Below are 144,179 nucleotides of genomic sequence, written 5' to 3'. Positions count from 1 at the left end.
TGGGTCAACTTGGAACTGATTAAGGTTGTTTCCACACTAGGAATGATTGCTTGAATTTGTTCCATGCCCGATAACAATTGACCCCTCTCCCCCCCTGGTCAGCTTTCACATTACAAATGTTCCTTGCCCGGCAATAGGTGGCGGTATGCACCTAGCTGGTTTGCGATCTGCCAATAAACACAAAGCAGAAGAAGGGTAGGTTACATTTTGCCAAGTGGACGACCAATATTATCATATGGATTGGAGTTTTGTGACATACAAGAGGTAAATACGAGAGTGTGTGTTGTTTTCTACATTGTAGGTGTGACAAACTTTAAATGCATAGCCTAGTGTAAAAGCAAGTTGTGTTGGTAATAGCGAGTAACGACGTTACCCATAAGCATTAGTAGAACGTTAGACAATGACATTAGCATTTGCTACCGAATCAGATATCCGTAATGTTAACGTTACTAGGTAGTAGGTTATGCAACAAGTCCATAACGTTAACGTAATTTGACTGGGTCCAGACCTTTGAATCAATATTTTATTTTAAACTTTTCAGAACAGTGTACAGACAAGACAAACGAATATGCTCAGACACGGGGGGGGGGGGGTTTAGAGGAACATATGATCAACATTCGATATTTCAACATGATTACCAGCCGCATAAGGTGCTTATGTCGGGAGAGATATTGTGCCTGGGGTCCCACACGGAAACACGGAATCGTTTCAAGAAATGTGTGTATCCACATGAAACCGCTGTAGTATATATGCCAGGCCGGTAACTGGTGCTGTAACGCTGCCACAAAGTACACCAAAAACAGAGAATAAGACAATCTCGTCAATAATGGCATTCAACCACTAGGGGCGCACAGTCTATAATGTATATCTCACTGTAGCGAGCAGCTTACACCCTTGGCTTTGCGGGGAGGTTTGCCATGTCGATGAATACAATTATTAAACCTATACAGGCAAATGCAGAGCTGTTCAGCAGGGCTGATGGTCTCCCTGTAGCCTACAATATAGAACGTTAACTATCGGTAAAGTTCCTGATATCATCCACTTCCATGATCTGTAGACATATGTTGCAAACACATCCCAGCGTTTTGGCCGCTCCTGCACATCACAGCACAGGCTAAATGATGCAACATAAATATACATTATATAAACTCATGGCATAAATGTGTTTTTATTGAAAAAGTGGCGCCAAGTAAGCTAAAGTCTTGTTGGAGTGGACACGAGTGGACATCACAGTGGACATCACAGTGCAACCATGTGGTCGTCAAACCTCTCACTTCACTATTCACGTTGTATTTGCGAGGGCTATATATAGAGTATCCCGAGTATGTGTGTTACACTCAGGGTTTACATTTCATTTCATTTCATTTTGTCCAATATTCAAATATTCCAGAATTGCATGTTGTATTAAAAAAATATATTATTTCTATCTAACACGTTTAGCCTGATTTTGTTTGTGTCCTTGTAAAAACTTAGTCGCCGCTAAGCCTTCTGGGAAATATCCGATGAAGGGAGGGGAGGGCTGGATGGGAAGAGTCAGCTGTGGAGCCCTGAGGCTCAGTAGCTAGCGTTGCTGGCAGAGAGAGGTGGGGCTATTCGTGCGTTCCTTTATCGCAAAATAACTGGGATGTGGAGGCTAAATGACATCACATCCGTTTTGTCAGCGTTCCATTTGCAGAACACTTGAGCTGGGGAGTTCACTGTTCATTGGTCAGATCCAGTCGCTAGCCAGGCTAGCCATTGTTAGCAATAACAATTGACAACATGGCATTTCGCGGCATTTTGCACATACAAACACTGCAGCCTCATGTCCACACAGATAGAAGTTAGGCAGTGCTGTGTGTACACGTACAGCTGATTTAATGAGAGACAAACAAAACAGAAGTGCTAAACAATATTACTACGATTACTACTACTGTTGTTGCGCGGCGCAGCCATCTTGGATTTTTTAGGTTGGGGCTGCTGAGGCTCCTATGAGTTTGGAATGGGAAATACCAGCTCAGACGTCACCACCCAGCTCATGACCTCTGTAGTCGTAAGATTACCAGTCCCCAGTTATAAAGGAATGCACGATATGTCGTCATCGGTTCAGGAAAGATGCGTATGGGTTGTAAACACGGAAATGCAAGGGTGGCGTCTTCAGATTTGTTCACACTGGGACCCGGTTTAAAAAATTAGCGTATTCTCCCAGAACGTATACTCCCAGAATGCTGGTTCCATATGGACGAAACGTCCATACGAGACAAAAACTTTAGCGGATACAGCTAACTCGTCTCCGTGTGGACATGGCCTAAGTCTCTCCATCCTTATAACAGAGGTCATGTCCGTCAACCACAGTTGGAAAGAAGGTGAAGAGGAGGTTTTTTTTTGCAACAGTTGTCCTCAGAGACTGTTGCACAGCTGTAGGGAAGTTCAAAGAGGACTCCCAGCAGCCGAAGATGGCGAGTTCTGCCTCCGAGGGTTATTTTGTAGGCCTTCGAGTACTATATTTATAAAATATAAAATATTTTGGCCCAGAATCGTGTTAGTGAAGGACAGAACCAGAAGGCATGAGATAGTGTGCTCTCCGACACTTGACACCTGTCACACAGGGGTGAAACAGAAGGGAAGATCCTGTGTTATGCTTGGAATAGTGAAGACGGTGAGTGGCCTTAAATTGGATGAACTGGTGTCTGCTTTTAACTGAGCAGAGTTGTACCACAGACAGACTCCTTTCCCATATAATGTCGGATAAATCAATACCAAGTTCCCCCTGCCACGCTTCTCTAATCCTCTCAGTAGAGGTCATGGTGCAGTTGTCAAACAGACGTACAAATGTGGAGATGAGATGCCTGGAATGTAACCCCGTTTCACGGCGAGCTAACAATAGCTTGTCTTGACCAATAGACCTAGTTAAAATGCAAAGCTAACTGTATGACATGCAGCAAAGCTAATGCTAAACAAGGCAACACACATCGCTTTTACACTATAACATCAGTCACAATAGACAACAACACAAACTCATATTTAGCTTTATAGGTCACACAAGTCCAAACCATGGGATAACTGACCATCACACGGTAAAGAAATAGCAGTCCATTTCATTGTTTTGGTACGGTTGTGTTCATTTGATGCGTTCCATCTCCGGGCACGCCTGAAGCATACCCGAGACCACCGTTTCATGTGGACACAAGGCATAAAAAATAACTTCATTGCTCAATGAGTAAATCAACCCATGAATAGATCCCTCCTACTTTTGTAAAGCTGTTAGTTTTAATGGGTAATTGATGTGTATGTAATCTTATTGTGCAGAAGGTCAATAGAGACATTGCTGTCAGTCTCTTAGCATCAGATCTCTGTCATAACATGTCCGTGGCATCCGCTGCAGCAGCAGAAGAACAGATGAAACGCTCGCTTGATCAGCGAGGCCTTTGAGTGCTCTGTGGCCATGCAGTGGGCATCAGCAGCAATCCACACAACACTGCTCACATTGTGCCGCACGGAGCCTCTCAGCTCACCGAGAGCATACAAACTAAAAGATGAAGCAAAGTGATCAAACCGCAGCCATAACGTCTTGCTGTGCTTAAATCCACTGAAATAATGTTGGACGTATGCAGAATAAGGGCCTCAACCAAAAGCTTTTTATTATTATTTTTTAAAGCTGTGGTTTGGTGCTTGTCATGCATTTCCTGGCTGTTCCCAGCACTTTTTATTGTGCATGGACAGCTTTTCCCAAAGGACTGATGTGTCAATATCCAGCCAGCGTTTTGACATTGAATAGATGTTGATACAGCGGCCGACACCAGCGCTGAAAGAACGTGTAAATGCAGTCCAGACATGAAAAGTCGAGATGCCGTTGTGCTCGTGCGTACCTGCCTTCTGCATAGTTTTATTTCCCACCGAGTGCAAAACAGTTTCTCAAAGCTTAAAAACCCTGTGAAATGGCATCCTTACTTCTTTGATTTAATTTTTAAATCTAGGAGCATCTTACAACAGTAATGGGTTAGGGAATGTTGCATTTTGGGCATCAAGTTCTTAGTTTAAGTTCAATGTTTTCTTGGAAACAGACCTCTCTAAGCAGTGGAGCTTCACTGTATGAAGAGCTATATCGTCGCTGTCGCACCAGGAACTCGAATCTCCAAAACAGCAACTTTTCAGGAAGTTAAAAAACCTGTTTGCTCTTAAAATACTGAACCAAACGTCGTCAAAGTTGGCACGTCTTAATTATAGTTAGTTTCCCGCTGAATGTGTCATTACTTTGTTAATATCTTACCTGGATAAGCTCAAATGATGTTTATATTATCAGTCCGACTTGGAAGCACTCTCTCCCGGCCAGTCAGGCGGGAGAGAGTGGTATGCTCATGCACGAGCCCCAAGCTCCGGGCCGCGGAGGCACGCACAGCAGCAGCAGCAGTGCCCCTCGCCTCTCATGGCCGAGGCGGGGGCTTTGGCATTGGGATGAGAACAGTCTGACATAACGTATCGTTAACGTTACTTTATTCTCGTCAAAAACCACTCCGATTTGCATGTTAAAACAAGTTTGCAGCCTAGGAATAACTGGAAAACATTTTATTGATCTATTAACGTCAGAGGAAGCCAGGATTAGTCAAAACGATATGAGAAATACACAGCACGTCTGCCGTGTGACTTTTCCCGGGTTTACTGTCCTGCGTGGGGGGGTACAGACAGAGGTAGGGGACGAATTTTGAGGTTTGACTGACAGATTGGTGTTACGAGATTTACTCACAAGCTCGTTTTAATGCTTTTCCCTTCGGTTGCATTTTTTTAAAACCACACAGAGACGTGAAGGGTGACCAATGACACTGATTTATGACAAAAAGTGAAAAAGTTAAAAAAGTGACATTCGAGGTCCTGGCACCACAACGGCGATATTCTTAAATGAGTAGGCATCACTTGAAGAACTACTCTTTGTTATTTAAGATGTTAAGGTCAAGAAATAGTCTAACTCTTTAGGACAGAGAGAGAGCATTGAGTGGCCATCTTTATACCCGTCTTCTCTGAGTGTTGTAGCTGCTTATATTCTAATGCTTTATCCTTACAGCATTATGTAATATGTTTCAGTCAATGTGGGAAGATGGTAGACAGTGAGAAATGTAGTTAATATTCACATTAGCTGATAAACAAGTGCAAACCTTCAAGACCACGGCGCCACTATCCCTAAGGCCCCTTCTCCCTCGACCCCCCCCCCTTTCTACAACTTCGTCAAAGTACAATTCCGACTTGCAGGCGTTTCCATTGAAGTTGTTTGAAGTCGGTGACGGCACGCACAGCGGAACGCAATTCCCCGTTACCAGCAGCTGCCACAGTGATTACGCACGGGGATCTGCCCCATATGCCGTCCCCTGCATGCTCAAATCCAACCAATGGTCAATGCAAATCACAACATGAAGTTACAACGCATATAAACGAGCCTGATTATCAATTCAAAAGAAAATGAGTGGCAACATGTTGCTTGCTGCGGTGAATGCAGTGAGCGCAACAGACAGAGGAAAAAAGGTAATAAAACTGGTCCGATTTAGAGATGGAAGGGAAAAAAGGCTGATTTGGTGCAATAATCAGAATGTCGTGTATTATAATTATAACATTGCACCTGAAACATGTATTACTCACTGTATTCACTTCAGTCAGCAGCACCGCACTGGTGTGTGCCCTCATCTCGCCGCTGTGCCAAATGTGCGCACACACAGGCAGCCTGTCACCATGGACCGATTTCTGCCATTAAATATTCTCTATCTCCCCCGGCTCCGCTTTTGCACAACACTCGTCTTTCTGCTAGGTAGCGTTGCTTCAAAGTTTTCCACTTGCTGCGGAGGTTTTTGCCACGGCTTATCGAACCCTTTCTCCCTCATTTTCCTTTCATTTTCCGCTCCTTTTCCAAGGGAGAAGATGGGTCACATGACATGCAAATGCGGAAAATGTGTTTCCATTACACTTTTGCGATAAACTGCTATATCGACACGTCTGAAAAACCACCTCATGAACGCAAAAACTTTTGCCGATATTTGGGAGGTTTTTCGAAATTTACGTGTTTCCATCACCCGATTTTTATTGTGATATTTAGATTTTGCGCATTTCTGAGGGTAATGGAAACACAGCTACCGTCAGCGAAAAATTAAGCACCTGAAACTGGCTTATAGACAGGCCAAGGACAAGAACAAGAAAAGTGGCAGGGGTAGGGCAACGTGTCCTTTTTATAAAGAAATAGATGCAGTGCTGGGTGATCGGCCATCGTTTTGTCCAGGTGAAGGGGACGTTCACTGTGCATGCATTTGAGCTTAACAATAACCTCTATTTCCCTGTACATGGATGCAAACATGCATGCACACGTTCAGGGGGCGCGCGCGTGATGACGTTCGAGCTGGAGAGCAATCGGATTGCAATCTGTTCACCCAAAACGCATGTTAGTGCCAGGTGTAAATGAAATCAGGCTGAAGTGATCAAATACAATCTGATTGCAATCTGATGGCAGAAAATGCATGTTAATGCCAGGTGTAAATGGCCTCAGAGTGACTGACTGATTGAGTGAGTGACTGTACTGACTTTTCCATCTCATGACCCCGGCGGTGCTACTTGGTAAAAACACATTTGCCACACAGTTGAAATATATAAACAAATATTAACATCTAAAGCATCATGTCTTATTTTATCTTGTCCAGAGTTATGAATAAGATGAGTCAACTTGATAATACAACTTACTTATTATAATGCTTGGTAATTATTATTACTTGGTAAAAGTGAAATTGTCTTGGAGAAAGTTTCTTTTTTTAAAGATTTCCTTCATGGTTGGTATTTATAATGATTTGTTGAAAGAAGTCATACAGGCATGGATCAGATCAAATCTATTGAAACCAGAAAGATTATCTGCCAGTGCAGTGAGATCATTTGACAAAAAATATCACCAAATACGCTTGATAGGTCTAGAAACAATATCAAGGATGCAAACTCATGTATGGTGAAAAAAGAGAGAGATGCGCCGACGCGGAGGGGGGGGAGGGCGCGCCGCAGAGCAGGCAGCACACTGCACCATCACAACAGTTATTTCACGATTTCTCTATAAATCTAGTCCATTGACAAGAACAACGGAAGCAATTGACACATTTCTGTGCTGAATGAGTGAATATTCAACAAACAGCAGCATTATTAATCTATAAAAGAGAACAGTGGAACACACCAGGGGTCGCCTGGTACAAAAACAACATGGTAGCTCAGTGGGCACGGTTTTATTACAATTTACTCCTAAACCGTGCCCATGGATTAGTAAACCATGTGCACAGATTTTTTATATATACTGGTAACATCAAAGAGGGACTTTTAGGCCTATGTGAGCCAGAGCCATTACACACAGCCTGGCTACATACTGTGAACTCTTAGAGCCATTAGGCACCTGAGCATAATGTGTGAACCATAACCATTGATTAATCTCAAAATCACATCAGTAGGTTTAATTTATGATCCAATGTGTTTTTTAGTGATAATATGAATTAACCTGTTACTCCCTATACATCATGCATGTAGAAAATGCATTACATGTTATATGCAGCTCTGTGGGCCGCTCTAGTGTCCCTGTTTGATGTTATCAAAAAGTGTCTGCCAAAAAATGGTTGCTGTCAAATAAATTGCAGCTTTTTAAACTTGTAAAAAGGAGGATTATAACCGTTATAATCAACGGCTCAGAGCAGGTAGAGAATGCAGTTAAAAGGCTAATTTCGAAATATTTTCTTTGTTTTATATAAAGACCCATCTGTAAATAATGTTTATTATAGCCTAGTTTACAAATCCAGGCCTAAACAAGGATATTAGACATACCAAACACAAACATATCGGAAACAATACTTTCCTCTAATCATGTAACCTAAATCTATAGGTTAATGCCTGATTATGCTACAACTGTAAACAACAACAACGGCCCCTATCGTTGCATCGGCGCAGTTTCTAGGCCGAGCGGCAGGCGCAGATCAAAGCAGTGGGCGTGGAAAGGCGCACTTGATATCGTCGTGCTGGCGCTAGATGCAGCCCAAAGCATTACAACCACGCCTTTTAGGCGTAAAATTATGCACCGTCATGCTCATTGGATAAGTGCAATAAACGAATCGCACGCTTGCCTTTTTAGCTCCAATTCCAGTGATCCCGCAAAACCAGACGAAAGCCAAACGCTCTGCCCCCCCCCCCCTCCCTTCATCCAGCCTGTCTGTCTGCATTATAGGCTATTATTCCATATTATTATGCTTCTCAAACCAATCTAACTGCAGTTTCAATACTGCAAGCATGTAAATACGCTACACTATAGCAAGATCAAAGTGAAAATAATGTTCTATGCATCAGCTAGAAAAATATAGCCTATTAGATTGGTGAAAGTTTGTCCAGAAAGATATCATTTTCTCTCGCCTGCTGCAGGAAGGATGATGCACATAAATATACCCTACATTATGTCAAGTCATTGCATAAATGTGTTTTTATTGTAAAACTAAATGTGAAATAGGGCCAAGTTATTGGACGGACATCACAGTATAGCAGATGCCATTAGAAGCGCGTTCCGAAGCGCGTTCCGCTGTTACTTCTCTAAATCACGTTAACTCGACAAGGGGTATATATATGCCCAGGAGGACATATATGTTTCACATAGGGTGGTGTTTTCATTTCGAGGTTTTATTTGGTCCAATATTGAAATGTTGACAATGGCAGGCTGTGTTACCATTACACATTAATTTAGAACTACCTTTTATATCTATTTTGGCTCATTTGGTGGCTATTTAGTAGCGAAATGAAGAAACACAATGCATGCTGGGAACTCAGAGAGAGAGAGAGAGAAGGGTGACAGAGAAGAAGCAGTGAAGGCAAAGAATAGGCCTGCTTTTGAAAAGCGCAAAGCGCTAAATGTAGGCCAGCTCCCAAGATATGACTAGGCTGGTATTTAGCGCCGACACGCCCACTTTGGGACTGCGCCACGCCCATTCGGCCTAAAGCGCATTTGGCAGCCTAAAGCCTATAGAGGGTATGCACACCCACTGGAACACGCCCCCTCAATCGGGAATGAGTGTCAAAACGAGTGTCAAGTTCCTCCCTGAGCAGCAGGTGTCACTTATCTAGGCTGATTACTGCATTCAAGCTCAGTCTTGCTGTGACTCAGTGGGCGTGACCCCACCGTGACTTCTGCCTCTGTGACATCACATGCATACCCTCTATTGCTATCTTGCCGAAACAGGCGCAAGGCACGTTTTTTTGCAGTTAAGGCCCGTAATAGCGCCGATGGCCTGTGGGAGAATAGAGCCCAACATGTCTTTGCTGTTACCACGGACATAAAGTGATGCGCTGCACGTTATATGTAACCAGATAACATGGAACGTTAGGATGTAACGTTATATAACCTGCGCGATTACAGGCAATCACTTGTTTTGGCAGATGCGACTGGGAGTGCACTGTGCAGCAAACGCTGTCTGGGTCAGCCAGAGAGACTACCTCACGTGGAAAGACAACTTTCTTTCTGCTGGTTGTGTGACAGTGCAGAGCAAACAAGTTCATTCGTCTGCATCGCACCAATTGTCAAACGGTTTGCCGTTTCCACCCGGTCCTCTTGTTTTAACGTCACCGCGCGGTAGTTATGGATGCCACAGCAGTTGAAATTCACTTGGCAAGACCCGCCCCTGTTGTCTTCTGACTGGCTAGTCCTCCTAACTGATGATGTAATCCTCGATTCGCTGGTCACCCAGACCCCCCTTCCCCTGGAAAAAAATCTCCTCGGATCTGGACGAATCAGAGAAATGACCCAAATTGAGATGAAAAAAGCGGGATGCGCCGAGAAGCGCCGAGTTTGCATCCCTACAATCACTTGGTAGATTTATTTATTAATTTATTACTTTATTTTTGCTCAAATACATCTGTTTATGCAATTACCGGTATACAAATTTGGGGTGCATCAGATAAGTGTCCCATCCTCCCCTCATTGAGACACCATTTGCCCTATACTTGCCCAAATTAATTTCAGTAGTAGGAGTTTGGTACGGCCTCAGCCAGGAAAATGTTCTCAGGAAGTGACAAATAGCAAAACATAACAGAGAAATACAAAACGTACTAATTAACGGCAGAGACAGAGAAAGCTGGAGTCAAGATCAATGGTTGTAAACTGCTTTTTTGTACCCATATGCAAAGTGTGCAGTTTAATCACGTTACATCATTTCTGGGTAAGGAAGACTAGAAATATCACTTTGTGCGCCCAACCGCATGGAGCACCTGCCCACCTTATTACTGTATAGTAGTGAGATTATAAATTGTCTTCTTTAGATGGCAAACTGCAAAGTTTGGTGGAGGCATGTGTCTACGATTTCACCACATCAGCTTAACACAATATTTTGATGTTATAAGGCCATTTTTGAATTCTATATTATTTGACTAGTGTAGTCTTAGACTGAATTTCAATCATGGAAGACCAAAAGGCATAGGTAGACACCCCATGCTGTCATACCCCTCAGCCCAAATGACATCACTAAATGACGTCACCATCTCCGACGTCACCTTCTTTATGACGTCACCTTTGCAGGGTGACGTCAGTTGCCCAAATGACATCCGTTATGACATCATAAATGCCCTTCTCCCAAATGACATCAGTTATGACATCATAAATGACATCAGTTATGACATCATAAATGCCCTTCTCCTGGTACTATATAAAGCCCCATCACCACAGCTTAAATCACACTTGTGCAGTCATCACTCACCTCGTGCCAGCATCCCGCATTCATCCAGCATCTCCAGAGCAAAAGCTTCACCCCACCACCTCCCCATATCACCACCAATGTCATGACTCCTGTTGCAAACAAATCCCCTTAGGGGGGATTTTCTATCTCATACAGCACTGACGCCCCCCTCTCTCATAGCAAGAGGAGTGTCACATCATGGAGTCATACGCCATCCTCAAACTGTCTATTCTGATTCAATAAAGATTGTTAAAATGTCTTACAAGTCTCATGATTGAACTTAAATGATAGCCTCGTTGGTAGTCTCTTAGAACAGACGAGTTGGCTTCCGCAATTTTCAAATGCTTCCGCCATACCGTCTGTACCTCGTGGGGGAGAGTCATGCACCAACTGGAATGGGAAGCAGAAAGGCGGGTCTTCCGCTCATTAGTCCAATCAGAATCCAATATGCCGGCAGAAAGGCGGGTCTTCCGTTCATTAGTCCAATCAGAATCCAATATGCCGCATTCGCGTGTCGTGATTGGTCGGATTCCGTAGAACTTCCTTCCAGTCTGAAGTTTTTTTTTCCCAACTTCCTTGTGCATGTTCTGGGGGTGTAACGTACAGACTGTATATAGCTGCATTCGCCGGATGTAGATGATACAGTCTGTTTTAAGAGACTACCTCGTTGGTGATATGAGCTGGGGAATGACCCTGCTTTTAGGTGTAAGCCTAAATTGCGTGTGGAGAGGAGGATTCTGGGAAGCAGGAAGTTATTGTTGAATTTAGTGTGATTGGAAAGTCCCACTGGATTACCTCCATTCACCCGCCCCTTTCCTCTCACAAAAGTTGATTCTACTTATCTTCTCACCCAAAGAAATACCACAAAGGATAGTTACATCACATCCTGTGTGTATTAATCCAACTAAAACCGCGCCATTCGTCACACCAGACTGTTTTAGTTTACAAAGTGGGTTTTGGGCATCAGGTGAGGTCGCTTCTTCATCTTTGTCAGAATAGCAATCTCAAAGATAGAAACCATGAAATATGGCTCTCTGCAAGTTTGAATGGAATCCATAAACATCTGAAAATAGTCTAAATATGCACAGATAAGGCAGAGACAGGATATTCATTGCAATGGGGAGATATCATAGATCCCTGTGAAGCCATGGCAAACATCACCTGCACAGCAAAGATTATTAAAAGTCTAATTATGCATATCAAACACCACAGACGAGACAATTAGAACTGGGAGGCTTCAGGCTGCCTGGAACAGATGGTTTGCCCGTTTAAGGAGAGTACGCAGATACGTATCCAACACTTACCTCAGCACATTTTGTCCACTTTTGCAGTTTATCTTTATTCAGGCTGTTCTCATTCACTGTTCTACGTAAAGTAATGCATTATAATTCGTATACAACAATTAGGGCTGGGTTCAAAAAATCGATTCTCCGATTTTTATTTGAATCCTCGATTATCGATTCATATGTCCAGAGATCGATTTCTTTTTTTATTATTATTATTATTATTATTATTATTATTATTATTATTATTATTATTATTATTATTACCGTTATTATTATTATTATTTTATTTTTTATTTTTTAATAAACAGGCTAAAATATTATGCTGTGTGTGGTAGTTGAAACATAGTTTCAAGTTGACGTTTATTTATGTTTGTAGTTGAAACAAAAACATAAATACTGTAGGCTACATGAATGGAAATGTTTGATCATTAATATCTACTTTTAGAAATTATATAGGCTGAAATCAAATCACTGTGCATAATTGTGGAAGTGTCTTTATTGACAGATGAAAAGGCTGTTATTTACCCTTTGTCACCACCTGGTGAGTAAATATATGTCTAACTAAAACCATTAAAATTGACAACAGGTCTGCAACTTTTTTTCCCCGTGTATCAACTTGGCTGGTTGGGAACCCCTGTGTTACATAACTGGACATGTAATTCAGGGTACAGATCAAAAAACATTTTGAAACATATTGAAATCGATCGAATCGGAATCGAATCGAATCGAATCGAAATTAATCGATTCGCAACCTTGTGAATAGGAATCGAATCGATTCTTGAAATTTGAACCAATACCCAGCTCTAACAACAATAGACCGTAAAACATATATGGACTAGGGCTGTGAATCTTCACTGGCCTCACAATTTGATTACGATTCAGAGGGCTACGATTCCATTACGATTATCGATGCATCTCGATGCATCTTAAATCGATGCATCACCTTTTTCCCCCAACACATGATTTATTTTTTCTCACTTTCTTTCTTTTCACTGTGTTGCTACTTTTAATATAAAAGTGCATTTGGAATTGCATTGTATTATGTTACATAATTAAAATAAACAACTGCATGTACTTCCATTATATTTTATATGATTATTATTATTATTATTTTATTTATTTTTTATAATCGATTTTTGACAGTTGTGAATCGATGCAGAATGGTGCACGTCCGCATCGCGATGCATCTTATAATCGATTATTTTTGACACCCCTAATATGGACGTAGTCACACATTGGTTTTTGAACTCCCACTTTGAAACCTCGATGTTGGCATTTTGTGTTGTGTTTCGAGGGGTAGTGTTCAGCAGGCTGACAGCTTGTGGGAAAAAGCTGTTAAGCATCCTGGAAGTTTTAGAGCGGATGGACCTGTATCTCATACCTGAGGGCTTGAAACTAGCGATTGAGACCATAAACTCTGAGGAAAGTGTTTACTGGGGCCAGAAACCAAGTGAGAGTCCATTTTCACATTCACTTCCATGTAACCAGAATTATTTTTCAGCCAGTGGAGCTGCCCCCTGCAGGCCATTCGAAAGATTGCAGGTTTAAGTTACTTCCGCATTGGCTTCACAAAGGACGAGCAGGGATTAGATGGCCAGCGTATAGCTACATACAGATGATCGCTCGTGATGCTGGACATTCTGCATGATTTCTTCCCCATGTGTATGAACCGTTTCATGAGAATGTGTTGCTTTTCCAATCCGGTCAGAAAAGCCCAACCAAAGCGCTCTGAGCTCCCCCTCCTCCCTCTTTCATCCCCGTCTGTCTCCATATATATTATTCCATATTATTATGCTTCTCAAACCAATCTCACTGCAGTTTAAATACAGCAAGCATGTAAATACGCTACACTATAGCAAGATCAAAGTGAAAAGAATGTTCTAAATGCATCAGCTAGAAAAATATAGCCTATCCCTGGATGTCATGATGAGATTAGATTGGTTAAAGTTTGGGCAGAATTATATCGTTTTCTCTCGCTACCTTTTCTCCTCCCCCACTGCACAGGTAGGATGATGCAACAGCCTCTGAATGACAGGGGCTCAAAACTACGGTATAACAACTTTTTTTTCATCGGTCATTGTGCCTGTCTGACGAGTGAGAGAGAGAGAGAGAGAGAGAGAGGGGGAGAGAGAGTGAGATGGCAGAGGAGAGCTGCGCGTAATTACGCACAGTAATATCCCCGGCGCACTGGATAAGGCCTGGTTTTGAAAAGCGCTAAGTGCTAAATTAACCCCAGGGGGGAGGATAGCGTTAGGCCGGTATTTAAGGCCGAACCGCCCATTCTGGCCTATTCTGGCACTGCGCCACGCCTCTTCGGCGTAAAGCGCATTTCGGGGCCTATAAACATGATGCTATCTTCCCGAGTCAGGCGCAAAGCGTGTTTTTTTGCGTTCAACGCCAGTTTAGCGCCTAAGGCCAGTGGGAAGATAGGGCCCAAACTCTTTAAGTGGAATTTCATTCCAATTCAACTTCCAATTCTAACTTCAGGAACTGAATTTGAATTTTGATTGATTGATTGATTGATTGATTGATTGATAGATATAGTTGGAGGAGGTAAACAGAGGAAGGCCCTGGGAGTACAGCTGCAGTCACATGGATAACACTCTGTGACTTGTGACTCACCTTGCTTGCCAGGATGCCACGTGTAAATTGGGCAGCGGGCAACATTTCCTGTCTGGCACCCAGGTCCAGCACAACACCTGCACACTGTGCCGGTGCCTCGGACCTGCTTTCACATTCAGTGGCTCGCTTGGCTCCTGCGACTAGTTAGTGCTGCATCGTCTCAGCACACACAGAGAAATGACAGCACGGTGAAGTGATAACCACACACACACACACACACACACGCACACAGAGGAGAGAAGGGGGTGTGTACCATAGAGACTGAGAAGCATTGATCTTCTCAGGAGGGGGTAAGTTGAGATCAATCTCCCTGCACAACAGTGACCCCTGGTGGAGGAGCAAAGTTCCCTAATAACAACAAAGACAATACCCTGCTTCACCTCTCTCTCTCTCTCACTCTCTCTGCATTTCTCTCATGTTAAAAGTCAATTATCTAAATATTCAAAATGCTATTTTGAATATAGTTATGTCCATGGACATTGTCCTTCAAACGTGTGTGAGTTGTTTTTTCAGCACACATGAAAGAGTTTTATTAGCTTTGAAAAGAGTGTGGGGATTTTGAAATCATGCACCTGATTTGGCAACAGCTGGTCTTGATGACTGAGATGGGCAGAGCGAAGCGAGAGCTGTTGTCATCCCATGCAATATTGAGTGGGGAAATCATGGTTCTCTCTCTCCCCCTGTACGCCTCCTCATCCACCATTCTCTCCTCATGCCTCCTCATCCACCATTCTCCCACTGCAGCTAAGACAAAGTGCAGCAGTGCCTCACTCAGTGTGGACTACATACAGTAGGAACAGCAGCAGTGCCTCACTCAGTGTGGACTACATACAGTAGGAACAGCAGCAGTGCCTCACTCAGTGTGGACTACATACAGAAGGAACAGCAGCAGTGCCTCACTCAGTGTGGACTACATACAGTAGGAACAGCAGCAGTGCCTCACTCAGTGTGGACTACATACAGTAGGAACAGCAGCAGTGCCTCACTCAGTGTGGACTACATACAGTAGGAACAGCAGCAGTGCCTCACTCAGTGTGGACTACATACAGTAGGAACAGCAGCAGTGCCTCACTCAGTGTGGACTACATACAGAAGGAACAGCAGCAGTGCCTCACTCAGTGTGGACTACATACAGTAGGAACAGCAGCAGTGCCTCACTCAGTGTGGACTACATACAGAAGGAACAGCAGCAGTGCCTCACTCAGTGTGGACTACATACAGAAGGAACAGCAGCAGTGCCTCACTCAGTGTGCACTACATACAGAAGGAACAGCAGCAGTGCCTCACTCAGTGTGGACTACATACAGTAGGAACAGCAGCAGTGCCTCACTCAGTGTGGACTACATACAGCAGGAACAGCAGCAGTGCCTCACTCAGTGTGGACTACATACAGAAGGAACAGCAGCAGTGCCTCACTCAGTGTGGACTACATACAGAAGGAACAGCAGCAGTGCCTCACTCAGTGTGGACTACATACAGAAGGAACAGCAGCAGTGCCTCACTCAGTGTGGACTACATACAGTAGGAACAGCAGCACTGCCTCACTCAGTGTGGACTACATACAGTAGGAACAGCAGCACTGCCTCACTCAGTGTGGACTACATACAGAAGGAACAGCTGCAGTGCCTCACTCAGTGTGGACTACATACAGTAGGAACAGCAGCAGTGCCTCACTCAGTGTGGACTACATACAGTAGGAACAGCAGCAGTGCCTCACTCAGTGTGGACTACATACAGTAGGAACAGCAGCAGTGCCTCACTCAGTGTGGACTACATACAGTAGGAACAGCAGCAGTGCCTCACTCAGTGTGGACTACATACAGTAGGAACAGCAGCAGTGCCTCACTCAGTGTGGACTACATACAGAAGGAACAGCAGCAGTGCCTCACTCAGTGTGGACTACATACAGAAGGAACAGCAGCAGTGCCTCACTCAGTGTGGACTACATACAGAAGGAACAGCAGCAGTGCCTCACTCAGTGTGGACTACATACAGAAGGAACAGCAGCAGTGCCTCACTCAGTGTGGACTACATACAGTAGGAACAGCTGCAGTGCCTCACTCAGTGTGGACTACATACAGTAGGAACAGCAGCAGTGCCTCACTCAGTGTGGACTACATACAGTAGGAACAGCAGCAGTGCCTCACTCAGTGTGGACTACATACAGAAGGAACAGCAGCAGTGCCTCACTCAGTGTGGACTACATACAGAAGGAACAGCAGCAGTGCCTCACTCAGTGTGGACTACATACAGTAGGAACAGCTGCAGTGCCTCACTCAGTGTGCACTACATACAGTAGGAACAGCAGCAGTGCCTCACTCAGTGTGGACTACATACAGAAGGAACAGCAGCAGTGCCTCACTCAGTGTGGACTACATACAGAAGGAACAGCAGCAGTGCCTCACTCAGTGTGGACTACATAGCCATAATCATAGCAATGATAATGACAGAGGAAGGTGGTAAGAAAGAAGTGTGAAGATGAACATGCAGCACAGCTACAGCAGCTTGTGTACTGTTGCATAACATCATTAACAATAATAATAATTACATCATGTGGCCCTTCAGTATGTGTGAACTTGGCAAACTGAGATTCACTTTGCTCGACTCAAGGCAAAAAGACAGGTAGGCAGATAGTAGAGATGGGGTAAATTCATGAATTAACTCATCAATTCTAATTCAACTGAGGAATTTGAATGGGGGGGGGGGGCAGGAAACAATTGGAATTGAATTGGAATTTCAAGAAGTGTAAATGTATAGACCCGTTATACGACTACGTCACACTGACATCACGCAGCGTCAGATGCTCATGACGGAGGTAGAAAGACAGAGTCCGCGCAGCCCTGGCAAGTAGCTGATCTGCGGCTGGAAAACTAGAGGAGCTAGACATGTCTTTGTGTTGTGCAGTGGGATGCCAGAATCGGAAAGCTATTGTAGCAGAGTATTCGGGTCCACCTATTCACACTTGGTTAATAAAGTGAGGTCTCCAGACCATAGTTCAAGCAGAAGGCCACTCACGCATAATCCGATCATCCCCTGATGACAGTCAAGTTCTAGCATAACGTGGTCAGTCAAAAGTCCTAGCATGACGTCTGCTATGACGTCAAATATGACGTCAGTTAATCCTCATATATATAGCAAGGGTTCTACGTCACCTCTCTCTCTCTGGCCGATCATAGCAGCAGCATCTCACGGCAGTCCATCTCCCTTGAAGCCGGCCTCCGAAGCGTTGTTTTGCACCATATCTGCAGACCGAATCAGCACCCCCAAGTCCTCTCTACCCGTGGACAATCGCGGATCTCTCAACGCTCCCCACTCCTGGTTGTCGGATCCCGAGCCAGAACAGTCCAGGGCAGCGACGGCAGCTCAAACAACGATACCCTGTTCCGGGTCGGCACGGAGCGCATTGGCCTTCCGAGACGGCCGGGCCCCAGGCTGCCAACGCGGGGCGCTCCACTGCGAGGGGCCGCCGTGAGACGCCATGTTCTACGCTGTCTTGCACGTCGTCAATCTTTCCTTGCTATCTCCATTCACGGAGCAAATCGGCTCAAGCAAAGCGGCCATTTCCCTCCAGCCAGGAGTCCGCCCCAAGTCAACAACAGACTTTCAGACTGACAATCAGTGACTACAGCAAGCAGCTGCATGCAGCCCCACTATTCTTCATCGGACGGGTGTCTAGGCGTCCAAGCATCCAGGCTTCCGCACCGCGATCATCGCGTCCCCAGGCTCTACCAAGGACGGGGCTGACGACCACAGCACACCGAGCATACCCCGGAGGACCAGCCACCCGTGGACGCGAAAGGACCCATGAGAGGAAAGTATCATTACTTTGGGGGGGATAGAGAAAGAGAGAGTCGGAGAAAGTCAGGGTAGTCGCGCCAAGGCGGCCAAGTAGGCCAAGCCGGGAAGCGCCAAGTCAAACATTAGTGTACCAAGATCAAAGGCCCGACCGAGTTGGGAGCGCCAGCCGCAAATAGCTTGTAAGTCGCTAAAAAGGTCGAAGGCCGGAAAAGTACAATCGCGAAGCGCCAAGGCGGCCAGGTGAGCCAAGCTGGGAAGCGCTATCGCGAGGTGCCCGACCGAGTTGGGAGCGCCAGCCGCAAATAGCTTGTAAGTCGCTAAAAAGGTCGAAGGCAGGAAAAGTACGTACCAAGATCAAAGGCCCGACCGAGTTGGGAGCGCCAGCCGCAAATAGCTCGTAAGTCGCTAAAAAGGTCGAAGGCCGGAAAAGTACAATCGCGAAGCGCCAAGGCGGCCAGGTAGGCCAAGCTGGGAAGCGCTATCGCGAGGTGCCCGACCGAGTTGGGAGCGCCAGCCGCAAATAGCTGTAAGTCGCTAAAAAGGTCGAAGGCAGGAAAAGCAAGATCGAAGGCCCGACCAAGTTGGGAGCGCCAGCCGCAAATAGCTGTAAGTCGCTAAAAAGGTCGAAGGCCGGAAAAGTGCAATCAACTACTGGCGCCTGCAGATCTCAATTAACCTCCGGTAATCAGATCTTCCTTTTGGGGGATCTTCTAGCCTATGCAGGTGCCCTCCTCTTGCCTCAAGAGCAGCGCCACTGGCCAATGGAGTCAAGCGCCAAAGTATTTGCCATGCATGCCGATTGCTAAATAAAGTTTGTCTAATCCTACCAACTGGCCTCTCCTGATTGAAGTGAGGTCTCCAGACCATAGTTCAAGCAGAAGGCCACTCACGCATAATCCGATCATCCCCTGACGACAGTCAAGTTCTAGCATAACGTGGTCAGTCAAAAGTCCTAGCATGACGTCTGCTATGACGTCAAATATGACGTCAGTTAATCCTCATATATATAGCAAGGGTTCTACGTCACCTCTCTCTCTCTGGCCGATCATAGCAGCAGCAGCTCACGGCAGTCCATCTCCCTTGAAGCCGGCCTCCGAAGCGTTGTTTTGCCCCACCCACCTCCCCATTTGCCCCACCCACCTCCCCAGTCCGCCACCAACGAGTCTTGACTCCTGATCCCCCACGGGGGGGGATCTTCTAGCCTATGCAGGTGCCCTCCTCTTGCCTCAAGAGCAGCGCCACTGGCCAATGGAGTCAAGCGCCAAAGTATTTGCCATGCATGCCGATTGCTAAATAAAGTTTGTCTAATCCTACCAACTGGCCTCTCCTGATTGAAATAATAAACGATAGAGCCAGGCTGTAACGTTATAACAAGTTTCACCTTTATTCTCCCCACATATCCTGTTCTACGGCAACCCTCGAGGGAACATACACAGCCTCGCATACACACGCAATAGAACACAACACAACACTGAACAGTCTGTTACACTATCAACAAAGCAAGGACTAAAGAAAGCCGAGAATCCCGTCAACTCATACTCCTTTTAATGCTAACCGTAGGCGTCTTTGGTTGCAAGGCAGAAGAACTGATTGGAAAGAGGAAATCATTAAAAATGCCCGACTTTGCACTGCTCATTTCATATAAGGTAAGCTGTAGGGATGCACGATAATTATCGGACCAATAAATTATCGGCCAATATGACCATTTGCGTTATTATTTATTATTCCGATAATGGCCTTTTTCCGATAAATTATCATCCGATAATAATCATGCTTTATTTTTTGCCTCGGAAGCGAAGCCTTTGTTGTCGCACACCCGTGACATCACAGCTGCGACGCAAAGATGGCTGCTGCCAGCGTGTTGCTGTTTTTCAGTTTCAGAATGATCAGAAAGCTACTGTAATTTGCAATCCATGTCCCACACAGGTTCCGAGAGGAGGGGAAACCTCTAAGCTGGCATTACGTTAAACCAAAGCTGGCGATGATGCAGCGGATATGTTTGTTGTTTTTGTTAGCGAGTTTTGTAGCTCGTAGCGCGGCCTACCCTGCACGCTCGTCCGCTTGGCAGACAAACTGACATTTACAGTCTGTGGCTTGTGATCAAACAGTCCCGCAAAAGCACTTAATACACAGAGCTGGCGTAAACTTATAGAAACTAATGGAAACCCCTTTACCCGAAATGAAACATCCAGGGATTGTGTATTTAACTCTAAAAAACCACTCGCTAACGTTAAGCTAACCACGCTAGTTAGCGTTAGCTACTGGACAGAACCATCTAATAGCCAATAATGAAAACAAAGGCGCAGTCGCGCACATTAGGCTACATAAAAAGCATCAGTCAGTCAACATCACATAGTGTCTTTTCTTTAATCTGGTGGCAGCATTTTTCAGTCAAAAGTGAAACGACACAGATGTTCCGTTTATAGTGCCTGCCTGCCCCATTCATTGGGCTTCACTTCATTCACTGAGAACTGGAACAATGCAAAATTTGAACAGATCAGTAACATGACAATAGAGTCTAAATTACTATGCCTTTTGTCATTGTGTTTTATCTGCAGACTAAGCAGCTTGGCTTTCCATTCTATAAAAGCCTTTATTTTTGTATTGACTATAATTGAGTGATACACTTTATTAACACATTGACTGCCAGCCGTTTTTTTTTGCTGTAGGTAGCTTCTGCCAAGCCGTTTTTTGAGGATTCTGGCTCATTTTACAAGAGCCGAGGATTCGTTTCAGCTTGGACTTTGTGAACATACAATATCTCAAAAGTACTAATAGAATGTGTACTTTCTCTGTCTAAAAGAGTTAGTTTGTAGAGTTAGTAGTTATGTAAGCATTAGCAGTTGAATACAGCATGGTTTTAGCGTCAGAAAAAATATTCAGAGATAAACGGCTTTTTGTGAAATTGGATAGAACAGTCACTTTAACCATTCATTTTTGGCTCTCTCTCTCTCTCTCTCCCTCCCCCTCTCGCTCTCTCTCTCTCTCTCCCTCCCTCTCGCTCTCCCTCCCTCTCTCTCTCTCTCTCTCTCTCTCTCTCCCTCCCTCTCGCTCTCCCTCCCTCTCTCTCTCTCTCCCTCCCTCTCGGGAGGGAGACGCACTAGGTTTAATCCTAGTGAGAGGGGGAGAGGGAGAGAGAGAGAGAGAGAGAGAGAGGGAGGGAGGGAGAGAGAGAGAGCGAGAGAGAGAGAGAGAGAGGGAGAGAGCGAGAGGGAGAGTTGCTTCAACTCCTCCCTCCATGGGCGTTCTTCTTGGCTGCAGCGGCCGTCAGCTTGTCATCAGTTTCAGTGCTTTGCTGCTGTCCTGTGCCTGTCTGCACGGCCGCTGTTTGAGGAAGTCGGGACGGACTCGCTCGCTTCTTGGAGTTTTGGTTGAGAGAAGCTTTTGCGATTCTGGTCATATTTATGCTGCGTGTTTCAAAGTGTGTTCCACATGTAATCTATTATGTAAATTTGCAATCCCGCATCGCCAGCAATCAGCGCGAAAACGAAAGCGTTTTCCCCCATCCATTTTCATGAGAATGGCTGGGGTGAGAATGGCGTGACAAGTTAAAAAAATGCTTGCCTTCCTCTAGTCAGGAGAGCACTGTTGCCACTTAGTGGGTCGGTGGAATGGGTTGTAAACGTTCGGTGGCTCCAATAATTATATAAGAGATGTAAAAGGGTTAGATGCACAACCCACCGTCAAAAAAAAAAAATCGATGCCAAAAACGTGTTAACACGTCGCTGGCAGTCAACAGCTGGATTCTGAAAACGTGTTTACACGTCGTTGGCAATGAACGTGTTAAAACAATCATATTATATCAGAAGTTTTCTTTGTTTTGTGTTCACAGTGATGTCAGTTAGATTTGGTTAGGTCAGAGCTATGCTCACTACATCCATACATCTACCCTAACCCTTTTTTAACCCCAGGTGTGCATAAAATACAGGTTAAAAACAAAAACAAAAAAATATATATCTATTTATTATAATAATTATCAGTTATCGGTATCGGTTATCGGCAGGAGAAGCAGATATTTATCGGTTATCGTATAGGTTGAAAAAATCCATATCGTGCATCCCTAGTAAGCTGCCTGTACCTGTAGGCTGCTAACAGCCACATCGCTCGGTTAGTTAACAACCAAGTAACGTTAAATGTCATTATTGAGTTGTGTGCATTAGCAACATAACTATATATTTGCAAGTTACAGAATAACTATCTATGCTATGTATTGCTGGCCACTCTAGGCTTGGCCATTTCTTATTGTATTTTATCCATTGACACGGTGCCAATGCGTATGGGTCTGTAAGACGTATCCCATTAACCAACATTAATTTCGATGCATAACATTGCTTATCACTAGGCGATAAGCTGTTGTAGTAAGCCGAGAACTGCATTTTAAAACTAAAATCTAACTGTGTGTCGCAGATGGGCGCAGAGCAGTCCTGACAGCGGCGGCTTTTACACAGCTCTGTGTTCTTTCAATGCCGGGCTCCCGGCTTTTTACTTCCTTGATGTGCCCGCAGCTCCAATATTGACAGCTGTATAAGGGGTCTATTGAACAGAATTCAGTGAAATTCTGTATTTTCCCCCTCTTACCACCTATCTGAGATTACACCTACTGTATGGTGTTATAATATAGCCTATTACATGTATCAATACCGAATAACATCAAATGCTAAGGTGCCTTTCAGGTGGTATTTGATATAACCTGTAATCATAATCCACACTACAATTGAATGTATTTGATTTGTTGAACAGACTTATATTTGATTCTGTTTGAGTTAATAAATAAATAAATGCAGGCCATTTACTTAGAATGTTCAGTGAGTGGAGACAAACTCTCCTGTGTAGTCAGTGTGGACTACATACAGTAGGAACAGCAGTGCCTCACTCAGTGAGGCTCACTCACTCCAGCCTCACAGTCAGAAGGTCCTGAGTTCGATTCACGCCTGGGACACTGTGGGCGCTGTGGTTGTGTTCCCCCCCATATCCTCAGTGCCCACTGCCCAGGTGGGGTATCTCGTCGTAAGGGCCTTTCTCTCTGTGTGGAGTTTGCATGTTCTCCCCGTGCTCCCCCAGGGGCTTCCTCCGTATATAACCCCCCCACCAAAAACATGCAGAAGATCAGATCGCCATCGTCATCCGACCAGTGACGACAACATCCGAAGTTGGTCCCCGGGCGCTGTACGAGAAAGCGACCACCGCTCCTGGCCTGCCCCCCGGAGGAAAGGACATGCCTGGATGGGTTAAATGCAGAGGACACTTTTCACCGGCCACCGTCAGCATGAGTGTGTTGTGGCCGCATGCATGTATTGTGGTGTTCGTGTGACAATAAAAGACGGGCTTGTCCGTTACGAGAGAGTGTGGACTACATACAGTAGGAACAGCAGTGCCTCACTCAGTGTGGACTACAGTAGGAACTAGGGATGTTCATCAATTATCGAAAATCGATAATTGATCGTTAAGGATTGGAATCGATCCTGTGGCATTTGGATCGATTTTTTAATTATAAAAAAAAAAAAAAAAAAAAAAAAATTGGACTAGGTTTGGGTGGAATTCGTTCCTCCTCGCCCCACTCCATTGCACAGCCGACTAACGTGAGGTGGAGCTTCATATAGTCTCTAGTTTTCTGGCTGGGCACGGGCCTTTGTGCCAACAAAACTGTTTTAAACATGGGAAATTCACACCGGCATGCGCCGGGGACAGCAGTGTTGGAGAGGAGACACATTGAAATAAAGAGTTCATTGAGGAGAACACGTTGTCTTTCGTATTTTCTGCCATAGGCATTCATTTTGTTAAAAAAAAAAGAAAAAAAAAAAAGAAAATATTGAAAATTTTCTAAGTATTAATATGATCGATAATCGATAATTGATCGTTAATTTTCACCGATTATCGATTTTGGAAAATTTTCAAAATGAACATCCCTAGTAGGAACAGCTGCAGGTAAGACAAAGTGCAGCACTGCCTCACTCAAGTGTGGACTACATAGAGTAGGAACAGCAGTGCCTCACTCAGTGTGGACTACATACAGTAGGAACAGCAGCAGTGCCTCAGTCAGTGTGGACTACATACAGTAGGAACAGCTGCAGTGCCTCACTCAGTGTGGACTACATACAGTAGGAACAGCTGCAGTGCCTCACTCAGTGTGGACTACATACAGTAGGAACAGCTGCAGTGCCTCAGTCAGTGTGGACTACATACAGTAGGAACAGCTGCAGTGCCTCAGTCAGTGTGGACTACATACAGTAGGAACAGCAGTGCCTCACTCAGTGTGGACTACATACAGTAGGAACAGCAGTGCCTCACTCAGTGTGGACTACATACAGTAGGAACAGCTGCAGTGCCCCACTCAGTGTGGACTACATACAGTAGGAACAGCAGCAGTGCCTCACTCAGTGTGGACTACATACAGTAGGAACAGCTGCAGTGCCTCACTCAGTGTGGAGTACATACAGTAGGAACAGCTGCAGTGCCTCACTCAGTGTGGACTACATACAGTAGGAACAGCTGCAGTGCCCCACTCAGTGTGGACTACATACAGTAGGAACAGCTGCAGTGCCTCACTCAGTGTGGACTACATACAGTAGGAACAGCAGCAGTGCCCCACTCAGTGTGGACTACATACAGTAGGAACAGCAGTGCCTCACTCAGTGTGGACTACATACAGTAGGAACAGCTGCAGTGCCCCACTCAGTGTGGACTACATACAGTAGGAACAGCTGCAGTGCCCCACTCAGTGTGGACTACATACAGTAGGAACAGCAGTGCCTCACTCAGTGTGGACTACATACAGTAGGAACAGCTGCAGTGCCCCACTCAGTGTGGACTACATACAGTAGGAACAGCTGCAGTGCCTCACTCAGTGTGGACTACATACAGTAGGAACAGCTGCAGTGCCCCACTCAGTGTGGACTACATACAGTAGGAACAGCTGCAGTGCCCCACTCAGTGTGGACTACATACAGTAGGAACAGCTGCAGTGCCCCACTCAGTGTGGACTACATACAGTAGGAACAGCTGCAGTGCCCCACTCAGTGTGGACTACATACAGTAGGAACAGCTGCAGTGCCTCACTCAGTGTGGACTACATACAGTAGGAACAGCTGTGCCTCACTCAGTGTGGACTACATACAGTAGGAACAGCTGTGCCTCACTCAGTGTGGACTACATACAGTAGGAACAGCTGCAGTGCCCCACTCAGTGTGGACTACATACAGTAGGAACAGCTGCAGTGCCCCACTCAGTGTGGACTACATACAGTAGGAACAGCAGCACTGCCTCACTCAGTGTGGACTACATACAGTAGGAACAGCAGTGCCTCACTCAGTGTGGACTACATACAGTAGGAACAGCAGTGCCTCACTCAGTGTGGACTACATACAGTAGGAACAGCAGCAGTGCCTCACTCAGTGTGGACTACATACAGTAGGAACAGCTGCAGTGCCTCACTCAGTGTGGACTACATACAGTAGGAACAGCTGCAGTGCCTCACTCAGTGTGGACTACATACAGTAGGAACAGCAGCAGTGCCTCACTCAGTGTGGACTACATACAGTAGGAACAGCAGCAGTGCCTCACTCAGTGTGGACTACATACAGTAGGAACAGCTGCAGGAGAGCTCTGATAGGAATAGGTAATGAGCGATTTACTGTTCAGATTCCCCAAGAAAAAAAAAGTCTGCTTTATATGTTGGACTAAAGAGCCGCATACCTGACGTTTATGGATCGGCGCCAGCGAGAAGTCCATTAATCAAACATAAGGGGATGGGAAATGAATAACTTACAAGATCTCACAGGATAATATCTATTTGGATTTGTCAGAAACTTGTTTGAAGAGCGGAGACAGTCAGGAGCAGATAGAGCCTGGAGAAGTGGATATACTCTTAATGCATGCCTATTTGCATATTTAGTTCACCCCAAAATGGACCACTGATTTGTACATTGTCACTTTTGCGTGACTTGAAGGAGAAGTTCCTTACTCCCTGAAGTCAAGCAATAGCAGTGCTATCCTTACCTGGAGGGGTGTTTCAGATAACCACATGGCTCGGACATATAGCTCCTTATCACCAGGATGCCAGTTAGGAGATGGACATCACCTTTATGGCATCAGCAACATCACAACAACAAACCCAGGAAAAACACTGATTTTAGCCTTATTCATTTGTACATATCAGTCACCTGAACTCTGCTGGTGTGTCTCTAAGCTGTGCCTCCATTTGGCTCTGGTAAACAGATGAGAACAGTGCATGAATTCAGAAGTTACATGACTGATGGCTGTCTATAGGAGATTTTTTTTTAATTCAGTTTAACTCAAAGCTAATATGATAGGCTGCACCACTGCAAATTATTTAGCTAAAGCTAATATCCAGTTACAGTTAATCAAACAACAATATACATAGCTACATGCCTTCACTCTCCTGCTAGGTATCAATAGTCATAGGCTATATAGGGGATTTAGAAGTGGGTATAATCAATACCGACTGAAAATAAGTACAGTGTATAGTGAGTAGGCCTATAGGGAGTATACCTGCAATAGGTATACTCCGTATACCTGCACTACACCACTGGATAGAAACATGTAGTCAGGGCCCGAAATTAGAGCCCGCCACCCGCCAATGGCGGGCAGATTTTAGGTTTGGCGAATTAGGTTTGGCGTCTGTCCGCCACGTGGCAGGTCCCAAAATAGTCGTCATGTAATATTAAAACTGTGTGTAGCCGGCTAACATGAGTGCTTCCTGAGGCTGTTTCATTCTGGCTCTCCCGTATAGGCTACCAAACATGACTCTGGAATGAAAAGCAGTCGTCAATTTAGCGGAGGTAAATTGACAGCCTACGTCGGGCGAATCAGTCAATGAATCAATCGCTCACTCTTGTTGCCGACACTCGTATGATACAGTATATATGAGAAGATAATAGTTATCATGTGTGTTTTGGTGCGCAGCTGGCTAACACGAGTTTCATTCTGGCTCTCCCGTATAGGCTACCAAACATGACTGGAGGGGAATGGAATGCAGTCGTCAATTTAGCGGAGGTAAAAAGCGTCTTTTAACCTCTGCTAAATTGACAGCCTACATCGGGCGAATCAATCAATGAATCAATCACTCGCGCTTGTTGCCGAGCTTGTATGATGAGGAGATGAATCAAAATGCTTACCACCAATAAAGCCGAAGGGGAGCCGAGAACGAGTGCAGGAGAGCTAACGCAGGTGCCAGGTGTGGAGTGGGAGAGAAAGGTGCGTAGCCCAAGTTGTGCGCTGTCTGCACTGACACTGTCGCAGTTATTACTTTTAGCTGCGTTGTTTTTTTTTTACAACAATTTAAGCTCAAGATTGACTTGACATGTATTGATAAGATTGACTTGACATGTATTGATTAACTCATTGAGTGCCAATGACGACAATCGTCGTCAATTCAAATACTAACGTAGAGTGCCAATGACGACGATTGTCGTCAATTGCGTTTTTTGACGGTGGGACGTGGATCAAAGCCAGATCCATCTCCTGTGAAAGTATGGTGGATGTTGAATGTGTAAAAGCTATTTTACGGACCCATTAGGTGGCGACAGTGCTCTCCAGATTAGAGAAAGGCGAGGAAAAAAGAGAGAAGAAGTCATGGGGAAACGGAAATCACATCGGTATGCATCGATATGCATGAAGCATAACGTTAGCTGTGCCTGCAGCAGCCAATCTGCTGCCACAATTGAGCCTCTCCGTGTCCGCTGCGATAGCCCATCCGCATGATTAGTTCTGGAGTTGTTATTATTCTCAACTGGAAGCGATGGGAGCCGGTGAAAAATACACGCTGTAAAAAAGCTGGATGTAGCGCACTTTTCAGTGCAGAGCAAACTCAGCAGAGAGCCACCAGAGCCACCAGAGACACACCCACGGAGGAGGGGTTTGCAGTTGAGGGGAGGGGGGGGGGGGGGACGCAGGGCAGCATACAACACCGACCCAGACAGACCCAGACAGCAGGACAGGATTGGCAAACAAGCTAGAATATCTGATGCCCACCAGCAGTAAATCAAGACCAGCAAGAAGCTGCAACCAGCAGCGCACGCAGGGGCCAGCGCTGCTGGTTGCAGCTAAAAAATATTATTTTGCCAAACAAAATTCCTTTGTTTTCACTGTTTTATTGAAGGAAATTATTTTTGAGGTGTCACATCAGAAAATATTAGCTTCAGAGTCAGTCATGTGCTTGAAATGCTTCATTTCACAAAAGGCTAATTATCTCAGCTTCTAATTTGAAACTTCTCTTTTTGGTGAAATCAACCTATCTTCTCCGGCTCATAACTAAAGAACGGAAAATGATATCAATAAACTTTTTTTTGCTGATGATAGAAGAGAGTCTCATCGTTCTTTGGGCGTGTTCGGTGTTTACATAGTAATATCACACAATATTCTGTGGGCCTCGAGAAATCACTGAAAACGCTCTGAAACTCTGGCACTGGGAGCGTCCGTTCTCCAAAAGTGGCTGGCACTCAATGAGTTAATCAATCATCAATCAATATATTAAAATAATTTGCTTCAAATTTTACTCTGGCCTCTTATTTAAGTGTGTATTCTTCAACGTAATACCTTATCTACCGTAAATTTTTTGTTGGCCGGTAAGAAATATGGTAAATGGTAAATGGCCTGCATTTATATAGCGCTTTTATCCAAAGCGCTTTACAATCAGTAAGTACTTTCACCCATTCATACACCGATGGCGGCAGGCTACCACGCAGGGTGCTGGCACACCATCAGGAGCAATTTGGGGTTCAGTATCTTGCCCAAGGACACTTCGACATGCAGACTGGAGGAGGCGGGAATCGAACCACCCACCTCTTTCATCCAAAGCAATTAGTGGACGACCCGCTCTACCTCCTGAGCTACAGCCGCCCCGGCTTGGCGGGTAGATTTTTTCCATCTACCCGCCACTGGCCGGCCGGTGGGTCAAAAAGTAAATTTCGGGCCCTGCATGTAGTTATTACATCATTCCTTGTCAAGAAGGTCAGGGAGATATACCTGTATATTTGATATGAATATTTTTGATTCAGTACATTACGTCAGTGATTCTTAATCTTTTTCAATTTTCAGGCCAGGATCGCACGCACCGGGCAAAGCGTGTTCAAGCATCGCTCCTCCTCCTAGTTGAAAGGAGGGGGACAAAAGGCAGCCAGGTTCACGACCATAGATCTGAAGCTGGCGTTGATATTCTTAGGCTGGTAGGCGGGGTTAGGCCGAAGCGTAACCCTTCGCTCGTCATCAGCAAATACCAAGCAAGACTGTTGGACCGACAGGTCTCAGCATACTGAGAGCGCGTGTACATAGCCCTAGCGCTCTGGATCATGTGCACCACGCTCATGGGCAACCCTTGAGCTAACAGGTGCTCCCGTTCAGGGACCAGGCCGCCAACTTCCATCTGGCCCTTCGCTTGTGACAGGAGGTCCTTCCGGCACGGCAGCGGCTACGGCGCCCCTACCGACAGCGAGATGAGGTCCGCAAACCAGATCTGCTGCGGCCACTGTGGCTCCACCAGGATGAGTCGCAGGCCCTGCTCCCTCACTCTCCAAGACAGACTGGATCAGGGAGGGCGTAGAGGCTCTCCCTGGGCCACACGTGCGCTAACGCATCATGGCCTAAGGGAGGGTTGTCATTTTCAACAGAGAACCACAGGGGGCAGTGCGTTCCGAGCTGCGATGTGAAGAGATCGACGCGGGCGCAGCCGAATCTGGCCCAAATCTGCTTCACCACTTGGGGGTGTAGCTGCCACTCCGTCTGCCGGGGGTTGCCCACTGACAGCAAGTCCGCGCCGAAGTTCAGTCAGCCGGGTAAGTGCGCCGCTGACAAGGAGCGCAGGCGGGAGTGCGCCCAGAGGTGTATCTTCGCCGCTACTTGGTTCAAGGTTCTCGACCATACACCGCCCTGCTTGTTCAAGTAGGCGATGGCGGCTATGTTGTCCGAGCGAATCAAGACGTGGTGCCCACGTATCTGATGCCGGAAGTGGCGTAAAGCCAGGCGAACAGCTTCCACCTCTCTTTCTGCCAGTTTATCAAAAACCACAGGGCCGATGTAGGTGATCTATCACGGCTCTGGTGTGCGCGATGACGAGGTCCCTCGAAACCGCCGCTATGAGCGCATCGTCGGTGGGCTCACTCCCCCCCCTCCCCCAAAGGAGGCAAAGTGCGGGCCTGGCCTACCGGCTGTGCTCGGAGCGGCCGTTGACGGCGCTGTTGCGGCTGCAGCCGGAGTGCACGTGGAGTCCAGGAGGACTCTGGGTATTGGCAAGGACCTCACGATACGATACGTATCACGATACATGGGTCGCGATACGATTGTATCACGATACATTGCGATACAATACATATTGCGATATATTGCAATACTCTACACAATTTACTCAAAATTAAATAATCGAGCTAAAGATACAACACACTGTGTACCACCCAGGTAGTGTAATAATATGTACATCACTTTATACTGATAACTTAGTGGGCAAATTTAGTCAAAACTACTGAGTGTTGAGTGTGTTACTGAACGCACTGACATAAAAAGTATTCTTATTGTGTCACTGACCACACGGCTGTGCAAAAACATCGATATGGGAAATATCGATATAGTATCGATTAGGGGTGGGATTCACCAGATGCAGATGCCCGGTGGCCTGGGATGGCATGGCCTGCAAATATATATATATATATATATATATATATATATATATATATATATATATATATATATATATATATATATATATATACACAGTATATATATCGATACTTGGCATCCAAATATCGATACAATGTCGTCAGGCAAAATATCGCGATATATTGCCGTATAGATTTTATTGCACAGCCCTATGTGACCGACTGACGGAACGGTGCGTTTGCGTCCATAGCTGGGCGAGACGGGTCCATGGACACAGCCTGTGTTTACTTAGTTCGAAACTAAGTAAAACCCCCTCAAGGACCCCTGGTGGTCCCCGGACACCACGTTGAGAACCACTGCATTACGTGATACAAAATAGGATCAAATATAAATAATAAAATGCTGAATATCTCCCATACCATACCATTTTGCACTATTATTAAAGGGATTCCACTGATCACTGCTACCTATCTTTCTTTCATCATACACTGCTCTCCCTGTTGTGCAAAGATTTACACAGGCCTTATGCCCACATGTATAATGCATAAGCGTGGACTTTAAATATATCAAACAGTATCAATAAATAAAACGTAACCCCTCGCCATCCTCTGTAATGTAATGTGTGTAAATTTAACTGCTGACTGTGACTTCTTCTTGAGTCGCTTGAGCGTAACAAAAGTCTGTTTTACTGCGGTACACACAAGACAGGAACCAACACTGGACTGAATTATAGACACAGACAGTTATGGAAACAGTGATAATCAAATGTCGACACACCGCTGTGCCTAATTCTCTAATATAGTTTTTTTTTACAACACGGTTTCATTCTTATGAATAAAACAACAACCGTACTTTAACTCAGTAAGCAAACCTGAGGAAACAAGCAAAATGCCCCATTCGCTCCTTTCATAAGCCTATTTTGCAAATGCTATAAGAAAGATAAAGATAGGGTTTCCACAACCTTAAATATCAAATTCAAGGACTTTCCAGGCCCAATTCCCTCAAATTCAAGGACCCAACACGGCATAGTTTGAGACACAGATCAAAGTTAATTACTGTTACAACAGTGATATTTTTTTCTAATGAGAACTAGCAGGCTTACAGAAGCTTACAGACAACATGTGTGAACACTTCTCAACTGTGCTGTTACAATAAACCTACTTAGTAATGTTAATTTAAAAACAAAATCAAGATACTTCAATTTCTATACTTGCACAAAATCTCAAATTAAGCACTTTCAATGATCCATGTCTATGTATGTCTATTGTTATTGTTGCTATTATTATTATTATTATTATTATTTATTTTCAAAAACTTTCAAGGGCTTGGGTTTTCTCAAATTCACAAACATTCAAAGATTTCAAGGACCATGGGAACCCTGTAAAGATGTGTATATATTGTGAGCAAAGTGTCACTGTTTGCAGATAATTTCTTTGTATGGACTAGTTTTTATTCCTGCACCCAACAAGCACCTGATTCTAAGTGGCTGTGCACGGGTGTCTAGACTACTTTCCAGTCACACTCAACTCACACTTCGCATATTACAACGCGTACGGGCGGTTTCATATATTTCGTGATGCTCGGTAAGGTTACTACGGCCCCTTGTATCACTTCCATTGCAGCCTGCCAGGGGTGCAGTATCCATCTCCATTAGCCTACATGGTCACAGATGGATAACAAGGCCGGGCTTGGCACAGCTCACAGAGTGCTGCTGCTCCTCTGAGAATAGACCCCTGCCATCGTATTCAAATGGACTTTCTGCTGGCTGTCCCTTCGCTCGGCGTGGAGTGGAGAGAAGAGACCACACCGCAGCATCCGCTACAGTGCAGAAAACATCCATCTTATTGAGTCATAGCCTCATATTCACCCTTCAAATATTATTATTATTATTATTCATTTTTATTCTGCCAGTGAGTTGAGGTAACGCCGCTTGTTTCCAATGCAGTTTCACTTGTTTGAGGAATATTCTAATTTGTGTTCGTATCTTAAAGGAGAACTTACCTCCAAAACACTTTTTTTCAGCTTTTAACCAATATATATGACTTTGGGGGTGATGTGTGAAGAATTCTGGTCAGAATTTCCACATTTGACACCAAACTGTTGCCATTTTACCATTTGTATCATTTTTCAGCAGCATACCTGGCATAAGCGCCCTCTTAGGGTCAAAGACTGCTTTTTTTTTTTTCTCAAATGAATGGGATATTTGACACGTCATGACGTCATGGTGAACCAAAGACTATGGGATTTCAAGATAATTACTCCCCTACCCCCCCTGTACCCTTTCGGCTCCTCAGAACTCCAAGCCTATTCCTATTGAAGTTTGCTCTTAAAATACTGAACCAAACGTCGTCAAAGTTGGCACATGTCTTAATTATAGTTAGTTTCCCGCTGAATGTGTCATTACTTTATTGATATCTTACCTGGATAAGCTCGAATGATGATGTTTATATTATCAGTCCGAGTTGGAAGCACTGTCTCCAGCCCAGCCAGGCGGGAGCGGGCGGGAGAGAGTCGTACTGTAACCTCATGCACTAGCACCAAGCTCCGGGCGCGCGCGCAGCAGCAGCAGCAGCAGCAGCAGCTCTGTGCTCAGAGCACAGAGAGCACATTTCCGCGGCTATCAGTCCGACTTCAGAAGCACTTCTCTCGGCCAGTCTGCTCTCTCATGCACCCGCGGGGGCGCGCGGCAGCAGCACACACCAGCAGTGAGAGGCGGGGGCTTTCAACAGTCTGACATTTCAGCAAACAAATCTCGTCGCAGTTTAGCGGACATGTAAAATATAACGCTATACTACGACGTGACAATGTGACAAAGCTTCTCTAAACATATCGGCTAATATAATATCATCACTGTGTACAAGCAACGCCAACTTTTATGGAAATCAAGTCAGCAGAGCAGAGCGACTGGCTCTGTCTGTGTGTGTGTGCTGCTCGGGGGGATTCGCATGGGAACAGTGTGAGGAGGAGAAGAGCTCTCCCCAAGCCCCAAAACGCAAATAAAAAACGGATTTCATTGCGCGGTTTATCTCTAGTTAGACGAGGGAATTACGTGGAGAAATCTCGCATTGTGTTACCCCAGAGCGAGAGGTTTGTCCTCACTGTGTGCTGTGTGCTGCGAGCAGCGAGGCTCTTAACGTAAGTTTAGACAAGCCACATGCAAGCCACGCACACACACATGGGACAAAATGGGACAAAAATAATTAAATTTCTAGTTCGCCACTGAATGGCCAAATTGATATAACTATCAACCATTTCAGGATTTTCTGTTTCCATACAGGCCACCAGCGTTGGCTAATTGTTGATATTTATAAAGATATCGCCCCTCTCAAATAAATTATTTTTGAGGCAGTAGGCAAACTGTAATGGCGTCGATTTCCGAAAAAAAATCTTGACTTAACACAGCCAAAGAGTCTAGTATAGACAAGAGTATATGTCATTTCTTGGTTTTTTCCATAGGTATTTTCAAATCACTGTTCTAATACATATCTAGGGGGTAAGTCCTCCTTTAAACAAGTCAGAATAACTAGCCTACTACTACTACTACTAATACTATCAAGAAAATGACACTTGATTCTTGAAACACGTTGCTTTGCATCGGAAACATCAAGCGAATTATCTAACAACACTGGCAGATTTTTACACTTATTTTAAGAAAATTGCAAATTTAGGACTCAGTAACAGACTAAATAACTTGTTAAAGGGTCACTTTACTGATTTTCAACTAGCTTTGTATCATTACAATCAATGTTGGTAGTATACAGTAGGGATGATATCAGTAGGATTTTATCAATACAGATACTGCTTATCGATAAGTATCGATACCGATACTTATCGATACTCTTATCGAACTTCTCTCATTAATTTGGTGAAAAAAATAAAGACATGACATGAAAAGATTCATCAGTTTTGTTATTACTTATTATTACAAGTTAAATTCCTGAGAAGGCCCTATTTCACCGCTGTGAATATGATGATTTATTAAATCTAGGTGGCCATGTAGTAGAAATATGCAATTATAATTTTTTAAATTGGAGCCATTTGTCCAGAGAAAACAGCTGTAGTTTTCCGTGGGCCATATCACTCTTAAGGGGGAATCCTACTACAACAGCCACAATGCATTGCGTACGCCACGGACTCAAAACTCGACACCAAAGACAAAGTTACCAGCATTACATCTCTTTACTGAGGCATATTTTCATTTACAAAACGTTTTCTTCTTCGAGTCTGGACAAATCACACCCATTTTCAAAGGATTATGAAGCAAACCAGCATGATGGATTCAGTTACATTATGTGGAAATTGTGGACCAACTTAACACATTCACTGCCAGCCGTTTTTTCAATACTGTAGGTAGGTTCTGCCAAGGTTTTTTTTTGAGGATTCTGGCTCATCTTTCAAGAGCCGAGGATTCTTTTCTGCTAAGATTTTGTGAACACAAATGATCTCAAAAGAACTAATAGAATGTGTGCTTTCTCTGTCTAAAAGAGTTAGTTTGTAGAGTTAGTAGTTATGTAGGCATTAGCAGTAGAATACAGCATGGTTTCAGCGTCTGAAAATTTATTCTGAGATAAATGGCTTTTTGTGAAATTCGATAGAACAGTCACTTTAACCATTTATTTTTGGCGTAAGACGTCAGACATCTAAACAATAGTTTTGAACAGTAATTTCCTCCATAGCAGCAGGAAACCCCCCTCTCCTTCAAACTCCTCCCTCCATGGGTGTGTCTCTGGTGGCTTTGCAGCATTTGTCACAAGCGAGGCTCTGCCTGTCTGTGCTGCCTGGCTGCTGGCGGCTGCTCTTTGGGCGAGTCTGCATGAGTCGTTTCGGTTGTAAGCTCAGCTGCAATGAAGCTGCGTGCGATTGTGGGCTTTCTGCGGGTGTTTCAAAGTGTGTTGCACGCATAATCTATTATGCAAATTTGCAATCCCCCACCGCCAGCTCCCAGCGCGATAATGCGCAAAAGCGAAAGCGTTTTCGCCAATCCATTTTACAGTATGAGAATGGTTTCCTCGCGCGTTCCCCTGCAGTTTTGGCTCGGCTTTTTCTAGTCTGGAGAGCACTGTCGCCACTTAGTGGGTCGGTGGAATGGGTTGTACACGTTCGGTGGCTCCAATATTTTTATAGGAGACGTTTTTTTTTTTTTGACGAGTCAACTCGTCATTGGCAGTCAACCGTTGGATTTTTTTTGACGAGTCAACTCGTCATTGGCAGTGAACGTGTTAACAGCTGAATGGATGGCTGGATGTAACTTTGCTGCAAGCTAACTTTGCAGCAGTTAAAGTTAACACCGTCGCTGTTCGTTGTTGTTCTGTATTCAGAGTTTGCAAAGTCAACATAATATTCTGTCAGATAACAAGTCCGGTTCAGCAAAGCACGTGAAGTTTGTTGCCTTGTGAGGCAGAGTTTTCTGTCTGTCTCCCTGACAGTCATCAGAGGGCAGCCAGGCTGCAGACATGTCTCTCTCCGGCCTAAAACGCTGCTCCAGTCCGATGCTCTCTTCCTCTTCCCGACTGCTGTGTGATTCAACAGCGCGATATTCAGCCTCGTGTCATGAAACTAATTTTCTTCCAAAATTATGCTACTGATATTTTAAATATTTTAAGCATGTCACAAGCATAGTGACAGGACAGGAGTGTCGCAATGTCAAACGTAATCACCTGATGCCGCTTAGTCATCATTAGGAGACGGTAAAGTTAGGTAAATAAATAAATAAATACAAAAATAAATAAAATACTGATAGCCACACCGAACGTCCAGGACCTCATTGATACTCTGGTACTGCATGACCAATCAGGAAATGGTACCAATTTAATACCGGTCAACGTTACCTACCCCTAGTATACAGTATGCAAATGAACAATTTACCTTCCCTCCATGTTGCAGCGAGAGCTCCTCGTTCATTTACGACAGACACTAAAGCCCATGGGTTTTAGCCTCCTCGCTCCAGCGTCTGCCACCCATGCCGGAGGTTTCTTAGTTTGATTCCCAGCTGCGGGGACTACACAATGCAGGCTCACACGCCACAAGCATACACTGAGTAACTACAGAGTTCTAATAACAGCCATGCGAGCCGGCACAGCTGAGCACAGGAAGAGCACAATCTGTTGCTCTTCCAAGAACCAGTGATGTCACTGGTTTGCGGAAGTACGATGGATCGTGAAGCTGCGCCCTAGAGAGAAAATTAAACAAAAACCTGTTGTTTTTCACACTAGAGCCCAATTTCGTATAGATATATTTTTGAATCGGCAAAGTGTTCCCTTAAGATAGAGTTGTTGTTTTTTGCAGTGTAGAGAGGGAGGGGGAGAAGGGAAGGGATGATATTATAGAGCGGTGGGATGATGAGGAGAGAGTTGCCATTGTCTCGGGGGGAGAGGGGCAGGGATACAGGGATGGCAACACTGAGATGCTCTGCAGACACGGGGATTAGATCATTTAGAAATTCAACCCAGCCCTCGCACACCAATTCCCCATCTCCTCCTCACCCCCACCCGCCCCTCTTCTCCTTTTCCGCCCTTATCGAGGCAGGTTGGAGGAAGCTCAGAGACAGGCTGGACACACACTACCTCTAAAGTCCTTAAAAGGTAATTGAGCCTTCCAGCCCACACCACTAATTTGTGTGACTGTGCCCACCAGCTAGCTGTGCGACACACACACACACACACACACACACACACACACACACACACACACACACACACACACACAAAAAGGTGGGGGGGGGGGGAGGGGGGTGCAGGGAAGAATGACTCGCTCGGACACAATATGTTAATTGGTTCTCTACAACTGACAGCCATAAGAAAGGTTGAGGCTATATGGAGGAGAATTACCAGAAAGGGCATGGTCAGGAAAATGGTAATGGTTAGTCCCTGCAGTAAAAATGTGCACTGTCTTTCATCCCCATCTGCAGAACGATAATCTTCCAGTGATTTTGTGCAACAATAGCACCCATTACTATGAAATATACTGCAATGATTGCTAAAAAGGAGGAAATATTATTTATATATATATATATTTATATATATATATATATATATATATATAGATATTATATATATATACAGTATATATATGTGTGTGTGTGTGTGTGTGTGTATATAGAGTACTTTATTCATCCCCGTAGGGAAATTCTGGCATTACAGCAGCAGTAGCATCATTGACAGCAACAACTAATTAAACAATAAAAAGTTACACAAATTCCCGTAGGTAAGGTGCAGAGCAAAAACAGCAGTATATATATATATATATTTATAGGTAAGTGACAAAAACAGTAGATGCTATTAGAGGTATAGCGCTTACAGTGGATTATGATGGGTGGGTGGCTGTGTATGGAGGAGGGGGACAGTACGGTAATTGAAAGATAACTGGCAGGACTGGGCCAGATAAGCACAAGGTGTGGTCGTGTGGACCCAGAACCCCCCCACCCACCCCCCGCTTTAAATTCACCTCCAGGATTTGATTTCTTCAAATGCCAACATGGATGGAAATGAACTATTTGTCTAGGACCTGAATTATGAGGAAGACCCTCACATGAATCACCTTCAGCGCCCATGTGGCCTTCAGCCTGCTAATATCCATATCTCTTCACTTTCCTCCAATCAATAATGAGATGACGCCCTTGGAAACGCAGGATAGATGGCTCAAATGGGCTATTGTATTTGTTGAGACTGAACAGAGGAGTTGGCCTGAAGCAGACAATTTTTCTCAACCTGCCCATGAAAAATGAAACTGAATTTCAACTTTTACTTAGAAACTCAACTGTGACTTTTTCTAAATCGTTAGTTATTTTACCCCAATTCAAATTTTATTGCACTTGATTTTAATTTGTATCTGATATGGCAGTTTGATGTTTATATTTTTGAAAGATATTGGGCTCTATTTTCCCCCTGGCCTTAAATTTGTGTTTATTAGTGGGTGTGGTCACGCGCATTCCCTAATTTTTCCTTGACGCTAAAAGCCAGAGTGCACGGCGTTAACCATTTAACCACGCCTTTTTAAGCATATAATTATTCACAACTGTGACCATTGGTGATCTCCAGTAAACCAATCACATTCTTCCCTTCCAACGGAGCGACTCCAGTCCGGTTGCAATCAGTCAGGCAGAGGAGCAAACAGATCAGACAGCTTGAAGAAATAACAGCATCTCGGCTCACAGAAGTGGGCATCTGGTCATCTTCCAATTGCCAACCAGAGAGAATGCGAGATATGTTAGGTGGAGGCAGAGGGCTGAGGTGATCATTGTCTGGGTCAGAAAAGCCCTAGAAGCAAAAATCATGTAAGTCAGGAGGGGATGAGAAGATGACTGGGAAATATGTGAAAGAGAGAGTGAGAGAGAGCGAGAGAGGGGGAGAGAGAGAGTGAGAGAGAGACAGAGAGAGAGGGAGAGAGTGAGTGAGAGAGAGTGCGAGTGAGAGAGAGAGAGAGAGAGAGAGGGAGAAGTCTGTATCAGACGAGCATGCAGACACAACTGAGAGTTGCTTTGGAAAGGCATGTCCGCAAAATAAGATAACGCCGTGGGTGCATCCCCGGCGCACTGAATAAGGCCTGGTTTTGAAAATCATTAACTGCAAAATGAACGCCCATTGGGAAGATCACTTTAGGCTGGTATTTAAGGCCGAAATGCCCATTCTGGCCTATTCTGGCACTGTGCCACGCCTCTTCAGCGTAAAGCACATTTCAGGGCGTAAAAACATGATGGTATCTTCCCGAGTCAGCGGTAGGCAGGCGTAAATCGTGTTTTTTCAGTTTAAGGCCAGTTTAGCGCCTAAGGGCCTGTGTCCACCTAGCGTCTTTTCATCAGCTCTGGCGTCTATTTTCAATTGTTTCCAATGCGGGGAGAGCGTATGCGAGCGCACATGGACGTGTAGAGAAAGTGCAGAGCGCCCAGCGTCTTTTTTCGGCGTTTTTGTGCGCCGACTCCCAGCGCTTCCAGCTGAAAATATTTTAACTTTTCAGAAAGACGCTGGTGTCGGCTGCTCCTTTTCTGGTAACTAATCATATGGAAAAACTATCGCAACAGAGACAGAACGGCTCAATTGTGGGAGCAGATCGGCTAGACACTTAATATTTCTGGTGAGTGTTGTGCTTACTGCTATTAATAGCGTAGCCTACCTGTGTTGTTAGCTTGCTAGCTGTCAGCTATCAAGCTGAACTAACGTTACTTGCAGACTGCTTCCTTGTATATTGTGCGCTGGGATCAGCGTTCCCCAGCGCACTCCCAGCTTTTAACGTCGGAAAAAGAAGCTAGGTGGACACAGGCCCTAAGGCCACTTTAAGGCCAGGGGGGAAATAGAGCCCATCGTCTTTGTTGTATTGTCTGTATCTACAGTATATGTATCTTTAATTGCTGCTGTCTTGGCCAGGTCTCTCTTGCAAAAGACATTCATTTGAACGAAACTCTACCTGCTTTAATAAAGGTTGAAAAACATGTTGGAAAAAAATATTATATTATCTACAGTGCCAACTTGCATTCTTCACTTGGTGGAGAAACTGGAGAATTTTGTGTCAAAATGGGAAACAAATTAAAGTAGTAACAAGTTATGGTAGCTTTTCAAAAGATAATAGGTAACTTGAGTCTTTACATGACAAAACTGTTCCCATTTACAGATGAATGATGGCCTTCAGAATTCAGATAACAATTGTTGAAGAATTCTGCTAAAATATTTCCATATTATCATCCAAAAGTGCAACGTATTTGCTGTGTTTGCTTTCAAATGTCTTCCCCCTACAGACCATAATTATTTCACCCCCATGCTCTTTCTTCTGTAGGTTTTAATCATCCGGCTTATCGTAGCATCATCAACCATCTCCAGCTTCACTGCTGTGTGTGTCAACGTGGGTCCATATGCAGCCCCATCTATACTGCCATGATAACAAACCATATGCAGCCCCATCTATACTGCCATGATAACAAAAATAATGGCGTGTAAAGAAGCTTGGGCAGATGTGGGTCAGACTCTTTTCTTCATAAGCCGGAGCCCAAGGCCTAAACTGAAACGTAATGATCGTAAGGATCGGGTGCTGGTAAGAAGAGCTTCCTTCAGGCCCATAGTTAATAGAGAGGGCTCTAACTCCCCCCCGTCACCCCACCCCAAGCCCCCTCCCACTCTCACATGACCTTCTCTGTCTATCCTCTCCTCACAATCAATTCATCTTCCTCTGTGCAATCTGCAAGCGGGACTCTGTTAAATCAACCAATAGATGTCAAGGATTCTTGCACCCGCCCTTCCCCCCCAATTCAAAGCAATATTCCCCGCCTCCCTTTAAAAGATACCTGCAGGCTCACCAAATAATGTGCCTTTCAAACAATGATCATAATCAATTACGCAGATCTATGCCAGATAGAGGAAAACCAGGCAGTATTGCTAATTATATCCATGCATCAATGCACACAGCAATACAAAGCTCAAACCAGGAATTATGATTGTCCTTGGAGCATAATGTACATTACATTTCAGTGAGATGGAACAGACTTTCGGTCATAATATATTCGCAATCATGGTTTGGTTTCTTACTAGTGTTTCTGTGAATTGCCATTTTATGAAATAATCTTTGCTACTATGTTAAAGTAATAATCTGTATAAAAAAAAATTCCAGACCTCTGTATTCATTGTGGCTTACACCTCACATAATACCGTTTTATTTCTTTACCCTTTTTCTTTGCAAACTGAAAATAATATTTGTAATGAAAATAAAATAAACAAGGAATCAACTTAACCAAAAGTTTATATGATGAATCCAGTACAATATGGTGAAATTATACAGCCCGTTCTCTCGTGCACAGTACCTTGTGTGTTGGACGTGCCCGGTACCTTGTGCGTTGGACGTGCACAGTACCTTGTGTGTTGGACGTGCACAGTACCTTGTGCGTTGGACGTGCACAGTACCTTGTGCGTTGGACGTGCACAGTACCTTGTGTGTTGGACGTGCACAGTACCTTGTGTGTTGGACGTGCCCGGTACCTTGTGCGTTGGACGTGCACAGTACCTTGTGTGTTGGACGTGCACAGTACCTTGTGTGTTGGACGTGCCCGGTACCTTGTGCGTTGGACGTGCACAGTACCTTGTGTGTTGGACGTGCACAGTACCTTGTGCGTTGGACGTGCACAGTACCTTGTGTGTTGGACGTGCACAGTACCTTGTGTGTTGGACGTGCCCGGTACCTTGTGCGTTGGACGTGCACAGTACCTTGTGCGTTGGACGTGCACAGTACCTTGTGTGTTGGACGTGCCCGGTACCTTGTGCGTTGGACGTGCACAGTACCTTGTGCGTTGGACGTGCACAGTACCTTGTGTGTTGGACGTGCCCGGTACCTTGTGCATTGGACGTGCACAGTACCTTGTGTGTTGGACGTGCCCGGTACCTTGTGCGTTGGACATGCATGGTTGTGTTGGACGTGCACGGTGATGCTCGTCAGGTGACCTTGATTTTTGGAAACCAGGCGCAGAATTTGGAGAAATTAGTGCCGGAGGCTGTGGTTGAGCTACCTCACAAGCCTCCAGCCTGAGCCTTCGGCTATAGCCTTCCTGAGGGAGAATACTTCTTCCTGCAGGCCCCATATTCAAACTTGAACCCCAACCAAGTGGCTACAGGTGCCTAACAACCCCCCTTATCACCCTGTGTTATTTGTCAATCTGTAACATAGTTATATAACAAAAATATACATTTTGCCACTATCTACAGTATGACTGATTATAACATTATAACATATACCATTATAGCAATTCAAACTATAGAGTTCTGTTTTACATTTGCTGGGTAGCTGCATCAACAGAAAATCCAAGCTCCACCCACTCTGTTTGATTGACAGGTGATCTGTGGGAAGCCCAGTGCAGAAACACCGCAGCAATGAGCGCTGAGCACCCAACACATTACAAAGGAAAAACAACAAGAAGCATTACCATGTTAAAAATAAGTCAGCATTAGCATTATGCACTATGTGTTTTGTACACACTTTACCCCCTCACTGTCATTCATTAGACACTTGTGTCACCCAGTGTGACAAAAGATACAACTGGCATCCGGGGCTGAGCTTCCTACATCTCCGGCTGCCATCGATGATTCACACGCGACCAGCGGGAAAACAGAGGCTTACTAACTAGGTCCTCCAAGGCACCAGATGTCAGTGATTAATCTTGATGAAGTTGGGGACTCTATCTCGCTGGCTGTCTCTCTCTGTCGCCCAACCTGGTGCTTAATGACCCTTTCCCCCTGTTTTATCAGCTCATTTTTTACCCTTTAGATCATGTTCAATATGGCTGCATGGCTCTTTATGCAGACGAGTGGTGGCGATAACTGGCTGTCTCCCTGCCACCTGGAAAACTGTGGAGAATTTGATGAAACAAAACATGACGCATTTCGTGGGCGAAGTATCCAAATTCTCACCTTGTGACAGATGTGTGTTTTTTCTAATGGGTGCGAACAGCAAAAAGCTACATGGAGTTGCGTTTTTATTATGTGGTAAAAATCCTGAGGCATGCGACTTAAATGTGACTTGTATTTCAACGCTCAACTCTGAATTTTGTCATAATTTTGGTAGCTTGGCTGAGTGAGTGATAGCACTTAATGAAACACAGCAATGGAAAGAAAGCAAAATGGCCAAATTGCTTATTGGGAAGACACCTCAAATCAGTCAATCCTACAGACATCAGCCAAACTGACATACTATAACTAAAGCACAAACAGATGTGACATCTTTTCTCTCTTACGATTACGTCGCAGACATATTCTTGGGGAATTACTGTTATTTCTTACTGGCATCGGATATGGGTTACATCCTCGAATAGATATGAACAGTCAGCCAAAAAACGAAATAAAAGAAATAAAGAGGGAAGCAGTTGAGTTGAGCATGAAAGCCTGAGGTGTGAACGTTGCCTTGATATCAATACTAAATATTTTATACAGAATAATATGAGCAGGGAAGGAAACTAAATATAATTTTGGCTATAAGACAAAGCCTAAAATTCTCCTTTAGACTATTTTATCAGCCCACTAGCTTTTTAGAATAGAACAGGACTTCAAAACGTTGGTTGGTTGCCTGCCAAAGTTGCAGTTAGAGCAGATAGACTTGCCGGCTGCAGTCAGAATCAGACATTTTCCACACCGTGAATGTGACTGATAGCTTGATTGTGACCATACTGCACTATGAATAAGCGCCAGATCAGTGGTGTTAAAAAGGTAATCGACATGAACATAACAAACCAGAAACACAATACTGTAAGCCAAATCACCAGAACAAGCAGATGGTAAGATCTAAGTATATTGATGAGGAATTCCTTACTGGAAAGCATCATTTAGCAGAGACCATCAGTCGCCTTGGGGAAGAGTCAACCTGACCTATCTCGTCCTGCGAAATGATACCTAGTGTGTATTGAAAGAGCAGAGTCTTGTGATTGAGCACGTGTGAGCGGGTGGGTAATTGGTCAGTTGATCCTAGGTGACCCTCTGAGAGGCTGACGCACCATGCTGCACATGTGTCCAAATATAACCTCCAGCAACACACTCCAGATGCCCCTCCAACAACACAAACTGTGCAACACTGTTTTAATATAACCTCCAGCAACACACTCCTGATTCCCCTCCAACAACACAAACTGTGCAACACTGTTTTAATATAACCTGCAGCAACACACTCCAGATGCCCCTCCAACAACACAAACTGTGCAACACTGTTTTAATATAACCTCCAGCAACACACTCCTGATTCCCCTCCAACAACACAAACTGTGCAACACTGTTTTAATATAACCTGCAGCAACACACTCCTGATGCCCCTCCAACAACACAAACTGTGCAACACTGTTTTAATATAACCTGCAGCAACACACTCCTGATTCCCCTCCAACAACACAAACTGTGCAACACTGTTTTAATATAACCTGCAGCAACACACTCCTGATTCCCCTCCAACAACACAAACTGTGCAACACTGTTTTAATATAACCTGCAGCAACACACTCCTGATGCCCCTCCAACAACACAAACTGTGCAACACTGTTTTAATATAACCTGCAGCAACACACTCCTGATTCCCCTCCAACAACACAAACTGTGCAACACTGTTTTAATATAACCTGCAGCAACACACTCCTGATTCCCCTCCAACAACACAAACTGTGCAACGCTGTTTTAATATAACCTGCAGCAACACACTCCTGATTCCCCTCCAACAACACAAACTGTGCAACACTGTTTTAATATAACCTCCAGCAACACACTCCAGATTCCCCTCCAACAACACAAACTGTGCAACACTGTTTTAATATAACCTCCAGCAACACACTCCAGATTCCCCTCCAACAACACAAACTGTGCAACACTGTTTTAATATAACCTCCAGCAACACACTCCAGATTCCCCTCCAACAACACAAACTGTGCAACGCTGTTGCACAGTGCTTATTTTTGGCAGCATGCTAGCTCACGAACCTACAGTGGCAGCCACCTTCAATTCCCACCTTAAACATGAGGGACATTTCATTAGAGAAACTAACTAGGACATGGTTTATGAAGAGATTGAATTTGTTGAAGTTATGCTAAGTTAAATTAAGATTAAGTAGTTAAGTCTGTTTTATCTTTGTTTAATCTGCCAAGGATCTGGATGGGACCTGTCAGGGACCTGTCGAGGATCAGCCGGCAATTCAAGGTGCATCTATGATATATGATATATTCATGATGCATATGTTAACCTAGTACTTGGTCGGCTTAACTGACATTCATAATTCATGAAAACAATGCATTTCCGACACTCAGCAAAACAGAGAATTTTAAATAACCCGTGTCAAAAGGTGCAGTCTTGATACACAAAGAGTGATCTCTCTGTGTTAGTTAACATCCACATAACGCTTGCTGCGATGGCGCAAATAGGTTTATGGCACTTGCAACTGCTTTGAACATTCATTTTCTTTATTTATTGAACTGTTATTTTACCAGGCAAGGCAATTAAGAACAAATTATTATTTACAATGATGGCTTTGTGAGAGGCAAAAGGACTGAGAAATTGGGGGCAAGAAAAAAACAAAAACAAGGACAAGAACATAAAACAACAGTAATGTTGAAAAGACCGTAAAGTAGCACAGGCATAAATTGGATGGACACACAGAAAACAGCATAACAAATAACAGCAGGAACAATGAGGACACCACTGAAAGCAATTAGAAACACATGACAGCAGCGATACAGAAGTTAGTGCAGTTATTTTGCTGAAAAACACACTAGTTAAAAGACTGACACACCTGATTGAATGTTCTATGTTTTCCATTCTCTTAAAGTCATTTTGATCTAAAGGCTTGAAATTAGTTTCTTGGACAAATAAATTGTGAGGTTGATCCTAGGAATTTCTTCCCAACGCCTTTGCTTTTCCATCAAGGCAAAGTGTGGCTATTTTAGAGCAGTGGTTCTCAAAGTGGGGTCCGGGGACGCCCAGGGGTCATTGAGGGGGTTCCAGGAGGTCCCCAGCAAAAAGGGGATTAATTCATTTTCACTATAGTAGTAGTAGTAGTATTTATTGTCCTTTCGGAAAGTTGACAGAACACAGCACAAGACAAGACAATACAGTACAGACAAGATACAATACAGTACAGTACAACAGAATGCGACGACAATACGTCAAACAATAACGGATATGATCACAAAGTGTTTCGCACCAACCCCACCCCAGTGAAAAAAAAAGTAAATAAATAAATTACAAGAGCTCTGGTCATGTGTTCAGAGCTTATTAAGCAGGCCAATGCTGGATGGTATGAAAGATCTCTGGGCATGGGAGGTCCGCAAAGGCGGTACCCTGTACCTCCGTCCCGATGGCAACACTTTATATTCAGCGCTGAGAGGGTGTGATGTGTCACTAAAGATTGCCCTCCCCTTCCTGATTACACGAGACTCACAGAGCCGCGTGATGCTAAATTGTTGTTGGCCTACAATCTTGCTAGACATATTAACAATCTTATTTAGTTTGTTCGTGTAAGCGATTGACAATGAGAAAAACCAAGCAATAAAACAAAAACTGAGGGTACTCTATAAATGAGCGATAGAAAAGAATCATCAGTTCCATCCATACATAAAGTCACACAATAACAGACTGTATGACAATGTTGGTCATGGATTGCACACTTTCTGTAATAAAACATCTAAAAGCAAAAATCTTATCAAATAGGGGTCTATGGTCTAATTTTTGTCAGTTTAGGGGTCCTTGATGTGAAAACGTTTGAGAACCACTGCTTTAAAGAATCTAAAATACAGACAGTTTTGATTTGTTTCACACTTTTTTGATCAATGCATAATTTCATTTGGATATTATCCTCTCCTCAGCTAATTTGTTGTATTCACACTTTGGCACCCTAGTTTTCCATATATATATAGGCTCGCCTGCTGCCCGGGCTCGCTACCACCCATCCGGCAGCTCGCCGAGCTGGCACTGCAGCTCGCATTCGCAGCTCGGCCGCTGCTAGGCCTTGCCCACAGCTCGGCTGCTTTGTGGCCTTGCCTGCCCCATTGTCACGCGTCTCCCTCACACCTTGTCCCACCAAGTCCGTCTGCGCAGCGTTCTGGCTGCGCTGCGGCTTTGGTCCGTCCTCTGCACAGCGGCATGTCCCACCGCACACGTTTCAGAAGCGGAGCGCTTCCAAGCGCTGCCTGGCAGCTGGATGCAAGATCGCGCGGCATTTACGAGATCGCGCAATACTGGTGTGTACAATGGGGTGGATGTAAAGAGCACAACACACAAACAACACAGTCTGTCGTTGATTTGCTTTTGATTTGGTCATTTTCCCTTGATTTTTGTGCTTCTACCATGGGTAAGTAGGCTGAAATAATTTCTTTATTTGTCATGTTAGCAGAAGGGGAACTCATTTCTTCATCTACTTGAAAGACTACAGGGGGAGGGGGGGAGAAGGAGAAGGAGTCGGTATTGGGTCTGCACATGGTGTTTTATTATGAAAATCGACCGGATTCTCGTGCAGTTGCTGTGTCTGACTTCCGGCCTGAACGATCTGCTCTGTGCAGCTTGATGCAGCTTCCAGGCGTCATCTGTGAAAAATAGAACTGCCGCGTATCTTTAGCGGAGCGGGGCGCCGAGCCGCTTCTGGGACGCTTCTGATACGCGCCGTTGCGTGCCTGGTGGGATCACACACGTTGATTAAAATGTCCGCGAGCAGCTCCGACAACCGCCTCGGAGCCAGAACGCGTACGTGACGTGCCAGGTGGGATCGAGCAGTCAGTCTCTCCCCCCGCTCTCTCCTTCAGTCTCGGCCCCTCTCCTCTCTCTCCCTCAGTCTCTCTCCCCCTCTCTCTCCCTCTCCCTCTCCCTCAGTCTCTCTCGTGAGCCTCAGACTGATGACATCACTGATGACATCATCACTGATGACATCAAATGTATTACATCACTGATGATGTCATCAGTGACATTATCACTGCACTATAATCTTGTGTGTGAGTGAATTTATGACATCACTGATGATGTCATCAGTGGGACAGAGAAACAGACAGAGCCCTAGCTCCCATTTATATACTGATGATTTTATATATATATATATATATATATATATATATATATATATATATATATATATATATATATATATGGTATATATATCAGAGGGGAACCGTCTGGGCCTTCTAGGTATTCAGTGAAGGCCCAGGAAGAAATTGAAAAGAAAAGAATTCCCCCCTAAATAAATTATTTGTATTTGTTATTTATTCATTTTTATTCACTGAAATAACAGTAATAATGTCCCTAAATTGTTCAGATCTTGGACTCACTTTGTTTCAGCAAATATGGGGTTAAATATTTGGACCAGCCTCCACCCGACTGTGGTCCTGACATGGGGCTGACAATTTTGCTGACAGGTGTCTTAACCAATCAGAATTTCATTGAGTTGTGGGGTTAGCCAATCACAATTAGTTGAGTTGTGGGTGGGATATTTCCAGGGATTCGCGAATCCAAGCCAACCAGGAGACGAGACGGACGACAAGGAGGAAGGAGTTAATGATGATTCTGAGATTTCGGAGAAGTAGGAAGTGTGGCGGAGTTTTCAAGATGCCTGTTTAAACCAAACCTGATTGAAAATGATTGAAAATTAGAGCTATCAACCTGCAAAAAGTTATATTTTCGCCATTCCCAGATTACCAACTGGGAACTTTACCCTTAGTTTACATGCAGTTGAGCACAAGAGGCTATTATTACAGTTACTGTGCGGTGCTGTGCTGTGCTGTGCTGTGCTGTGGGTTGCTTGTTGCTTTTTGGAGGATTTGGGTTTTGTCTTCAAGTGAACCACTGTGAACGTCATTAGTAAGTTATAATTTTATTTTATTTGATTGCTGGTGGTGTCGCTGGGGCAGCTTGCTGTCGGTGTGCAGGGGGAGTTTTGGACCCGCACACGGGTTTTGTTGAGTCTCGCTTCACTTTGCTTGGCACCAGACCCTCGGGAGTTACTACATTAACGTCACTGCGTGCTTGTTTCCACAAACCCGCCTCCCTCAGTCTGTCTTGAGTTTGTTGTGCTTTTAATTTCAGAGTCTTCACCTGGTCTTTCTGTGTATGCTAATTGTTAAAACTGTGGTTGTGTTATTGCCAGTGACAGCCATTTGTTTATGTAGCCTAATGTACGTTATAGAAGGCCCGGTTCTGATAGGCCCGGTTCGCCACTGATATATATATATATATATATATACATACACAGTGATGGGCAAGCTACTTGGAAAATGTAGTAAGCTAAGCTGCAAGTTACTCTACATCAGTGATTCCCAACCTGTGGTTTTGCAAGGTATTGCAAGTGGGCCGCCAAATCATTTCCAAAAAAGTATGATTTTTGAAAGAAAAAAAAATCGAAAAAAAAAAAAAAATCCATTTCTTTTTTTGAAAGATTTTGAAAAATCATACTTGAAAAAGTATGATTTTTGTTTCTTTGATGTTATTGCTTTTGCTTGAATTGAAGTTTCATCTTTACATCATCTTTATATTGGGTTTGTGTTTATTTGTAACCCTATCGATTTAATGGGCTTTCTTCTGATATTTGGATTTTGTTTGGATCTGATATTGGATGTCAAATTGTTATGAGAATGCATTTTTCCATTGTTGAAGGATACCGTTATTTATTAATCATTTGTTAATTAGCCTGTTACAGACAGCCCCTTGCTTGTCATTTCTGACATCTGTGTGGTGCTGATGGACAGCTCCTTGAATGATTGGTGTGTGTGTGTGTGTGTGTGTGTGTGTGTGTGTGTGTGTGTGTGTGTGTGTGTGTGTGTGTGTGCGTGTGTGTGTGTATGTGTGTGTGTGTGTGGACAGCTCCTTGAAAACTGTAATACTGAAGGTGTTGCAACATGTTACAGGTGCTGTGTTAGTGACTGTGGAGCTTCCAACATGTTTCTCCTGTATTCAGTTCAGTCCTTTATGTTCAATTTTCAATAAAAAAGTGCTCTGAGAACGCATTATATGGCCTTTGTATTTATGGGGTCGGAGGTGGGCCGCGAACATTTTTGAGACATAAAAGTGGGCCCTGAGTTGGAAAAGGTTGGGAACCACTGCTCTACATTAAATATAGCTTAACTACACTGAAGCTATCCACATAAAAATGTAGCAAGTTAAGCTATGAGCAACATGGCAAAAGTAGCTTGCTACATCGAAGCTACTTTTTTTTACGCTGAATCAACTTCATGCCAAATCATTATCGCAGTGATCAAGAAAAACATTCCACCAAACAAATTAGTTCAGTAGGAACAGGGCTCCCCATCCACCCGAAAGATATATTTTTCTAACATAGATTTTTGTACTCCTCAAGGTGTCTAATAAACACATTTTGTTGTTATGATTCTGGCATGAGGAATTGATTGAGAGGTTGTTCCCATGATTTTAACATGTTTGGTATAGTAAAACTCGATTTTCCTTTGAAAAAAAGTGTATAATTTACACTCAAAATCTTGCAAAGGAAATCTATCTACATATTAGTCCATGAGCCAGAAGGGTTGGGAATAATCCTCATATTGATTTTTGGCAAGGTATACATCTCTAGAGTTAGAAAAGATGTGATAGCATTGCACCAATGGTAGCTAAATGTGTGTTATCACTCGATTTATAACACCATGCAAAACACACTTTTCAAACCTAATAGTTGCGGGACTATTCACTAGTCACTCCTTGTGCCTAAACCCAACCAATCAGAGGCAGAGTAGGGCGGGTCTTGCTGATAACCTGAGTGTCACTCAAAGGACATTAAAAAAGAAGCATAAGAGGACACTAGTCTGTCATACCGAAGTGCTTCTATGGGCTACAGTTCACATTATGCATTGTCTCCTGTTTTATTCCAGATCACAGCAGAAATATCCACTGGGAGCTTTGCTCTTGGGGTTTTCTTCCCTGGGGAAGTAACTCGTAGCTTTTGTGAGACGCTACGGCGCTACTTGGTCTATAAATAGCTTAGCTACTGAAAACGCTAATTGATTCAAAAGGAGAGACGCTACCACCAAGCTACTGAGAAATGTAGTTAGGTAAGCTACTTGTAGCAAGCTACTGCCCAACACTGTGTATATATATATATATATAATATATATATATATATATATATATATATTGCCGGTATTTCTGAGGGAATACTCCATTCAGTTCAGGAATGTCATTTTCGGCAGCAGACAAAAACGTGATTCAGACACATCTAAATGTTTTTTTTTACTTAATCGTAACGTTAACATTTTTCATTTTTCTGATAAGTTTGTTTTTAAATAGTTATTTGAGGATATAAAAAGGGGGTATGACGTCATGATTGGCAGCCCATCTATGAAACCCATTCCCTAATTAAAGGCCCTGTGAAATGGCGGCCTCACTGACTCATCAAGGAAAAGTTGAGATCACCGTGTGGAGGCCACAGTGATATATATATTAGGGCTGTCAGCGTTAATGCGTTAATGGAAGAGAACGACAGCAATACGCTTTTAAATGGATCGCTTTACTTCCCAAATGGCACAGTGGATAAGTCAAGAGCCATAGTTTGCACCTTGTGAAAAACGGAATTAAAATATCACCGAAGTACATCGAGTTTGAGGCGAGCGATCACCTGAAAGTAGCTAGCAGCCAGCTAGCTAGCGCGAGACTCCTCCCTCATTATTCCTTCAGAGTCTCGGATGCGCGGGTCCTCTAACCACTGGGAGGTCGGCTCCAATGGCTTCACGCGATATACACGTTATCAATACACAGTTTCCAATACCGAGCCATTATTCACATGGAATTGCCAAAGTTTTTAGCTCAGATACAGCCTTCTTCGGCTGTGTCATTTTGGGTTTCGACTGCTCCACAGCGCCGCCGCCGGAAGTATCGGTTTTGGAGTGTTTACAATTATTGTACATTTATTTTCTATTCAAGATGCATTTTGTAGACATTTTGTGACCTCCTGTCTACATTGCACTTCTATTGAATTGAAAATAAATCTAAAATTCAAGATCACAAAGTACATTTATTTGCATTCATTTGATTCCCAATCACGACACACTGGTAATAATTATTAATATCTAATAAAAAATGCTTTGCAATGCAAAATAATAGCATTTTAAACATGCGATACAAAGATGCGATTAATCGCGATTAATTATAGTTAATCGCACAATTAATCGAGATTAAGAAAATTAATCATTTGACAGCCCTAATATATAGCCCTAATATATATATATTAGGGCTAATATATATATATTAGGGCTATATATATATATATATATATATATATATATATATATATATATATATATATATATATATATATATGTGTGTGTGTGTGATTAAAAGTTAAAGTACTTACATACATATGACAACATTGAAACATGTAGGTATAACGGTGTGTAAGGGTGCCGTCTGTTCTGGAAAATTTGGCTCGCTCTTTGTCAACATGACATTCATATTGTTTCATTACAAAAATAGGGCAGCAAAAGTCACAGCTTGGATCTTAATAACATCCTTCAGAAATCAATTTCAATTTCTGATTCGGCGTGATGGCGACACACGCGGATCGATCATGTTGATCTTACATGATTTCCTGATATACCAATAAAACCGAGCATGTCCCATTCCCATCACCTCTTAGATCACCTGGACTCCCTTTATGGTTTGTGACGTTAACTGGAGCAATGGGATGAAATGCTGTTATTATTATTTCATTCAGCGCAACCATGGTGCAAAAAAATATATATATATATTGTATTCCTCTTGTCCTGCGGAAGTGAAAATATGATCAAATGGTGACTGAGATATTCTGTTTCAGCAAGCTGATGTTTGGATCTTCAAACATAATTGGAGACACGTTTTACTGGTTGCTGGTGAAAACTCCTTCATAGTTTGCACAAATAATGACACTTTGCTTTCTGTAGTTTGTGATTTGGTGGGCAAGCAGAGGGCAATTAGGAGACTAATTAAGGTGCATCGTTGACTCAGGTGAACCACAGGACGCTGATTTGCTGGTAATCATGGACTGTAACAATATGAGTGACTAACTTCCCCAGATCAATCCAATTACAGTGACTTGTTTGGGCAGAATGCACTGTGAGAAAACAGTTTCCTGGTGGTATAAAACACAAAGGCACATACTGTACATTCCCTAAGACACATGCAAAAACATCAAACACAAAGAAGGGAACATTTCAAACATCGTAATTGAGCACAAAGTATTTAAATTTCACAGAAAATGTTAAACCTCAAAGTGCTAATGGCTAAAAAGCTGAATGAAATGTTCAAAAGCTCTCCGCAGATGGGATTATTTTCAGGATAGTGAGCATAAAGTAAATCTTTTAACACAAGATCTAATGTTAATGGACATAAGAGAGCCCATAAAAGAGAACCACATTGGAAATAGGTTTTTAGGAACTTTTCTATGAATAGGATAACAGATCACTGTAATCAGACTCCAAAATGACAGAGGGGGGAGCATGTGCTTTACGTGTTGCCATCAGAATGCACCATGCATCATACCTCTTCCACAATGTTAGTGCTTGAACAATCACAACATAGCATGACTGCGAAGAAGCCAAGAAAAGTGGCAACTAGACCAAAGTTGAGACTTTGGGTCTGATCTTGACAGCTCTATGTTTGCCATAGAAAACAGCAAAACAAGTTTGGCTGAATGGATGTCAGTATGGACGGTGCGAGTTTTACCTGAGGTTATTTTGACTGGGAGTTTTTCAGAAGGGAAAAGAGACTGGAATGTTTACTGATGCCGTGTGTGCAGTGCGTATAAACTACTGACATGGCAGTTTCGGACGGGATGAAATGATTACAGATATGCTCCAGTAAATATTACATTAGCAAACGTCCTCCCTGGAAAACCAGTCGTGTCCAAACAGGTCCAACTCAAACTTCAGCTGCAACATGAGGAAATCCAGGCAGAGATGCACTCTTGACACTGTTGCAATTTCCAGAAATCTGTTTTTCCATCTGTTTTTGCCCTGCAAATGAACATTGTCCTTGCGATGCATGTTTGAAATGTTTCGCTTTGATGACATCATCGGCGGAATGGGGCTTAAAGTATTTAGGCGTCGTATTTTGCAGGGAAATGACGGTTCGTCAGTAATGGCAGAGGTTTTCACTGGGGTTGTGAAATGTCAATGTCCCTTCACAGTCCTGCAAACCCTCATTGAAGTAGCTGGAAATATTCTGCTTCCCTGCAGTCTAATATGGTGATTATCAACCTTTTGTCCAGAATGGCATGCCTCTCTGTATTGTAGGGAGCGCAAAAACAGTGAACCTATTATCAAAACAGTCATTCTTCTACATTCTCTCATTGTGTTCACTTCTCGTAAATGAAATAATTGTGAAGTTTAACAATTCATCAATTTGCTGGGGACCACCTGGAACCATCTCAAGGACCCCTAGTGGTCCCCGGCCCCCAAGTTGAAACCCATTGGTCAAATGTACTGCCTCTAGTGTTCAATACGCTCACTAGGGCTGTGAATCTTCACTGGCCTCACGATTCGATTACGATTCATAGGGCTACGATTCGATTCGATAACGATTATCGATGCATCTCGATGCATCTTAAATCGATGCATCACTTTTTCCCGAATACATGATTTTTTTTCTCACTTTCTTTTTTCTCACTGTGTGGCTACTTTTAAAATAAAAGTGCATTTAAAATTGCATTGTATTATGATCCATAATTAAAATAAACAACTGCATGTACTTCCATTATATTTTATTTGATTATTCAAAAATAAATAAAATAAATAATAATAATAATACTAATAATAACCGATTTTTGACATTTGTGAATCGATGCAGAATCGTGCAGGTCCGCATCGCGATGCATCTTATAATCGATTATTTTTGACACCCCTAACGCTCACAGTGGAAAAACGATAGTGATTAAAGGAGGAGCTGTCCCATGATGCAATGCACAGTGGAATGTAATAACCCTATGTCCTTTTCTCTCTCCCCCGGTTTCTCTGTTTCACCCAGAAGCAAGAAACTTGGACATCAGTTGAAATGCAGACGGTCTGTCCTCCAGTGAACAGTAGGCTATAATATGTTTGTGAATTCTGGTGTTTGATCACCGTGTAGTCACCATACTGTCACTGCACACCATCCTCACAACAGTGGCATAATGATTTTCCCCCCTATCCATAACCATCATTCTTATTGCCAGTGCTTTCTGTCTCTCTGATCACAGGGGATTAAATCCTCCCTTTGTGTTGTCCTATTCTTCAATCCATAATCCCTATTTTATTCATGTCCTCTCTGCAACATCACGTTCATCCATTGGCGTGAGCGTGTAATGCGGGATGAGTTGAGACATGGCGGCACAGAAGTCTGCGGAGCAGAGACAGCTGTTCACTTATCATGGCTTTAATTGGTGGAGCACTGCAGGCGCATTTGACAGATTCTCCGGGACACGTTTTCTCCAGACATTCTGTTGAGATGTACAACTCGTTTGACAGATTGTCCGGGAGACATTTTCCCCAGACATTCTGTTGAGATGTACATTACAACTCGTTTGACAGATTGTCTGGGAGACATTTTCTCCAGACATTCTGTTGAGATGTACAACTCGTTTGACAGATTGTCCGGGAGACATTTTCTCCAGACATTCTGTTGAGATCTACAACTCGTTTGACAGATTGTCCGGGAGACATTTTCTCCAGACATTCTGTTGAGATCTACAACTCGTTTGACAGATTGTCTGGGAGACATTTTCTCCAGACATTCTGTTGAGATGTACAACTCGTTTGACAGATTGTCCGGGAGACGTTTTCCCCAGACATTCTGTTGAGATGTACAACTCGTTAGACAGATTGTCCGGGAGACGTTTTCTCCAGACATTCTGTTGAGATGTGCAACTCGTTTGACAGATTGTCCGGGAGACGTTTTCTCCAGACATTCTGTTGAGATGTACATTACAACTCATTTGACAGATTGTCTGGGAGACGTTTTCTCCAGACATTCTGTTGAGATGTACAACTCGTTTGACAGATTGTCCGGGAGACATTTTCCCCAGACATTCTGTTGAGATCTACAACTCGTTTAACAGATTGTCCGGGAGACATTTTCCCCAGACATTCTGTTGAGATGTACATTACAACTCGTTTGACAGATTGTCTGGGAGACATTTTCTCCAGACATTCTGTTGAGATGTACAACTCGTTTGACAGATTGTCCGGGAGACATTTTCTCCAGACATTCTGTTGAGATCTACAACTCGTTTGACAGATTGTCCGGGAGACATTTTCTCCAGACATTCTGTTGAGATCTACAACTCGTTTGACAGATTGTCTGGGAGACATTTTCTCCAGACATTCTGTTGAGATGTACAACTCGTTTGACAGATTGTCCGGGAGACGTTTTCCCCAGACATTCTGTTGAGATGTACAACTCGTTAGACAGATTGTCCGGGAGACGTTTTCTCCAGACATTCTGTTGAGATGTGCAACTCGTTTGACAGATTGTCCGGGAGACGTTTTCTCCAGACATTCTGTTGAGATGTACATTACAACTCGTTTGACAGATTGTCTGGGAGACGTTTTCTCCAGACATTCTGTTGAGATGTACAACTCGTTTGACAGATTGTCTGGGAGACATTTTCTCCAGACATTCTGTTGAGATGTACAACTCGTTTGACAGATTGTCTGGGAGACATTTTCTCCAGACATTCTGTTGAGATCTACAACTCGTTTGACAGATTGTCTGGGAGACATTTTCTCCAGACATTCTGTTGAGATCTACAACTCGTTTGACAGATTGTCCGGGAGACATTTTCTCCAGACATTCTGTTGAGATCTACAACTCGTTTGACAGATTGTCTGGGAGACATTTTCTCCAGACATTCTGTTGAGATGTACAACTCGTTTGACAGATTGTCCGGGAGACGTTTTCCCCAGACATTCTGTTGAGATGTACAACTCGTTAGACAGATTGTCCGGGAGACGTTTTCTCCAGACATTCTGTTGAGATGTGCAACTCGTTTGACAGATTGTCCAGGAGACGTTTTCTCCAGACATTCTGTTGAGATGTGCAACTCGTTTGACAGATTGTCCGGGAGACATTTTCTCCAGACATTCTGTTGAGATCTATAACTTGTTTGACAGATTGTCTGGGAGACGTTTTCTCCAGACATTCTGTTGAGATGTACAACTCGTTTGACAGATTGTCTGGGAGACGTTTTCTCCAGACATTCTGTTGAGATGTACATTACAACTCGTTTGACAGATTGTCCGGGAGACGTTTTCTCCAGACATTCTGTTGAGATGTACATTACAACTCGTTTGACAGATTGTCTGGGAGACGTTTTCTCCAGACATTCTGTTGAGATGTACATTACAACTCGTTTGACAGATTGTCCGGGAGACGTTTTCTCCAGACATTCTGTTGAGATCTATAACTCGTTTGACAGATTGTCTGGGATACATTTTCTCCAGACATTCTGTCGAGATGTGCAACTCGCTCTTGGCTGCATGTGACATGAACACATTTTACATCACCAAATATAACATCTCCAAAAAGTCTGCAGGTGGCAGTTCCTTCTTACGAAAGGCTTGCATTCTTTATAACAGTGACCCAGAAACAGGACCTTTTTTCCCACTTTTTTCTTTGGTGGTGGGTGGGTGGGGTGGTTTGGGGGGTCTTTTTTGCAGAAGCATGAAAACTTGCCTCTTCGATATAGGTTACAACCCCCTACACAGCCTGAACAAATCCAGCTCCGAGGCCACAAGAGGGGATTTTTGATTTTTCATTAACATTGTCGCTGGAGCTCTTATTACCTAGGCCTTTATTCCTCCTGTGAATGAAAGCAGGAGCTGCCACCTGCAACCTTTTCAGGGCCGTTATATTTGGAGATGTAAAATGTGTCTAGAGATTTTACTTTCAAACTCCTAGAGGGCCCAGTGGATCAGACTATTTCTGCTCCCACTATACCCAGACCCTCTCCTCCACATAGTAGAAGCTGGACATAATGTAGGCTATAGTGCTTCCTTATATGGAGTAAAATACACAGTATTTGATTTAGTTTAGTTTTCTACACAAAGACCCCTTATAGGTGGTTGATGGATTGGCCGGAGGGACCTAATCCTGCCTCTGACCCAAACCCTAACCAATCATCACTCCCCACGCCCAAACCCAACCCAGAGTCATTGAAGAGAGAGTTGGATCAACAGACTCACGTAGCTATGAGCTCAATTCTAGGTAGTTCCAATGATAGTTCCAGGAAGTACGTAACAAAATGGTCCATTCTACTGCAACTCTACAGCGTTGCTGAAACCAGAACCTTATTTCCGGGAACTATTGCGGGCTAAAAATGGTCAATTGGAGTGAATGGAGATGACGCAACTCTTACTATCTCAATGCCTCTGACCCAACCCCTAAAACCAACCAACGCTACACAGCTTTACTTTTATTCCTCAAAATATACATGTGGTAAATATTTTGCATTGCATGAACTTAAAGCCCCCTCCAGTCAGTTTTTCATACCGGTACAACCATTGATGTTGTATGAAAATGTACATGTGTGTGTGTTTGCTGTATCAACGCATGTCATAATTTGTGCCAAAGAACTTAAATTGATAAGAACTGAAGGCTAAAGCTTGTTCCACTCATTATTCCACTGCAGTATAATGACTGCATCACTGTTCTCTCTATGCCTGTTCTCTCTTTGTTCAACTCTTTGTCTGCACCCAGAGCAGAAATACCGGAAACAGTTATGCCGCCATGACAGTCTGTCCGCATCTCAGAAAAACATTAGTTTAGAGCCACAATATTGTTTTATCATCAACAACTAGCCATCAACGCTGGTGGGCTTTATGGAAAGAGAATGAACTGGTTAACACATATATCAAACTGGTCATTCAGTGGTGTTTTACTACCACGTAACTAACGTAGCTAACAGCTAGCTAGCACCAGCTATTTACTGTATACTGCATTATCTGAATATCATACGTCAGTCGTCAGACAACTACAATGTCTGACGCCATCACCCGTTCTTACCAACAGCCTATTTTTAGGACTTTGAGCCCAAAATAAGGTTATTTGTCAAAGAAATACACTGGTCAACAGTTTGGCTAATCAACAGACCAAGGCAGCACCCAGCAACACATGAAATATAAAAAGAAATTACAAAATACTGGATTTTTTTTTATCCATTAATACACCTGTATTGTACTGTAAATTGTCGTAACATATACATTGTAAATTTACACTTATTAGAGTTGCTAACATTCTGTGTTAACTCAATATGGAGTATTGATTATTATTATTATTATTATTTCATGGCACGTTTCCCATGAAAGGGGCGGGGGCCGGGGGACTGAAAACATTTGGGCTGTCCTTGTGGATCAGTGGTCTGAGGCTTGTACCATGTGAGGTCGTGAGTTTGAATCTGGCCCAGGACCTTTGTCACATGTCATCCACTTCTCTCTCTCCTAGTTTTTCAACAGTCTAATAAAGTGCCCCCCCCCAATGTTGCCATGGCCAACAAATGGGAAGTCCAAAAGATTCATGCATCACATCCAACCATCCCTATGGTGAAGTGCTGGTTGAAACAGATGGGAAACACCTGTGCCTCGAAAATTGATCGCATGATGCCATGCACAGAGCCCATCTCCAGCTTTACAGACGTGTTCTCTGTTAGAGAATTCTAGGTAGGTAACCAAGTTATTCATTAGTAATTACGACCGGCATTCAGCTTCTCACTTTGAATGGACTGCAGAATAATAACTTTTTACATTAGCTACAAGGATGTAAGTGAGCTCATTAAAGTAAATGGTAAATGGACTGCATTTATATCGCACTTTTCTAGTCTACCGACCACTCAAACAAACAATGCCTACTGTATACAGTCCCATTCACTCACACACACACACACACACACACACACCCACACACACACACACACACACAGCGGAGGAAATTACAGTATTGCAAGATACTGGCCAATCATAAATAGATGGTGAAGAGTTAGCTTAATGATTGATCATGCTGATGTGGTCTACAGTGTATATGTTCATAATCCAGGACAAGCAATAGGCCCTTTTCACGGTGGCCATTTTGTGTCGAAAAGGCAGGGTAAACACAGGTTGCAAGCAAAACACTAATGAGGGTTTCTAACTTGCAATCATGGAAGTTTGAAACCCTCATTAGTGTTTTGCTTGCACCTGTGTTTACTAGGGCTGGCACGGATCAGAAAACCCACGGATCGGATCGCGTGACGGATTTTGATGGATTTTTCGGATCAACAAAAAAAAATCTCCGATTTTTTCTCTCAAAATTAGATTTGATTCGATTTTTTAGTGTAGTCGTAGACTGAATTTCAATCATGGAAGACCAACTCATACAGCACCGATGCCCTCTCTCATAAGCAAGAGGAGCGTCACATCATGGAGTCATACGCCATACTCAAACCGTCTATTCTGATTCAATAAAGTTTGTTAAAATTATATTAAGAGTCTCTCATGATTGAAATACTATTATACTTCTCTAACCATTTGTTGCCCTGCACAGCTCAAAAATATTTTTTTCTCATAAGTGACACAATTTATGCTTTTACTCTGAAGGCAGAACAACCCAACGTCCTGTTTCAGCGTGGCGCTGCTATGCCTAACTTCCTGGCTGTTACTTGCTAACCTGCAGTCACTTGACATGGGTGGTACAGACTGGGTGAGTCTGGAAACATAACGTTGATGCTACGTTAAGCTACTCGGTGGCCCCACGTGTTGTTTTGTTTTTATGTGTCCTAAAGGCAACATTTCACCGTCCGGTGATAATGTGTTTGTGAAACGTGTGCGCGTGTGTGTGTGTGTGTTGTGGCTCTCGTTATCTTGTGCAGCCCGCAACACGCTGCTCGCATTCCTGTGCTTTTTCAGAGGTGTTGAAATAAGTTTGTTGTGATGCTGTCTTTAGTAGCCACTAGCCACAGCCTTCAGAGAGACTTTACAGCGGGGCGAAGGGTTGAGGAAGCTCACTTGTGCTTGCCATGATGATGCCTGTCTGTGTCTGGCTGCGTTGAAGGCGTTCTCATACACTAAAGTTAAACATTAAATGAAACGAAAGGGGGGGGGGGGACCATTTGGACCATGGATGTTCCAAACCGCGTTCCAAACCGTGGGGGCTGATCCGTACGGGTCACGGATTATCCGTGATCCGTGCCAGCCCTAGTGTTTACCCTGCCTTTTCGACACAAAATGGCTACTGTAAAAAGGGCCTATTGTGAGAATACTCTGAACAAGGCATGGGCCATGTATACACATCTTTTTTTTTTTTTCACGCTATTCCAACCAGTTCCCCTCCCTCTGAACAGGCGCCCTTAACGACCAGAGGAGGAACCACATTAGCAACCAGGATATTGCATGTTTTGGTGAAGGGGGTTCCTATATGAAGGAAACCCCCGGGAGGCACGGGGAGAACATGCAAACTCCACACAGAAAGGCCCTTTTGACGACCCCACCCGGGCGGTGGGCACTCGAGGACATGCGGACGGGCACGCATTCCTTCAGCGCTCACAGCGTCCCAGGTGGGAATCGAACCCAGGACCTTCGAGCTGTGAGGCGACAGCACTTACCACTGCACCACCGTACCCCCGTACATCTTTGTCTATTCTTTGTGAAGGCAATATCCAGAGTATACAGCAGAGTTTGATAATATTAGTCTCATTATATTAAGGTTGTTTGGTCATGTACATGTAAATGCCTTGCTCTTAATAAGCATGTCCAATTTGCAATGCTTGCTTTCAACGTCACCTGGAGTTGGTCATTATTACGGCTACTATCTCTTTATATGCAGCTTTCATCCCACTCAGTTCTGTGGAAACGAGAGAGAGATGCAACAGCAGAAAGGCAATGCAAGTAGAGCTTATGAAAGGTAAGGAATCATAGACTAGCCTATAGCTCCATAAGAATGTTGAAATTATTCTCATAAGGGCAATTATTAATTGCTAGTATGCGTGTAAACATAGCAGCAATAATAAGCACATTAATCGTGCACTTTTTGAGAGAAATGTGAAATTGCACACATAGTTAGGGAATACCATAAGATTTATTTTAAGATTGGGAGGGAAGTCAGATCTTACCAAAATTCCAAGATGGCCACCATTTTCCTGGGTTTAATGTACAAATGTGCTTATAACAATTGTGCACTTAGCATGACATTTCTCACACAGTGAGTGAATACCATAAGGTTTATTGTCAGATGTGGAGGGAAGGCGGATTTGGCCTCAAATCCAAGATGGCTGCCATTCCCCCAGGTCTAATGTACAAATGTGCTTATAACACTTGTGCACTGCTTCAAAAAAGCATGACATTTCTCACATAGTGAGTGAATACCATACGGCTCATTGTCAGATGTGGAGGGAAGTCAGATTTGGCCTCAAATCCAAGGTGGCCGCCATTCCTCCCTAGTCTAATGTTCAAGTGTGCTCATACCATGATAAAAGTTTCACAAATCTTAAAGTATTGCTCGGCTGATCCCTCGTATATTTGTTCTATTTATGTTTTTGTATTTCTAGTTATCTATAATTATTCAATTCCTAGGGAACTTTACTGTTTGATTGCATTGATATCATTTTGGACAATAAAGTTTATTGTTCAACTGTAAAATATCCTGCCTATACATTACATATCTCAAGTTACATCAAGTCATATCTTTGTCAAGTGTTTGATATTTGAGGGATCATTGCAAAAAAAAAGTAATATAATGTGTATATATAATATAAGAGTATCGGCCGATATATTGGAAAATAATTACTCCCTAATATCTGTATCGGTCCCAAAAATCCAGTATCGGTCGGGCTCTAGAAATTATACTGAATTATTTTGTGTGAAATTAATCCAAATGAGATGTGTTGATCCATACTATAACATATTACAAAATCAAAGCCATATGCTTTTTTTTAGATTGCATAGTAACCTCCCATACACTGACAGAGGGGAAAGTCAACCCAAGGTGACAGAAATCATGTCAAACTTCGGCTCCCTAAAACGGATAGCTCCTGTCCTCTGCAGTTCTGATTGGCTGACTCACATTCCAATCTGTTGTAAATAACACACAGCTGTGACCACTATACATACACTATACAATCAGACATCAGTCCCCAGAACTCACCACTTCTGAGCATGCCAGATGGAAATTACAAATGTGGCGGCTGCACCCAATGCACTTACACGCACCGGTGCAAATCTTTCACCCATCCACACACCGGTCGTAATATTTCTATTCGTGGTGCGATAACATGCAGCACCACACGTCATATACATGATCCGGTGCCCATGCGGCTTATCGTACATTGGTAAGACCACCAGAGAGCTACGCACTAGAATTAGTGAACACTGCAGCAAGATTAGAGCAGGCGATGAATGTAGCCCAGTTGCTGCCCACTTTAAGCAAGCTGGACACAATGCTAAAGCTAAATACAATGTCACATAACGGCCTTAACGAGGAATTTGATATTAAGCCCTTTTTGTGAATTAATATTTGGTGATTTTATCTCAGCGTTTTTTCTGTTTTCTGATCGATTTATTATTGTACATTTAATATGTTTCTTGTTAGTCCACTGTATATATTCTTTCATTATTCTTTCATTATAATTGTATCTTGGAATGTATCCAATTGTTGATTTTTCTTCATGTGCAGCTGACTAGTAGCTCTAATTGACTGATTGACAGATGATGTCAGAGTGATGTCACCTGGCTCTCTACCTATATATACCTGCCACCTGACATTTTAAATGTTTGAAGTTGCCTGATAAAGACCTGTTGGTTGAAACGTTGTTTTTAAGCCATTAAAATACGCTGGGAGCTGAAAATCAGTGTGCAGATTTTCTTTTTCTTTTCAATTATGGACTCTATGAATATCCAGCACCTGGCCTGACAGAGGATTGGATGTGCGCACAACTACTCTGTCTCACGGCTAAACTATAGCCATGTAGTTTAGCCATAGCAATGTAAACAAATTCAGTAGGACTGCCATTGAACCTCTAACCATCAATCAATACCTCCATGCTCTTAAAGTGCTTTCTAGTGTGCGCACACGTGTGTGTGTGTGTGTGTGTGTGTGTGTGTGTATGTGTGTGTGTGTGTGTGTGTGTGTGTGTGTGTGTGCGTGCGTGCGTGTGTGAGAGAGAGACCTCAGTCTTCAGTAACTAAGAGGTAATGAGATTCCACTATTTTGGCATAAGCTAATAGAGAACTCTACAAAAACAACCAGACTTCATGGAGAGTGGAGTGAAATTGATTGATTGACGATTCATTGGCCCATCAGAACAGAGTTCAACAAAGCTGTAATGCATTTGATTAATTTCTGTGTTTTTGTGCTGTACTACTCGAGAAACAAATACAAAGTTTTGTGTCTCCTGTCAGTTGCCTTTGACCCCATCTTGGCTGTGTCGCTCTGAATCAACGTCCTGTCGGAGGAACCATGACAGAGACTTGTAAAAGTCAGCTCTGGAGAGGGGATACAAGGGAGCGACTCACCCCTTCAGACCACCAGACAATGAGATTATCCAAAGGCAATTAAACTTGGGGACTTGTCTTGGGGAGTCTCCATCCAACCCCATCCCTTTTCATCCTACCTTACCTTCCCCTTCTCAACACCCCATTGTTGTGTGATTAACTCCCAAGCACCAGCGGGGGAGTCCACATTCCCATTACTCGGGTCTGTGGCGGGGACAAAACATTTGCTAATCACCAATCACAACCAGGAGCAAAGCACGGAAGACTTTGCCAGCTCTATAATGTGAGTGATGTGCCGCCAGTTTCTTCAGAGACTCTGTCCTCTTTCCTCTCAACACTTCATAAGGAGGCGCTCACATTATTTTCTGCTGCTGTTGCCATGGCGCTGTAACCCTCAAAGCATAGGTTTATGCCACCAACATGGAATGCTCACTTGATGTCCAAAATTGGATCCATGTGGAGAGCTTGGGGAACGTCAGCTATTGAACACGTTATTTCTTGCACTTGAGTACTAACATGGAGTTCACAGTATGCTATTTTTGATATTTTTGCTTCTTTTTTTTTTAAGAAAGAAGAGAATAGGAAAGTAGGAATACGATTTGATTTTGTTCTGTATTTGAGATATAATGCAATCCTATGTAGTTTTGATTTTTTTAAGTCAAATTTTTTCAGAGATTTAAGTTCTTGATTTGAATATTTAGATCTTCAGTATGATTTCCACTGATAGACATTTTGCCCGTAATAACATTGCCTAATCACTCTTGTGACGACCCTCTCAACCTCCTGGCCCTGTCTTGCAGGAGCCTGGTGTTAGGGTTGTTAGGCTGATTGGGTGTACCTGGGCCCGGTACTCCTTGGGCTTAAAGCCATGTGAAAAGTTGCTTGCTCTCTCTCCCTCCTCACCGATTGTTCTGTATTTTTTCTTGTATGTTGATCAATACATTGGAATACCATAGATCTTCTCAGTTGTCTAGTTATTTTCCTTAGTTTTAGTTAAATGTCCCATATCATGCTATTTTCAACTGCATAAAACATGTCTCATGGGTCTTTAAAACAAGGTTATGAATTCTGTTGTAAAAAAAAAAACTAAAATCCAGCCTCTGTGGGACTTGTGGGACTCTATGTGCTCTGTCTCTCCCCTCATTAACTATACACTGTTTTGATAAGATGATAATCTGTTGGGATAGATCCATCTTTGGTGCATTTGATGGTTTTCTGTAAATGTTTCCATTCTACACAGATATGGTACATGGTGCCGTGGCGGGGCGGCGCCGTAAGCGGCCACATTAAATGAATGTTACTTTGTGATGTCACAAAATCACGGAAGTCAAAACGGCTCGTTTGGAGGCACTTTCTCCTTACATGTCTGGTGTGGTTTTATCTGGGACCATGGAGCATATTTTGCTCATTTCTGTGTAGCTGGGCAATTAGCGCCCTGGACATATTTGTGTTCATGCTGCACTTCCCGCTCGGGGGAAAAAAACAAACACAGGCAGGCCAGCGAGCTGCAGCCCCACGACGTAACTTGACCTTTCCCTGAACCCAAAAGGTGCCGAGTGCTCTTTAACGGCCCACCAGTGGCACGTTCCCTAAAACGCACAAGGTACCGGGGCGCAAAATATCTTCCACGCACAACAAGGTACGTGACAAAGTGGGAATATACATGTAGGACGAGTTTGGAGTGAGAACAGCCTGGATATGATGAGAGACAGACAGGAAGGTATGGGAGAGAGAGTGCGAGGGGAGGTCATGCACCAGCCGGATTCTCTGTGGGGAGGACTGAGCCCTATAGTAGGCTACACGCACTAGTCAGAGAGCCACTGGCCTGGTGCAACCCCGAGTGTCTCTGTAAAACAAAATTTAAATGTAGTACAGTATCTTGATACTGTAAGTAAACAGTCTGTAAACTTTTGCATTTTAGTGCATTCTTACTAACAAAAAGATGACAACCTCGGTCTTCACAGATCAGTGGTAAGTAACTCTGGTAGACTGAATAATTTATTTCTAAAACTGTGTCCCTTGTAGAAAATGACTGAAACCTTAGCAAGGTTAGGGATCCAGTCTACGTTATCTTATAAACTAAAGACTCCTCGTACATACCCTTGGAAAATAAAATGTGTTTCAATGCTGCAGGAGGTTCTTGTGGGTGGAATAACAGAGCTGCGGCAGTCAGTTTAACATGGCATGCATGTGAAACATGTAACTAATCACTACTTTTATATTGCTAATTGATGAGCCTAAAAAAATAAATCCTGAACCGAGGCTTTAAGATAATGTTCCATAATTGATTTATAATTTTCCTGTGGCTTGGCTCATAGGTAATTATTCTCTGTTCGGGGTATGTCAAGATGCTTCACTATATTTCAGAATGTATTTGTTAATCCAAATAACAGGGTAATGAGAGTTTTAAACTACATCACTTCAGCTTGAGCATACTTAATTACGATATGTAATGAAAATCATAATTGATGAATTGACGACTAGCTCAGTAATGAATCACTTTCCATGCACATTTTATGCCAATTTCATTTTGTGTTTGAATAAACCCTAATTATCTACATTAGTGAAAGTCAATGCCTTAATATTTAATAAATCCCGGATAATCCCACAGCAATCAATTTAGATCAAAATTGCTTTTTGCCAAAGGTAGAGATGTTCAGCAAACTCATCCACTGTAGCCTACACTATAATGACGCCTATTTATATGCAGGGGCTTTGTCAAACTCCAATTACTTTATTTACTTCTAATCATGCCAATGAACCATTGTCCAAGGGTTAGATTGGCTAGGCTCGTTATTCTATTTTTTCAGTATCACATTAGGAAAGTTTAGGCCCACAAAGGCTCAATTTGAAGGGATTGTCCACTGCACAGTGTGACAGCTCTGCATGGCATGCACATTGTCAGTTGATCCTTTCACCCAATGTGGCATATTACGTAAATCAAATGTATCTTTCTGCCCTTGCAGACGATTCTGCATACCATAGTTTTGATTAGGTTGCATAAGCCACATCAACTTTTCAATATTTTGAATTCACCGCCTTGCATCTTTCTTTTTATTTCGACCAGAGGAGTCAGAGTTTGGATGTATTCATCATTTTCCTTGCACCTGGATGTGCAACAACAATGCAAATGCAATCTCTTTTTAACCAAACGTTACCATTTTCCAATTTTGGAGCCAAAATTGTAACATGGCAACCTTGGTCCAAAACGTTGCTATTTTACACATTTTTGGAGACTGTGTTGGTTTATGGTGTTTAGCCAGGGTATTGTATGGTTGGTTTAGGGTCTGTGGACAGATTTTTCAAATGTGATAGGTGTGGGGTTGACATCAAAATGAAGGGAGAGTTCAACAATGGGTGTGATCTGAGCAGTGGGGCCGGCCCTCTAACATTGGCCCCCTCACTGTACTGTATGCACCTGGGCTGGCCCACATTCGTTTTAAAGCCCCAATCAGTAAGATTTTTGACATTTTTCACTGTAATATAAGATCTTTTTAGTCTTAGGACATGGTAGATTGACTGGTAATAGGGAGACTCTCTGCTTTATTTATCCCACACCACCCTCCATTGGCCAGCACTGGGACTAAGCAGTTTGCTGTCAGCGTCCCGTGTCAATAAAATCGAAAAAAGAAAAGGATGTGCGCATGCGCTGTACAGCGTAAGCGCTGTCTGCCTGAAAGCAAGGAAGTAACTCGATTCAGATTTGCTACGAAAATGATGTTTCACGGAACTATGGATTATTATTTCATCACGTGGTGAGTACCCGATGTCACAACATGTAAATAGAGCTTTCTGGCGCTGTGTTTTTGTTGACTTTGAACGGCGATATCGTTATCGATACTAATGCACGCAGAGGGCGCAGTTGGAAAAGTTACTGAATGGGGCTTTAAGTCACAGGCTTCGTGCGTTGTGTGAGTGATCCAATCGCAAAATGCTCTCTTTGGTCTATTTTTTTAAAGATAACATTGGAATAAAAGCCTGTACCTTTCAATCACTAATCAATGTCCCAATATTAAAAGGGAAAGCAATGCAACAATGTGGTTGATCTTCCTGTAATGGCCGAGCGTACAGATATAGTAACTGCCTAACAGTGACAAAGGGGCAAAGTCCAATGGATCACAATGACAAAAAGAGAGACACACACACACACACACACACACAGCAATTGCATGCTCCAACAGGTATCCGAGCTAGTATTTGTAACATGGCTCATAATTTATTTGGCCATAGCCTTCCATTGCTTTTTCTGCTTCTGTTCTGTTCTCTCTGTGAGCCACACGCTATAGAACACCTTGTGTTAATAGCAAAGAATGACATGTGGCAGCCATACTGGGGATCCTCAACTCTTGTGAAAACCTGGTTGAAATTTCAGATAGCCTACTTATTTTTGTCAGCCATTGTAATGAAAGAAGCATGAAAACAAACACCATTGTTTGTGGTGATGGCATTCCCTTTCAAGTGGTAACTGAAAACTGTTCAATCATTTCTCTCTTAAAATAACTGACAGATAATGCCAGTGATACAGGTCAAACATGGCGTCCATATTGGAGGCGCTCTGTGCAACAGTGGTGTCAATGGCCCTTTCTCAATACCAAGAACGCATTCTTGTTCTTGTGTTCTTGGGGAGAACGTTCTTGCTAGTTGTTCTTGGAAGAATGTACTCGCTAGGTCACAAGCACACATAACGCTGTTGGCAGTTTGAGACGATGCGTTCTAGAGGGTTTTGCGCAATACCAGCGGAGAGGCCGCCTGCAGTACTACACAAATAAAAAGCTCAGCTGATGTACATGCAGCCAATTGTGCTCTAGAGCTTTTGTTGTTGCTCCATTTTTTGCCATAAATGTTCGTAAAGTGGCAATTATTGAAACCGACTACCCTGCTTGTACGCATCAAAAGTAATCAGAAATTAATTTAGTGATAAAATGAAACTTTAAATTGTAAAAAACTTACCGGAGCTCATGGCATCTCCTCTGCTGCGTTCTGCCACCGCTTATGCCAAAGTGAATGCTGGGATATGTGCTTTGCCAAGTTGACAAGTCACCAGAGCATCCTCTGTAAAGTTGGCATGTCGAGAACATCCAGGAATTTTCTTGGCAAAATGTGAACTTTGCATTGGAACAGTATTTGGGCTGCGACTGATGATGTTTCACAGGGACACAAGAACACAAGAACACACAAGAACCCATATTGAGAAAGGGCCAATGGCAGATTACATGTCTTAATGATGGCCCACTTAACATAGCCTACTGTACTGTAACTGAACAGACATGGATACATTTTTCACTGATTATGTGTTTAAATCATCATGAGCTTGTTAGTATCTGCTCAGCTAACCTTCTTATGCATCTGAATTACACAATAGCTCACATATCTAGCAAAAGTTAACGTTAATAACATATCTACGAGAAGCTAGCATTAATTTTATGTTAATATTAGGTCTAGTCTATCTATCTCATCCACAATCTTTGAATGCTCCAGAGACAGTCTGAAACATTTGGACAGAGGAAATTGTCCCCCCCCCCCCACCAAAAAAATGCTTCAGATCAGAAGAAAGTTTGATGGTATTCGACCAATCACGACACATGCAAACATAACCGAGGCAGGTGATTGGAGCAATATCCAGCCTTATTTTTTACCAACTTTGAGACCTCCAAAGTACAGACGGGTAGGAGCATTTTCAAATTGCGAGAGCCAATGCATCTGTCTTGGTTGCTTTACAAAATTAGCCTGCTGGCTAGTTAGCAAATAAAGCAAATAAAGCAACAACAACAACAACAAAAACAGTTTGTTCAGGTTAACTGAGGTGAGTTTTGGAGACTAGGATCAATGGAGCTAAAGCTAAAGACAAGATAGAGACAGTCGGTCTGTGTGGGAACACCCACAAAATGTTACTATGGCTGGCGCGCGAGTGGGTAAAAACAAACGTATATCTCAATTGGTTGACTCACCAAAGGACGGTGCTGCGGCTCTACTCTACAGGGTTGGGAATTCTAAATCAGGTACATAGACGTCTGTTCAGATGATGCATTTACTGCAGGGGTTAAATCCCCAATCCTGTCTGCCTGCAGCTGGGCTAGCAGCTAAATGCTAACTATGCTGAATGGATTTAACAGGGGATTTACCGCAACCTGACCACGCCCCCAGCCAGCTACCCCAGCATCTATGACGAGACACAGACTGTCTCTATGGTTTACTGGGGCACAACAATCTAAATTTGGAAACAAATGTAAAGTAGCTACCATATAAATCTTCGCTTGTACTTCCAAGGCAACTGAATTCCATGCTGTATTATTTGTGCGCAGCCAATTTTCCAATGGACTCCTATGATGGTTGCTAGGGGATTTGTGACACGCCTGCGAAGCCTCTATAGTCGGCACGGGCGAAACAAGTCCGATCAATCAGATTGCTTGGATGCAACTGCCTGAATCTGTGTCTTTTTTTAAATCAAAGTACATAATGTGCCCCTCAGCCTGGTGCCAGAGCACCGAGGGGAGAGAGAGAATGGGGAGAAGAAGGGAGAGAGAGAGAGGAGGAAGAGAGAGAGAGAGGGAGGTGCAGAGGTGAAAAATATGCACAGGTAATGGATAGCAGCAGATTGGCACATATCTGGTACATACCTATCTGGTACATTGGTACTCTAACGGATGGAATACCAACCTGAAACCAATTAAGATTCTCTCCAGTATTGCCATCTTCCCTGGGAGTCTCTGCGCTGGAATACATTTCTAATTGCTAGGGCCGCAGTCTTTTCATCTCTTATTTTTTCTGATGTTAATGTTAATTTGCAGGATGTGTGGCTGATTAATGCGTTGCTTTAATCAGCTTTTCAGATCGTGTGGTGCTCTTCCAAAAAACCTTTGTTGGTCAACAATGACTTAAAATGTTATTTGAATAACTGGAAAAAACAAACGTTGCAATTATATAAGCTCTCTCTCGGTTTCCCCCCGCTCACTTGTGCAGAATAAGGACAATCATAACGCTGACTTCTTCTGGAGGGAAATCAATGAAAATGTTTCATGAAATTAGAGTCTAAAAGACTCCGAAACGATGGAGACTGATATTGAAAACACAGTGGTGAGATTATTGGAGGGTAGCTAGATAACTGCTGCCTCTGACTCCTTGGCTATCAGATACAAAGGGAAAAAAGACAGTAGGAGGAAGCAGTTAAGCCGCAATCTTTCTCTGTGTGTCACAATCTTACAGATCTCAACTCCAAAGTATGATTTCTCCTATAACAGAATTTCCTCTCAGAAATTACCATTTACCAATTACGCGGTGTCAGGAATGATTCATATCTCTTTAATGAGAAGTGACAGTAGGGAGAGGAGAGCAAGCTCGGCTTTGATTTCATTCTCTGTGGGCCGGGATGATCTGTTGACAGAACCACCCGGCAGACAGAGAGGGTAGGCAGGATGATCTGTTGACAGAACCACCCAGCAGACAGAGAGGGTAGGCAGGATGATCTGTTGACAGAACCACCCGGCAGACAGAGAGGGTAGGCAGGATGATCTGTTGACAGAACCACCCGGCAGACAGAGAGGGTAGGCAGGATGATCTGTTGACAGAACCACCCGGCAGACAGAGAGGGTAGGCAGGATGATCTGTTGACAGAACCACCCGGCAGACAGAGAGGGTAGGCAGGATGATATGTTGACAGAACCACCCGGCAGACAGAGAGGGTAGGCAGGATGATCTGTTGACAGAACCACCCGGCAGACAGAGAGGGTAGGCAGGATGATCTGTTGACAGAACCACCCGGCAGACAGAGAGGGTAGGCAGGATGATCTGTTGACAGAACCACCCAGCAGACAGAGAGGGTAGGCAGGATGATCTGTTGACAGAACCACCCAGCAGACAGAGAGGGTAGGCGAGGAAGCAGTCGGCAGTCTTTCAGTCATGTCCTCGCAGATACAATGAGGAGCAATGTGACGCACAGAGAAGGTAGTGAAAGGCTTTCCATGAATTATGCCCATGCAACCTTGCATGCGTATAGACCTATGGTAAGGTACTGTAGGCATAGGAATAGAATTACTTACATTACTGTACAACATTTAGTCGTCGTCCACTCTCGGGAGTCACTTCACGACAAACTGTCCTGGAAAGAGACCAAGGTGTCTTCCTAATGGAGTTTTGTGGGACTTTTCCATGTCCTCATTGGATGTCTAACTTTAGGGGGTGTCGTTTTCATTCATTGTTTCATAATGTTGTCATTGTGAAGCCCATTGAGACTGTAGCTAACTGTGATTAAGTGTTATACAAATTAACCGACTTGACTACAATGTGTGCGCCTAAGACAAAAGGGCATGACTTTGTCATTGCAATGCAACCACACATCATTTTTTGAGATTGGTGTTTTAATTATAGGCTATAAACATTTCTGAGGCAGAGCTGCTCTAGAGGCAGAACGAACCTCAATGGTTGAGTTAAACCTGAGTCAACCTTTTTTCCATGAGACTAAGGCAGGGGTCGGCAACCTATGACACGCGTGTCACCTCTGGCACGCGAAGGGTTAACCAGTGACACGCCAGCACACAGCAGCATTTGAGTGTTTTTGTAGAAATGTTGACGCGCCTTGCCAAATTACCTATTTCACAACCATTTGCAGTTGCGCAGCCTGTTATTTAGTGTCTTTACGGTAGCACCAGTGTACTTAGCTGCCTCTGATTGGTTGCCTCCTTGCGTTCCATACATTCCAGATACACAGCTGACCAGCAGCAGAACTCAGATAGTGCTACATGCTAAAGACAAACAATGGCAGGTCCTCCACCTAAAAGATCCAAGCCTTTCCAGCAATTGTGGACAGAGGACTGGGGGTTTGTGCATATAAATGACCGCGATGTGTGCACCTTATGTCTGGAAAGTGTTGTGTGTCGAACGTCAAGTGTTAAACGCCATTTTGACATGAAACACGAGAACGTCTTCAAGGATGAGACACAGGGCTGAATCTGTAAAACGCTCCGTGTCCAGGTACGGGAAACAAACAGTAACAGCCGTGTGTGTGTGTGTGTGTGTGTGTGTGTGTGTGTGTGTGCGTGTGCGTGCGTGCGTGCGGGGGTGGATGGGTGTGAACACTTTGTAAAATAGTGGATTTCATTGAAAAACTGTATGGGAGCTGTGCATATCTTTTATTTTAGGTTATTGTTGAAGACCAATAATTCAGTACAGTTTTGACCTTTGCTGGTATTTGGAACACTTTGCAATGGCAACTGTGCATAAAACATTTTTATAGATATTTTTTAGATAATTAACTTCAGTAATAATCTAAAAAATATCTATACAAATTATTATCAGATGTGACTTTTGGATGGAATAAAATTGCAAATCTGTTGGCAATTTAAATGTTGATGTGCGAGTCATTAATCTTGGTGTGGCACACTGATGGACAAGAAAATTTGAAAGTGGCACTTCATACCAAAAAGGTTGCTGACCCCTGGACTAAGGTTACTTTCACATATAAGCTGTTTGGTCCACTTTAAACGAACCGGGGTATACAATAACGTTCTTAAATATACATTCTTAATAACTTATTTCCAATGAAACACAAACAACTGAATGTGAGCGGTAGGCAAATGTTACTTGTTTAAAATACGTATGGCTCTTTGGCAGAGGGAGAAGAGGAGAGCAATGAACTGATACCGAACATAATGATAGTTGAATGATGATGATGATGAAGGCTATCTCAGTGGTTTTTATTCATTCCAGTCCGTTGTACAATACTAGGCATGTTCAAAACTGCCTGTACCGACCCTCTTGTGTGTACTAAGTACTATCCAGTCCCTCCAGGAAATTGCGATTTTGCGATCGCAACAATTAATGCAAATTCAACCAAACTCCAAACGGCGATTTCGCCGCAAAAAGTTAGTAAAATGCTGCATCTTTACCTGGGTTTGAGATATGTGTGCGCTGTCATCTTGCCTGGTTGCTGTGGGAACGAGGGACAACAATAGGAAGTGACGAGAGTATGGGACGTAACGTAACGCATTGCGATGAGGAGGGCAAACCCCTCACATTTGCCAACAAAAATAACCGCAAAACAATTACCAAATGTTTTGCATGAAAGTGAAGGCAAACTATTTTGCACTCCGTGCAACACTGTCGTGGAGGAACACAAACGGAAATCGTCACTGGACAGCCACTTTGCTAGCGCGAAGCATTTGAGACCCACACTCCCAGGGTCCACTATAAATAAAACAAAAAAGTCATTGCTACAGTATTTTATTGGTATTTTAGTTTTTTGCCAGTGAGCTACCTTGTGCTCCAAAAACCTGTGTTTTTGGGCTCCACCCACTGGGGCATAACTCAACCACTGAGATTATTGTTTCTATCTCCATAGTAGCTCTTCACTTTAAAGTGAACATAATAAGGGCCATGCCCACCACCACCATATTGAAGGGCATTCCAATCCAAAGTGTCTAAAATTCGCCCCTTCAAAGGGCCCTATCCACCTGATTCCTAGCTACCATGATGCTTCTTCCGGTGTAATCCTCCCAGCTCCTCCCCCCGTTACGTTGCTGACACAGAAACAACATACTGTAGCTCGTCCGTAAACGACAGCTGTGACAGCTGAACGGAGTAAATCACGTCCAGCTTGGCAAAAATCTCGTTGATAGCTATCCCGAGTGGTTCAAAGAGCAACAGAAATAGCGGATGTAATAGATACAATTATTACATTCCCTCAAATAAGTCGTCAAACGAGTGTTATTTATTCTGGCAAGCAACTTTTTTCCCCCAGCGTCGGAGTTTTAACGAGGAAATACGCCAGCTGCAGCAATCAGTCACGTTCTAGACCGGACCTTGCACCCATAATTATTTTACAGCGGGGCATTCAAAAATAAGGTGGATATGTAACGGTAATTTTCTAAGTGAGCAGGCATTGGTCACTTTCCTCCCATTAGCTCAGGTGAGCTCAGTGAGTCATTAGCTCAGGTGAGCTCAGTGAGTCAATAGGCGATTAATTCGCACGTCAATAATATTTTCCGAACCTATATCAGTCAATGCAACCGTGCATAGCAACAGCGAAGTTTCGCTGAGCGTTATTGCGGTGTTTATTTTTTCGAACCACAGTCAATTTTTCAGAGATTCGCTTCCGACGTGTACACATCTGTGGCTGTGATTGACAGGTGGGTCAAAACTCGCATCGCAATTTCGTGCCGTATATTCGCATCGCTCTTGATGTCTAAGCACCTTTAGCGTTGTCAGCTCTTGTGTATCACAGTATGAAAAAGCCGTCATTCCTCCAGCAACATGCCTCACTTATCACTCAAACTAGCTGTCAGTCATCACTCCTCACGTCTCACATGAAAACGCTGTCATTCATTGTTTTTGTTTGTTCTTCCGTGTGTGGGGAAACAGCAAAGAACGCTTCCGTGAATTGAGCAACAATCTTTTACAATTCCACTTCCGGTTGAATGATTTTGCCTTCAAATTAAAGCGTGATGAAGTATAGTATATATATATATATATATATATATATATATATATATATATATATATATATATATATATAGATTAAAGTAGTAATCTAACTATAAGACCCAACATAGTAACACTAAAAGGAACATCTAGTTTAATGTTTGAATGAAAATAGACCAGCAGAACTATGATTATATATATATATATATACGTACATACATATATATATATATATATACACACACACCGGTATATATATACAAAAGACAAAAACACTTTATCACGCTTTAATGTATGTGTGCGTGTGAGGGTGTGGTTAACTCTGATTTAGCCGGGTTGAGTTGACCAGCAATACATTCTCATGCTCAGCACCAGCCGGAGGTGATAGCTACAGTGCGTTCCACACAGCGACATTCACATCAGACAACTGCTTCATACAGCCACAGTCTGCAGCCCACCTGAAGAGAGAGAGAGAGAGAGAGAGAGAGAGAGAGAGAGAGACAGAGACAGAGAGAGAGAGAGAGAGAGAGAGAGAGAGAGTGTGTGTGTGTGTGTGTGTGTGTGTGTGTGTGTGTGTGTGTGCATGCGTGCGTGTGTATTTAAGCCAATTCTCCAGAAAACTTGACTCCTGCTGTTTGCCCTGGCCCTGAGTCTTGATTGCCGCCACAATCAGTTAAGTTTGGGGCCAGGCTGACTCTAAGCTTGCACGCTCACATAGACTACCCTTTCCTCCAACTCCTCTGACTGAGGCACATGTGCAAAAACAAAAGACGATATGATTGGATACTGCTGTTTATTATGATTCTGGGAAATTGCCTCCAATTTCTATTTGAGGGGTGCCAAAGCTATGGGGACATGTGCGGTATAATCGCCTCCTTTACACAGCACATGTGGTGATGCCTTTATTTCACTCATTTTGTTAACTGTTTTTACCTTTTACTACAGCAGGCTGTACTGTATAAGAGCTTGTTCCAGGACAAGAGCTTCACCATTTTACCAAACTGACTCCTACTCTTACAAAATAACATTGATCAAATTAAAATATTATTATTGTTAGAGAGACAGAATGTAGATAATTGTGATGATTTGTAAAAGACATTTTACAAATGGATATACTGCTTTTTTATATATAGACATACGGTATACATACACTTACTTGTATACACTTAAATATATACATACCGTAAATTCCGGACTATAAGCCGCACCGGTGTATAAGCCGCACCTGCAAAGTTGACTATTTTTTTCTTATATAAGCCACACCGGACTATAAGCCGCGGGTGTTTTAATGGTATTTTTTTTTTTTTTTTGTGTTTTAATGTTTAATTACCATATGTAAGGGTTCATGCACAGAGGGGATTGTCGGGAAAGAGATGGCTGTTTGAGGAAGCTCCCATTTATTAACATTTCAACAAAACAACATAACACAACACCACCTGTCTTGTTTTTTTACAGTGCACACAGTGTCATACAGTGTGGTGAAAAGAGGGCAAGAGAGGAAATTAAAACTTATTATAGTTATATAGGATTTATAGTTAGAAAGAGTGCTAAAAAAGAGAGATTTTTTTTTTTTTTTTTTTTTTGAAAAAATCCATAGATAAGCCACACCGTTATATAAGCCGCAGGGGCCAAAAAAGGCCAAAAAACGGGGAAAAAGGTGCGGCTTATAGTCCGGAATTTACGGTACTTATCAGCCTGATGGGGTGCTATACTGACATAATTGCACTAAACTTAATAGTCAAATTGCTTTGCGACAATTTTTACGTCGCAAGACGAATTTCCCCCAGTGGGACAAAAAAGTACTGAACTGAAATGATTATGCATTTAAAGCCAACATGTAGAAATCTACAGTACTGAGCAACAGCCACCTCTGCTGCCACAAGTGGAAATTACAGAATGCTAACTACTTCCCTGTTTTATACATTCAGATATTTTACTGTTTCTGCTTCTACTCTCTACTTTACTAACCTCTCTGCAGTGTTTATAACTGATTCACTGGAAAAATTGCTCCAAATATCCCCAAATGTGTCGATTTGTTTTATTCAAGAATAGTGCTGCTAATCAATCACTCAGAGCGATACACTCAGAGCTAGGGATGGGTACCGAACTCGGTACTTTTACAGGCACCGACCGAAAGTGGGCGGTACTACCGAGTATCAGTTCACATGACATGAAACGGTACCTCATTTCGGTACTTTTTTTTTTTTCTATTATAATTTAAAAATGTCGGTACTTGAACGCATCTCAGTGATACAAAGACAGCGAGCGAGCTAGAAATTCCGACGCAAACTTGAAGGCAACACACACGAGGGTGGGTTACGTCAGCACGTCACTGCCAAAATAAGCAGAAGAGAAGAAGATGGCCTCTCGCTTGCGGTCCAAAGTGTGGCACTGGCTACACTTCACAAAGATAGACTCAGACAACGCTCGCTGTAACATTTGCGATGCGAAGTGCAAAGCTGGCCAGGGGAACACCTCTAACTTGAGGAAACACTTGGTCAAGCATAAAATCTTTTTAAATGCGGAAGACTGTAAAGTGTTCGATAGCCTGAGGGTGGACGCTGCATCCACCAGCAGCAAAGCACCTACAGCCAGCAGCTCCTCTGCTTCGTTAGCTGAAACGGACAACGACGACGACGAAACTTCAAGTGTCGCAAGTGAGGCATCGACTTCTTCAACATCAGGTAACGTCATTTAATTAGCTAACGTTAGCTGGATAGTTGTAGCTTATAGCTTAGCATGTTTAGTAGCGTAACTAGCGTTGCTAACGTTATTATTATCCTCAGTTCGTGTCACCGTGAGACGTGTTATTCAACGTTACACTCTTGCTTTCTTTGCTAGGCCACCGTGTGAGAGTCGCACAGGAGACACCCTTCACCCTGCCGAAGAAAGCAGCTTTACCCCGGCAGAAAGTAAATGAGTGCCACAGGGCAGTGACTGCCTTCATTGTAAAAGGCATGTTGCCCTTCGCAACGGTGGAGTCTCCATGGTTCAGGTAAATTATTTATTTATGTATAAATGGGTGATAATGTGTGTGTGTGTGATATTCATAGAGTAAGCTAAGTTACTAACAATAGTTATTTTTATTGTCTATATATAGGGAGATGACAGGGACCCTGAACCCAAAATACTCCCCTCCCTCCAGAGACCTTCTCACAAACACACTTATCCCAGCTTGGTATCGTGTTGAGAAGAAGAATGTGAAGGAGGAACTCAGGGCAGTTGACCATATTGCAGTGACCGCTGATGGATGGAGCAGTGTGGCACAAGACCATTACCTCACGGTCACTACCTTGCTGCGACAAGTAAACTCTTGGTTTGGGAAGGAAGAGGGAGGGAGGGAGGGGTTTTATTGTGTTGGGTGCTGCTGCTAAACAAAAAAAAATCTAAATAAAGAACAATGTTGAAATTGAGAAGTTTGGACTTATTTGTTTTACAACTGTACGTTTTTGTTGTTGCAAATTTTTTTTTTTTTTTTTTTAACTCAAAAAAGTATCGAAAAAGGTACCGTTTTTGGTACCGTACCGAATTCCAGGTACCGGTACCATACCGGTATCGATTCAAATGTGAACGGTACCCAACCCTACTCAGAGCAAACACATTTAACTTCCTATACATTCTTCACAACAGCGTCCTGTTAGTTTGCCAGAGGAACGCTTTTAATATGAAGGGGCTGCAACAGGAAATGGAGTTATAGCGGTTATATTAAAGGTATAATGGTTACATATTGGGTTTTTTAGAAATTACACCGATTGGCCTGGTGGGGGCACTATAATCAAAGTGGAGGGAAGTGCATTTCCTGATCTAAGCTTGTTTGCAACAATGACATCGCTGGGAGGCAGCTCTCCCAGACCTACGGAGAATGGAGGAAAGCGAGTATGCCAGATGGTTGGATGCCACTCCACACTGCAGCTATCACCAGAAGACTGCAAAACATATAGGATATGATCCATATACAATGAAGAGACGCGATTCTTCCAGCAACTTGCTGCTGGTTGCCCCCCAGCATGATCACGTGGTTTGCAAACAAGCCAATGGTGAATGGTCTCGTCCCGGTCGCCTGTTGACGTGACATCACCTGAAAACAACCTACAATATAATGAGAGCTGTGATTTAGTGGGATCACGTTCAGGCCTTGGAATAACACTTCAGAATATCCCAATAAGGCAAGGTGCTAAAACAAGGGCAACTTCGGCCCAGGACCACGTGCGTCATGTAATAACAAGCAGGCGACCTCATGCAACTCAAGCCCATTCAAGGCATCTTTCAACAGCCCATGTTTGGCACTGATGACATCATCACCGTTATCCATTCCTGACTGAATGCCTGACCGGACCTGACCACCAGGAGAGCGGAACCACGATGGCTTCTGCCCCTGGGCTGAAATCTCTATTAACGGAGGATCCCTTCACGAAGGTGAAGGTGCGTTGCTCAGGAGGGATGAGGAGCGGAGGAACATGAAACACCGCAAACTTGAAAGAAGAAGAAGAATCAGGTCTAGATTGAGACCATCCAACTGTGAGAGGCACCAATGTACCGCAAGGCATCCAGTCTGCCAGAAAGCCATAAAAGAAGAAGACTCACCCCAAAAAGCATCGTCTTCACCACACGCTGCACAGGCAAAATGTCAATCTGTATTTCTCTTGTTTGCACCATCCTTCCCCGGGCATTACTCTTTTTATTTTATGCTCATAATTTCATTTGAATAGTGAAAATGCACTCTTATAATACAACAAAGCACTGCTCTTAAAAGACCCATTCCTTTTTGACCCGGGGCTGGCCTTTGACTATCGGCCGAATTTGATTACTATAGTATTGTGCTTTGTCTACTATGAAGGAGACCGATAAAAAATAAAATAAAAAAATATTTGGCTTTAATCTATCTTTACCCATTAACATTTTAGTTATTTTTGCAGCAGTGGTCTTGTAATATTCATGAAATCATAGAACATCAAGCAAGAACAAATGCTGTTCATTACCTCAGCTGAACTTGCAATATTTTAGCAATGAATGACAACTCGTTTCTATTTGATAACTGCTTACAATACAGTGCAGTGCAGAGGGTAACTGCCAGATAATATATTTCATCTTCTCATTATCATTTTAAAATATTTTACTGTCTTTGGTTCTCGTGGAATTATGCCAAGAAATCAGGATTTATCCGTTATCTTGTTCTGTCTGACCTGACTCATAAGACAGAAATAATAGCATTTCTATTGGGAAGAACTAAGACAGATCCCAACCCACTCACAAAAAAAGAATATGCATTCTCGTTGAAAATAATAAAAATAAAAAACTCCCATTATGTGCAGAATGCACATTTTGGACATCCTGAATGAGCGATGAACCAAAATCCATATGCATAGAGTTTTGGTTACATCTTCATATTGTAATGGCCTTGTGGCCCATATTATCATTTTTTATACAGATCTTCTTTTCTCAAAATTAGCAATTTATGGTAATCATAAAAGATGACACTCAAAAACACAAGATGTATTCAGGTCTGCGCAGCTAAACAAAAATGATTGTGGTTGTCAGTGCTCTTAGGGAAATGTCGCCGCTGAAGCGTCGACAATGTGTGTGAAACACTAATGTTCAGAGACTCAGAATATAAATGCTCATTTTAATGTACATTATATTATCAAGGATTAAGATGCAGCCCGACTGCCCTGAGGATTTGTGTGACAATATCAACATTGTAGAAATCCAAGGAGGGTAATAATCTGTGTCAGCTCAACACAGTCGTAATCTCAGAGGCTAGGTTTGTACAGCAATGGGGTAAAAATGTCAAACACTGTCCTGTAAACTAAACCAGTGATTCTCATTCTCAACCCTTTTCATATCAAGAAACCCTCATTTAGTCCACATTAGGGCTTCAGTCCCCCATTTGATGAGATTTATCTCGCTGGCCCAAAATCTGAGAATACATGTATAAAAGTTAAACTATGATCAAAATAGTAATTCTTCTACATTCTCTAATTATTTCAACTTTTTTAATTAATTGATGACATTTAACTCATTGAGTGCCAGCCACTTTTGGAAAACGGATGCTCCCAGTGCCAGAGTTTCAGAGCGTTTTCAGTGATTTCTCGAGGCCCACAGAATATTGTGTGATATTACTATGTAAACAGCGAACATGCCCAAAGAACGATGAGACTCTCTTCTATCATCAGCAAAAAAAAGTTTATTGATATAATTTTCCGTTCTTTAGTTATGAGCCGGAGAAGATAGGTTGATTTCAGCAAAAAGAGACGTTTCAAATTAGAAGCTGAGATAATTAGCACATGACTGACTCTGAAGCTAATATTTTCTGATGTACCGGTAGTCACACCTCAAAAATAATTTCCTTCAATAAAACAGTGAAAACAAAGGAATTTTGTTTGGCAAAATAATATTTTTTAGCTGCAACCAGCAGCGCTGGCCCCTGCGTGCGCTGCTGGTTGCAGCTTCTTGCTGGTCTTGATTTACTGCTGGTAGGCATCAGATATTCTAGCTTGCGTTTGCCAATCCTGTCCTGCTGTCTGGGTCTGTCTGGGTCAGTGTTGCAACTGCAAACCCCACCTCCGTGGGAGTGTCTCTGGTGGCTCTCTGCTGCGTTTGCTCTGTACTGAAAAGTGCGCTACATCCAGCTTTTTTACAGCGTTCCGCATGTATTTGTCACCGGCTCCCATGCTTCCAGTTGAGAATAATAACAACTCCACAACTAATCATGCGGATGGGCTATCGCAGCGGACACGGAGGGGCTCAATTGTGGCAGCAGATTGGCTGCTGCAGGCACAGCTAACGTTATGCTTCATGCATATCGATGCATACGGATGCGATTTCCGTTTCCCCATGACTACTTCTGTTTTTTCCTCACCTTTCTGTAATCTGGAGAGCACTGTCGCCACCTAATGGGTCTGTAAAATAGCTTTTACACATTCAACATCCACCATACTTTCACAGGAGATGGATCAGGCTTTAATCCACGTCCCACCGTCAAAAAACGCAATTGACGACTTTAGTCGTCATTGGCACTGAACGTTACTATTTGAATTGATGACTATAGTCGTCATTGGCACTCAATGAGTTAAGAATTCCTCAATTTGCTGGAACCCCCTGAAGGACCCCTGGTGGAACCTGGACCCCATGTTGAGAACCACCGGTCTAAACTATAGAACATCCCAGACATAGCTGTACAATGTAAGCGATCTCTGAGCTGTTTTACCAACAAAACATGAGTGGTCAGGTTTCATGTTCAGCAAAATGGTAAATATTGAGTACCTAAATAATACTGTAGATAAATAAATCAAACATTTATGCCATTGAACCAACATTTACGAACAGGTTTGGTCAGTCTACTCTGCGAGATTTGTTTTCCTGCTGCATATTGTTATGCACATGCATTCAAACATAAGCCCATTCATTACCTGAGAAGACTGCTGAGCATATTCTTGACAGTTATCATTTGGAGCTTGTCAAGTGTCAAAGAAATGATGCTTTTCTGTGTTATTTTCAAATACATTGCTCCACTGTGTTTTTGTCAAGGCCACCCCTCAGGAAATCTGCAATTCAGGCTCACGGCAAGGAACACACAGCATTTCATTCTCTTCAAAACATTATATTTATCCAACGGGTTTTGTATTACCAAGGCCATTGTCAAACGAACTGTGCCTTTGCTCCACTTGTTTTTGTGGTGCAGAGAGAGAGAGAGAGAAAGAGAGAGAGAGAGAGAGACTGAAGGATTTTCTTGAGGTCCTTGTTGTCCTTGGCCCATATCTGAAACTCCTGTGGTAGTAACCTTTAGACCCCATTCACACTCAGTATTAAAATGTGATCTGTATCTGGAAAAAATGTATCTAGCACAACACACATTGTGATTGAAACATGATCACATCTGCCAGATCGTTTAGCTGCCACTTTCCCTCCATTTTCAACCCTGCCAGAGACTTCAAGTGTGATCATAGATGGCATGGTGAAACCGTGAAATCATAGAAATCAAGATAAAAGGTTGTTTTGACAAATAAAATAAAAAAAGTGTTTCACTTTTTTTCACATTACACAAGTTTAGATGTTGAAGAATGCACCCACTATAACAAATAACAGTGTTAGGATCGCTAAATACTTGTAATTTGTTAGCTAAGAATGTTCAGGTCAGACCAAGCTTGTTCACCAAGTTTCAGGGCGATTTTCTCTGAATGTTGCTTTTAGGAGTATTCATTCAAATGTGCTAAGCATATGTTTTTCAACTCAGATTTTGAATGTATGACACATCATTTGAAAAGCTTACAATTTGCACTTTCATAAAAATAAAAAAAAACTTGGCCTACAGTACTAAGTAAAACACTGGTAAAACACCAGTCCCCATCACATAGGTGGAGAAAGGGACAGTATAGTAAGAAAAAGAAAGTGACAGTTTGTTCAGTCCAGAAAGAAGTGTCACAGTTATTACTCAAACCAAACACAAATGGTGCTGCATTGCATTTGTCTATTGAGGCTACTTTAGGTAGATCAACTAACTGGTCTCTCTCCTGCTCCTGTGGGTGGAGAAACTGCTCTCTCTCCTGCTCCTGTGGGTGGAGAAACTGCTCTCTCTCCTGCTCCTGTGGGTGGAGAAACTGCTCTCTCTCTCCTGCTCCTGTGGTGGAGAAACTGCTCTCTCCTGCTCCTGTGGTGGAGAAACTGCTCTCTCCTGCTCCTGTGGTGGAGAAACTGCTCTCTCTCCTGCTCCTGTGGTGGAGAAACTGCTCTCTCCTGCTCCTGTGGGTGGAGAAACTGCTCTCTCTCCTGCTCCTGTGGGTGGAGAAACTGCTCTCTCTCTCCTGCTCCTGTGGGTGGAGAAACTGCTCTCTCTCTCCTGCTCCTGTGGGTGGAGAAACTGCTCTCTCTCTCCTGCTCCTGTGGGTGGAGAAACTGCTCTCTCTCCTGCTCCTGTGGGTGGAGAAACTGCTCTCTCTCTCCTGCTCCTGTGGGTGGAGAAACTGCTCTCTCTCTCCTGCTCCTGTGGGTGGAGAAACTGCTCTCTCTCCTGCTCCTGTGGTGGAGAAACTGCTCTCTCTCTCCTGCTCCTGTGGTGGAGAAACCGCTCTCTCTCCTGCTCCTGTGGGTGGAGAAACTGCTCTCTCTCTCCTGCTCCTGTGGGTGGAGAAACTGCTCTCTCCTGCACCTGTGGGTGGAGAAACTGCTCTCTCTCTCCTGCTCCTGTGGTGGAGAAACTGCTCTCTCTCTCCTGCTCCTGTGGGTGGAGAAACTGCTCTCTCTCTCCTGCTCCTGTGGGTGGAAAAACTTCTACCATGGATTTCTCCGTGTGATTGTTGAACCTCTCTTGGTGCAAAATTGCAGATCTAAAGAAGCCCTCGCTCTTTGATTCTGAGGGACTGACACCAAAACCTGACATTTACCAAATATGTTTTGTATTTTATGCTATCAAACTTCAGTGTAGCTGCAGGAAATATCTGGACATTACATCCTGCCGTATGTTTTTCCATTCATCCATGAGAATTTGAAAAACACTTAACACATTGAGTGCCAGCCATGTTTTCAATCCTGTGGGTAAGTTGTGCCAGGGGTGTTTTTGACGATTCTGGCTCATTTTAAAACAGCCGAGGATTCTTTTCTGTTACGACTTCGTGAACACCAATCATCTAAAAAGAACTAATAGAATGTGTGCTTTCTCTGTCTAAAAGAGTTAGTTTGTAGAGTTAGTAGTTATGTAGATATTAGCCGTTGAATACAGCATGGTTTTGGCCTCTGGGAAGGAAAGCTGAGATAATCGCAGTTTTGTGAAATTCAATCAAATAGCCAGAACAGTCACTTTAACCATTTATTTTTGGCATCAGTGAGACATCAGACATCTGAACAATAGTTGTTTTCAATAATGGAGGAATAATACCATAATAAAATAAATAAATGTCAAAATAAATACAAAACAACAGCAGACCACAGGTCACTCAGCTTTTTTTTTTTTTTACATGTTTTTTTTTTTTATAGGTTTTTTCAGTTCGTGATCAAACCGGTTTGGGCTCGTACACCGAATCCAGAACTGCTCCAAAATGTAATGGGTACTTCCTTGGCCCATGTTACACCCATCCACAAAGTTACATGAAAATCAGCAGGTACTTTTTATGTATTCCTGCTAGCTAGCAAACAATCAAACAAAGAGCAAAAACAATCCCTGGCAGGTTTTGTTTTTTTACGACCCATGCCTACTCAGCGCCTGCGCCGCTGAGCAAGGTTCTTGTTTGAGTGGTACTCCTCATAGCAGCTACCCCTGTGTAATGAGACCCCACATTTGACACACATGTAGCGTGACTCTCTTCTAACATTTTTCTTTGCACACATGCTACACCTCCTCGTTGGGGTATCTTTTTTGGGTGTGGGTGGTATGAGGACCATTACATGGCCTGCTAGATTGACCTCCAGCCTGCATTGAGGGTCCAGGTATGGTCGCCGGGGTGGTTGGTCACTGCCCCCCGCCCCCACCTCCTCCCCGCCAGCCCCCACCTCCTCCCCGCCAGCCCCCACCTCCTCCCCGCCAGCCCCCACCTCCTCCCCGCCAGCCCCCACCTCCTCCCCGCCACCCCCCACCACAGGTCTGGTCCATGCACCGACAACACTCAGAATGAAATCCAGCAATGTTTCACACTTTCTCTGGCGTTTAGCTGGGTGTTTAGCTTTGTACAGAACAAAGGCGTTATAAAAAGAGATCTGAAACATGTACATGACAAATTTGAAGGGCCACCTGGCTGTCTTCCTGGCAAACGGATAGTATGCAATGTTCTGATCCAATCTGTCGACCCCATTCATGTACTTGTTGTAGTCTGCCACACACTTGGGTTTTGTGTGTGCGACCCTCTCTCTGCTGCCTTTCTGCCTGACCTGCACCTTCTCCATCGTGTCGTCGTGCAGCGTGGAAACCATTTTCACGATTCTTTTATCTCGCCAGGCCAGAACCATGGTGCCACCATTGTGGCGCATGACCGTTTCCCCCAGCTTCACGGTGTGGTTGGTGACCATGGTAGCAGGTGGCTCGCCTCTGTTCTTCCTCAGAGTGCCACAGACATGTGTCTGACACTCCAGCAGCTGTGCACACATTCCAACAGAGTTGTAATAGTTGTCCATGTACAAATGGTACCCCTGCCCTGCCAAGTCCCCGAGGAGGAACTCCACCGTCTCGCCTAGGGTGGACCGCTCACCACAGTACGGCTTCATGTTGTAACAGTAACCTGTCTGGGAGTCACAGAGGATGTAGGACTTTATCCCATACTTTGTGGGTTTTTGTGGGTTGTAGACTTTGAAGGCCAACCGCCCACGCCACAGGAGCATCCCCTCATCAATACTAATGTTTTGACTCGGTGTGAACATGTCTCTGAACTTTTCTAACAGGTCGTTCAAAACTGGCCGGACCTTGAACAACTTGTCTGCACCATCAACATCAAAATTGTCACTGAAATGGAGGAATCGTGTCAGGAGCTGAAAGCGGTTGCGAGACATGGTTCTGGGGAAGTGGGGGGTAGCAGTCAGTTCATTTGTGGTCCAGTACATGGCCAGTCTAGGCTTCTGGACGATCCCAGTGAGGAAGTATAGTCCCAAGAAGCTCTTGAGTTCTGCCACTGTAGTGTCCTTCCACCTCCCAAGCCTTGAATGTGGCAGAGCCTCGCTCACCTGACTGATGCACTGGTGTGCATACAAGTTAGTTTGGACAACAATAGCCTGGAGCAGCTCATCGTCCAGGAAGAGCTGGAAAAAGTCAACTGGTTCAGCAGCACCACCACTATGATGACCCGGTTCAGCTGTGAAGGGGATGTGGGTTGGCTCCCAGTCAACGCCACTCCAGCCTGGACCTGCAGGCCATTTCCCTCTTCCAGCTCCACTGCCACAATCTGCAAATTATAGAAATACATAATTACCATAAAATAGTGTTTTTTATATGTGTGGTACTGAATGCTGGCTGGAACCTGTGATGTGAAAATAAACCTGATTCTGAGGTGTGCTCTTACCCATTTTCCTGGCACCAGAGGCTGCAGCACCAGTACCGCTACAGCTGGCTGCCTCAGGCTCATCTTCAGACTGTTCAGAGTCTGAAATAAAAGTAAAATGAATTGACTGACTGCTGGCTTTTGTATAGTCATAGTAATTACATTTCCACAAGTTACACAAGTCATCTCAAACATCGTCTTACCACTGCTCTCTGGAGCTTCGCTCCTCGACGGGGCCCACTCCTCCTCAGAATCCTCCGCGTCTGGAGAAGACTGGAGGTCACTCGACTCGGACTCAGTCAGCCCTGCAGCCGCAGCCGCGACATGCAGAGGCTCACCCCGTTCATCATCCGAGACCTCGGAATCGGTCTCCGGCACAAGCTCGTTTCGGACGGAAAAGAAATCAAGCAGTGATCTCTGATCGGCCGATCGCTTGCGTGCAGCCGCCGAAGACCGCTTGCGTTTGGCCGGCATGGCACAAACACGCCACCCGCTCCCAACTAAACTGAAATAAAACTACTGCTACGACTAGCTCAAACTGAACTGAAATAAAACTACTGCTACGACTAGCTCAAACTGAACTGAAATAAGGCTAATCTACCGGCTACCAACTCGATCAAACTGAACTAGAATAAACTGAACTAGAATAAAGGCTAAATACTAAAATGAACTGACGCTAACGCTAAATGTGCTAAGCTAACTACAATGAACACTAACTGTAACTACCGCTAACTATCTATCTAAACAAAGTCTTTATAAAGACTATACTAAACACTACTACTGTACTAACAACTAAATCAACTACGCTAACCAACTCGCTCTAAATCTGACTCTAAATTGCTAAATTGCTGAAATTCTCTATATATAAATCGCTATGTAATTCTGTCTCTGTCTTACTCGCTCAAACTTACCTACACAACCCGCTGATCAAAGAGCCCGCCTTCCCTATATAGAAATCTTTGTTAGAGTACTTCCGGGGCAGCGGGAGAGGTCGGATCCACATTCACATATTGCCCAAGGGCGCCAGCTAGTGGAAACCACTGAAAAAGATGTAAGACGAGTAAACTCGGCTCTGGCACTTAAGCGTTGGATTATGTAAGACGAATTATTTCGGCTATGGCACTTAAGGTGTTAACAGTAATCACTTTTTTTTTTTTTTTTCTTACTGCTGAAATTGTTTTCTGGTGGATTTTGTATTTTAATCCTTTGACTACCGTAAATTCCGCACTATAAGCCGCACCGGAGTATAAGCCGCACCTGCAAAGTTGACTGTTTTTTACATATATAAGCCGCACCGGACTATAAGCCGCGGGTGTTTTAATGTTTTTTTTTTTTTTTATTGTGTTTTAATGTTTAATTACCATATGTAAGGGTTCATGCACAGAGGGGATTGTCGGGAAAGAGATGGCTGTTTGAGGAAGCTCCCATTTATTAACATTTCAACAAAACAACATAACACAACACCACCTGTGTTGTTTTTTACAGTGCACACAGTGTCCGCGGTGTGGTGAAAAGAGGGCAAGAGAGGAAATTAAAACAGAAGTGGATTTATAGTTAGAAAGAGTGCTAAAAAAGAGATATATATATATATATTTTTTTTTAATCCATAGATAAGCCGCACCGTTATATAAGCCGCAGGGGCCAAAAAAGGCCAAAAAACGGGAAAAAAGCCGCGGCTTATAGTCCGGAATTTACGGTAGTTATTGAGGTACTATACACCTTGATAAATGTATGGTAGCAATATTGGTGATTTGATCTTGTTACATTATTTGGCAGGATGCCCTGGCAAAATGTAACTACTATGGTATTTTTTCCGCTTCTATCTCTTTTTGTCGAGGGAGATGCCATGAAGAAGACACCACAATGCAGCAAACCACTCATTTCTGGGGTTCTTCCATTGTTCACCATGAGGTACTGCTGAGCATACAATAGGTACAATGATACAATCCAGTATCAGCAGCCTCTGGCTCCCCATTAGAATACTGATCAGGTTTGGCCCTGTTTGTGTAGGAGAGGGATATAATGACAGCATCTCTCCCGCTAGCCTTTGAAAGTGAGGCAGGACCAAATATGATTCGGTGCCTTACCAGCACGATTCTAGCCTACTGGCCTCAAACCAAACTGCACAAAAAATAATGGAAACTCATATTACACACACACACACACACACACACACACACACACACACGTCATCTTGGCTTTTTACTTGTCTGTTTATTTATCTTTTTTATCTGCCTGCACAAATTAGCATTTTGTTTCTCTTTCTCTCCTGTTTTTCTAACACTGTTTTTATTAATTTGCCTGTCTGTTTTATCACCGTGCAAATAAACTAAAACAAACACTAACTCATAAAAAAAACATGATAATGCCACTACACTTCTGCAGTAGAAAACCTATACTTCATGTTATCAAACCAGCTAGATGTTACACAATTTCCAAATTATATTACATAAATTTGCCAAACATAGGCCTTTTTATCTCTAGGAAACTATAACTTTTTGTTCATGAATAGTGCATAAAACTTCAAGTATGTAATTTTAATCTGAGCGTGGGTTTGGAAACTCCATATCAGCATTTATTCATCTGTGAACAGTTAGGATGGAGGGCAATGTCTTATTCATCTGTGAACAGTTAGGATGGAAGGTAGGAAGGTAGAAAGAATGCAATAGCAAGACATTGCCCGTCTTGCTATTGCATTCGTTCTACCTTCCTTTCAAATCCAGTTGCTGCATAGAGAGATGGCTTCTTATATCAGTCATTTGTTCCTTTTCAGACAGGCATACCCATAATGGGTGCGTTCACACCAAGCAAGTTTGGACCGGTTCAATCAAACTCCTTTAGTTTGGTTCATATGGACAGGTGAGAACAATACCATTCAAAATCGGCTGGCACCAAGTAACCGCACAAGACCACCTGAAAAAGCGAGTCTTGAGCCACTTCTTAACATGCAGTGGAATCCGGATTATAACCAGCTCCTAGCCAGTTGGCCTGCATGTTAAAAAACAATTAGCCGGCTTATGCGCACTCCCGCGAGTGCGGATCATGACCATCTCAACCCCTAGTATAGGATCCGTATTATAGGAAAAGCAGCTGTTGTTTAACACTGGCAGCTCATGATCCGGATCATGTAGCTGTTATGTCTGAGTGGACGGGTGGTGGCACTTTACAAACCATGAATGTCCCATCATTATTTTCATGAATGGACGTAGCATTAGTTACGTGGCTGGATTATTTGGAAGAGAGCCAAATTAGGTGAGTAAACAACTAAAAGTTGAATCGTTTCTTTGTCCCCCATCTGCCAGTTTAAAAATGCAACAAGGAGATGATAGCCTACTACTAGAGTTGCGTGATCGTCATGTCTATTGAGGCTACTTTAGGTAGATCAACGAACTGGTCTCTCTCCTGCTCCTGTGGGTGGAGAAACTGCTCTCTCTCCTGCTCCTGTGGGTGGAGAAACTGCTCTCTCTCCTGCTCCTGTGGGTGGAGAAACTGCTCGCTCTCCTGCTCCTGTGGGTGGAGAAACTGCTCTCTCCTGCTCCTGTGGGTGGAGAAACTGCTCTCTCTCTCCTGCACCTGTGGGTGGAGAAACTGCTCTCTCTCCTGCTCCTGTGGGTGGAGAAACTGCTCTCTCTCTCCTGCTCCTGTGGGTGGAGAAACTGCTCTCTCTCTCCTGCTCTTGTGGGTGGAAAAACTTCTACCATGGATTTCTCTGTGTGATTGTTGAACCTCTCTTGGTGCAAAATTGCGGATCTAAAGAAGCCCTCGCTCTTTGATTCTGAGGGACTGACACCAAAACCTGACATTTACCAAATATGTTTTGTATTTTATGCTATCAAACTTCAGTGTAGCCGCAGGAAATATCTGGACATTACATCCTGCCGTATGTTTTTCCATTCATCCATGAGAATTTGAAAAACACTTAACAGTAATCACTTTTTTTTTCTTTTTCTTACTGCTGAAATTGTTTTCTGGTGGATTTTGTATTTTAATCCTTTGACTAGTTATTGAGGTACTATACACCTTGATAAATGTATGGTAGCAATATTGGTGATTTGATCTTGTTACATTATTTGGCAGGATGCCCTGGCAAAATGTAACTACTATGGTATTTTTTCCGCTTCTATCTCTTTTTGTCGAGGGAGATGAAGAAGACACCACAATGCAGCAAACCACTCATTTCTGGGGTTCTTCCATTGTTCACCATGAGGTACTACTAGAGTTGCGCGATCTTGTCCTCAGTCAGATCGTCACATCGCCAATACACGATGTCATCGCGCAAGCACATGGCTAATTGATATGGACGTTAACATTAATATATAGCCATGTGCTTCAGCTGCGCTCTCGCTGTACTTTGCTAATTTAGCATCGATGCTAGCGGGACTTACCCAGCTATCGTCATTGCCTGCTTTTACTGCTGCTTGCTGGTAATGTTAATCCCATCATTCCCATGTCAGAAAAAGTCTCCAGATTTGTCGCTAACGTTAGTCTCTTCTGAGAAAGATCGTCTCCAGGAGGGTCTGAAAAGATTTCTCAAGTTGGATGCAGCCAAGTATTGTATGAGGCAGCCATTTGAGGCAGCCAGTGTTGTGTGACTGTGAGCGTCCAAGCTAACACAGCTGCGGAGAGGAGCCTATTATTATGTCGATGAGAGGAGCTGACTGACTGACAGCCTATATTGAGACATAGGCCTAGCCTAACTTTTGTGGGGAGAAATAAATTGAAAACTAGTCAGATATGACTTGAATGCCACTTGTAAAATAAATCACCTACAGTGATTGACAACGGTGCGACCACTATTTTGACTGGGCGGCTTTATGTAACAAAGGCAAGCGCTCATTTTTGGCACATTGCCACCCCTCGTTATTGCCTGAATGGTCGGAATGGATCCTCCGTTAAAACGGCATGTTTTTGAATGGAGTTTGATTACAGATTCGCTAAAGCCGTTTCCATATCACATTTCTTGTTATCGATACATGGTACCGCACCCCCTCCCCGCGCCCACTGGCAGAGAGAATACGGACCATTTCCAGCTGTTTCTAAACAGACTCCTCATGTCTAGATAGGTAAAACCGGAAAATATCCTGCTCTGGCTAGCCGGACATGATCCAGACTTCATGTTTAGAAGAGGCTTTGGTCTGTTTCAAGTGGACTGTGGTGCGATTTGTTACAAGTGAGGAAACAACCCCAAAAACATCTGGTTTTATGAGTATGTTGTTGGTTGTTTCATGTTAAGCATATGGCTTTATGGTATAAAGATGGATAATGGCATCTGTTCTTACCTGGTGAAGACAAGAGATGGTAAACCAATGGCAAAGATAAGTTAAGTTAAGATAAGTCTGTAGTTAAAGTTTTGGATTTGTTTTGATGCCGCCGCTCCCGGACTCCGGCTGCTAAAATCTTTAATTTTGCAGATGACATCTTATAAAAACGAAGTTAGAAGTTCTGGTTTGCTTATATTCAGGCAGGGTGAATCTAAACGAACCAAATACAAAAATGTCACAAACCAAACTTTTCAAATATGGTTCGGACCAATGAAAATGAACAGAACAAGTGATGTTAAGTTAAGGTTACGTTTGTGTTTTATCTTGGATGAGCCCTGTCAGAGAGAAAAAGGTCCAGCACCCAGCCGAGGCAATGTAATGTGTGTCTTTGTATTTTCCCTCCCTGTCAGCGACCTGTCAAGGATCAGCCGGCAATTCAAGGTGGCTGCATTCTGTACTGTAGGTGCCATCACACCCTCACATTAGTCCCTATGGAACGGAGTCTCCAATCCACCTGACCTGCATGTCTTTGGACTGCTGAAGGACACCAGGTGAACACAGAGAACATATGAAACAGTTAGATAAGATAAGCTGCCTGTTTCAATGTACCATAAGCATGGCCGAGATACCTGAAGCAAGTTCAATACACAGCACTGTATAGAATGTGCATTACAGTATATTAGGAATGTATTGTTGCTCCAGTGACTATGCTAGGTATTGTACTTCCTCTCTATGGAGAACATGATAATGGTACATTGAATGGTGGTTTCAATACTAACACACGGTCTACAATCAAAGTATGTCAGCATTTTACCAGAATATCCATTTTCAGAAATGCACGCCAACATCAGTGTGAGAATTGAAATGCCAAACTGCTACGCTGAATTCAGTTAAGCTTGTATTTGCAAAGGAAAGCAAGTGTGGCAGTGCAGATACGGTCGGTTGTATCACGCTGTAGAAAGCAACAAGGAAATCTTCAGCAGAGGCAGGCCTCTCCCATTCATTCTTTAAGTGAAGCCAAATCTGAGTGCTGCCAGCAGTGTGAAAGGGTGCCTCCTTCGTGCAAAGGCCCTCAAAGTTCCTCGTCACTACAATGTGTATAGGAGCTGTCGGCACATTCAAATGTCCCATCTGAATGCAAATGGTAACAATGCAGTGCCAGCTAGGGACAGACCTAAAAACATGCAGCTCTTTCTCCAAATGTTGGCAGACAAACAAATAAAAACAAAAACAAATGGAAAACTCTTAGAGTAATGCTGTGTAGGACATCACCTGCACCTACACCACTTTGGTCTACTGTAAATAACACATCCATCATACTGTAGGTTATTATTACCACTATACATGAAATATACGCTGAGCACAATTATTCCTACTTCTTATCTCTGTATATTGATGTGACCGCTACGCTGCATACAGACACTAAGACAAATTCCTTGTATGTAACTTGCATACTGTGGCAATAAAAGTGATTCTGATTCTGATTCTGACAAAACATAGAAACTAAGCATTCAAAAAACAATAATCAGTGGTGGAAAACTGGTATTCAAATCCTAACAGAAACAATACAATAATAGAATACTTTATTAATTAAAAGTAAAAGTTCTGCATTCAAAGGTTTACATAATACGTAAAAGTCTAGGGGTATTAGCAGTAAAATGTATCAAACGTAAAACTAAGGCCCTTGTTCTTTCAGAGCGTTTTAAAGTCCCTGGAAACCAGAAATATTTCTTTATTATTTAGCATTTTGAGTTCATCACATCACAGGACCCTATGTTAATAAGCTACCAGCCAAATTTGAACGATGATGAACGTTGCAAAGTATATAAATTTAGGTTTGACAGGTGTGGCAAAACGCATGAGATTTCATTATTTTTTAGAGTGTACTTTCTTCCGCGGAATGTGTGGGCGTGTCCGTCTGCAGCAGGGACATTTATCTCCTCCGAGAGAGAGAGCGCGAGAGAGAGGGGGGGGGGGGAGGGAAACGGAGAAAGAGATCAAGTTACACAGCACTTGCGAGTGTGTGTGTGTGTGTGTGTGTGTGTGTGAGAGAGCCACCAGCCTGTGTGTCTCTCGCTCTCTCTCACTAGTCGAGAGAGAGAGAGAGAGAGAGAGAGAGAGAGAGAGAGAGAGAGAGAGAGAGAGAGAGAGAGAGAGAGAGAGAGAAAAGCACATGGCCTGGCTGAAACCCGACACCTTGCTAATCTCACAAGCATAGCGCTTGGCAGACGCACACAGAGGGAGACGGACAGCAAGGGAGCGCTGTCACTGGGGGCAAAGAACGGACTTGCCATAGGTGGGTGCGGATTGCGCGCGTGTACAAAGGTTATATAGAGCTTATGACGTCATAAGCTCCTGCGTTTTAGCACCTCACGCACTGCTGTCTTCAATGAGGAAGTACTTTGTAGAATCTTGTAGAAAAGTGGCGATTTTAAGGCTTTGGGTTGAAAGTAATGTATAATAATTTCGGAGGCACAAAATTACTAACATAAGACCCTAAATAACATAGTTAGAACGTTTTTGTGGATTTTGGTTTCCAGGGACTTTAAATTATTGATGCATTCACTGAAGTATTTGAATGATGGTCTAACTGCTCCATACTGTTAAGGAGTTTAAACTCTCACAATTCAACATATTTTATGAGCTTAGGCTATATGTTTTGCATGTACAGTAAAACCCAAAGTGCAATGTTTTCCTCTGAAATGTAGCCTAGTGGAGGAAAAGTATAACATCTAATAGGTTAATTGTTCCAAGTATAGTTCTTGAATGTTCTAGTTAATTACTTTCCACCTCTGCCAATAACACATCAACAAACAATAAAAATACCAAACATTCACATATCTCACTCATTGTTACATTCTCCATAGTGTATATTAATGTTTTCATACAGTAATGTTCCACCATTTCACAATGTGTAGATAGTGTATTCTTTTTATATTCCATTCCATTACGTTCAGAGATACAGATGTACAGTAGTACATACATATATTTGGAATATGTCTAATTTTGGAATCCTTATTGATTAAATAGTCTTCCTGTACAGTAACAGCTGTAAGCTAAATTGTCGCCACCATACACATGTATAACATTACATTATGGTTATGCTATTATATTGCTGGATTGTTTTTAGTAGATTTTCCAGTAGTAGTACATTTTGCATTATGTTTTGCATATACACACACAGACACACAGACACACACAGGCTCTCTCAAATCAAGCAATCTGATTGGCTCACAGCTATTGTATATTTATCATATACCACACTAATATACCACAGCTATGAGAAAACTGAAAAAACAAATGGTAGCTAGCTCGCCTCCTAGCCTCTCAAACAGAGCTCCGCACCACAATACCCAGAGTGCCTTGCGGTAGTGTTTACCGTCGTCTCCTGCTAGTGATGTCATCAGTATATGACAGCTAGTTAGCCGTTTGCTAGCTAACAACGTTCACTAGCTGCCTACAGTTCTTCAACTTTCTGTTGAAAGTTCCCAAAACTAATACTGGTCTCGGTCTGTTGGCTTTCCGTGCAGCCGCTGCCAGTGATTGGAACAATTTACAAAAAGCACTTAAACTAGTTAGTCTCTCCAACAAATCAGCCTTTAAACGCTTGATTGTGGATTCTCTTTCGGAGTCATGCAACTGCTTTTCGACCCTCTGATAGCTTTGCTCTCTGCTGTTCTGTTTTGCTGTTTATAAATTGTTTAGTGCTCGCTTGTTCTTTTGCTTGTTCTAATGCCGGCATGTGCTACTCTGTAGTGTGTGCTGTCTACTAGTCAGTTGCTCATTCCTTGTGAACAGTTTGTTTGTTGTCTCCTTTATAATGTTGATGCTACAAACTATGTTTCTGTGTTAGATTATTTATGCTCAGGTATTGTTGCTGTCATACACGATACCAACTAACGTGTGGGACGTAAGTATAGGATGTGTTGTATATGTCCTCATATGTGCCTTTGTCATTTTAAACTACTTGTATTTTATTTATTATTATCTTATTCTTTATTTTTTTCTTTTGTCCCTACCCCTATCCCTCAAGAGGCCCTGCCTTTTGCCAGTTCGCCATTGTAAATAAGAATCTGTTCTTAATGACTTGCCTGGTTAAATAAAGGTTAAATAAATAAAAATAAAAACAAACGAAATGGAAACATTAGCGTTAACTAACATTAACACAAGCATTAGCCAAAGTTAGCTAGCTAACTGTCATTACATTCAAAAAGAAGCAATGTGAGACAAACTGTGAACTATGATCAAATCTATTTAGTGTAGCAACATGTAAACTCTGTAGCTGTAGGAAGTAACAACCATAACAACCCGCCCCCAGCAGCCTATAGGCTACCTTCCACAAGGCTTCCATCCAGTCCACTCACACATAGAATTAAGCAACATAGAACACACCACAGTAATGTTAGCTGTTTGTTTGTCACCAAGCCTGTGTTGCTATCTGACATTGTTCGGCTCTGTGCAGGGAGCCAAGAGTATGATTTCTGAATAACAGCCATTTAAATTGGAGTTGTTTATTCCTTTCATAGTGCCATACTTGGTGACGATTTTATAAAAGCAGTAGATCACTTCAGGCCGTGATATATGCTCAATATATCACACCTAAGGGAAGCACGACCCTTAGGTGTGGTATAATGTGCATATACCACGGCCTGTCGTGATCTATTGGAAATATATATATAGCTACCGTAAATTCCGGACTATAAGCCGCACCGGTGTATAAGCCGCACCTGCAAAGTTGACTATTTTTTTCTTATATAAACCGCACCGGACTATAAGCCGCGGGTGTTTTTTTTTTTTTTTTATGTTTTTTTTCCCGATTTTTTATCCCATTTTATCCCCCGTTTAGTGCTCATTTGATTACTCAATCCTGGTTGCTACTCCATCCTCTGCCGATCTGGGGAGAGCCGAGACTGATTCCATGCATCCTCCGAGACATGGGCAGTCAAGTCAGCCGCTTCTTTTCACCTGCCCAAGGGAGCTTCACCGGTAGGACATAGCACGTGGGAGGTTCACGCTATTCCAACCAGTTCCCCTCCCTCTGAACAGGCGCCCTTAACGATCAGAGGAGGAACTATATAAGCAACCAGGATGTTGCATGTTTTTGTGAAGGGGGTTCCTATATGAAGGAGACCCCCGGGAGGCACGGGGAGAACATGCAAACTCCACACAGAAAGGCCATTTTGCCGACCCCACCCGGGCGGTGGGCACTCGAGGACATGCGGACGGGCACGCATTCCTTCAGTGTTCACATCGGTCCAGGCGGGAATCGAACCCACGACCTTCGAGCTGTGAGGCGATAGTGCTTACCACTGCACCACCGTACCTCCCTAGCCGCGGGTGTTTTAATGGTATTTTTTTTTTTGTGTGTTTTAATGTTTAATTACCATATGTAAGGGTTCATGCACAGAGGGGATTGTCGGGAAAGAGATGGCTGTTTGAGGAAGCTCCCATTTATTAACATTTCAACAAAACAACATAACACAACACCACCTGTGTTGTTTTTTACAGTGCACACAGTGTCATACAGTGTCATACAGTGTGGTGAAAAGAGGGCAAGAGAGGAAATTAAAACTTATTATAGTTATATAGGATTTATAGTTAGAAAGAGTGCTAAAAAAGAGATTTTTTTTTTTTTTTTTTTTTGAAAAAATCCATAGATAAGCTGCACCGTTATATAAGCCGCAGGGGCCAAAAAACGCCAAAAAACGGGAAAAAAGGTGCGGCTTATAGTCCGGAATTTACGGTATTATATATATATATATATATATATATATATATATATATATATATATATACCATATATATATATATACTGTACATACATACATACACACACTGTTGATTCGGTTTATTTCCAATCAAGTTTAATCTCAGCAATTAAATCAATTAAAACTAGGGGTGACAGCAGAACAAAACAGAGAAACAACATGAACGAATGAAACCCTACCCCCCCTACAAATTAACCCCATCCAAGAAGTTCATTTTTCTTACTGAGAAGCTTCCATGTCTTTCTGGCCATGCTTGGGAAGTGTGCGTGTGTGCTGTAAATAAAGCAGCTATACATGCTGCCAGATAGAGAAGCCAACATTTGTCATTCCATTGTTAATCTGCCCAATCTGTCCTTGTCATAGAGGGAGAAAAGGCCAGCATTAGAGAGAAGAAGGCTTTTGTCACAGCTATTCCAGTCTGATGTCTCCCATATCCATGTCTTTCTTTTATATTAATCATACAGCATTTTGAAATGGAATGAAATACATCATGTTGTATTGATCTGGGGATCCAGGATATCTCATTCTAGAAACAGCGCTGTTGGGTTTTTTCTCCTGGATGAATAACTGTCATGTCTTACAGTAATGTCACCATGAAAAGACAGGAAGGTAAGGGGGGGAAATGCTTCACTGTTTGATATAACCCATCAGGGAATTATAAAATTACGCTCACACCACATCACCACCAATATGCCCTTAAAGTCCTTAGCTGTCAGAAGGTATACGCTGCTGCTCATAAACACGCGGCCAGGTTGTTTGTCTTCCAATGACAACCGCAGGTAATACAACAGACCGACCAGGACGTATTGAAGCTGACAGCTTGTCTGGCAGGTATTTTCATTTTTTTCCACATTTAAGCATTTATATTTCAAAAGGATCATGTGCCTACCTGAAAAGAATTAAACTCGCTGACAATGTGCATTGATACAAACAAGGTGTCCCCACGATGGACATTAATCATGGTTTGGATAATGAGCCACAGTTTTTACTTTGGGAAAGAACTAGGAGCTTGCATCTAGACATGTAATCTGTCACCGGATGGCAGTTCTCGTCATTAGAGACTTTGAGAAGATGGAAGGAAGGGCGAAAAGCCAGTGTGAGTCTGGGATCATAATAGCTATGATTAAAGGGTGTTTCAATAGAAAATATACCATCTATTCAGTCTGCCTTCCATTATTCATGTGCTGTGTTCATGTGTGGATGCTGCTACTACGGTTTACATTTTGCATTTAGTTGCTGCAGCTTGTCTTAGACAAATCATGCTGGGATCCAAATTGACAAATCAGTCCAGGGTCAGTCAGTTATGTTTATTTATATAGGACTTTATCCCAAGCATGTCTCAAAGGGCTTCACTTACACATCATCATTCGAACAAAAATATACTGTAACAAAACATAACAAAACAAGAAATAGGCTAATAATGAAACGGCAAACACAAAACATAAGTTTGTTTTACAAACAAGTATAGTCAATATGACATGTTCAAAAAGGAGTAAGAAGTAAAAAAAAACATTGTGTTATACCCTCTTTCTTTAATTAAATGATCACAGCATCAATATATCCATGAACACATATCTCAAAGAATATGTTTTTGTACTTCTTAATAAGTCAGACCTTGTTGTCACTGAACCTTTCTAAATAACATCATATCGTGGTTGTATGGAATCATGACGCCCATGGCGTATCCAATCATATCGCATAAGCATTTCATCCCATTCTAAGTCCCTTGACTCTAGTCTCCGCACTGCACAGTTTATCATTTGCATTGCTTTGATTCTGCACCATACTATCAACACTCCCAAAGACTTTAAAGCCATCAGAGAGTTAATTTTGCAACAGTCAACTGCTCTATTATCAAATAAAATAGCTAGTATAGTCATAAGTAATGTATTCATAATATATTAGCCAATATCTTTTTTAATATAGGCTATATTTGAACTTGAAGGTTGAACTTGTGTAAAATTCACAACTGGACCATCAATAAAAAATAAGAGTTTGAGTACCCCTGATAGGCTAATACTTTCTATTCTACACATTTGCATTGATCCATCCTCACATGTGAATGTGTCAATATGTCTTTGAAAGGGGTGGGTGGCTTAAACCAAATTAACGACTTGCATAATTGGCTTACGGCCAGGCCAGACATCTTGCGTCTGCTGTGCGTCTGCGTGGCGTTACCTGTTGATTTTCATTTCGGCGCCCATGTTAACAGGTTACAGCAGCCACACCACCGGCATGAGACGCGCATCTCAGGCGCGTGTCTTGTGAGGTGTGAGCCGCACGTCATCTAGAGAATAGGAGCGACGCCTATTTTTTCTGCTTACCGCGTGCGTGTCTCTACAAAAATACACATTAAAATTATCTTTTGCTGTTCATAATCATATCATACAAGCACTATCAACTACATTTTCAAAGCAGACATAATAAAATATAACAACACTTACGTTTTTGTTTCTCTGGGCGAATTTGCGGCATATCTTTTTTCGACTCTGGTTCGATTTTTGCGAGCTTCGCCTGCAACTTGAATTGATAACCACTGATTTCCATAGGCTATTTATTTATTTTACAGGGGCAGCCACAGCCAATCAAGGCTCGTTTTGATTTGAGACGGGAGAATGAGCTCACAGCAGTTCTCCTGCCCTCTGAAAACCACATACAGTACATAGGCTACAACGTGGCTTCGTTCCTCCCCTCCCCACACACACACACACAAATCAATACTGCCTTGATTATGAAGTGAGCCCAAGCGATCTTCAGTTAAAATCATCATTGTATTGTTTATAGCAAATTTAATAAAAGGTAAACTCTATAGGAAGAGAGTTGGCAGACAGACAGCAGCTGCAACGCAGCAGCAACGCTGCCTGTGTGGATGCCGTGCGCGTCCCAGCCGCAGCCCCCATGCGACGCACACACACGCACTAGGTAGACGCGAGATGTCTGGCCCGGGCGTTACGCTGCTGAGACGAAAGCAAGCTACCGCGCTCTCCGAGCAGAGATTACCATTGACATTATGAGCACAACAAATTGATATCATATCTTCCACCTGGCAATACCCCTCTGCACCTGGACATAGGTGGCCTTTTTGACACTAATAAGAACGTGAGTGGGGAAGGTGAGGGTGAAATCCAGCTGAAAACAAGCTTGGCACTGATATTCTTAGTGCCTCCCTGAGAAGTTCACAGATGGCTCACTTATGCTAGGCTCGCGGTGCAAAGTAAACAAAGAGCTGTTGTTGCTGCTGCTCGGACCCCCGGTGGTGTCGCGGTGCCGGCGCGCGCCTGTCAGGGAAAATGACGGCCAGCGAGCCGGTCCCGTTAAATCACGGCACACCGGGGGGGCTGAGCCCGGGGGAGTAGGGCGAGTTTCCTGCTGTCAGAGAGGTGGCAAAAGTACCCACATTCTTTACTCAAATAGTACACATACTTGTGTAAAAAGAATACTGGTAAATGTAGAAGTATATCAACTTATGTACTCACTAAAAATAAAAAAGGTACAGACTGAAATGTACTCAAAAGCAGAAAGTAAAAAGTAGCCCTCTGAAGGACATTCTGTGCAAAGCTAACTGAACCTCATATTACCAATATAATTTGAAGACTGTTCAAGAAGATCCCCTCCAAACATGTTTTAAGATGTATAAAAAAAACTCTACTTTGAATAATAATTTGTGTGATATGGTTTTCCCACAAAAAAATTCAATCATCTAATTAAAATCCTTAAAATGACCTCTACTCCTTCTCCCTCATTACATTGCATCATTGATGTGATATGACAGAGAGAGAGAGAGGTGCTCGAGCAAGCTAGACCGTGCATGAAGAGAGGGAGTGGCACTAACGCAAAAGCTGGGTGAGCGTGAGACGAGAGAGACACAAAAACAATTACATCCTTTTTGTCTGTTGTGCATTAAAAACAAAAGTACCTAGCCTGTTTTGAAAATGTAAGGAGTAGAAAGTACAGATATCCGTGTTAAAATGTAGGGAAAAGTAAAACATCAGAAAAATAAATACTCCGTAAAGTACAGATACCCATACCTAAAAATTTGTTGTACTATTTGTACTCTGCCTGTTGTACCCGACAATATCCTGAGCTGTGCTTATCCCCGTCATTTGTGCTGTTAATTGAAATCAGATTTTGGTTTATGTTTCGTTTGCCTTGCATTTTTCTTTTTTTTAATACCTGCCACTGAACATATATGGCAAGAATGTAACATTAAAATGCGACATTTCCTCCAAACCATTTGCATCTAATTTTGTATGATTTTGCAAATTATTCACACAGCACTGCATCTTATGACTTTCCGGCTCATTCATATTCTGCTGCTGTTCAGTGCTAAATAGCCATGGCTTGATAGACTGTTTCACAATATAATGTCAATCAAAGATTCTGGACACTACCCCCCAACAGGCACTAAAGGTATTGCCCATGTTTTATTCATGCAGCCTTAAAAAAAATATTTTTCATCTGAGTCCCTGCAAAGTAATAGTGCAGACGGTGTTGCAAAAAAGAAGAAGAATAGACAGTGGCTATAACAAAACACTTGTAATTTGTATTTGTTTATTCAGTGCTTAGCTGTACTTAGATTCATTAGAATAATGTAACAACCTGTCTGTTGACTTGATGCTTTGAATAGCAAAATGATGAGTTTTTAAAGGATTACAGATGATTGCTGTCCCATGTATACCTACATATTTTCAATATCAGGCTGATTCCTTTGTGGTTTATGAATTGAAACTAATTCCGTGAACATGCTATTATGTGAGCCATGGGAAGTAATTTCCGGGAACTGTGTAGGAGACACAGCATCAGATTGAGGTCCCTTCGTCTTTCTCTGCAGATCTGACACTAACAAATGGGTTATGTCGTCACCAGTGGTGGAAAAGTACTCAAATCCTTTACTGAAAAGTAGCAATAGCATAATGGAAAAATACTTCATTAAAAGTAAAACTCCTGCATTCAAAAGTTTACTTTAGTAAAGCATAGAAATAGTATCAGTAGAATTCACTAATTCTGAATAACGGGCCTTTTCAGGAAGTTTAATTTTCAAAGCATTAACCTGTAAAAAGTATTTTAGTCTACAGTGACTGCTCCAGATACTGTTGGGGAGTATAAACTAACAATGTACCATATTTTATGAGCTTATCATATGTTTTGCATGTAGTGATGACCCTCCCACTCTTTTGGCCCTGTCTTGCAGGAGCCTGGTGGTTGGGGTCATTAGACTGATGAGGGGGGGGTGTTAATTAACCGGTTAATTGTCGGCAATGTCTGGCAACTAACGGTTGAGGGAGGAAATACATGAAGTTCCCATCCCTAGTCCCCAGTGTCAGAGACTGTTGAACAGCTACAGGGAAGTTCAGTGAGGACTCCGAGCAGCCGAAGATGGCGAGTCCTGCCTCCGGCTGTAGGGTTATTTTGTAGGCCTTAGAGTACCAGTCAAAAATTTTGGCCCAGAATCCTGTTATTGAAGGGCAGGACCAGAAGGCATGAGATAGTGTGCCCTCTGACACCTGGCATCTGTCACACAGTGGTGAGACAGAAGGGAAGATCCTGTGCAATTTATGCTTGGAGTAGTGAAGACGGTGAGTGACTTTAAATTGGATCAGCTGGTGTCTGCTATTAACTGAGCAGAGTTGTACCACCGACAGGCTCCTTTCCCATATAATGTCAGTTAAATCAATACCAAGTTCCCCCTGCCATGCTTCTCTAATCCTCTCAGTAGAGGCTGTGTTGAAGTTGTCAAACAGACATACAAATCTAGAGATAAGATGCTTGGAGTGAGGAGGACTCAGCAATACATCGAAAAAAGCATGCTCATTTGGGAGCGCTTCAAAGGTGCGAATCTTGGATCGAACATAATTTCTGATTTGCAGGAACCTGAGCCAGTTAGTGCCGGGCAACTCAAACTTCCTCTTCGGTAGATCAAAGGATGCAAAATGACCATCTATGTATAGGTCTTTGATGGATACCAGCCCCTTGTCACTACAGGCATGGTAGTTTCTGTCTAAACATGGAGCCAAAAAAGAGTGCTTAAAACAAATTGGTGTGTGGACAGAAACATCTGGTAAACTCAGAACACTCCTGAGTTTTTCATGACAAAATTTAAGTTTTCTGAGGTCCCAGGTCTATCTAACTTAGCAAATAGCATGGCTGGCAAGGAAGAGTTAACAATGGAGCTGGCCTCCATTTTCAGCCACAAGGGGGTCCCGGAGGTTAAGTTACCTGGAGTACTGTGAAGGCTTTTAAAGCTCAAGGAGTCCACCAGGGCAACGCATACTGTAGCCGCTGGAACCTATTTATAACAGGGAATGCTGAGAAAAAAAGAGGGGGGTGAGCACTAGGGTTGTGCGATATACCCGAAATAGGAAATACCCATCGTGATTGTTTCACAGTCAAACATCGTGATTGACGATGGCATCCTCATTGATGCCATCCGCCGCTGCAATGCACGTTAATAGCAGGACAGCTGAGCTCTTCATGAGACCGACAGGTAGGCTACTACTGCTCAGAGCCATCACGATGGTCGATGCCATCGTCCATCGTGCCAACCCTAGTGAGCACGATTTAACTGGCAAGAATTTAAAAAAAGAAAGGGGAGGGGAGGGGTGAGCGCAATTTAACTGGCAGGAATAACTGACGTTTGATTGCACGTAGGCCTATAGCTTGTTTGTAACCACGTGATTCCAATGACGTCGCTGGAGGGCAGCCCTCCAGACCTATGCTATGGAGAATGGAGGAAAGTGTATGCAAGAGGGTCGGATGCCACTCCAAGCTGCAGGTATCACCAGAAGATTGCAAAGCATATAGGATATGATCCATATACAATGAAGAGAATTGATTTTTCCAGCAACTGACGTGACGTCACCTGAAAACAAGCTATAGACAACTCTAAATAGCTAAGCAGGCCAGCACGGAGTGCTTGTACGCTGTCCATGGTGCTGAACACCATGGCAAGAGTAAACCATGTGACACAGGCAGCGGCCACACATTCATTTTGGCCTATTCCTTTTTCCTTTCAAAGAGCAAACAAAACTCATACAGTATAACACATATAGCCAAAGACAAATGCATGCATGGTAGCAGCGTAAAAACTAACGCTTATGGCAAGGCCCAATCACAAATGCATGCTGCACGGCGGCAGCTTTAAAAACTCATATTATACACATAAGACATATATCCCACTAAGCCCAATCTCAAAAGATAATAAAATTAAATAACGTTATATATTATCATTGTCTTACCTTAGCGCTTGCATCCCACAACTCCAAATGTGGCCTTTCTCTCCAGGTTGGCGCTGATGAAGGTCCTTATCAGGGCATCAATGTCCAGGCTGTCCAAAATATCGCCATGAACATGGACCGTATCAAAGCAAGGTGCGTCAGTCTTATGCGTAACCATGTCTTGAGATGGCGCAGAGCAGAAGATGTCCTCTCCGATGAAGCAGCTGAGATGGGCCCCCCAGGTGCATTCAATCAGCCTAACGACCCCAACCACCTGCAAGACAGGGCCGGGAGTGGTCGTCACTATTTAAAACCTTGTTCTGCAAAGTAGTAACTCCAGCAGGCAGATGATTGTTGTGGAGTAAAAGTACAAGATTTCCTGCTGAAATGTAGTGATGGAAAAGTCGAAAATATCACAAAATGGAAATACTCAAGTAAAGTGCCAGTAGGCTACCTCAAAATTGTACTTGAGTGTGGTACTTGAGTAAATTCACTTAAGTTACTTTCCACCTCTGGCCCTTGCACTACCAGTCCTCTCCTATGCTTTGCTGTAATCCGTAGCACCTCACAAACATAAAGAAAATAATAAATTATATTTGTGTTGTGTAATTGGCTCTCGTAGGAAAGCTTTGGAAAGGTCACCAGAGAGGTCAGAGTATTACTCAGACGCAGAGGTTTCAACCAGAAAAGGTTTGAAATTCTCATCGCTCAATCATCAGCCACAAAGCCAATATAATCTAACCTATTTATGATGGAGAATACAACATTTAACTAATCAATATCTAATTATTTTTTCCAAAACTAAGTATTTCAGAAAGACAGCAACACCCAAGAGAACTGTTGAAATACATATTCTTTAAGTACAGTAGTTGTGCCTGCAGGCATGAGGCAAGACTATTTCAACAGCTTACAGTACCTTCATCATAAATGTTATACCCAAATTAGATTTTTATGACCATTATTCTTGATTAAAAGTAGGAAATGCATTACTGTGTTTTTGTACTTTCTTTGGCCCCCATCGCCTATATTCAGAATAATTTAGAGTGTAATTGTTCACTTCAATTATGAATATTAATGCAAAGAAGTTCTCAAAGTAATTCAATTTGCAATGCACTTTCAATGTTGACAGTTAATTAACTAAAATTAGATCATGCCTCATAATCACATCAAAGAAATAGGCAGATAAACATTCCATACATGCAGCGCCACATGAGACAGCGAGGTCTGCACATTAAATGAGGTCAAGTCAGCGTGCGACGAGAGAGTCAGGCTTCCCTTCACAACAATGCAGGCTTGTGTTTTCTTATTTTCTTCTTCTTCTGTGACCGGTGTAAAGGTTTCAACACTGCAAAGTAACCAAATCAAAACAACATACAGTACATACACAATGAACTAGGATTCTGGTGCAGTTTTTACAGTGTCATGTCTGCCAATGAGTTGTTTGTGGCATAGCAAAACCTCATAGATGGAATATGGTGAAATGTGGGGAACAACCCTGACAAACAAAATTGTAGACAACATTTGAAATAATACACTCCTGTTCCTAGTTTGTTATCAGTGCCAACTTCAAGGGTTTTGTTTTCTTACTACTTTCACAAAAGTCTGGGGAAATGGAATATGAAGAGGCGCTTACTCAAGATACAAAGCCAATATGCTTAACCCCATCATTGAGACGGCTATCTTGCAAGAACACTGAGGCAGCTAGTAAATCACATGGCAGAATGCCAAACATCTGACAACCCACCAAAGACTCAACGTTCTTTATTTGCATCGGTCAATTAAAACGTAATGGAGGCGAGAGATGCAACAGGGTTAAAGGTCTTTAGATGTTTAGCACGGCATTACAAGAGCCCTCTCCTCTCTGTCAATTGTACTTGGCACATCCCCCCTGCTGTCCTGGTCGTTACTCCACCCCCTCTGCCGATCTGGGGAGAGCCGTAGACTAGCACATGCTTCCTCCGATACATGTGCAGTTGCCAGCTGCTTCTTTTCACCTGACAGCAATGAGTTTCACAGGACATGGAGAGTGAGCGGATCACCCTTCCCACCCCCTCCCCTCCCCACCCCAAAACAAAAAACAGACCAACCAGTGGCGGCGCTAGTGCAGCGACCAGGACTCATAGCGACCGGCTTCTCACCGGCAGACACAGCCAATTGTGTCTGTAGGGACGTCTGACCAAGCCGGAAATACCGCTACCGGGAATTGAACCCAGGTCTCCGGGCTGGTTTTTACTAGGGGTGCTCCCATCCGGCTAAGCCACGATCCGATCCGATTCCGATTCCTGGGGTCACGATCCGATTCCAGAATCGATTCTCGATTCCAGAATCGATTCTCGACTCCAGAATCTAGAATCGATTCTCAATTATGTAGTTTTATATTGCAATAACACACAAAGGTAAATCTAAGACAAAAAATGACAAATGTATTAATGCTGAACTTCAAATTCAACTTCTGAAGTATTACAGTCAGGGCCTAAATTCATTTAGCAAACTAGGGGGGAATTCCCCCCTTATGTTCTTCAGATAAGATGGATTTATAGGCTGGGGGGGATCTGTAGACTTTGAGAAGGATTTATAAATTTTGGGGGGAATACATTAACCAGAGTTCTTAAGTGCAAGTGGTGGTGGCACCGTGGCAGTACAGTACACAACATGAACATTTGGACACTTATTCAGCCGGTATCTTGCATGTTGCGTTCAGGTGCACTGTAATTATTTTTTTATTTTTTTACAATACGAAGAAGAATCGATTCTTTGGAGTTTGGAATCGATCCAGGAATCGTGGCTTTAAGAATCGCGATCCTTTCAAGAATCGATTTTTTTGGAGCACTCCTAGTTTTTACCTTCACTACCCATATGCCCAATTTCATCTATTTTACCTGCTGCAGAATTTGATTTGCCTGCCCCAAGCCAACACAACCCAGTGAAAGTTGAGTGTTTTCACTGAAGAACAACCTTTGTTGTAGTTTCACGCAGTAAATCCAAGAAACTGCAACAGAGGTTGTTCTTTCTGTGGAAATTGAATCATTTTAGAGTAGACCGTCATATTCTGCACATGTTTTACGAAGCCGTCTTGCAGAGCGTTATGTCCTTCGGCCTACCTATCCTCTCCACCTGAGATTCCACATAAGCAGCAGGTTAAACGGCAGAATCCTGCAGCAGAAAATTATAACAAGGTACAGCAAATAATTTGTGTCTACGGCAATTAGAGCACTAAATAAGAGATAAGTATGGGGAATTCCGATTCTAACTGTGTATACTAGATTAGAATGTATTTTGTACTTTGATTGTAATTTCTTGTATCTTGACTGTAATCTATATGCATATTTTATATTGTTGGCACTGGTGTTGACTGACTCGTGTGTTTGTGTGTGTGTGTGTGTGTGTGTGTGTGTGTGTGTGTGTGTGTGTGTGTGTGTGTGTGTGTGTGTGTGTGTGTGTGCGCGCACGTGCGTGTAGGTAGTATACTGTAATTAAGACATGTATGACTACAAGAATTTCCCCTTATGGGATAAGAAAGTTGACCTTGAACCTTGATAGGTTAGGAGCAGAGAGCTGTTGACACTGAAATTCTAGAACGTCTGCTGAATCTGGTGTTTGGTACGTTGGTATTTCAGATTACTTGTGATGTGCGTTAGGCTTGCTGCGGTAGTAGGTGTTACCGGTGTTACACGGTGGTGAGGCATACACCGATTACATAACATGCCGACCGGTAACACCGTTCAACTCCGCCCACTCGTGACAGTTTCAGCATGCGCTGGTGTATATTACAAGCGCTCCATCCTATCCTGGCTGTCTGAGTCATGGTCCGAGTTCATCATATCTCTGGTTAGACAGACCTGTGGCCTGTATCACGAAGCTGGATTAACATACCTGGGTTTTCCCTTCGTTATCTGGTTACACTTAACCTTAACTTAACCAGACCTCCGCAGTCATGATAAGCGGTCCTCACAAAGCTGGTTATCAACTCGCTAAGTGAACCCAGGAGTTTCCAATCTAGATCAGTGCGCGTTCACATAAAAGGGGCGGTGTTTGCTCTGCTGCATACGACCAATCCACTCGCACCATGGAGAAGCCGCAGACTTGTTGAGATAGGGATGTGTGTACAATCTATTACCCCAATAACTCTGGGGAATCCTGTGAAAGGAACATGCTGCCTTTAATAGCCTATACAACAGTAGGCTCATAGGGTGTAGCCTACATTATATCCATATTATATTATATAATATACTATATAATATATATATAATATGATATATATTATATATTATATAAATTAGCCTACCCCCTATCTCATAGAACCCTTCCTTGATTGCCTGTGTGGGCAGGAGGCCAGGGAATAGCACAAAGGCATCCAGCAGCCCGCTCAGTGCCCATGCCACCTTATGTATGGCCCGGCAGCATGTGTGTTTGCTGAGGTTTTCAGCGTCGCCAACAGCATACATAAATGTACCTATGAATTAATTAATTAATGAATCAATTATGGTAGCCTAACTAAAACTAATAAATTAATCATTTGCATTTTTATGTTCTTGTCCTCTCTCATTCCATATTGGATTATGAGACACCATAAGCATGATTACAGATAAAGAAACATCTGTACAATCACTTACCTGTGGCAAAGAACCACAGCACAATACACACAGTCTGGGGCACTGTAAGCGCCCGACTGCGACTCGTAATGTTGCCGACATACGGCTCCAGCAGCTGGCAGATATACTGTAGTCCTCTCGGACGAGAATCTGTATCTCTCATACAGTACCTCGTCCGGCAAATCAAAAGGATTGATTCTGTCACGAAATATTCTCTCCCTCCTGAGAGCTCGTCTAACAATTTGCGCGCCAATATCAATGGGATCGTCTAGGTATGGGCAGGCCATTTTCCAAGAGAATTGATTGGTCGGGAGGCGGCCCAGCGATCTCAATCTCGAACATAACTTGCTCTGGACCAGGTTAGCTGTTCAGCATAAGTTACCATGACAACGTACCCCGATAAAAAGTAAACCACCTTCGTGAGACTGAAAACCTAGGGTTAACCCTGAAGTTACCTCGCTAAGCTGAAATCCAGCTTCGTGATACAGGCCACTGGAAGTAACGTTAGTTGTACTGTAAATGTTGTGAACACAATCCCCCCTCATACACATACATAGGTAAGACCCTTATCTAAGCCTGTGTGTATTCTCTTGCCACTGCCATCTCTGGAAATGTGGTTTTAACAGATCTAAATCTCCGCTAGCATTGATGCTAATAGGTTAGCTAAACCTCTGCTAACATTGATGGTAAATAGTTAGCATTGATGACTTAGCTGTGATAAAAGCACATGCTGATGCTACTCAGCTATCGTCATTGCCTGGTTTACTGCTGCTTGCTGGTCATGTTAATCCCATGGCCAGAACAAATCCACAGATTTGTAGCTAACAACAGGAGGAGATCTGTCCCCTCCCCAGTGCATAACGTTATGTGAGGCTGACAGTGTTGCGCTGAGAGCAGCAGCAGGGAGGGGAGGGGTTGACTGACTGGGGGGAGAAAGGACTGTGCAGAGTAGCCTAATTTATAGACCAACAAACGTAACCGCTCCAAACTCTTCTCTGTGGTAAACCTGACATCCCTACCACGTTTGTATTGGTGCCTATCTTGACAGGTGTGTCGGACTGAGTGCAGTTAAATTAAAAATCCAGACCGTGAGAACTGCTGAGGAGCTCTGTATTTTTTTTTATTTGTCACGTGTTTATTACCCGGTGGGAAAATGTCCACACCGTGGCATCCCTAACGTGCGTTAGGATGTGTTCCTATCTTTGTGCTTGAGCTCAAAAGTAATTTGCTTCCATAAATTGATATATTTCTAGTTGAAACAGGATGTTGAGATGTTTGAGCATGGCTAGGCGTGCTGTTATGCTCATTTGAGAATGGTCCAAATGTGTAGTTGACCAATCAGATTGCTTGGTCGGAACTACGTGTTGTATAATCTGTTGTTGAGAACCACCGGCCTCATCCTACACTACCATTACCACAAGTATGGGCCTTATTCTGTTATGTAATTGGCCATATTGAACTGAGGTCACATTCAGGGCGGGAAACAATCCAAAAAAGCAAACGTGTAGTCCAGCTCTGTCCTACTGTGTACCAACTGCACATCATAAAATGTTGTAAATTGAAAATGTATTGAAAGTTAATAGATCTCAAGAATCTGATAGTTTCACATTAAGGTTATACTGTATATTTCACCAGCTAGCTTGACGTTGTTGATTGCTACCTTTGATAACTGTTGAGTCTGTCTTAAGTCCTCACTTATGTGTTGAAGTAATGCTAATTTTATACAGTAGATGTGCTGCCTGTATGACTATTTTGGTAATGGGTTTCATACACATTCTGTAATAAAACATGTAAAAGCACAAATCCTATCAGATGGCTGACCCTGGGACAAAATCTTATCAATAGGGGTCCGTGGTCTAATTTGTGTCAGTTTAGGGGTCCTTGACGTGAAAAAGTTTGAGAACAACTGCTTTAATTGACACGTTTTGATACTAATTCACACCACTGCTTTTCCGCTTCCCTCCCTAAAAAGCAGTGCTGGGCTTCATGTTGTGTGAATGACAGCCGGCATCTGTCTTAAGTCAAGTGTCCTACATATTTAAAAGTCTATTAAAGCCTTAATGAAGTGTTCAGTGATGGCTGATTGAACGCACATAGTCAAATGGAGTGATTATTATTCAGTTTGCCTGGCTAAATTTACACAATACCCTTCATAAACACCTGATGCGGCACTGTTATTTATTTATTTGTTTAAATTAAATGTCTCCCAAAAGGAATTAAAGGAGAATAGATGCAGACCTCTCATTTGCATAATCTAATGCTATGTTTATGAGCTTCCGTGCTGCAATTTGAATAAGAATGACTCCTGATAGATTCAGGGGGTGACAGTGGGGAAGAGTGCCTCCCCCAGGCTCGTCAGCACCACATCACACACCACTCCAAACCTGCCTCTCCATTTGTCTCCGTGTCTGGGAGGATAATGTGAGATGCAGACAATTAATTCCGTCTTAAACTGCATATCTTAAATCTGTCTATGTCTGTGTTTCTGACTCTCTCTCTGCATACACACAGGTTTCAAGATTAGGTTTAAAATTTTGCATTATTACAACACATCCTCATACCGACATAATAAGTCTATTTCCACTGACACCCAAAATAATAGGATATGTGCGACTTGACACCGGCAACTACCCAGGGGGAGACTGGGAGCACCGACCTCCCAACCCCCCTCGCCCCTGAAATGGCCGAGTGACTCCACCCGCGGCTCGCCACTGGCCTGTTCGAGCCGTGACGAGTCGACGGTTAAGGTTAGGCAACTAAAATAACTTGGTTAAGGTTAGGGTTATGGTTTGGGTCGGGGGTAAAAACTGAACAAAACCCAGGAAAATGTTGGTTTTCTTGTGAGTTGCATTGTTAATACTCAATGTGTTATTACGGTTTCCAGGTACATTTTATGTCATGGCTGAAAATGTAACAATTGATGATATAGACACATCTGTTTTTCATTGAAATTACCATTAGTTGTATTATTAAAACTTGTACTTGCTTTTGAAACACATGATATATATATACACACTACACAGCCTACGGTTTGACTGATATCTGAGCCAAAACTGATATTTTTGGATTTCATCTGCAATAGCAGACCATATTCTGCCCATATTCTGTACATTTAAATGTGAACATTTTCATGCCAGAGTCCAGGGATTCAGTGTCTTTCCCAGAGTGTTATTCTCATCGGGTGAGAAGCCACGTTTAGTCCATCATGGCACACTCAAACTGTGTGAAAGCAGACTGATGAAAGACTTTTCTTTGCTCAGCAGCTCTTTAAAGCACAGTGCTTTGTTGCTGGATTTAAAGACTTTTCAGACCCTGCATGGTGACTTTACTTTTCAAAAGTCACCAGTGCCCAATGTTACCTCCAGTTTGGTGGGGCATACCTACAGACGCAATTGGCCATGTCTGTTCGGTCGGGGCACCTGTTCAGGGGGGGAGGAGAACTGGGGGGGGGGGGGGGGGGGACTTGTTCCTCAGCACATGCTACCTGCTGCAACTGAAACTCCTCACTGTCAGGAGAAAGGAAGCGGCTGGTGACTCCAGATGCAATGGAGGAGGCATGTGAGAGACTACACCCTCCGCATATTGGCAGCTGGGACAGCTTAGGCAGGGTAAATTGGCCATGTACAATGGGAGAAAAAGGGGAAACATTGAAAGAAAAAAGCATTTGGTGACAAATTAGTTCAGCTGAGGCCGATTTTCACTGACTGGTTGTCTCCAATGAGGTCTGATGATCACAACACTTCCAACACAGTGTGGGGCAAGAACGGTCCAGCAAATAAAATATGCATATGCAAATTAGCAACTTCTGGCTACTAAACTTGTAGTAACTTTTTGAGACACTTTTGAATTCCTAAATTATACACAGTCTTTGGTATTTGCCTGTTCTCAAAATGTGTCCCTGGGGTGACCACTAGGGCTGGGCGATATGACGATATATTTCATCTGGACGATAGAAAATGTATTTCGTCTCATATGATGCTCTATCGTTTATATCGTTGTGTTGCAAATCACACTTTTTACAGCAATATTGTCCGTCATTTGGATGATGCTGTGCTTTCTTCATTCCGTTTTCTTTTTTACTCACGTCCACAGTCCACACATGCACCAGACTCTGTGTCAACAAGCCCGTTAAGCCCATTGTGTCCCTTTATAAGTTGCACAAATCAGCCGGTGAGTAGGCTAAAGAGCAGGGAGATGTTACCTCCACTCCGTCTGCCTAGTCTACCCAGACATAGAGAGCTCCAGGGATGACGTATTTTTGTAGGCTGAATGCGGAAGTCCCGAACTTCCTGGTTCTTCACTGTTTCTGTCTATGGGATTTTTGAATGGGTTTTTGGCGCGATGCTTCAAATAATGTCTGTGGGCAACGCAAGTTTAATCGAACGCGAACCAAGGTTCAGCGGGATAATCTTCACACATGAGGACCACTTTCATGAGTTTTGAAGCGTAACTGCGAGCCCAAGTAAAAAGCTTGTGCTAAGCTAATCCAGAACTACACACAGTGTCGCAACGGCGTCCACGCATTGATTGCGAGAGAAAGAATTTCCGCGTTCACTCGTGATGGCGTATAATATCCACGTCGACATTGTAGTCTCATTTAGCCGTTTGCTAGCTAGCCACCCTTTTAACTGCACATAAAAGCTTCAAAACTCATAAAAGTGGTCTTCATGTGTGAAGATGATGTTACTAAACACTGGTTCGCGTTTGATTAAGCCAGCGTTGCCCAGAGAGATTATTAGAAGCATCGCGCCAAAAACCCATTCAAAACTCCCATAGGCGAAAACTGTGAAGAACCAGGGCTGTTAGCATCGATGATTTCCGGACTCGTTCCTGGAGCTCTCTATTTGCGCTGTGTTAAAGGCACTATGTGTGATTTTTTTGGCCACTAGATGTCGCCATTTCAAACCAAAACAAAGGGGTGTTACCCAAACAATCTCGATCCCACCCACCAGCGCGGAGCACTTCCTGCTCCCCCCGCCTCCATGTCATCCCCTCCCAAGCAACGGAGAAATAAACAACTATTTTGTGGATAGCCTACCTACTGCAGACGTAAGTACATAAAACAAGCACGAATGCATCTCGGCTATGTCTTTGGCTTGAGTAATGACAAATTTCACATGATAGTCATAAAACTTTAGGTTAGTCACAATAGTCCGCTTGGTAAGACTGTTATTTGTATCATCTGCTAACCGATCAAAATCCATGTAACATAACTTTTTGCATAGCCTGCCCTATTGCTAAGTAAGGTTAGCCAAAAAATAGCTAAATTAGGATGATTTCAATTCAATGTTGGGGACATCGCTAGCTAACCACAGCTGTCTGTCAACAGTGAGTAGCTTGTAGCCTATGTGTTTTTGTTAGTCTGCTAATACCAAGACATGGCCAAAATGTATTCAAAGTGCAACGCTAGTATTTTCTCATTGTTACAGTTGTTCAAACTAATTTCAAACGCTTGAATCATTACGTGGGTACGCTGGCGCAGTCGGTAGCGCTGTCGCCTCACAGCTAGAAGGTCCTGAGTTCGATTCTCGCCTGGGACGCTGTGGGCGCTGGAGTTGTGACCCCCCCATATCTTCAGTGCCTACTACCCAGGTGGTCTATCTCGTCGAAAGGGCCTTTCTGTGTGGAGTTTGCATGTTCTCCCCGTACCCCCCAGGGGGTTCCTCCGTACATAACCCCCCACTAAAAACATGCAGAAGATCATCATCCGACCGGTGACGACAACATCTGAAGTTGGTCCAATGATGGTCCAATGATGGTCCCCGGGCGCTGGAAAGAAATAGCAACCACTGCTCCTGGCCTGCCCCCTGGAGGAAAGGACAAGCCTGGATGGGTCAAATGCAGAGGACATATTTCACTGGCCACCGTCAGCATGAGTGTGTGTTGTGGCCGCATGCATGTGTTGTAGTGTGTTCGTGTGACAATAAAGACGGGCTTCCGTCTGAAATCGTGTTTTTCTTTCATCGTGAATCACTGCTGTTTTTTATAAGCAGGCAAACCTAGACCAAGGTGCATGCCTGAAGCCCAGGCTAGCACCAGTGGGACCCGATGCACAAAGAGGAAGCAGGGTTGCCCGGGACAGAAGTCAGAGAGGAAGGTCGGCTGCAGGACGATAGCAGATCTTGTCGACATCCTGAAGAACCGCATAGCTGATGGAACTGGTCACGTCATTCTGGTGTAGCCCATATGTTAGTTTTGCAAATAAAGTATTTTTTCTGATAAACGAAGTTGTGAAATGTACTGTGAAACATCACATACAGATACACTGTCTATTATATAAAGTAGGCTATATATACACAGAAACACAAATACTGGTAGGCTAATGTACTGTAGCTAGACACACTCAGCTATAAAGTAGGCAAATCTAATGTTACAATGGACAACAGACAGTCACAATGAAAAAACTCTCGTAAAACTCTCGTAACGGGACAAGCCCCGTCTTTTATTGTCACACGAACACCACAACACATGCATGCGGCCACAATACACTCATGCTGACGGTGGCCGGTGAAAAGTGTCCTCTGCATTTAACCCATCCAGGCATGTCCTTTCCTCCGGGGGGCAGGCCAGGAGCAGTGGTCGCTTTCTCGTACAGCGCCCGGGGACCAACTTCGGATGTTGTCGTCACTAGTCGGATGACGATGACGATCTGATCTTCTGCATGTTTTTAGTGGGGGGGTTATATACGGAGGAACCCCCTGGGGGAGCACGGGGAGAACATGCAAACTCCACACAGAGAGAAAGGCCCTTACGACGAGATACCCCACCTGGGCAGTAGGCACTGAGGATATGGGGGGGAACACAACCACAGCGCCCACAGTGTCCCAGGCGAGAATCGAACTCAGGACCTTCTGACTGTGAGGCGACAGCTCTACCACTGAGCCACCGTGCTAGAATACCGTGCTAGAATAGTGGCCAAGAGACATGGATGAAGTCATATCAACTTTATTGGTGTACAGAAGATTGCAGACAGCAAACATCAAAACATCAAAGATGATGGAACATGTATTATACAGGTTTGCTATAAAAGCACCATTTCTCCATCTCAAATATCATAATTGTGGGTCCACTTGTTTTCTATATTGACTATCGTCAGCTCTATCCTCTGGATGACTGGCACCTTTGAAATCAGACAAATGGAAACGTGTTTAGTATTAATTTGAATCATCTATTTTGTAGCTGCTAGATATCAAGGCAGGGTTCCTCCACATTGTCATGAATTAGATACTTTTACCAAACCTTGATTTGTTTGGAAGGTGTTACAGCTATTTTCTAATGTAACTTGCTTAGTGAGACAGAATAGAAAAACAAACTGCTAACATTAGCGAAGCTAGCTTTTCTCCATGGCCTTTCTAAGTGTTTACACATTACTATACCGTTCTGCATCATAGTGACAGCAACTGGACGTAATTATAACAGAAAATGCATGCGAAATTTGTAATGGGAAGTAACGTTATGTCATGCATGTCAACTTGTCACCAGAATGTCTGTGTATAAGTTATACACCAACGACAAGCTAATCAAATCCAGCAACAGGCCACACTAGCAGTGTAAAGTCATTTGAATAGCCGTGAAAAGCAACAGTTAGCCAACTAGTGATTACAACATTCCCAGAACAAATTCACAATATCAATAACAACTTGTACATTTCGCTATCATGCGTAACGTTACTGAAATGGGACATGCAAAAGCTATAACGTTACTTACACATGAGGAGAACTAACGCCAGCTCCAAGTGACTTTGCAGGCCCTATAGCTGCTCGTAGGGCTCTCCATCTAGTGAAAGCCAGACCGGCAAGGTTGACTCTGGTCTGAGATCTTTCTTTTCGGCGGCGATTTGGCTAAAGTATGCGGTTTCTAAGGTGGATGAGAGTCCCTGGAATGCCCGCATCAGGGGTCCGCCATCTTGGTCTACAAAATTCTGTTTTGGGCTGTGGGCTGGGAGGGGCTCACTAGCTCGGCCTCTCCAGGGAGGGATTTCTGTGTAAACAGATCACGCCCATTCGGGCTCCTTGGAGAAATGAAAGCTGGCAATCACAACACAGGGAGGGGGCGTGGCTTAGTTGTAAACACAGAAATGAATCACTGTAATTCCTCAACATATACAAGGTAATGGTTTGGTGATATTTAATAGTGCAGAATCCTACACATAGTGCCTTTAAGTCCGCGTTTGATCCATATTTGCGTGTGTCCTCCTAACGTTAAACCTGGCAAAACATATCCTCCCATCCTCTCATCAACCCAAGGAAATGCATTGAGGAGCCGACAACAAAACGTCTATCGTTAGCTTTAGCTTATCCTGGGTTTCAGAGTTGTGTTGGATAACCGTGAAATCCTGGATTGGAGTACTTTTGTTGAGTGAACTGAACTGGTAACATGGAAATCCCGAAGTGGAGCATTTTTGTTCCTTTATAAATGAACTGAGAGAATTGGACTGAACTATAGGCTAAATAACTTTTATTCTACCCGTTTTGCTTTAATGTAATCTTTGAAAATCGAACTGGTGATGTGGTTCAGTTTGTGTTTCATTCTACTGCCCTGCAACTAATTATTATTGTGTTGTAAAGAATAGCCATGCTGTATTCTGAAAGCATGTATCCTTTGTGAGGTTTGACAACATTTAACTGGTTTAACTGCTACATAAATAAATGGCCATGTGGTCATTTTATATAAACTATCAATTGCATTTACAGAAAATATGCTATATCGTGATGTATATCGTTATCGGGACATGAAATGACCTATAGGTTGAGGCGATGTCTCGTCATAGACGCTTGGTTAGCTGGCTGGGGGCGGGGTCAGGGTGGGGTAAATCCTCCCGTTCTATCCATTCAGCAAAGTTAGTATTTAGCTGCTAGCCCAGCCCAGGCAGACACGATCGGGGATTTAACCCCCGCAGTAAACGCACATCTGAACAGACGTCTATGTACCTGCTCTCTATATCCCCAAACCTGTAGTTAGAGCTGCAGCACCATCCTTTGGTGAGTCAGCCCAATGAGATATATGGGCGGTTTTACCCCACTCGCGCGCCAGCCGTATAACATTTTGTGGGCGTTCCCACATATGCCGACTGTCTCTATATCGGGATATGAGATGTTGGTCATATCGCCCAGCCCTACTGACCACTGTCTTTGTGAACACAAGCCAATCTAAGCAAAGCAAAACAGTGGCTCGCTATCAAACTAACTGCTGGTTGACAACAACATACAACCTGATTCTAAACACTGGAAACTGGTAGGTGAGAGAGAGAGGGAGAGAGAGAGAGATTTGGTGCTGTGCTTTCCTCTCATCCTCACTGGTTTGGATTGCCAGACCGAGCCATGTACATACAATAAAATATTCCTCTCTCAGGTTGTAAAGCTATTGTCTCTCGCCTCCCTTCATAGGGACTGTGTGAGAGGCTCCGTGTCCCACTTACAGCACTTGTAGACGGTGCTGCGTGCGTCTCCTGGGCCATGCTGAAAAGGGAAGCGGCTGTTCAGTGGAGACAGGGGGAGCATGCACAGCAGAAGAGATAACAGCGAGGAACAATGGAGAAACCAAAACCCCAACAGGGGTTTGCCTCCTGCAAACAAGAGGGTGTATCAAGGAAAGCTGTTTGTCCAAATTCTCATAATGCATTACAGCCTTGAGACTATTTTTGTCTTTTCCAATTCACCAAGGTAAAGTATGTATTGTCTGCTGTTGTCTGTCAAAATGTCTCCCTTTTCACCTTCATCTATACATAGCTATAAATCATAAGAGACATTTCATTTGGATATGGATGTCTGTTGCCCCGGCCACCTGAACTGCACTGCAGAATTCGTTGTGATATCCTCGCGATTGAACTCAAAACGATATACGGAAACATAAAAATTTCAAGGAAATACTTGCTGACAGCGACGGTTCAGCATCAGTGTTGCAGTCATCTGGCATCCAAGCGTGTCTAAAAATATAAAGAGAAGCTCACTCAAAGTTTGTCTTTGAACAACCCAAGGATTTGGGCCAAAACACAAAAGTACATCGTAAGGAACCAATTTAATATAAGCTCTGCTAAATGTCCTCATTCAACATCTCCATAGTATTGTACTTAAGAGTTATTCAACATTTCCCAGTGTCAGAGTGACGCTTGTCGACAATAAACCCAAATTAGACTGTTGGAGGTCAAGCAGTTTCTGGTGATTAGTTTTATTTTGATATTGTTTTGCCCTATTTTCCCCTGTAATTGATGTGGGAATGTTGTTATGATTACCTCCGCCAAGGAGGTTATGTTTTCAGGGGCGTTTGTTTGTGAGCAGGATTACAGAATTACTGCCACATGGTTTGTTACACAGAACTAGCTGGAACGGCGTCATTAGAAACTGTATTGTAAATGGCAAGCGCGTTCAAAAAAGACCTAGCAGGTGATTTGATGAACCATCTATCACAGGCTCCCTATGAAATCTCATTCATCATTTTTAAACTCCACTGCATGTCATTATTGGAAAAAGAAAATGATAGGCCAAACATATTTTTTATTATCTCCACCAAGGAGGTTATATTTTCGGTGCAGTTTGTCGGTTTGTTTGTTTGTCTGTCCGTTTGATTTCAGCAGGATTACAGGGAAAAAAATACCGGCCCGATTTGAATGAAACTATGTGGAAGCGTGTTCAATTTAGGAGTGGATCCGGATCCGACTCACAAACAAGCAATAATAGCACAAACCTTGGCTGAGGTCTGCGCTCTCCGAGTGCCCTTCTATATAGTTTGATGTATTTTTGTTATTGCCTTTGAAAATAGCATCTGTGCTCCTGAATACTGTTGCAGCATTCAACCTGGGTGTATCATTCTCATCAATAGACCCTTCTCATGGGGGCCATTTTGTGTTGAAAAGGCAGGGTAAACAGAGGTGCAAGCAAAACATGATTGGAATTTGGAAACCCTCATTAATGTTTTGCTTGCACCTGTGTTTACCCTGCCTTTTTGACACAAAATGGCCCCTGTGAAAAGGGTTTATTATATATTCAATAAAAAAACACTTACAAACCCAGTAGCGTAAGAGAAAACATACAAGGGGGCAGAACAACAATGGTCCTTTTTCACAGCAGCCAGTTGTGTCTAAAAGGCAAGGTAAACACAGGTACAACCAAAGAATTTGTGAGGGCCCCAGCACTGGAACACCTAAATGGATTGTAAGTTGGAAACCGTCATTAATGTTTTGGTTGCACCTGGGTAGAGATGCACCGATCCACTTTTTTTCACTTCCGATCCGATTCCGATATCGGAATTTGGATATCTGCCGATACCGATACTGATTCTGATACCAGAGCTGTTGGCAACTCTCCCAAGGAGCTGCAGCCTCCACCTTTTACATAGTAGCTGGCTCCTACTGTGACATCAATTTTAGTATTTGGTTTGGTAATCAATTATCTCATAGCATTAGTTACCTGGATCATAATATTCCACAATATTCAATTAAACAATGAATAAAGGTCATTAGATATAAATTTACAAAACAATTTATCCACTCAAACATTTAAAAACTCAAACAAGATAACATTTCAACAAATAAGCGACAATTAAACACATTTGGTAAAGTGGGAAACCCCCAAATATGTATGAGACTAAAATATTTCTAAAACTATGAAGGACATGTTGTTGAGTTAGCTAACCCGCTAACGTTACTACCTCACTTCTACTACTACTAACTATTAGCACTGTTTCATGTTATGTTACGGTGGGTTTATGTCCAGTGCAGGCTATGAATGGAGCCTGGATCGGAACGTGGATCAGCGACGACAGTCCAATACCCGATATGTGAATTACGTCATATCAGCACCAGATACTGATATCCCGATATCCCTACACCTGGGTTTACCCTGCCTTTTAGACACAAAATGGCTGCTGTGAAAAAGGTCAATGGACGCACCGGGTTGACTGAGAACTCCGATGCTCTTTCAATTGGCTGATGCTTAGAGGTCAAGTGAGAAATGATGAGGGTGGGCATTGCAGGTGTGTGAGAGGCAGACAGCAGCAGGTGGTCTCCTCACGTTGTTGTGCTCTACTGTTGCTTGTAGCAAGTCAGGTGGAAAAGTGGAGAGGAGCACTTAGGGTTGTCTGTGCTTGATTAATAAGGACACAGAGAGGCAAATATGTGCACACAGTCACTGGGTAATGAGCCGCAAATGTGATTAGGTCTTTACGCTGCACCTGCCTCCAATTGAGCATACAGCTTAGCAACCGCATGCAAGAACCTGTACATACACACCCGCCGCGTAAACAACATTGAAGTGTGTGTGTGTGTGTGTGTTTGTGTGCGTTGAGAGGGGGGGGGGGCAGGAGTTGGATCCTTTGAAACTGTTGACAAGCGAATACTTGATTGCATTATTGCATGCTAGATTTTTTTCTTCCATACAGATATTCCCACCCTACAATGCCAATACGTCCCTTGATTGTATGACGTTGCATTTGCAAAGTGTAATTACCTGGAATTCATATGCATTAGAGGCTACAGATTTACTCAATTCAGAATACAGAGTAGCATGAGATGTATATTTTTTGTGACTATTTAAAATAAGAGATACAAATGGGAATATGCTAAGAAAAAGTGGAAGCGCCGCCATAGCTCAGAGATGATCACTGTGGGTTTCCTCTTAGAGAGCCCATGACACACAGATGCTGTTCACACCTGCTACGGCAATCATGGCAGCTAACAAATAAACAGCAATGTACCAAAGTGATGAAATGATCATTATGCAGCCACTCAAACATGAGTCAGACACTTTAAGTCATGCACTTCATTTTGTAAACATACCCTGCTATCAAACTGCCAGCAACTGGCTGATGTGTTGCTCTCCGTTGACTGGCTGTGGGCGGAGCAAGAGGCTCCAATTGCATTTGTATCTGTTTTTTCATAATGTTTTAACCTATTATTAGGTTTCATTAGTTTTAATAAATGCTTAATTAGCACATGCCTGCAAATACTTGGCTGGCAAGCGTTAGCATTAAAGGTCCTATCTGTAAGTTCTAACTATTACTGACACCGGTGGCCGTTGAATAACTGCAGGCAGCGTGTGAACGAGCTGACGCGCTGGCACCATACTCGCACGCGCCAAAGCAGCTGCCTGGCAACAGCAGACTGTGTTGGTTGCTTTGTAACGTTAACTCATAAAAGTCACTTGAAAATGGCAACCTGGACAATTTATCGGTCAGATCAGCCTCGAGATGCCCAGGAAGGATTCTGGATGAATTATCAGAGGTTATTGTGGCATGTTTGGTCGTGTTTTGGCTTGCATTGGCTCCGGGGAAATGGATAAGGATATTCACGTTAGCGTGAGCCAGGAACTACCCTGCTTCCCCTGTATTATATGGTACCGTGTAATGCCTGCAGTTGACCAAACTGAACAGTCAAACTATGTTCCATAAGCATAACAGTAATGTTAGGCATATTTACGACGGTTACAGTCATTATCCACACAAGACGGTAACATTATTAGTGGAGCTGGGTAGTAATTTCTATAAATGTAAATCTGTAAATCTATATTAGTTAGCCGCGTATAGCATCAAGCTAACATTAGGCAGTCTCACAGCAGCTAACTGCAGTCATTCAAACAATGTTCCATGACCATAAGCATAACGGTAGTAACTTTAGGCATAGTTACGACTGTTGCATTAGCGTTACTTCACAAAGACGGTAATGTTATTAGCAGAGTTTCTGACCAGGTGGTAAATCCATTAGCAAGCAGCTAAAGTTACCGGCCAAAACAACATTACAGCAGCTACAAGCAACAAGGTCACTCTATGAACCGAATACACAGCCCCGAACTCTAGTTTCCCCCCGGTGTCGGTCACATTGCTGCTGTCTGGCCAGACGGGCTTCACTAGATAAATATGTATTTATTTTTCTGTGTGGACTTTTACCGGAGTCTGTGTTGTTGTTTGTTTTTGCTGGCATTACAGTAGCTAGCGACGAATCTAACATTAGCCACTGCCTGTTAGCCTTCTTCTTCGTTGGTAATATTTCCGGCCGGAGCCAGGAGGACAACGGGCAGGCTCGTGAATGGACAGAACGTCACATCCGCCAAATTTGCTGGGACAACTTGACCAGTGACCAGCCGAAAATCCTGCAATATCTTTGCAATGGGTGAACGCAGAGAGACGCGGCTGGGCTCATTTTTAAGTTACGGAATGGCGCATTCACTCATTGGTAATAGGAATGTTTATTTCCCGCCAAAACCTACGGATGGTACCTTTAATCGGAAGGGGAGGGGGGGGGGGGGGGACAGAAAAGATTGAAATTATTTCAGTTTAGCAGTGGTGGATGCAGCCAGGCATTCTCCAACCATTGTTTTTGAGAATCTTACACCTGTCTGTTTGTCTATTATGTTTGTTTGTGTCTGTGTCTTGACACATGAGCTTTAGCAAAACACTCCTGGATAGCTTACAGTTTAATAGGCCTTATGCTGAAGGTCACATGACCAAACCGGAATACGATACTCTCAGCTTCCGCTGCCCAGCTGGGCTCGCTGTAAACATTGAATTGACGGCGGCGATATCCTGTAACATGTACAATCACTAAGAACACATTTGTTTTTACCATTTTAATTTGATTATCCTTTTTGAATATGGCGCTATTTTATACAAGATTACTCCAGGAGCTACCAAAGATGAGCATAACTGATGTCCATCGCATATAGCAGTGATCCTCACTATTTCTTCGATGAGAGCCGCACTGGCAGGACAAAGTCAATAGGAGAGCCACTTTTACCGCAAAACACCAAAAGCCACCCCAACCAAGCACATCTGCCTGAATAGCCATTTCAGTTCTCAGCCCTGATAGCCTACTCTGTGCTGCTTTTAATCTCTCTCAAACATGCTCTCAACACAACACATTTACTTGGTGAAATGACTAAAAACGAACAGTTGCAAATCAAAGTTTAGCCTACCACATGGGTCAAGAAATGTGGTGAAAACACAGCTCAGTGTTCAGGGCTCAGTGGCTCGAAAGTGGCCATGTTTGGAGAGAAGCCGTGCGGAGCTGTGAGAAAAATCTTCAGGTATGCGTTGGGCGGCCTACGGAGGTCGCGCCCAACACATTGACGTCATTTGACGCTTGCGGCCCTCGCTCCTCCCCCGCGCCCTTCACGGCACAGCGAGTATAAAGCAAGCTTAAGGCCTATTTGTTTACAAGCACATGACTTCTGCATATCGCCTCCCATTCTGCATGAAGGGCCGCTCTAAACACTCTGAATCGGTTCTGCGATACAGGTTTTGTTTGAACTCTGTAGTTGAGCGAAGCAGAACAGAGTATGCTGCAGCAGCTTCGTACCTGTACTGTAAGTAAATACATATCACATGCTTTTTTCCAGGAGCATACGACAAAACCCGTAGAGGAGTGCTGGTAAAGTGACTTTACACTTCAGATCTGATGCTTGATATTTGTCTGTCACTTTTCTACGTTTTACCGGCGCTATCATATATTTTGGTTTCAAGAATTTGAGGCATTCCATTCTGTCATTTGCTTCACTGGAAACTAGAGGTTCCCTTTCATAAACCTGTCTACTCATCTGTTCTGTACAGAGTGTTATAGAGCAGTGGTTCCTAAACATTTTTTTCTGGGACCCACTTTTTAAACAAGACAAACCACCCAATTCACAACAGGTCGTATCTATAAATCGTGAGAAGAGCAAATTTGTGCACGAATGAACATTCCTGACTATTTTTACTGGCATTTCTGCATCACCTTATCTTAAAGCAGCCATTTCAAAGAGATATACATTTGATAAATCACAACTTTGTTTTATGTGTTAGGCTTATTGGAGTCATGTTCAATACTTTATAAATGAGACCAAATTCATTTTAGGCGGACTTAACACGTTCACTGCCATTGACGAGTTATCTCGGCTTACAGAATCCAACGGTTCACTGCCAAAGACGAGTTATTTCGGCTTAAATTTTTTTTTTTTTTTTTTTGACGGTGGGACGTGGATCAACGCTCCCCACGTCTCCTATAAAAATATTGGAGTCAGCGAACGTGTACAACCCATTCCACGGACCCACTAAGTGGCGACAGTGCTCTCCACACTAGGAAAAGCAGAGCCAAAACTGTAGGGTAACGCGCGAGGAAACCATTCTCTACTGTAAAATGGATTGGCGAAAACGCTTTCACTTTCGCGCATTATCGCGCTGGGAGCTGGCGGTGGGGGATTCCAAAAATAGACTGGGTGGAAAACACACTTTGAAACACGCAGCATAAAGCCTAGAATCGCACAAAGCTTCATCAAAGCTCTCAAACCCAAGAAACAAGTGAGCCCTATCCACACTCGCTGCCAGGGAGGGAGGCTGCTCAAACTCGCAGCAGCAGCAGCAGCAGCAGAACACTCGCTTGTGACAAACGCAGGCTGAAAGCCACCAGACACGCCCACGGAGGGAGGAGTTTGAAGGAGAGGGCGTTCAGAACTATATTGTTTAGATGTCTGATCTCTCACTGATGCCAAAAATAAATGGTTAAAGTGACTGTTCTGCCTGTTTGATTGAATTTCACAAAACTGCGATTATCTCAGCTTTCACTCTCAGACGCTGAAACCATGCTGTACTCAACGGCTAATATCTACATAACTACTAACTCTACAAACTAACTCTTTTAGACAGAGAAAGCACACATTCTATTAGTACTTTTGTGAACTTTATGTTCACAAAGTCCAAGCAGAAAATAATCCTCGGCTCTTGTAAAATGAGCCAGAATCCTCAAAAAAAACCTCTGGCAGAACCTACCTACAGTAAAAAAAAAAAAAGGCTGGCAGTGAATGTGTTAACAGGCTATGTAATTGTTTTTATTTCTCATCAGTAAAACAATATACACATTTAAAAAAAAAAAAGACTATGGAAGCAATTCTGCAAATGTATTTGGTGACCCAAATAAATTTGTGCAAAAATGCAGAATATAATATTTCTGAACCAACATATGTTGCATATCACTCTATCATTCTAATTAGATATGTGAATATTAATGTTATCCAACGCCATAGAGCAGTGATCCTCACTACTTTCTCCATGAGAGCCACACTAGCCGGTCAAAGTCAAGAGGAGAGCGACTTTTACCGCAAAACCACACAGTAAGCGTTTGATTTAGTTTTTAGTTTATTAAATGATAAAACCAATGATACATTTTTTAGAAACAATGATAAAAATGTTAGAAACAATTATAAAAATCATAAAAACATTCAGACCGACTTTATATATATAGATAGGCCTACTGTAATGTACACTAAGGATATGACTGTTTGAGAATTTAATTCCTTTTATTGTATTTTTGTGATTTGATAGTGATACTATGTTAGTGCATTGAATGTATTTTTATATGCGATGTTATGTATGTATGTATGTATGTATGTATGTATGTATGTATGTATGTATGTATGTATGTATGTATGTATGTATTGTTTTGTTGTGTGTGGACCCCAGGAAGACTAGTTGTTGCTGCGGTGATGACTAATGGGGATCCGTAATAAAGATAAAGATATATATATATATCGTTATATATATATAACGATATAAAAAATGATGAAGTGATGAAAACATTCACACCGACTTGATTAAAGTATATATATATGAAAACATTCTGATGTTCAGTCTGTCTCTCTCTGGGATGCAGCTCCAAACCTCCAGACAGCTGCTTTGCTTATCGTTAAAACTCTGACGCTGGGACGCTGGTGACTTGATTGTTGCAGCTTGCGCATTTCTCGTTAATGACGAGGAAATGCTAGCTGCAACAATACGCCCTGTCATTCACACCTGAAGCGCTCTGTTTCTGCGTCCCTGCCACTGAGCCAATCCCTCCAGGAGGCATTGGCTTGTTTGCAGTGTTGCCAGATACCGGTATATGGTGAGTTTCAACCCCCATTTGGTGCTCCAAAGGGCCACGAACCTGGCAACCACGCAGTTTGTTTGACACCGCAGTGGGGGAATGGTTTTGACATGATTGTATTATTTCTATCAGCTGCGAGCCGCGAGCCGCCAATGAAAGAGTCTAGAGCCGCCATCGTCTCGCGAGCCGCGCAAAGAGGATCTAGGCCAGGGGTGCCCAATACGTCGATCGCGATCGACCGGTCGATCGCGAAGGTAGTGTGGTAGATCGCATGGCATTGAGGGGGGAAAAATATATATATATATATATATATATATATAATAAAATAAAATATAATGGAAGTACATGCAGTTGTTTATTTTAATTATGGATCATAATACAATGCAATTGTATTGTAAAGTGAGAAAAAATAAATCATGTATTGGGGGAAAAAGTGATGCATCGATTTAAGATGCATCGATAATCGTAATCGAATCGAATCGTAGCCCTCTGAATCGTAATCGAATCGAATCATGTGGCCAGTGAAGATTCACAGCCCTAATGTCAAGTGGTTGTGGGACAACGAGAAAGTGTTGTGAGGTTAGTTACTGCAGGCTGGAAACGACGTTTGCGATGTTGAAACTGGACTGGTAGATCTCGGGAGGCTGGCTACTTGAAAAGTAGATCTTGGGTCAAAAAAGTTTTGGCACCCCTGATCTAGGCCATAGAGCCTAACGACTTGAAGTACGTTGCTGGCACTAGTGTTGCACGGTATACCAAAATTTCTATACTATTTCGATACTTTTTGTTAAAAATGGTTTGGTATTAGATGTTCCCAAAGTTTGGTACCATCACTCTAACTAGCCGTTGTGCCTTTAAAAGGAAGTTGCACATTTCCTTGTCTAACTAACCTTACATGCGACGCAGCAAATAAAAAAACGCGTTTCTCTGCCATCACAGTGGACACTAGCAGGAGACTTCTCACTCCCGCAAATATACACTAACGTTATGCGCAACGTTAAAATAAACATAATAACATCTTACTGAGAGGGAGAGAGAGCAGCCATTGCTAAGAGCTAAGCTACAGTATAGTCGATCAGAAAAGCATGTAAAAAACAGCTGTGTGATTAGTGAGAAAGTCTGTAAAAGAAGGAGAGAGCTGCGAGTGCTTATGCAGAACTAGTGCACGTTTAAGTGTACATGCCGCTGTGATGACGAATAGCAAGATTAACCGGGTTGAGAACAGCGAAAACACTTTTGCAGCTGCAGCAGCCATATCAGGGATTCCGCTAGGATTTTTTCTGGCCGGCCAATGCAGCCGGTATCGTTCCAAAATTCTGGCCTTATAGAATATTTACCGGCCCAGTCAAAATGTAGGTATTCAAAAAAGATCGATTTAAATACTTGTTTTACATACATAAGATATTTTTAGCAAACTAAATTTTCATTTTAAAATCATTTTTGTTGGCATTTATTTCAAAATAATGATCTATGCACTGTGGTCTATGGCAAAGGGAGCTAGGTGAGCCTCACCGCTCGTTAATTAATTAAGATTTGAATTTACGTTCAGAAATAACATTTAAACAACAATAAAACACACAAAAACAAAGGCTATGTATGATGCAATCATCCAAGAAGTGAGGTTTCCATACCAAATTTCAAGCTGAGAGAGAGGCCGTCATATCTGTATTACCTGATCAGCCCGTGACGTCAGTCAAGCCCAAGCGTGATGTCAGTCATGACATCAGTTGTCCTCGTATATATAGCGATGGTTCTACGTCACCCCCCACTCTGGCGGATCATAGCAGCAGCCGGCATTGCGGCTGTTCATTCCCTCTGAAACCATCCTCTGAAGCCGTCATTTCACACTATATCCGCAGACCGAGTCAGCATTCCAGTCGTCATTACCCGTGGATCATTCAGCGCTCCTTACTCCACTCCTAGCATGTCAGATTCCGAGCAAGAACAGTCCATCGACAGCGACGTGGGTTTCAGCGAGACATGATCCGACGACACTGACGAAGCGGCCGTGCCACAGGACGGTGATTCCAACCTTGGTGGGAAGGGCCGGCGCGCGCTCCCGTGGCAGGGGGCGCGTCACTGCGATGGCCCGTGGAAGAAGAACAGAAAAGGAAGGCCTGCGCACTCGTGGACGTGCAAGGACGCGTGCGAGCGAGCCGGAGGGAGAGGCCGCTCGGCGCGGACGCACGCTTGGCCGAAGACCACAGAAGAAAAAAGCCACGCCGAGGGAGAACAGGCCATGCGGGCGCTGTGAGACGCCACAAATTCCCTGGTCGCACTGACCTCCACGCTGCTGACCCGGAAGCGGAAACGGCACCTTCGGCGGCGGGTCCCACAGCACCGCCGAGCCAACAGTGGTCGTCGAGAGCTATTTTGCAGTCCCCGCTAGATGCTCGCACCTCCGTGGATGCACGTCTGAGGGCTCTGGAAAACCCATCCCCCCGCCTTCGCCGCAGCCCGGCGGGGGGTTCTCTCTAGCCCAAATAGATGCCGCCCTCTCGCCTAAAGAGGAGCGCCATCTTACAATGGAGTCATACGCCAAAGTACTTGCCATGCACGCCACTTGCTAAATAAAGTCTCTTGTTAAACCTTACCGACCGGTCTATCATGAATGAAATGTATTTTATCGATATTTTCTTTTTACTCGACTTGGTGGCTTTATCGTGTGCTGTTTTATGGCACTTTGCTGTCACGCAGCTGTGGTGCGTGCAGATGCTTTCAGATTGATAGAGCCTTTGAAGCCGTTTTTATACCCACCTTTTCACGGATGGTGCAGAACATTTTATGTTTTCCGTCCACATTTTCACGTGTAACCCATGGGAACTTCTCCTGCCATTCTGGGTTAAATCTTTTGTCTTTTTTTGCCTTTGGCAGCGGCGGGCCGGCCGGTGGCCGCAGTGTTTCCTCTTCTTCTCAGGAGTAGCAGGAGATGATGCTTTTCTGTCGTCTTTCTGGCCTCGGCTGAAGCACCATCATTACATTTAAAAAAGAACTCGCCCAATGCCCAGCTATGTCTGCTTTGCCATTTTGATCTCGTCAAAGCGCTGTCGGCCGCCCGCCGCAGCGGGATGCTGCACAGTGTGCGGAGCGGACGGACAGTTAAAGAGACAGTATCGGCTAGATTTTTCCTTTTTTCACCAGACACTCATAACACATAACACACATAACAGCGGGGCAAAAATATATATAGGCTATATATACGAGTCTATATTTAAGTTGTAGCCTATTATTATACTAATATATATATTAGTATACTATATTAGTATACTATATATAGTATAATATATTACACTAATATTGTGTGATCTTAAGTGATGTTGCCAATCAGAATCAGATTCTGATTCTGATTCTTATTGGCAACATCACTTAACACATTCACTGCCAACAGTTTTTTTTTTACTGTAGGTAGCTTCTGCCAAGTTTTTTTTTGAGGATTCTGGCTCATCTTTCAAGAGCCGAGGATTCTTTTCTGTTAGGATTTTGTGAACACAAAATATCTCAAAACAACTAATAGAATGTGTGCTTTCTCTGTCTAAAAGAGTTAGTTTGTAGAGTTAGTAGTTATGTAGGCATTAGCAGTTGAATACAGCATGGTTTCAGCGTCTGAAAATGAAAGGTGAGAAAAATGCCTTTTTGTGAAATTCGATAGAACAGTCACTTTAACCATTTATTTTTGGCATCAAAGACATCAGACATCTAAACAATTTGTTCTGAACAGTATTTTCCTCCATAACAGCACCCGCACCCCCCTCTCCTTCAAACTCCTCCCTCCGTGGGCGTTCTCCTCCTCCCTCCTTGGCTCTGCAGCGGGTGTGTCACAAGCGAGTTTCTGCTGCCTGTCTGCTGCCTGGCGGCCCCTCGTCGGGCGAGCCTGGATGGGGCTCGCTCGTTTCTTGGGGTTTCGGTTGAGAGCTTTGATGGAGCTTTTGCGATTCTGGGCTTTATGCTGCGTGTTTCAAAGTGTGTTCCACCCAGTCTATTTTTGGAACCCCCCACCGTTGTGCGCCACCGTTGTGCGCCAGCGCGAAAGCGTTTTCGCCAAACCATTCTACAGTATGAGAATGGTTTCCTCACGCTTTTCCCTGCAGTTTTGGCTCGCTTTCTCTAGTCTGGAGAGCACTGTCGCCACTTAGTGGGTCGGTGGAATGGGTTGTACACGTTCGGTGGCTCCCATATTTTTATAGGAGATGTAAAAGGGTTTGATCCACGTCCCACCGTCAAATTTTTTTTTTTTTTTTTTGACGAGTTGACTCGTCATTGGCAGTCAACTGTTGGTTTCTGCTTGACGAGTTGACTCGTCAACGGCAGTGAACGTGTTAAGATCACACAATATTAGGCTAGTTTATATCACAAATTTATTTATTTGGCATATTTCCAACCGGCCCAAGGGAACAAATACCGGCTAAAAGCCGGCAATTGCCGGCTAACAGAATCCCTGAGCCATATCCTCCACTCCTAGCCAGCCAGCCTGCACATGACACCTTCAGGGTGCCCCGATAAAGTATGCACGTTACCTCGCGTCACCAGGCCACCAGGCTCTGTTCTCTCTAAAAAAAAATAAGTCAGGGGAGTATGGCGTTTAAGGCCATCTGTAATATGTCGCTACCATAGAAATAAACTGGATGTGTATTACTGGACAGACAATGTACTGTAACTAACTTTGCAGTCTGAGCCATCTTACATAGCCTATGTGCTGTACCATAGTGCTGCAGTTTCTATTTTTCTGTTGTGTTTCTTTTTTCTATGTTTGAGACAGGCAAATGTCTAAAAAACATAGACTGATATAACTGGATGTTGTGAAGAGTACATGGCTATCAGGGCTGGCACGGATCAGAAAACCCACGGATCGGATCGCGTGATGGATTTTGAGCCACGGATCACGGATTTTTCGGATCAGCAAAAAAAAAATATATAGGCTATATCAGATTTTTTTCTCTCAAAATTAGATTTGATTTTTTAATACTATTATACTTCTCTAACAATTTGTTGCCCTGCACAGCTCAAAAAATATTTTTTTCTCATGACAAAATTTATGCTTTTACTCTGAAGGCAGAACAACCCAACTTCCTGTTTAAGGGCGTTTTCACACATATTTGGGTCGAGCCAGGCGCTGCCGCAGCAGTGAAAAGTATACAATGTTTCAATTTTCAACTAGAGCGGCTCCGTTTGACATAAGCTTTTTATCACTGCGCCCAGGCCGTCGTTCTACAGAGTGGAGCGTCATGTATCCATGCCAACCAGACGGAAGTAGACGCGTATAGCGTAATTCCACCCGGAAAGGAAACCCGGGATGTTTACATCGTTTGTCTCTTTCAATATCGGGAAAGTGTTGAATTTGAAAACGAGGCACAGCTGCGTCTGGAAAACAATGTTTTCATGTACTGGAGGCGGCGGATGCGAATCTCCAGACAAAGCAGGACAAGGCACAGATTGATTCTGTTGAACCGTGAAGCCCTCACCATACGCAGATATTATCGGCGAACAGCCAGGTAAGTTGTAAACATTAACGTTTGTAACGCTAGGCTTGCTATGCCCTTGGTGGTAATTTGTCCAATAACTGTTTATTCAATGTTTGTGAACGCCCCATTGATGTTAACATTAAATACAGCATTAGGACGAGCTGAAGTCGGCGCGCGTTCACACATCACTCGCGCCGCATTTAGTGTAGGGTTAGGGCGACGCAAGCCGCTCCGAAACCACCCTCTCCAGCTGGACCGAGAGCGAGTGAGTTACGTCGACTACGAGTTCGAGTGGCATGTTCACACTGACCCAGTCGCGCCGTGTTCGGCCCCAAAACTCAGTTAAGTCGACCTAAAACGTTCCAGTGTGAAAACACCCTAAGGTGGCACTGCGCCTAACTTCCTGGCTGTTGCTTGCTAACGTAGTCACTTGACACGGGTACAGACCAGACCGGGTGAGTCGCGCGCGTGTGTGTGTGTGTGTTGTGGCTCTCGTTATCTAGCAGCCCGCAACACGCTGCTCGCATTCCTGTGCTTTTTCAGAGGTGTTGAAATAAGTTTGTTGTCTTTAGTAGCCACTAGCCACAGCCTTCAGAGAGACTTTACAGCGGCGACAAGGGATGAGGAAGCTCACTTGTGCTTGCCAGGATGATGCCTGTCTGTGTCTGGCTGCGCTGCAGGCGTTCTCATACACCAGTGATCCTCACTATTTCTTCGATGAGAGCCGCACTGGCAGGACAAAGTCAATAGGAGAGCCACTTTTACCGCAAAACACCAAAAGCCACCCCAACCAAGCACATCTGCCTACCATTTTTTGTGTTTTATTGTTTTACACACACACACACACACACACACACACACACACACACACACACACACACACACACACACACACACACACACACACACACACCAGTTTCCCCTAGAAAATATTTCAGGCCTGGAGGGATTTCGAAACGTACCCCGACAGTTGTATTATGCGATGTGCGTTTCCCAGGCAACGACACACGTTGACACGTTTTGGAACAGCGCTGCACACTGGCACAATGCTCCTAAAAGCAAAACGCTTATTGTTTTGAATGATTTGGAACCTTCTATTACTGTCAACACCAGTATTGTTGTATTGTAATAATATGCCATAAAGGTTTATTGAAATTTTGGGGAGAGCAAGGGGGGGGGGGATCTTTAAGAAAAAAGAAAAAAAAAAAAGAAAAAAAACCTTGCTGACATCTACTCCCGTCAAAAGGCTCTTCCCGAGGGGAGCGCCACGAAACATTGAATCCCACTCGATTTGGAGGCGGAACACGCCAGGATTGGCCAAAGCCCAATCCAGTCCCCAGAATTGTCAAATAGAATCATCGACATGATACTATGACCCGCCTCTCAACCTGTCATCTTAGACAAACTATGTTTTCAGTCTGAAACGGACTCATTATGCACGTGACAAACAGGTTCAGTTAGACTTTAGACAGCATTGGGGGGGGGGGATTTCAAATTTACATTGAGACGTAAAATGCCACGTTTTAGAAACGTATTATACCAACCCACCACCCCCCCTCCCCCCATTTTTTTTAATTGTATACCCCTGGTTTTAAGACATGTAAAATGTAAACGTTTTATTCTGGCGATTAGGTTGTATAAAGAGCTTTTGATCCTCCTGCCTGTTGCTTTTAACAGCCAGATTGCCTCGTTTACCTGAAAAACAAAACAAAACAGGAAAATAATCGGAAGATGCACGGCTTTGAATGAATTTGTCAGGCTCTGAGTAGATTTCCATCCGGAAGGGTGAGTCGTACATCCAATAAACCTGTCTTTATGGAGTTATGGTGGTGTTCACACCCACGCAGAACACGCCTGGGCAGCTGAACCCGGAGTCGTAAACTCATGACCTCTGACTCGTCATCTGGGAAACTATTAAAAAGGTGAATTTGATTTCCAGTCAGCTATTGATCTGTGTAAAGTTTCTAGGGTGCCGGGCACTCCGGGCGGGAAGCGAATCAGTTCAGGTGACTGAACTGACAATCAAAAATCTATTTTTAACAAGGCTCTCCATTTTATGACTGACATACACGCCGTTTCCCCACCACCACCACTGCCCTTACTCACATCTTGTAATACAACATTTATAGATGTCCTGACTTTTGGCTAAATATGTACAGTATGTTCTCAATCCTGTCTTCAGTTGTGGTTACCACTGGAGAACAGAGCAACCGAAGATGCACAACCAGGAGGGATGAAGAGAAATGTGTGTGCGTGTGTGTGACGTGTGTGTGTGCACGCGCGCGTGCATGCGTTCGGCCAGTGTAAAGCTTGCGGCATACTCTTCGCGCCCAGCCAAGCGCATAGGGCGCATGGCGATTATGACGACATCGCACGGGGCGTGTCGGGGGGCGAGGCCTGAGCGCAGCGCGGCGCGTCCATGGAGATTTTTCTATCCGCGCGTCGGTTTTGCTGCCTGTGCCTGTGAGATCTCCGTGGTAGGCTATCAGCGGATATCTGCTGTGATTGAGTCCTCACCGTCGTTAAAGTCGCCTTCAAAGCATGATGTTCGATTATAACGAACTAGTTGTGTGGCTTAGCCTTCCCAAATGTGGAGGGGTCGTTTTTTATAATTTAATACATAGAATTGGGAACGTTACATTCAATTTCATTCAGACTGCCTGGAGCCTGGAGCTGCGCACTGAGTATGTTCTGTTTTGGCCGGCGCAAAGTGCGCGCGCCCTCCTCGGAGCCCCGCCTCCAGCGCGTGCGCGAAGAGTATGCCAGAAGCTTAAGTCTTGCTCTACATTGTGTTTGATGAGAAATATCTCAAAGGAGTGCTGCATATATGGACTATGTTGACTAGGGCTGCCCTCGACCAAAGATTATCCTGGTCGACCAGAAATCGACCACAGCTCCGACCAATCATTGGTCGAAAACGGGGTCTAAAAGAAAAAAAAATTGCAGTGTAGTTTTTGGTTTTTATTTTTTGCAGTGTACTTTTTATATATTATAATATATATATAAAAGCTATTTGTAGCGTTGTAACGTTAAGGGAGTGGACAGACTGATCAGCACAACACCTGGCCATAATATGGCCATTATTCAGCTAATGGTAAACAGCTTTCAGTTCTCAGAAAGTGTGTGCGAGTAATAAGTTACTTTACAATATTACTTTCTGTGTAAAGTAACATGTTACTTATTACACATACTTTTGCATTACTTTTACCAAAACAACAGCAGCAGCAGAGCAGAATGACATTGCTGCCCCAGAACCATCCCGAAAAAAATATTTCAACCGCCTTGAAGTCAGTGTAAACAATCCAAAATTCTAAATTGTATTCTTTTCCTTTGTTATTGTCATCTGTAGTGGTTATTTGCATAAAAACACACAATTTGATTAGGAAATTATTGTATCTTTTTTTAAATATGTGCTTTGATTTAATCAAATGTAACTAAATTTATAACTTGAGTTACTTGACAAAGTAACTGGTATAATATTACTGAAATCCTATAAGTAATAAGTTATATTACTGAGTTAAAAGTAATATATTACATGTAATAAGTTACTTTTGTAATGAGTTACCCCCAACACTGGTCATAGGCGATTCTAGGCTTTCCAAACAGGGGTTGCACCACCAAGAAGGTAATAGGACTCCAACTGGGCGGTATCTATGGGGGGCTGTGCTCCCCCTAGACAAAGAAATTTTGTATATTTTAAAATAAAATGCATTAATCTGTTGCACTCTTGAGAGCAAAATGAAGAGGCTAGTAGATATGATATAACTTGTCGCAGAACATCAATTTTGGTTTATTTGGTAAAAGTGGAACTGTAGCCTATTCCTTCTGGTTTTCTTCATTGTTTATGATTTTGTGGAAAGTATTCACTAAAGAGTCTATAGTGAATGCTGCTATTAACTTGTGTTCACTTTTGCTACTAAACCAAGATCAGGACATCCAAGCAAATTCTGACAGAGAGCAATGCCATTGGACCCATTGGACAAACACATTTGCATATCTCCCAGCATGCATTGTTCCTTCCAAACTTTTGACCACAAAGTAAAGTAACCACATTAAATAAGTGGTGAGTGGAAATAATCATTAGCCTATTCTTAGTTAAACATGCAGTTTTGGAACATTCAATAAAGACAAATAAAAAAAATAGACTGACTCGACACCCTAAGTGATACACACGTTATGAGAGTGGTACAGTGGTCTGCAGAACTGGGAGGGCCCAACGCTGCGGCGTTGCAGCGGCCTCCCGTGGCCTGCCGCGGCTTCCCGGAGTATTTTTTTTCACCAGCAGCTGCAGTGCGCAAAAGAGCCGCCAGGTGGCACGTGTGAGCAGTCTCTACAGGCGGAAGTCACCTGTGCGTTCGTTCCAAACATTTCCATCTTTGAAGCACCTCAAAGACAGAGTGACTTGTAACGTTACAATAATTCAAGGTGAGTGAGTTTCAATTCATGTTAAGGTTAATGTTCAAACACCAGCTGTTTGCATATTTCCCAGAAAGCTATAACTTTTTACACATACAGCCATGGGGTGTATATAAACCCCTCGCAAATACTGCATGATATAGTGAAGTGGGGGAAGTTTGACCATAACAACATTGCACGCGGTTTCTTTACCAAAATGCTTTGCATTGCAGATTGAATAATAAAAAAGGCAAACTGGTCAACGTGACGCGAGGGGGACGTGCGGGCAGCATTAAACGAACGCACCCAAGTATGTTAGAGAAGCAGTATAGCGGAGGGGAGGCGGACCTCTGAGCCTTCCTCATCGGACCATCGTGATTAATTACCTGTTTGAATTACAAATTTGCAGATTTAATCGTAAAAAAGGCCAATTCCACTCAACGTAACGCTCGTGGGAGGTGCAAGCGTTGTTGAACAACACTAAGTAGCACTTAGCACTAACACTAAGTAGCCTACAGTGTTAGTGCAGTTCAGACTGGGGAGGCGGACTAGCAGATTCAGCAGAAGTAATTTGTGTTGTGGAAAATGTTTTTCACATTCTTTCCTGTTTTCAACCCAATGTGAGTAATGAACAGGTCTTCAACTGTGAATTCAACTCGCCTATTTGCATGAAGTCGCTTCCATTACATCCATGCTGCTGCTGTGTTTATCTCTCTCCAATAGCGTTAGGTTCAAAGCCACACGATAACTAACGTTATCCGCCAGTAATTCTCCCTGTTTTCTGCCAGCAACACACACGTTGTTGGTCAGGATCTGTATCGTTAACGTTATTTGTTTTGGCCTTTCAATATTACTGGTAGTGATATAGTGCTTAGTTCAGCCGCTTGACTGTACTTATTAGTAGCCTATCCAGTGGTGTCTCTCATGCAGAGATCAGCTGTCAGGTTGTGAACGTGCAGCGTCGCAGCCAAACAGTATCGCAGCTACTTCATAAACCAATTAATGAATTCATAAATACCACCGCAATGGCTATTTGGTTGACATCGCACCCTCGCAACCCTAATCACATATATTATTTTGTTGTTGTTTTTCAGGACAACCCTCCCTTGCTGACGAGCCTTCAGTGAGACAAAGTGCTCCACCCTCCAAGTTACTGTACTGTACTTGCCGTGCTGGGACCAGACGAGAGCATTTTCAAGAATAAAAGTTGAAACAAACAATACTCATTGACAGAACAGAAGGCAATCATTTGATCTGAAACACTGCAATATCATATCACTGAGCTTAAAGAAAGGCTCAACAGTGTGAATGAATGAAATATAAAACACGTACTGCTGCTAAATTAAATTGCAGCCACTGTACATTACACATAACCTCTGTTAATATGTATGCTGTTAATTAACAGTCTATAGTGGTTCTTGCTGAAACGCGTACGTTGTTGCAGTGTTTGAAACAGGAATAAAACCCTCAAAGGACATTTTTTGAGTGCTAGATCCTTCTCTCTGCTGCCCTATGGAAAGCTTTTTTATCCGGTGAGCTTCAGCTGATAGCTGCTTTGAACATTGTGAATAGCAATGCCCTTCCCCCCAGTCCTTTGTTTTGCTAATTCACCCTGCCACCCTGCAGACACTGAGGTTTTTGTTTTAGAACAGGTTTTCAACGTGACGCGTTTTCTATACACAAACTGGATTTCCCCTGTTTCCCATATAAGTAAAATAGCCTAACAATAAGATGGCTACAGTAGGACAATTTGAACAAACGGTGACTAATCTGCATGGCATTCCATCAGTGAAACATGATTTTATTGAACAGAAGAGGCTGGTTGGCCACAACAGGGTGTAATATTGACACTGGAAATAATGTAGCCCATGTGTTTTTTTTGTAACTTTATTTTTAAGGTTTTTGTTTTAGAACAGAGTGCATCATTTTCCAACATTTCTCCACATGAGTGACAGTTTTACAAATGCAAACTCACAAAAAAACACAAAAAAAAACACATTCAGGTCATCATGATGGGTGTTACAGATCAATTCTTAGTTTTTTAATAGTTAGCTTTGTGTTAAGTTATGTTGTTCGGTTACTTGTTCCAATCAGCTTCAGAGAGAGAGAGAAGAATAGAGCGAAAAATAGAGAGAAAAAATGGAATGAGACATGCATGTATAATATATAATACATTCAATGTGAAAATACACATGGGCCTTCCTCAGCGTTGGTCTTTGACTGAAACGTTCGTTGCTGCTGCCCAGGTACATGAGGAAATAAATCAACAAAAAGACATTTGGAGTGCTGGCTTTTCTCTTGTTCATATCTCGTGCTTGCCCTGCACCCAGTGAGTTTTTAAATATTTTCGAGTGTGCTTGCAACCTGACTTTCTACTTAATATTTCTAGTGTGGACATAGGAGGTTGTTGTACAGAATTGTTAAGTCGTGTCAAAATAAAACTTCTAAGTTGAAAATACTTGAAAAGGTGCCTTTCTGGCTTCACTTTCAGCTATTCAAAACCCAGTATTAATTTGATCTCTGAGATTATTTTTAACCAGTAATCTTGGATTGCTGGGCATTTCCAAAATATGTGATAGTGATCAGCCATTGAATTATTGCATTTTCTCCAGCAATTACCGGATTCTGGTCTATCGTTCTGTAAATATTTTCTTATTGGAGTAATAAAAAAATCTGATAAGGTTCTTCCATGAAAATTCTCTCCATTGAGCCCATGTGGTTTTAAGGAATGGATTGAGCTGATGACAAGAATGGCAACTTGAATTTGAGGTCTTCATACTTTTCCTCCGTCATGTTCATGAAGTAGGTTCTTGATGGATGTCTGTAGCAATCATGTCATGCTGTCTGACTCAGCTGCTTCTGCTCAGTTGAACATGGAGCTGTACGATGCTGTGATTTACTGAAAAAGAAATTAAATTATTATTATTATTACTACCTACAAAATAATAACAAGCCCATACATCATCTTCTTTCTGTTAGCAACCGAAGCAGTTTGTTTACAAACAACCTGATCTTTATGGAACCTATGTTAAGTCCCACTATAAACCATTATCTGTCGTCGTTTCACGTTTTACTGAAAAATGCTGCCACCAGATTAAAGAAAAGACCCTGTGTGATGTTGACTGATGTGTTTTTTTAATGTAATGTGCGCGTTAGTTTTACTAATTCCCTGATTGAAAAACAGCATGGCTCAGACGACAAGCTAGCTCCATATGCAGCTCCAGTCCAAAACAGAGCTATCTACTGTAGATTGATTAGCGTTACTGTAGCTACACCATGATGCATGACCGCGCATCAGTCAATATCACATAGGCCTAAATGTTTTCTTTAATCTGGTGGGAAAAATATGCAATCAAAGTTAAAACGACACAGATATTATGGTTTACACGGGACTTAGATTTAGCTCCCATTAGCCATGTTCGCTAGCCACTTCACTTTATGGCTACTACCCTCCATAAGCAGACTACAGGCATCAGATAGCCTACCAAATAGCCTACCAACAGCACAGAACCATGTTCCTTGAGGAAACGATTAGCGGTACCATGGGGTTAATCACTGTTAACGTTACACATTCAGTTGCAGTTATCTAACGGTGGCATGGCAAGCCTTAGCAAACTCCCTAATGTTAGCGTATGATGCTAACGTTAGCTAACACAGGCCTGCTGTAGGCGACAATCTCATAATCTCCTGGCGGAGATAATAATAACAAGCCCATACATCATCTTATTTCTGTTAGGCTACTACCATAAGCAGAAATGATGTCTTACCTTCACTGTTGTGTTACAAATTTGATGGATGAGTACACACTGTAGCCTATTTCCACAGCGCTGCGTGGCATAACATACTATTATTTATTTATTTATTTACCGGTATTAACGTTAGACAGCCTTCTTCTTCTTTGGTTCACTCCAGGCACTTCCTGTTGAGTCAATGAACAGAAATAGTGGACAGCGCCACTCTGCCATTTTAACCGTGTTGTGGTCACACAGTGTATCGTTTCTCAGGTGATTCAGCAGATTCAGGTGATATGCTGCCACCTAGCGTCTAATAAATATTACTGCAGCCTAATTGTTTTCATCAAAGCGGCACACCGCGGGAAAAGGCAACGCCACCTCCCCCCAACTCTGCAGACCTCTGTATATATATCCCTCACACTAATATCCGTTTTTAGTGTGGAATGGTTACTTCCTTGCTCTGCTCTTCCCTAGAGTGCACAACCATGTTCAACCCTGGCGCCAGCCTGGCCCTCATCAACCATCGTGTATATGTCAACATAAAATAAAAAATCATCTGGCCAATAGGGGTTGCACGTGCAGCCAGTGCACCAACGTACAATCGCGCATGTGTGTAGTTCTTCATAGATTTAGCCTCTTCATTTTGCTCTCAAATGCACCAGGTTGACGAATTTTACTTTAAAATATACAAAATTTGTAGCGTTTGTCAGCGTTAACGCGTTAATCGCCATGCGCCAACGCGTTTTTTTTTTTTTTTTTTTTTTTTTTTTTTAATCGCGTTAATCGCATGCCGCTATTTTGTCCCTTCGTCACACCCGTACTTGTAGTCAAGCCGTTCACAGCTGTTTCCTGTCTCCTGCCTGTGGAGGCATGGAAGAGAAAGACAGCAATGCGCTTCTAAATGGCTCGTTTTACTTAAAAAAAACTCCCAAATGGCACAGTGGACAAGTCAAGAACAGTAGTAGTTTTGTGTAAAACGGAATTAAAATATCACCGAAGTACATCGAGTTTGAGCTATCACCTAACGTAAAAGCTAAGCATACCAGAGCAGCTAGCGGCCAGCTAGCAGGCAGCTAGCTAGCGCGAGACTCATCACTCATTCTTCCTTCAGAGTCTCGGATGCGCGGGTCCTCTAACCACTGGGAGGTCGGCTCCAATGGCTTCACGCGATATACACGTTATCAATACACAGTTTCCAATACCGAGCCATTATTCACATATAAGTGCCAAAGTTTTTAGCTCAGATACAGCTTTCTTCGGCTGTGTTATTTTGGGTTTCAACTGCTCCACAGTGCCGCCGCCGGAAGTATCGGTTCTGGTGCTATTCAAGATACATTTTGTAGACATTGTTACCTCCTGTCTACATTGCACTTCTATTGAATTGAAAATAAATCTAAAATTCAAGATCACAAAGTACATATATTTGCATTCATTTGATTGCCAATCACGACACACTGGTAAGAATGATTAATATCTAATAAAAAATGCTTTGAAATGCAAAATAATGGGATTTTAAACATGCGATACAAAGATGCGATTAATCGCGATTAACTATAGTTAATCGCAAGATTAATCGCGATTAAGAAAATTTATCGTTTGACAGCCCTAAAAAATTTCTTCTGGGGGAGAATCCCCCCGGACCCCCTTGATGGTCCAAGTGGGCGAAGTTAAGTTAGG

This window comes from Poromitra crassiceps (assembly GCF_964638095.1).
Source record: "Poromitra crassiceps genome assembly, chromosome: 2".
In the NCBI taxonomy this organism is placed as follows: Eukaryota; Metazoa; Chordata; class Actinopteri; order Beryciformes; family Melamphaidae; genus Poromitra; species Poromitra crassiceps.
Note: the sequence above shows the minus strand (reverse complement) of the source record.